At 42.5% G+C, this 144179-nt stretch overlaps 2 protein-coding genes across 2 annotated transcripts; both read left to right on the top strand.

Moving 5' to 3' along the window:
• The first annotated feature begins 62233 nt into the window (after window positions 1-62233).
• On the top strand, window positions 62234-62977 carry LOC123751902 (probable serine/threonine-protein kinase mkcF). Its single transcript, XM_045733976.2, has one exon. It carries the CDS (start codon window positions 62234-62236, stop codon window positions 62975-62977), a length of 744 nt encoding a protein of 247 aa, XP_045589932.2.
• A 17140-nt stretch (window positions 62978-80117) lies between these two features.
• Window positions 80118-142508, top strand: LOC138351153 (uncharacterized). Its single transcript, XM_069302788.1, has 3 exons — window positions 80118-80495; window positions 80611-81186; window positions 142404-142508. The coding sequence occupies exons 1-3, from the start codon at window positions 80118-80120 to the stop codon at window positions 142506-142508; spliced, it is 1059 nt and encodes a 352-aa protein (XP_069158889.1).
• Window positions 142509-144179: the final 1671 nt, after the last annotated feature.

The following is a 144179-nucleotide window of genomic DNA, read 5'->3' as shown; positions in this document are numbered from 1 at the left end:
AGGAAGATGACAATGAACTTACCCAGACAGATACTCCTACTCGGACACCACCTTCTGTGGTTGACAGACCACTTGATGTTCAGCAACCCCATACTAGCAATTATAATCTTAGATCTAGACCTCTCGTTTCAACCGTGCACTCACCATATGTCCATTGGCTAGATGTTAACGAGGATATCTCTCAAGATGATAGTTTGTCGCATGAAGTTTCATCTGTTCCGGACCTTCAGTCAGAGCCAGAGTTGTATAGTGCTCTGGATGAGCTAGGTGTAGATATCCGCAGAATTTATAATTGAATGCACTCTGCAGTTATTCTGTTTGTTTTGAAAAAAAAAAAACTCATTTGCAGTATTTCTACCACATGTCTTATTATTACCATTATATATAATGTATAGTTTTTCTCAACTTTATTTGGTTATAAATTAGATGCCATTGTTAAGTCTACTACCATTTGTATTTTTACAGTGCTTGTCATAGGAGTTATTATTGTTCTAGCAACCACATTGAGGCCAGTGAATCCTGACTGCTATCACGCAGATGTTAGTCTTCTTGATCCAGGTCTTGTATATGCTTGTAAATATATTGCACATTATATATATTGTACATTGGTCTTGTAAATATATTGTATTATTTCAGAAAAAAAAAAAAAAAAAAAAAAAAAAATCATTATCTTGAAATTCAATTGTGGTTGTTAGGTCAGAACTTTGTTCTATTAATGTAATAATTGTTTAATTTTGTATGGTTTTCAAGCACATGCCATTGACACATGTTAATAATTTTGTTTAGGCAATACCTTGAGTTGTATTGTTCATATCTGATCAGTAGACATACACATGTTCTTAATACTCTGGTTTAATCAAAGCATTGTTACCATGATTTTCACCTATTATGATGAATTTTTTTTTTGGTGCATATATGCCGAGTTGTTAGTATTACGCACACCTGATCTTCTTTCAATGTTTTATTATGCAAATTTCACATGTAAGCCATTATTGTATGCCACCGAGGTCCTTTCAGTATCATTGTAACTATATAGCTAGCCAGAGCTTGTCGACAAGGGACGTCGACTTGGTAGCGTGTCCGAGCGGTGTTATACTCAAAATTCTGTCAGTTGAAATGTAACCAATCACAGGCAAGTAGGCCTCTGACGTCATGCCAGACAGAGGAGCATCAAGCATGCTCCCAGCAGCGGCAGTTATCCTCACAGACTCAGAGTAGATGGACCTCGGCTAGGCAGATATATACCTTGCTATCTCAGTCAATAAATATATACAGAAGCGACTACTGTGTCTACATTCTACCCGAACAAGGCAAACGAATACATATATATATATATATATATATATATATATATATATATATATGTCGTACCTAGTAGCCAGAACTCACTTTTTGGCCTACTATTCAAGGCCCGATTTGCCTAATAAGCCAAGTTTTCCTGAATTAATATATTTTCTCTAATTTTTTTCTTATGAAATGATAAAGCTACCCATTTCATTATGTATGAGGTCAATTTTTTTTTATTGGAGTTAAAATTAACGTAGATATATGACCGAACCTAACCAACCCTACCTAACCTAACCTAACCTATCTTTATAGGTTAGGTTAGGTTAGGTAGCCGAAAACGTTAGGTTAGGTTAGGTTAGGTAGGTTAGGTAGTCGAAAAAACATTAATTCATGAAAACTTGGCTTATTAGGCAAATCGGGCCTTGCATAGTAGGCTGAGAAGTGAGTTCTGGCTACTAGGTACGACATATATATATATATATATATATATATATATATATATATATGTCGTACCTAGTAGCCAGAACGCACTTCTCGGCCTACTATGCAAGGCTCGATTTGCCTAATAAGCCAAGTTTTCATGAATTAGTTGTTTTTCGACTACCTAACCTACCTAACCTAACCTAACCTAACTTTTCTGGTTCCCTAACCTATAAAGATAGGTTAGGTTAGGTTAGGTAGGGTTGGTTAGGTTCGGTCATATATCTACGTTAATTTTAACTCCAATAAAAAAAAATTGACCTCACACATAATGAAATGTGTAGCTTTATCATTTCATAAGAAAAGATTTTGTGAAAATATATTAATTCAGGAAAACTTGGCTTATTTGGCAAATCGGGCCTTGCATAGTAGGCTGATAAGTGCGTTCTGGCTACTATGTACTATATATATATATATGTCGTACCTAATAGCCAGAACTCACTTCTCAGCCTACTACGCAAGGCCCGATTTGCCTAATAAGCCTAGTTTTCATGAATTAATGTTTTTTAGACTACCTAACCTACCTAACCTAACCTAACCTAACGTTTTCGGCTACCTAACCTAACCTAACATATAAAGATAGGTTAGGTTAGGTTAGGTAGGGTTGGTTAGGTTCGGTCATATATCTACGTTAATTTTAACTCTAATAGAAAAAAATTGACCTCATACATAATGAAATGGGTAGCTTTATCATTTAATAAGAAAAAAATTAGAGAAAATATATTAATTCAGTAAAACTTGGCTTATTAGGCAAATCGGGCCCTGCATAGTAGGCTGAGAAGTGAGTTCTGGCTACTAGGTACGACATATATATATATATATATATATATATATGTCGTACCTAGTAGCCAGAACGCACTTCTCAGCCTACTATGCAAGGCCCGATTTGCCTAATAAGCCAAGTTTTCATGAATTAATTGTTTTTCGACTACCTAACCTAACCTAACCTAACTTTTTCGGCTACCTAACCTAACCTAACCTATAAAAATAGGTTAGGTTAGGTTAGGTAGGGTTGGTTAGGTTCGGTCATATATCTACGTTAATTTTAACTCCAATAAAAAAAAAATTGACCTCATACATAATGAAATGGTTAGCTTTATCATTTCATAAGAAAAAAATTAGAGATAATATATTAATTCATGAAAACTTGACTTATTAGGCAAATCGGGCCTTGCATAGTAGGCAGAGAAGTGCGTTCTGGCTACTAGGTACGACATATATATATATATATATATGCATATATATATATATATATATATATATATATATATATATATATATATATATATATATATATTATATATATATATATATATATATATATATATATATATATATATATATATATATTATATATATATATATTATATATATATATATGTCGTACCTAGTAGCCAGAACTCACTTATCAGCCTACTATGCAAGGCCCAATTTGACTAATAAGCCAAGTTTTCATGAAATAATTGTTTTTCGACTACCTAACCTACCTAACCTAACCTAACCTAACTTTTTGGGTTACCTAACCTAACCTAACCTATAAAGATAGGTTAGGTTAGGTTAGGTAGGGTTGGTTAGGTTTGGTCATATATCTACGTTAATTTAAACTCCAATAAAAAAAAATTGACCTCATACATAATGAAATGGGTAGATTTATCATTTCATAAGAAAAAAGTTAGAGAAAATATATTAATTCAGGAAAACTTGGCTTTTTAGGCAAATCGGGCCTTGCATATTAGGCTGACAAGTGCATTCTGGCTATTAGGTACGACATATATATATATATATATATATATATATATATATATATATATATATATATATATATATTATATATATATATATTATATATATATATATATTATATATATATATATATATATATATATATATATATATATATATATATATATATATATATATGCGAACAAGCCTGAATGGTCCCCAGAACAATATGCAACTGAAAAACTTGTAATATGCAAAAAAAAAAATATGCAACTTGTTCGCATTTGTGTTCCTCACGTGTGCCCCAAAGAATGAGGTGATTTGGTAAAATGCTATGCCCAAGATTACTATCCGAGTGCCGGCGGTGGGGTGGTTCAAATAGCCTCGGCTATCACCTCATTATGTCCGGTCGTGATGGTCAAGTGGATTAAGGCGTCTTGTACATACCAGTTGCGTTGCTTCTGGGAGTATGGGTTCGAGTCACTTCTGGGGTGTGAGTTTTCAGTTATATATATATATATATATATATATATATATATATATATATATATATATATATATATATATATATATGTCGTACCTAATAGCCAGAACGCACTTCTATGCCTACTATTCAAGGCCCGATTTGCCTAATAAGCCAAGTTTTCATGAATTAATATATTTTCTCTAATTATTTTATTACGAAATGATAAAGCTACCCATTTCATTATGTATGAAGTCAATTTTTTTTTATTGGAGTTAAAATTAACGTAGATATATGACCGAACCTAACCAACCCTACCTAACCTAACCTAACCTATCTTTATAGGTAAGGTTAGGTTAGGTAGCCGAAAAAGGTAGGTTAGGTTAGGTTAGGTAGGTTAGGTAGTCGAAAAACAATTAATTCATGAAAACTTGGCTAATTAGGCAAATCAGGCCTTGAATAGTAGGCATAGAAGTGCGTTCTGGCTATTAGGTACGACATATATATATATATATATATATATATATATATATATATATATATATATATATATATATATATATATATATATATATATATATATATATATATATATGTCGTACCTAGTAGCCAGAACGCACTTCTCAGCCTACTATGCAATGCCCGATTTGCCTAATAAGCCAAGTTTTCATGAAATAATGTTTTCTCGACTACCTAACCTACCTAACCTAACCTAACCTTACTTTTTTGGCTACCTAACCTAACCTAACCTATAAAGATAGGTTAGGTTAGGTTAGGTAGGGTTGGTTAGGTTCGGTCATATATCTACGTTAATTTTAACTCCAATAAAAAAAAATTGACCTCATACATAATGAAATGGGTAGCTTTATCATTTCATAAGAAAAAAATTAGAGATAATATATTAATTCATGAAAACTTGACTTATTAGGCAAATCGGGCCTTGCATAGTAGGCAGAGAAGTGCGTTCTGGCTACTAGGTACGACATATATATATATATATATATATATATATATATATATATATATATATATATATATATATATATATATATATATATGCATATATATATATATATATATATATATATATATATATATATATATATTATATATATATATATATATATATATATATATATATATATATATATATATATATATATATATATATATTATATATGTCGTACCTAGTAGCCAGAACGCACTTCTCAGCCTACAATTCAGGGCCCGATTTGCCTAATAAGCCAAGTTTTCCTGAATTAATATATTTTCTCAAATTTTTTTCTTATGAAATGATAAAGCTACCCATTTCATTATGTATGAGGTCAATTTTTTTTTATTGGAGTTAAAATTAACGTAGATATATGACCGAACCTAACCAACCCTACCTAACCTAACCTAACCTATCTTTATGGGTTAGATTAGGTTAGGTAGCCGAAAAAGCTAGGTTAGGTTAGGTTAGGTAGGTTAGGTAGTCGAAAAACAATTAATTCATGAAAACTTGGCTTATTAGGCAAATCGGGCCTTGCATAGTAGGCTGAGAAGTGCGTTCTGGCTACTAGGTACGATATATATATATATATTATATATATATATATATATATATATATATATATATATATATATATATGTCGTACCTAGTAGCCAGAACTCACTTTTTGGCCTACTATTCAAGGCCCGATTTGCCTAATAAGCCAAGTTTTCCTGAATTATTATATTTTTTCTAATTTTTTTCTTATGAAATGACAAAGCTACCCATTTCATTATGTATGAGGTCAATTTTTTTTTATTGGAGTTAAAATTAACGTAGATATATGACCGAACCTAACCAACCCTACCTAACCTAACCTAACCTATCTTTATAGGTTAGGTTTGGTTAGGTAGCCGAAAAAGTTAGGTTAGGTTAGGTTAGGTAGGTTAGGTAGTCGAAAAACAATTAATTCATGAAAACTTGGCTTATTAGGCAAATCGGGCCATGCATAGTAGGCTGAGAGGTGCGTTCTGGCTACTAGGTACGACATATATATATATATATATATATATATATATATATATATATATATATATATATATATATATATATATATATATATATATTATATATATATTATATATATATATATATATATATATATATATATATATATATATATATATATATATATATATATATATGCGAACAAGCCTGAATGGTCCCCAGGACAATATGCAACTGAAAAACTTGTAATATGCAAAAAAAAAAATATGCAACTTGTTCGCATTTGTGTTCCTCACGCGTGCCCCAAAGAATGAGGTGATTTGGTAAAATGCTATGCCCAAGATTACTATCCGAGTGCCGGCGGTGGGGTGGTTCAAATAGCCTCGGCTATCACCTCATTATGTCCGGTCGTGATGGTCAAGTGGATTAAGGCGTCTTGTACATACCAGTTGCGTTGCTTCTGGGAGTATGGGTTCGAGTCACTTCTGGGGTGTGAGTTTTCAGTTATATATATATATATATATATATATATATATATATATATATATATATATATATATATATATATATATATATATATATATATATATATATATATATATATATATATATATATATGTCGTACCTAGTAGCCAGAACGCACTTCTCTGCCTACTTTGCAAGTCCTGATTTGCCTAATAAGCCAAGTTTTCATGATTAATTGTTTTTCAACTACCTAACCTACCTAACCTAACCTAACCTAACTTTTTCAGCTACCTAACCTAACCCAACCTATAAAGATAGGTTAGGTTAGGTTAGGTAGGGTTGGTTAGGTTCGGTCATATATCTACGTTAATTTTAACTCCAATAAAAAAAAATTGATCTCGTACGTAATGAAATGGGTAGTTTTATCATTTCATAAGAAAAAAATAGAGAAAATATATTATTTCAGGAAAACTTGGCTTATTTGGCAAATCGGGCCTTGCATAATAGGCTGAGAAGTGCGTTCTGGCTACTAGGTACGACATATATATATATATTTATCTAATCACGTGTTTATTTTCGTGATATACACACACACATATATATATATATATATATATATATATATATATATATATATATATATATATATATATTTATATATATATATATATATATATATATATATATATATATATGTCGTACCTAGTAGCCAGAACTCACTTTTTGGCCTACTATTCAAGGCCCGATTTGCCTAATAAGCCAAGTTTTCCTGAATTAATATATTTTTTCTAATTTTTTTCTCATGAAATGATAAAGCTACCCATTTCATTATGTATTAGGTCAATTTTTTTTTATTGGAGTTAAAATTAACGTAGATATATGACCGAACCTAACCAACCCTACCTAACCTAACCTAACCTATCTTTATAGGTTAGGTTTGGTTAGGTAGCCGAAAAAGTTAGGTTAGGTTAGGTTAGGTAGGTTAGGTAGTCGAAAAACAATTAATTCATGAAAACTTGGCTTATTAGGCAAATCGGGCCTTGCATAGTAGGCTGAGAAGTGCGTTCTGGCTACTAGGTACGACATATATATATATATATATATATATATATATATATATATATATATATATATATATATATATATATATATATATGTCGTACCTAGTAGCCAGAACGCACTTCTCAGCCTACTATGCAAGGCCCGATTTGCCTAATAAGCCAAGTTTTCATGAAATAATGTTTTCTCGACTACCTAACCTACCTAACCTAACCTAACCTAACTTTTTTGGCTACCTAACCTAACCTAACCTATAAAGATAGGTTAGGTTAGGTTAGGTAGGGTTGGTTAGGTTCGGTCATATATCTACGTTAATTTTAACTCCAATAAAAAAAATTGACCTCATACATAATGAAATGGGTAGCTTTATCATTCCATAAGAAAAAAATTAGAGAAAATAGATTAATTCAGGAAAACTTGGCTTATTAGGCAAATCGGGCCTTGAATAGTAGGCTGAGAAGTGCGTTCTGGCTACTAGGTACGACATATATATATATATATATATGCATATATATGCATATATATATATATATATATATATATATATATGTCGTACCTAATAGCCAGAACGCACTTCTCAGCCTACTATTCAAGGCCCGATTTGCCTAATAAGCCAAGTTTTCATGAATTAATGTTTTTTCGTCTACCTAACCTACCTAACCTAACCTAACCTAGCTTTTTTTGGCTACCTAACCTAACCTTACCTATATATATAGGTTAGGTTAGGTTAGGTAGGGTTGGTTAGGTTCGGTCATATATCTACGTTAATTTTAACTCCAATAAAAAAAAATTGACCTCATACATAGAGAAAAGGGCTGCTTTATCATTTCATAAGAAAAAAATTATAGTAAATATATTAATTCAGGAAAACTTAGCTTATTAGGCAAATCGGGCCTTGAATAGTAGGCTGAGAAGTGAGTTCTGGCTACTAGGTACGACATATATATATATATATATATATATATATATATATATATATATATATATATATATATATATATATATATATATATTATATATATATATATATATATATATATATTATATATATATATATATTATATATATATATATATATATATTATATATATATATATATATATATATATATATTATATATATATATTATATATATATATATATATATATATATATATATATATATATATATATATATATATATGTCGTACCTAGTAGCCAGAACTCACTTCTCAGCCTACTATGCATGGCCCGATTTGCCTAATAAGCCTAGTTTTCATGAATTAATGTTTTTTCGACAACCTAACCTACCTAACCTAACCTAACCTAACGTTTTCGGCTACCTAACCTAACCTAACCTATAAAGATAGGTTAGGTTAGGTTAGGTAGGGTTGGTTAGGTTTGGTCATATATCTACGTTAATTTTAACTTCAATAAAAAAAAATTGACCTCATACATAATGAAATGGGTAGCTTTATCATTTCATAAGAAAAAAATTAGAAAAAATATATTAATTCAGGAAAACTTGGCTTATTAGGCAAATCGGGCCTTGAATAGTAGGCCAAAAAGGGAGTTCTGGCTACTAGGTACGACATATATATATATATATATATATATATATATATATATGCGAACAAGCCTGAATGGTCCCCAGGACAATATGCAACTGAAAAACTTGTAATATGCAAAAAAAAAAAATATGCAACTTCTTCGCATTTGTGTTCCTCACGCGTGCCCCAAAGAATGAGGTGATTTGGTAAAATGCTATGCCCAAGATTACTATCCGAGTGCCGGCGGTGGGGTGGTTCAAATAGCCTCGGCTATCACCTCATTATGTCCGGTCGTGATGGTCAAGTGGATTAAGGCGTCTTGTACATACCAGTTGCGTTGCTTCTGGGAGTATGGGTTCGAGTCACTTCTGGGGTGTGAGTTTTCAGTTATATATATATATATATATATATATATATATATATATATATATATATATATATATATATATTTATATATATATATATATATATATATATATATATATATATATATATATATATATATATATATATATATATATATTGTGACGATAATCTCCTTCAAGAGATTGAGCCTGCTCTTCCCTCCATAATTACGTCGTTGAAATTATATAATACTACTATGGAAGAAATGTCCAACAACGACAACAACACCAGCAAGGTTTGCCAGAGCGCAAAACGTTGCAGCCAGAGACACCTGTTCAGACTCAAACCGCCAAACTACCTGTTGATCGCTACCGGCTCCGCTGATTGGTCACCGGTCTGGCTGCACCTGCACTCGCCCCCCCATACTACTTGATGTCTGGGGTCGCCACGACCTCAGACCTCAGAATATTCAGTGCTTTCGTGGTTACCACTCCTCCCGGCTAGACGTTAGCGTGTACTGAGAGAGGTGGTAGCTTAAAGCCAATATTCCAGCACCTTCCCCTTATTTTGTGTTGCACTTCTTGTTATTTTATCTTAACGTAACTTTTCATTGTGTCATTTAATTATTCTTATTATTTTGATGGATTGATTTTATTATACAAATTTGTTTGTCCATTTTTTCATGTTTTGATTTATTTAACGTAATTAAAATTTCATTGTTAAAGTTTACTTGTGTTTTGTGTGTCTTCTCCTTACCTTACCACAGACGAAGTTCCAGTTTTTTCTATTTTTTTTATAACTATGTGACGAGGCCATACCCCTAGCCTTAAACAGCCGAACACCAACGCGTTACCGTCACAAGTTATATGGGGGCCTGTCCTAGGAGCTTCACTCAGGTACTGGTGCCAAGTGGTAATTTATGGTAAGCGTATTTAACTTTGTTAACGTAGCTTTACTATTTTTCATATTCAATTTCATTTTTTATAAGGTGCGGTGTATTGTGCATTACGAGAGTAACATATGGTGAAGGTGAGACAACTTTGGATTACGTGGTGACTATAGGCCGCAGTCATACTCTTAATTGGTCATCTCTCCCTCCGTGTTATTACTCGTGTTTACCATCTTTGTCCCTTGAATATTTCTCATTTTGACAGATCATCATATTGGTACCCTGGTACTGTGGTCTGCCCCGGGTCAAGAGTACCCAATCTTCTGCAATCTGACTGTAGGAGGACAAAGAGGGCCATAGTTCCTCTAGCTCGAACTTTAGTTGCTGAATTGGGACCTCAGCAGCAGTTCTCGTCACCAGTTGACACCTCGCACCCCTACACGTCAGTCAGAGATGATGATACATACAACGGTAGGGAATTAGCTTATTTTTTCAGAGCACAAAAGTTCGCTAATTCTGTAAGTATCATATTAAATTCAGTAGGAAAAACTTGCTTTATGTCCTATAGAGACTCGGCAAGGTATGCCTACATCCTTGGACTACCAATTTTACTTTTGAGACAATTAACTGTTTCATTTGTTTTCGAAACTCTGTTTCATTTGTTAGTAGGATTTTCTTGCCCTTATTCTCTTACATGAGTACCGGGTACAAGATTTCCTGCGCCCTTGATTTAATTTAATCATTTAACATCTTTTACTTAACTTTAATTGTTAAAGATCACACAGGATAGGTACCAGTTGCCACGTTGTCCTGTTTCTGACATTCACTATTGAATATTCGTGTACCTTTATTTGCTAATTTCACCATGTTTCGTCTCCAAGCTTTCCGTACAAATCCAGCAGGTGAAATAGGGACTTTAAGTCATGCCAAGAAGACTGAATTACAAACTCTTGCACATGAGTATCAACTAGAAGTTCCCTACCAAGCCAACAAAAATGACCTACACAACCTGTTGCTGGATTACTATTTAGAGCAAGGTAAGATAGACTCTGAAACTCATGAAACTTACTATATTTCAGAAAAAAACTGATTTGGCAACGCTGAAACTCAAACTAGAGCTGGCCAAGATTGAACGTGAGCATCAAAGAGAAGCAGCTGCCATACGAAGGGAAGAACAAGAACGAGAAATCACCCTCCAGGAACGGGAGGTTGCACTACTCCAGGAACGTGAACGAGTACAGCTTGAAACACTCCAGGAGCGGGAACGCGTACAGCTTGAAACCAAACAACGCGAGTTGGAGATGCAACGCGAGCATGACAAGCAACAAGCGACTCTGGCTCTAGAGTGTCGTCAACGCGAAATCGCCTTGGAAACTTCACACTTCACTCAGCGCCAGCAAGCTACTGCCAATCTTCCCGTCAGTTTTAATATATCACATGCAAGTAAGTTAATGCCATCCTTTGTAGAAGCAGAAGTTGATGTGTTCTTTACCACCTTTGAAACCCTTGCTAATCAACTCAGTTGGCCTGTCGACCAATGGGCCACGCTTCTCAGAGTCCATCTTACAGGTAGAGCTGCAGTCACACTCAGTACTTTGGCGTCTGAGAATGACTACCACACTCTGAAACAAGCAGTGTTGGACGCCTACCTCCTCTCTACTGAAAGTTATAGAAGGAAATTCCGTGACCACCTGAAGGCAGGTACCACTACCTTTCTCGAGTTTGCTAACACGAAACGGAGGTATTTCATGAAATGGCTGGAAGCAGCACATGTCTCTACTTTTACAGAACTCGTCAACCTGATGCTTGTTGAAGAATTCTTGAGACGTGTGCCACCTCCTGTCCGCCTCTACTTAGCAGATAAAGAAGAAACCGACTACCTGAAGTGTGCTAAGTCGGCTGACACTTACAGCCTCATCCACCGGCTGACACCCGAACCATCCTCCAGTAAGAAGTCGTGGTACAGTTACGAGAAGGTGAGCCCGATCAAGCTGGTTCACAACTGTACTGCAAGTATTGTAGACTCTATGGACATACCATAGACAAGTGTGGTAAGTCTCAATACAAGGGAACCACTGACCAACAAAGACCCAAACCAACTCCTCCTAAGTCCGGTAAGCCTGTGATGAATGTTGGTGTTGATGTTAATGATCTTTCTCTTTTCAGTAACCACCTGTATACTGGAACTGTCTCTGCCAACGGTTCAAATCCGGAGGGACGTTTCAAATTGAAGATCTTGAGGGACACAGCGGCTCTACAATCGATCATCTTGAAGTCGGCTGTGCCCAACATCGTCTACACCGGAGAAACCGTCTTCATCACTGACCTCACTGCTACCACTCCATACCCTCTCGCCAGAGTCCACCTGGATTGTCCCTACGTGAACGGGGAAGTCCAAGTCGCCGTCAGGGAAAAGCCTTTTCCCATGCCTGGAGTGCAACTTCTCCTAGGCAACGACTTGGCAGAAGACCTGCAACCGACCAACCTGATCGTCATGGACAAACCCCAGGTGTGTAACTCTGTGCCAATAAACCCTATTCTTGAGTATGTTCCAGCAGAGGTTCAAGAGAGTGATGAAGTTTCTCCTCCGGTTCTCGTGACCACCCGTGCACAAGCCGCACGTCCACAGCCAGCTGACTCTACTGCTACCGCTGTCCCTCAAGACCCTCAGAAACTACCCCCGCATCTGACCAAGTTGGAGTTCCGTAAGTTGCAGAGGGAAGATCTTACTTTAACACCATTGTTTTTCCAGGCTGAGACTCAACCCGACAGTATTCCTGGGTTCTTCCTAGAGAACAACCTGCTCTACCGCAGATATAGACCCAGTAAACTGAAGGAGGAGGACGATTGGGCCAACATCGAACAACTTGTGATTCCCACCAGCCTGCGGCCCACTATTCTACACCTGGCCCACGGAGCATTCTCCCACTACGGCTTCAACAAGACTTACCATGGGATTCGTCAAGACTACTACTGGCCAGGTATGGTAAATAACGTCAAACAGTACGTAAAACAGTGTCATACATGTCAGATGGCAGGCAAACCGAACATCTCCATTCCCAGAGCGCCACTGATTCCCATACAGGTGCCTGCGGAACCTTTCCACAGACTCATAATAGACTGTGTTGGTCCTTTACCTCGGACCAGTTCAGGTAACGCCTACATCCTAACCATCCTGTGTCCTACCACCAGATTTCCCATAGCAGTTCCAGTGAAGAACATCACGGCTGCTACGGTTATAAAACATCTATTGAAGATCTTCACTCAATGCGGATTTCCCAGGGAGATTCAAAGTGACTGTGGTACCAACTTCACCAGTGATCTCTTCAAAAGGACACTGGAGGAGTTCAACATCAAACAGGTATTGTCCAGCCCCTATCATCCTGCTTCACAGGGTTCTCTTGAACGTAGTCATCAGACCATCAAAGCACTCTTGAAAAAGTTTTGTAGTGAAACCTCGAAGGATTGGGATAAGCAGATTGACCTTATAATGTGTATTTTCAGAAGTCTCCCCAATGAGTCCCTAGGAGTATCTCCTTATGAGATGCTCTACGGCCGTAAGTGCCGTACTCCCCTTAAGGCTTTCAAAGACTCTCTCAGAGATGCCACCTTCAGTGAGCATCAGAATGTGCCCCAGTTTCTTCAAAACCTTCAACACATTCTAGAGAGAGTCCACCGCTTTGCCCATGATAATCTATTGAAAGCCCAGGTGAGAATGAAGACTCATTACGACCAGACCAGCAAAGTAAGAAAATTCAAGCCGGGAGACTTCGTCCTTGCCTATTTCCCTATCCCAGGTTCACCTTTACAAAACAGATTTTCAGGACCCTACCGCGTCAAAGAGTGCAGGAATAATAACAACTACGTAATAGAGACTCCAGATAGGCGGCGGAAGACCCAGCTGTGCCACGTCAACCTCCTGAAGCAATATAATGGTACTCCTCCCACTGTCTTGACTAATTGTTCTACCTTCACAGAACCCTACATCCACAGTGAGACCATCCCAGCTTCTCCTCCCGAAAGCACTGACAAGGAGTCAGCGCTTTCTAATTCCGAAATCCTTAATGATCTTCCCAAATGCTTTCAGGATAATAATCGTGCTCCTTTGCCCTCTTCTAATTCCACTCTCACCTCGTCAGATAAGCCCTTCATCCTCCATGTCGACGCCAATGGTACCGACGTTGGTGGTGTCGTGATGCAGCAACGAGGCGAGAAGAATACACCTGTCAGCGACTACTGCTACAAGGAACTACGGAACAATTGGCAAGGAGCTACTCTTCCTCATCCTGAAGCTTCAGCACTTCACTCCACACCTGAAAAGTGCTCGGTCCACCATCAACACGGACCACACCACCCTACACCTCCTGCAGCACGCCCACTTCTCATCTCAACGTCTTCTACTATGGGCTTGCTAACTGCAGAAATTCAACCTGGAGACACGCTATACCAAGAGTCTGACAACATCTTAGCCCATGATCTCTCCAGAGTTTATGAAGTAGAAGCGACTCCATCCATTACTCCACCACATAACGACGTACTTCTTCCAGAACCGCAGGCTTCGGGGGAGAGTTGTGACGATAATCTCCTTCAAGAGATTGAGCCTGCTCTTCCCTCCATAATTACGTCGTTGAAATTATATAATACTACTATGGAAGAAATGTCCAACAACGACAACAACACCAGCAAGGTTTGCCAGAGCGCAAAACGTTGCAGCCAGAGACACCTGTTCAGACTCAAACCGCCAAACTACCTGTTGATCGCTACCGGCTCCGCTGATTGGTCGCCGGTCTGGCTGCACCTGCACTCGCCCCCCCCCCATACTACTTGATGTCTGGGGTCGCCACGACCTCAGACCTCAGAATATTCAGTGCTTTCGTGGTTACCACTCCTCCCGGCTAGACGTTAGCGTGTACTGAGAGAGGTGGTAGCTTAAAGCCAATATTCCAGCACCTTCCCTTTATTTTGTGTTGCACTTCTTGTTATTTTATCTTAACGTAACTTTTCATTGTGTCATTTAATTATTCTTATTATTTTGATGGATTGATTTTATTATACAAATTTGTTTGTCCATTTTTTCATGTTTTGATTTATTTAACGTAATTAAAATTTCATTGTTAAAGTTTACTTGTGTTTTGTGTGTCTTCTCCTTACCTTACCACAGACGAAGTTCCAGTTTTTTCTATTTTTTTTTATAACTATGTGACGAGGCCATACCCCTAGCCTTAAACAGCCGAACACCAACGCGTTACCGTCACAATATATATATATATATATATATATATATATATATATATATATATATATATATATATATATATATATATATATATATATTTATATATATATATATATATATATATATATATATATATATATATATATATATATATATATATATATATATATATATATATGTCGTACCTAGTAGCCAGAACGCACTTCTCAGCCTACTATGCAAGGCCCGATTTGCCTAATAAGCCAAGTTTTCATGAAATAAAGTTTTCTCGACTACCTAACCTAACCTAACCTAACTTTTTTGGCTACCTAACCTAACCTAACCTATAAAGATAGGTTAGGTTAGGTTAGGTAGTGTTGGTTAGGTTCGGTCATATATCTACGTTAATTTTAACTCCAATAAAAAAAATTGACCTCATACATAATGAAATGGGTAGCTTTATCATTCCATAAGAAAAAAATTAGAGAAAATTGATTAATTCAGGAAAACTTGGCTTATTAGGCAAATCGGGCCTTGCATAGTCGGCTGAGAAGTGCGTTCTGGCTACTAGGTACGACATATATATATATATATATATATATATATATATATATATATATATATATATATATATATATATATATGTCGTACCTAGTGGCCAGAACTCACTTCTCAGCCTACTATGCAAGGCCCGATTTGCCTAATAAGCCAAGTTTTCAGGAATTAATTATTTTTCGACTACCTAACCTACCTAACCTAACCTAACCTAACTTTTTCGACTACCTAACTTAACCTAACCTATAAAGATAGGTTAGGTTAGGTTAGGTAGGGTTGGTTAGGTTCGGTCATATATCTACGTTAATTTTACTTCCAATAAAAAAAAATTGACCTCATACATAATGAAATGGGTAGCTTTTTCATTTAATAAGAAAAAAAATTAGAGAAAATATATTAATTCATGAAAATTTGGCTTATTAGGCAAATCGGGCCTTGCATAGTAGGCCAAAAAGTGCGTTCTGGCTACTAGGTACGATATATATATATATATATATATATATATATATATATATATATATATATATATATATATATATATATATATGGCACAACTCTCCTAAACACGAGAGTGAAGTATACAACTTTAGAACCCTTTCCCACCAGGAGACTCGAACCCTAGCCAGCACAGAAGCCTTCCAGCAACTGGCATAACAGGTACGCCTTACCCCGCTCCTCCACCTGCTCAGACCCTTAAAAGAGATGGTAATTTCGGAGTATTTAAATACCCCAAAGATCATCACCTCCCAAGAGCACTAGAGCAAGTGAGGGGTCATTTATACGTTTATTTCATCAAGTCCCTGTTAATATGGGAGAACACTGTGTCTATGAACTTAAGGCACAACTCTCCTAAACACGAGAGTGAAGTATACAACTTTAGAACACTTTCCCACCAGGAGACTCGAACCCTAGCCAGCACAGAAGCCTTCCAGCAACTGGCATAACAGGTACGCCTTAACCCGCTCCACTACCTGCTCAGACCCTTAAAAGAGATGGTAATTTCGGAGTATTTAAATACCCCAAAGATCATCACCTCCCAAGAGCACTAGAGCAAGTGAGGGGTCATTTATACCCCTACTATGCCAGTTGCTGGAAGTTATGCCAGTTGCTGGAAGGCTTCTGTGCTGGCTAGGGTTCGAGTCTCCTGGTGGGAAAGTGTTCTAAAGTTGTATACTTCACTCTCGTGTTTAGGAGAGTTGTGCCTTAAGTTCATAGACACAGTGTTTCTCCCATATTAACAGGGACTTGATGAAATAAACGTATAAATAACCCCTCACTTGCTCTAGTGCTCTTGGGAGGTGATGATCTTTGGGGTATTTAAATACTCCGAAATTACCATCTCTTTTAAGGGTCTGAGCAGGTGGTGGAGCGGGTTAAGGCGTACCTGTTATGCCAGTTGCTGGAAGGCTTCTGTGCTGGCTAGGGTTCGAGTCTCCTGGTGGGAAAGTGTTCTAAAGTTGTATACTTCACTCTCGTGTTTAGGAGAGTTGTGCCTTAAGTTCATAGACACAGTGTTCTCCCATATTAACAGGGACTTGATGAAATAAATGTATAAATGACCCCTCACTTGCTCTAGTGCTCTTGGGAGGTGATGATCTTTGGGGTATTTAAATACTCCGAAATTACCATCTGTTTTAAGGGTCTGAGCAGGTGGTGGAGCGGGTTAAGGCGTACCTGTTATGCCAGTTGCTGGAAGGCTTCTGTGCTGGCTAGGGTTTGAGTCTCCTGGTGGGAAAGTGTTCTAAAGTTGTATACTTCACTCTCGTGTTTAGGAGAGTTGTGCCTTAAGTTCATAGACACAGTGTTCTCCCATATTAACAGGGACTTGATGAAATAAACGTATAAATGACCCCTCACTTGCTCTAGTGCTCTTGGGAGGTGATGATCTTTGGGGTATTTAAATACTCCGAAATTACCATCTCTTTTAAGGGTCTGAGCAGGTGGTGGAGCGGGTTAAGGCGTACCTGTTATGCCAGTTGCTGGAAGGCTTCTGTGCTGGCTAGGGTTCGAGTCTCCTGGTGGGAAAGTGTTCTAAAGTTATATATATATATATATATATATATATATATATATATATATATATATATATATATATATATATATATATGTCGTACCTAGTAGCCAGAACGCACTTCTCAGCCTACTATGCAAGGCTCGATTTGCCTAATAAGCCAAGTTTTCGTGAATTAATGTTTTTTCGACAACCTAACCTAACCTAACCTAACTTTTAGCAGCTACCAAACCTAACCTAACCTATGAAGATAGGTTAGCTTAGGTTAGGTAGGGTTGGTTAGATTCGGTCATATATCTACTTTAATTTTTACTCCAATAAAAAAAAATTTACCTCATACATAATGAAATGGGTAGCTTTATCATTTCATAAGAAAAAAATTTGAGAAAATACATTAATTCAGGAAAACTTGGCTTATTAGGCAAATCGGGCCTTGAATAGTAGGCTGAGAAGTGCGTTCTGGCTACTAGGTACGACATATATATATATATATATATATGCACAGACTACCCTATTCCAGTAGCTGAAGTTTATAACTTTTTAGACACTCAACCCACCAGGGGACTCGAACACTGGCCAACAAGGTGGCAGTTGCATGCTGTATCCACTACGCTATACTTCAAAGCCATAAGAGAGGTAGGAATTCTGGGGTATTTAACCAACCAGAAATTCCAATCCTCTCCCAGGCGATGAGATAGTGTGGGACCTCGGATGCTCTTTCATCGGTTCCTGTTATATGGGAAAACTCAGTGCCAAATGCTTAATGCACAGACTACCCTATTCCAGTAGCTGAAGTTTATAACTTTTTAGACACTCAACCCACCAGGGGACTCGAACACTGGCCAACAAGGTGGCAGTTGCATGCTGTATCCACTACGCTATACTTCAAAGCCATAAGAGAGGTAGGAATTCTGGGGTATTTAACCAACCAGAAATTCCAATCCTCTCCCAGGCGATGAGATAGTGTGGGACCTCGGATGCTCTTTCATCGGTTCCTGTTATATGGGAAAACTCAGTGCCAAATGCTTAATGCACAGACTACCCTATTCCAGTAGCTGAAGTTTATAACTTTTTAGACACTCAACCCACCAGGGGACTCGAACACTGGCCAACAAGGTGGCAGTTGCATGCTGTATCCACTACGCTATACTTCAAAGCCATAAGAGAGGTAGGAATTCTGGGGTATTTAACCAACCAGAAATTCCAATCCTCTCCCAGGCGATGAGATAGTGTGGGACCTCGGATGCTCTTTCATCGGTTCCTGTTATATGGGAAAACTCAGTGCCAAATGCTTAATGCACAGACTACCCTATTCCAGTAGCTGAAGTTTATAACTTTTTAGACACTCAACCCACCAGGGGACTCGAACACTGGCCAACAAGGTGGCAGTTGCATGCTGTATCCACTACGCTATACTTCAAAGCCATAAGAGAGGTAGGAATTCTGGGGTATTTAACCAACCAGAAATTCCAATCCTCTCCCAGGCGATGAGATAGTGTGGGACCTCGGATGCTCTTTCATCGGTTCCTGTTATATGGGAAAACTCAGTGCCAAATGCTTAATGCACAGACTACCCTATTCCAGTAGCTGAAGTTTATAACTTTTTAGACACTCAACCCACCAGGGGACTCGAACACTGGCCAACAAGGTGGCAGTTGCATGCTGTATCCACTACGCTATACTTCAAAGCCATAAGAGAGGTAGGAATTCTGGGGTATTTAACCAACCAGAAATTCCAATCCTCTCCCAGGCGATGAGATAGTGTGGGACCTCGGATGCTCTTTCATCGGTTCCTGTTATATGGGAAAACTCAGTGCCAAATGCTTAATGCACAGACTACCCTATTCCAGTAGCTGAAGTTTATAACTTTTTAGACACTCAACCCACCAGGGGACTCGAACACTGGCCAACAAGGTGGCAGTTGCATGCTGTATCCACTACGCTATACTTCAAAGCCATAAGAGAGGTAGGAATTCTGGGGTATTTAACCAACCAGAAATTCCAATCCTCTCCCAGGCGATGAGATAGTGTGGGACCTCGGATGCTCTTTCATCGGTTCCTGTTATATGGGAAAACTCAGTGCCAAATGCTTAATGCACAGACTACCCTATTCCAGTAGCTGAAGTTTATAACTTTTTAGACACTCAACCCACCAGGGGACTCGAACACTGGCCAACAAGGTGGCAGTTGCATGCTGTATCCACTACGCTATACTTCAAAGCCATAAGAGAGGTAGGAATTCTGGGGTATTTAACCAACCAGAAATTCCAATCCTCTCCCAGGCGATGAGATAGTGTGGGACCTCGGATGCTCTTTCATCGGTTCCTGTTATATGGGAAAACTCAGTGCCAAATGCTTAATGCACAGACTACCCTATTCCAGTAGCTGAAGTTTATAACTTTTTAGACACTCAACCCACCAGGGGACTCGAACACTGGCCAACAAGGTGGCAGTTGCATGCTGTATCCACTACGCTATACTTCAAAGCCATAAGAGAGGTAGGAATTCTGGGGTATTTAACCAACCAGAAATTCCAATCCTCTCCCAGGCGATGAGATAGTGTGGGACCTCGGATGCTCTTTCATCGGTTCCTGTTATATGGGAAAACTCAGTGCCAAATGCTTAATGCACAGACTACCCTATTCCAGTAGCTGAAGTTTATAACTTTTTAGACACTCAACCCACCAGGGGACTCGAACACTGGCCAACAAGGTGGCAGTTGCATGCTGTATCCACTACGCTATACTTCAAAGCCATAAGAGAGGTAGGAATTCTGGGGTATTTAACCAACCAGAAATTCCAATCCTCTCCCAGGCGATGAGATAGTGTGGGACCTCGGATGCTCTTTCATCGGTTCCTGTTATATGGGAAAACTCAGTGCCAAATGCTTAATGCACAGACTACCCTATTCCAGTAGCTGAATTTTATAACTTTTTAGACACTCAACCCACCAGGGGACTCGAACACTGGCCAACAAGGTGGCAGTTGCATGCTGTATCCACTACGCTATACTTCAAAGCCATAAGAGAGGTAGGAATTCTGGGGTATTTAACCAACCAGAAATTCCAATCCTCTCCCAGGCGATGAGATAGTGTGGGACCTCGGATGCTCTTTCATCGGTTCCTGTTATATGGGAAAACTCAGTGCCAAATGCTTAATGCACAGACTACCCTATTCCAGTAGCTGAAGTTTATAACTTTTTAGACACTCAACCCACCAGGGGACTCGAACACTGGCCAACAAGGTGGCAGTTGCATGCTGTATCCACTACGCTATACTTCAAAGCCATAAGAGAGGTAGGAATTCTGGGGTATTTAACCAACCAGAAATTCCAATCCTCTCCCAGGCGATGAGATAGTGTGGGACCTCGGATGCTCTTTCATCGGTTCCTGTTATATGGGAAAACTCAGTGCCAAATGCTTAATGCACAGACTACCCTATTCCAGTAGCTGAAGTTTATAACTTTTTAGACACTCAACCCACCAGGGGACTCGAACACTGGCCAACAAGGTGGCAGTTGCATGCTGTATCCACTACGCTATACTTCAAAGCCATAAGAGAGGTAGGAATTCTGGGGTATTTAACCAACCAGAAATTCCAATCCTCTCCCAGGCGATGAGATAGTGTGGGACCTCGGATGCTCTTTCATCGGTTCCTGTTATATGGGAAAACTCAGTGCCAAATGCTTAATGCACAGACTACCCTATTCCAGTAGCTGAAGTTTATAACTTTTTAGACACTCAACCCACCAGGGGACTCGAACACTGGCCAACAAGGTGGCAGTTGCATGCTGTATCCACTACGCTATACTTCAAAGCCATAAGAGAGGTAGGAATTCTGGGGTATTTAACCAACCAGAAATTCCAATCCTCTCCCAGGCGATGAGATAGTGTGGGACCTCGGATGCTCTTTCATCGGTTCCTGTTATATGGGAAAACTCAGTGCCAAATGCTTAATGCACAGACTACCCTATTCCAGTAGCTGAAGTTTATAACTTTTTAGACACTCAACCCACCAGGGGACTCGAACACTGGCCAAAAAGGTGGCAGTTGCATGCTGTATCCACTACACCATACTTCAAAGCCATAAGAGAGGTAGGAATTCTGGGGTATTTAACCAACCAGAACTCCAATCCTCTCCCAGGCAATGAGATAGTGATAGTTTCAGCTACTGGAACAGGGTAGTCTGTGCATTAAGCATTTGGCACTGAGTTTTCCCATATAACAGGGCTCGATGAAAGAGCACCGAGGGTCCGACACTATCTCATTGCCTGGGAGAGGATTGGAGTTCTGGTTGGTTAAATACCCCAGAATTCCCACCTCTCTTATGGCTTTGAAGTATGGTGTGGTGGATACAGCGTGCAACTGCCACCTTGCTGGCCAGTGTTCGAGTCCCCTGGTGGGGTGAGTGTCTAAAAAGTTATAAACTTCAGCTACTGGAACAGGGTAGTCTGTGCATTAAGCATTTGGCACTGAGTTTTCCCATATACGCCTATATTTCCCATATATTGGATACGCCCATATTTCCCATATATTGGATACGCTCGAATGCTCATCCGCTCCTGACGACCCTGCTGCCCCTCCAACTTTATCAGCTGCTCCTTGAGCCCACAACATCCCTAACATGATGTAACAACCCCAGAAGGCAGCTAAGTACCCAGTGCCCTAAATGTGACCGAAATATTCGACAAAACCTAACCTACTAGCTCATCTCGACCTCATTAGTGTTGCTCCCTGGAGGAAGCTAACCTGACGTTTGCTGCTGCCATATCAACGAGTCTACCCCATCTGCTGCATACATCTCTGCTGCTACCATGCCAAACAATTCTAAGCTCGGCAAGGCCGTAAAGAATGATAGCACACCTATCAGGATGAACCCAACCAGCCAAGCTAGCAACAGGAATAATGCGGCTGTCTCCCCCTTAGTGGCTACCGGGGAAGTAGCGACCCTCCCTGTGTCAACAATAACAAACCTTCCCAGCTGATTGAAGCTTCGTCACTGACTCGAGCCTTACAACAGTTATGTAACCATATGGAGCAACTTAAACGAGCTGCCTCCCCATGTTCTGACTTTAAGTGTCTCGCTGATAATCCATGGCTCAAATTATTGACTCAAATACATGATGATCAAAAGTCTATAATCCGAGTGCAGTCGGACCTGATAATGAAGCTTCAGAGTGATGCTTTGGCCATGCACAAGATTAACCAAGATCTGTCTGCCAGAGTCGGCCACCTCGAACAGGAATTAAGCTCTCTTCAGATCTCGGTTACTAACTTTAAACCAGCAGAAACCTCTAAGAAGCAAGAAGAGATGCTACAAAAGTTAGAGGACCATTTTAACTCCCTACAACAGCAACACACTGCAACCCAAGACGAATCAGACCAACTTAAGCTCCTTGATTCTGTCATCATCTCATCACATGATTTTCCCCAGGAAACTGACAGAGAAGACTGTACTGCCATCGTGATCCAGGAATTGCGTACTAAGTTGAATTATTCAATCGAAGCAAGAGACATTAAGTCAGCTTATAGAGTGGGTACCAAATCATCTGGTACAAACAACATAAAGCTTTTGATACTGTCAGACTTTACTGCGTAAAGCTTTTGATACTGTCAACCACCAAAACCTTCTTCTTAAATTACATCATTATGGAGTCAGAGGACACTCCCTACAATACCTCAAATCCTACCTTACTGACAGGCTCCAATATGTTTCTGTGAATAATACAATTTCTCCCACCCTACCCATCAACATTGGTGTTCCCCAGGGCAGCATACTTGGCCCTCTCCTCTTTCTCATCTACATTAATGACCTTCCAAATGCCTCCCAACACCTCAAACCAATTCTATTTGCTGACGACACAACCTTCATTTACTCCAGTCCTGATCCCCTTGCTCTAAATGCCACAGTAAATACTGAGCTAAATAAAGTCCATCTGTGGCTAACTGCCAACAAACTCACCCTCAACATTGACAAAACCTTCTATATTCTGTTTGGCAATAAATCCTCTAATCAAATAAATCTCAAAATAAAGAATACCCAAATTTGTAACAAATTAGATGGCAAATTCCTTGGCATTCTCATTGACCACAAGCTGAATTTCCAGGGACACATTCTAAACATATCAAAAAAAGTTTCAAAAACTGTGGGCATTCTTTCTAAGATCAGATATTATGTACCATGCCCTGCCCTGGTGACTCTCTATTACTCCCTTATCTATCCATATCTCAACTATGGTATTTGTGCTTGGGGCTCTACTACCCAAAATCACTTACGTCCTCTAATTACTCAACACAAAGCTGCTATTACGACAATATCCAATTCTGGCCCCAGACATCACTCGGTACCCCTACTTAAATCTCTGAATATGTTAGACATTAAGTCACTGCACATTCTCTCATGTGTATTATACATATATAAAACGCTAAACAATAATGCCAATCCTGATCTCAAAAGCTTCATAGAAGGTTGTATCAGAACCCATGAGCATCACACCAGAAATAAATACAGTTTTGATATTCCTAGAGTACGACTTAATCAAACTAGAAATGCTCTACAAATCAAGGGGCCCAGAATGTGGAATGACCTTCCCAACCATGTTAAAGACTGTACCTCTCTCAACCAGTTTAAGTTAAAAGCGAAGCTATACCTAATAAATTCCCTGTAACCTACCTTACCCTTCTATTGTCAACCAATGTCTGTTTTTTTCTTTAAAGAGCGCTGTTTGTCGACATAATTGTATTTGTGCTGCTTTTTCATCTATGTTTTCATTTCTTGTTTTCATTCTACTCATTATGCTCAATTAGTATTAAGCTTGTCATTTAAGTTTATCATGCCCGAAACGCTTTGCGTAATAGTGGCTTTAGGCATTGTATGTACTAGCTCTACCTATAAGTCAACCAATCCTTGTAAAAATTTATTGTATGTATGTACCTTACCTAAATAAAATTGTATTGTATTGTATTGTATTGAAAGATACGGGTGAACTTAGATAGCTGCTCCCGCAAGTCAGACCTTATCACTACTGCAGTCGCTAGGAAATCCAATGTTTATGTGAACGAATGTCTTACCAGATTCAGACAAAATCTCTTATTTAAACTACGTGGACTCTGCAAAAGATCCACTGCTATTAAACATTGTTTTGTGCGCGATGGTAAAATAATAGCTAGGAAGACTGACTCTGGAAAAACTTATGTCATAACCACTGAAGCACACCTCACTTCTTTCCTGGATGACTGTGGGATATCAGCTGAATAACCAGAACATAATTTGTAGTCTCACATACAACCAAAGTGTACTTAAGCTCTGCCTTTCCTTTCCAAAGGTGTTTATTTTTTTTTGTTTGTCATCTTTGCCTGTTTTATACTCTTAATTATTTGTTCTTAGTTAATCCCCTTGTCACTAAACCTAGGGGTTTTTATTACCCTGTTAATTAACCATTACTAAGCTAATTATCTTCAAGATCATTTTTTTTATGATTATTATTTTTCTTATTATTTTTTATTTTACATATATATTGTCAGTCTCTACTGATTTTTTGTTTTTTATTTTATGTAACTTCTGTGTCCTCCCTGGCTATCTATTGGATCTTTATTTTACTTCTAAATTGTTACTATTTTATTGTATTTGCTTTTATTATTGTGTTTTGCTTTATCGTGTATCTTGTATCGTGATCCCTCTGCATCTCTATGCACACTGATATTGATCCTGATCAAAATCTTCTGTCTCATATCTATACCAACCAGCACATTGATCATCATTATTGCAAGTATTTCACAGCACACCAGGCTAAAAACAAACTTCAAAATAGCACCTGTCTATCAGTTTATAACCAAAATGTTAGATCACTTGGTAAACATTTTGACGATTTAAATGCATTACTCACATCAATAGGTACTAACCTATCGTTCATTATTTTAACAGAAACTTGGCTAAATAAAGACTATACCCAACTCTACAACTTAGCTGGTTATAAAACCATTCATAACTGTAGGCCTAATAAAAAAGGTGGTGGCACAGCTATATATTACCGAGATACATTTATCTGCAACAGTGTTATTAGTGACAGAGATGACTACTGTGAATATACTTTTGCTCAGTTTACAATTAAATCCCTTAAATCCTCTTTGACTATTGGAGCCATCTATAGATTTCCCAATACTAACATAGCTTCTTTCTCAGACAACCTAAGGAATCTTATTATAAACAACAATCTCAACAAAAACCACATCATTCTGGGAGGAGATTTTAATATTGACCGGGGTCAACAAAATTGCTCTCAAGTTGACTATTTCCTTAACAGCATGAACTCCTGTATGCTAATCCCCACAATCACCAAACCTACCCGAGTCACTCAAACATCAGCCACTACCTTGGACCACATATGGACAAACATAACAGCTCCCCTTGAATCTGGTATAATCTACGACAGAACAACTGACCACTATCCTACCTTTCTCATAGCGAACATGGACATAACACCACCAAAAAGCAAGAAACTTTCATTTAGGCTACACAATGAATCAGCTTTAGACAATCTTACAGAGGCACTTCACAATATTAACTGGGATTCTGAATTCAATAATACCCATGATATAAATTCATTAGCTAACCTCTTCCTCTCCAAAACTCTAAGCCTCTACAACCTTCATTGTCCCCTTCTTACCAAGCAAGTAACTGACAAAAGATTAAACAATCCATGGCTCACAAGTGGCATTCTCAACTCAATCAACAAGAAACATGAATATGAAAAGAAAGTTAGGATTGGCCTAGTTTCAAAGGAAGTAGCTAAAAGGTACTCATCAATGCTTACCAGTATCATAAGAAAGGCAAAACTTGCATATTATGTGAATAGATTCAATGAAGCAAAAGGCAACATGAAAAGCACTTGGAAAACTATCTCTAGTATCCAAGGAACTAAACAACACTCACATAACCAAATAAAACTCTACAAGGATGGGGATATACCGTCAACTGATTTAGAAATGGCAAATGAATTTAATAGTTTCTTTTCATCGGTTGGTGCTAATTTTGCCAGTAAAATCCCACAGACTCAGACACATATTAACACATATCTCTCAGGCAGCTATCCAAACTCTCTTCTCCTTTCACCAATCAGCCCGGCAGATGCTGTGTCCATCATACATTCTCTAAAAACCAAGGCAGGGAACACCAGTGAAATTCCGTCCATTGTGTACAAGAGAGCCTCCCATGCCCTTGCCCCACCCATAGCACTACTGTTCAACAAATCTATAGAGTATCACACCTTCCCTGATATCCTCAAAAAAGCAAGAGTAACGCCAGTCCATAAAGGAGGCAATCCGGCGGACATAAACAATTATAGACCGATATCAAATCTACCCATTCTATCAAAAATATTTGAAAAAATTATTTACAAACAGCTCTATTCCTACCTCGTAAAATTCGACATACTCAGCCCCTGCCAGTTTGGCTTCCGGTCCCAAAAGAGCACCAACGATGCAATCATTAGTCTCCTTGACATTATCTACTCAGCCCTTGACAAAAATGAGTTTCCGATTGGACTCTTCATTGACCTAAGAAAAGCCTTTGATACTGTTAATCACAACTACCTCTTACTTAAACTCCAGCATTATGGAATCCGAGGCCTTGCCCTTGACTACATCCGATCCTATCTTAGTGACAGACACCAATATGTAACCATCAATGATACAACTTCTTCCACTCTACCAATTACCGTTGGAGTGCCACAGGGCAGCATCTTAGGACCTCTTCTATTTCTTATATATATAAACGATCTGCCTAATGTCTCTAATATTCTCAAGCCTATATTGTTTGCTGACGATACTACCCTTATCTACTCAAACCTCAACCCACATACACTAAATAATGTTGTGAATAATGAATTAAAAAAAGTCCACTTATGGATGTCAACGAACAAACTAACATTAAACATCGAAAAGACTTACTACATCTTATTTGGAAGCAAATCATCAAATGCAATTCAGCTACAGATAGACAACATTAACATCAGTAATAAAAATGATGGCAAGTTTCTTGGCCTATTCCTAGACAAGAGACTCAACTTCAGCACCCACATTCAACACATAACTAAGAAAGTCTCTAAGACAGTTGGTATACTCTCCAAAATCAGATATTATGTTCCTAACTCTGCTCTCCTCTCACTATATTATGCACTAATCTACCCCTATCTTAATTATGGTATCTGTGCATGGGGGTCTACCACTGCAAACCACCTTAAGCCCATCATCACACAGCAAAAATCTGCTATCAGAATAATAACTAACTCTGCTTTCAGACAACACTCAGCTCCCTTGTTTAAATCCCTAAACTTGCTAAATAATAAACTTGCTCCCTCCACACATTCTCTTGTGTCAACTACATTTACAAAACCCTGTTCTTAAATGCAAACCATGCTCTGAAACTCTCCCTGGACAGATGTAATAGGACCCATTATCACCACACCAGTAATAAATATCTCTTTGATATCCCCAGGGTCAAACTTAATCTGTGTAAACACTCTATGCAAATTAAGGGACCTAGTCTATGGAACTCACTCCCTAGTGAATTGAAAAACTGTAAAACTTTTGCCTTATTTAAAAGCAAAACCAAAAAGTACCTAACTTCATCTTCTTAGTTTCCTACACTGAGCTTTAAATTTGCTCTGTACCTAGTGTTACCCAATCTCCTAATTTTTATGTAATATCAAACAACCTTATCATTGTGTTCATTGCTGTCTTCTTTTATGTGCTAGCCATATGCTGAATTGTGACTACCAATTTTTGTCAACTACCATTCAAGCTGTCATTGCAATCAATCTTATATTGTTTCTGCTGTATTGTGCCTACTAATTTGTTGTCAATAACCATTCAAGCTGTCATTGCAATCAATCTTAGCTACCTATGTGCTTTAATATACCGTACCTACAATTTTCTCTCATCTTCTTTTTTTTTTTCATTTCATGTAAACTGTTATCATTTTTTTGTCTATAAATTTTGCAAGTATTTACCTCCTTAAAATTTTCTTACATTAAGGACCTGCCCGAAACGCTGCGCATGCTAGTGGCTTTACAAGACTGTAATTACCATATTTGTATCCTCACATTCCTTATGTACATTCTTGTATATGCATAAATAAATAAATAATACATAAATAAATAAATATAACAGGGCTCGATGAAAGAGCACCGGGGGTCCCACACTATCTCATTGCCTGGGAGAGGATTGGAGTTCTGGTTGGTTAAATACCCCAGAATTCCTACCTCTCTTATGGCTTTGAAGTATGGTGTAGTGGATACAGCGTGCAACTGCCACCTTGTTGGCCAGTGTTCGAGTCCCCTGGTGGGTTGAGTGTCTAAGAAGTTATATATATATATATATATATATATATATATATATATATATATATATATATATATATATATATATATATATATATATATATATGTCGTACCTAGTGGCCAGAACGCACTTCTCAGCCTACTATGCAAGGCCCGATTTGCCTAATAAGCCAAGTTTTCATGAATTAATGTTTTTTCGACTACCTAACCTACCTAACCCAACCTAACCTAACTTTTTCGGCTACCTAACCGAACCTAACCTATAAAGATAGGTTAGGTTAGGTTAGGTAGGGTTGGTTAGGTTCGGTCATATATCTACGTTAATTTTAACTCCAATATAAAAAAATTGACCTCATACATAATGAAATGGGTAGCTTTATCATTTCATAAGAACAAAATTTGAGAAAATATATTAATTCAGGAAAACTTGGCTTATTAGGCAAATCGGGCCTTGCATAGTAGGCTGAGAAGTACGTTCTGGCTACTAGGTACGACATATATATATATATATATATATATATATATATATATATATATATATATATATATATATATATATATATATATATATATATATATGTCGTACCTAGTAGCCAGAACGCACTTCTCAGCCTACTATTCAAGGCCCAATTTGCCTAATAAGCCAAGTTTTCATGAATTAATTGTTTTTTGACTACCTAACCTACCTAACCTAACCTAACCTAACTTTTTCAGCTACCTAACCTAACCTAACCTATAAAGATACATTAGGTTAGGTTAGGTAGGGTTGGTTAGGTTCGGTCATATAACTACGTTAATTTTAACTGCAATAACAAAAATTGACCTCATACATAATGAAATGGGGAAGCTTTATCATTTCATAAGAAAAAAATTAGAGAAAATATATTAATTCATGAAAACTTGGCGTATTAGGCAAATCGGGCCTTGCATAGTAGGCTGAGAAGTGCGTTCTGGCTACTAGGTACGACATATATATATATATATATATATATATATATATATATATATATATATATATATATATATATATATATATGTCGTACCTAGTAGCCAGAACTCACCTTTTGGCCTACTATTCAAGGCCCGATTTGCCTAATAAGCCAAGTTTTCCTGAATTAATATATTTTTTCTAATTTTTTTCTTATGAAATGATAAAGCTACCCATTTCATTATGTATGAGGTCAATTTTTTTTTATTGGAGTTAAAATTAACGTAGATATATGACCGAACCTAACCAACCCTACCTAACCTAACCTAACCTATCTTTATAGGTTAGGTTTGGTTAGGTAGCCGAAAAAGTTAGGTTAGGTTAGGTTAGGTAGGTTAGGTAGTCGAAAAACAATTAATTCATGAAAACTTGGCTTACTAGGCAAATTTGGCCTTGCATAGTAGGCTGAGAAGTGAGTTCTGGCTACTAGGTACGACATATATATATATATATATATATATATATATATATATATATATATATATATATATATATATATATATATATATATATATATTTATTTATTTATATATATGTCATACCTAGTAGCCAGAACGCACTTCTCAGCCTACTATGCAAGGCCCGATTTGCCTAATACGCCAAGTTTTCACGAATTAATTGTTTTTCGACTACCTAACCTACCTAACCTAATCTAACCTAACCTTTTTGGCTACCTAGCCTAACCTAACTTATAAAGATAGGTTAGGTTAGGTTAGGTAGGGTTAGTTAGGTTCGGTCATATATCTACATTAATTTTAACTCCAATAAAAAAAATTGACCTCATACATAATGAAATGGGTAGCTTTATCATTTCATAAGAACAAAATTTGAGAAAATATATTAATTCAGGAAAACTTGGCTTATTAGGCAAATCGGGCCTTGCATAGTAGGCTGAGAAGTACGTTCTGGCTACTAGGTACGACATATATATATATATATATATATATATATATATATATATATATATATATATATAGACATATGTCGTACCTAGTAGCCAGAACGCACTTCTCAGCCTACTATTCAAGGCCCAATTTGCCTAATAAGCCAAGTTTTCATGAATTAATTGTTTTTTGACTACCTAACCTACCTAACCTAACCTAACCTAACTTTTTCAGCTACCTAACCTAACCTAACCTATAAAGATACGTTAGGTTAGGTTAGGTAGGGTTGGTTAGGTTCGGTCATATAACTACGTTAATTTTAACTGCAATAACAAAAATTGACCTCATACATAATGAAATGGGGAAGCTTTATCATTTCATAAGAAAAAAATTAGAGAAAATATATTAATTCATGAAAACTTGGCTTATTAGGCAAATCGGGCCTTGAATAGTAGGCTGAGAAGTGCGTTCTGGCTACTAGGTACGACATATATATATATATATATATATATATATATATATATATGTCGTACCTAGTAGCCAGAACTCACCTTTTGGCCTACTATTCAAGGCCCGATTTGCCTAATAAGCCAAGTTTTCCTGAATTAATATATTTTTTCTAATTTTTTTCTTATGAAATGATAAAGCTACCCATTTCATTATGTATGAGGTCAATTTTTTTTATTGGAGTTAAAATTAACGTAGATATATGACCGAACCTAACCAACCCTACCTAACCTAACCTAACCTATCTTTATAGGTTAGGTTTGGTTAGGTAGCCGAAAAAGTTAGGTTAGGTTAGGTTAGGTAGGTTAGGTAGTCGAAAAACAATTAATTCATGAAAACTTGGCTTACTAGGCAAATTTGGCCTTGCATAGTAGGCTGAGAAGTGAGTTCTGGCTACTAGGTACGACATATATATATATATATATATATATATATATATATATATATATATTTATTTATTTATATATATGTCATACCTAGTAGCCAGAACGCACTTCTCAGCCTACTATGCAAGGCCCGATTTGCCTAATACGCCAAGTTTTCACGAATTAATTGTTTTTCGACTACCTAACCTACCTAACCTAATCTAACCTAACCTTTTTGGCTACCTAGCCTAACCTAACTTATAAAGATAGGTTAGGTTAGGTTAGGTAGGGTTAGTTAGGTTCGGTCATATATCTACATTAATTTTAACTCCAATAAAAAAAATTGACCTCATACATAATGAAATGGGTAGCTTTATCATTTCATAAGAACAAAATTTGAGAAAATATATTAATTCAGGAAAACTTGGCTTATTAGGCAAATCGGGCCTTGCATAGTAGGCTGAGAAGTACGTTCTGGCTACTAGGTACGACATATATATATATATATATATATATATATATATATATATATATATATATATATGTCGTACCTAGTAGCCAGAACGCACTTCTCAGCCTACTATTCAAGGCCCAATTTGCCTAATAAGCCAAGTTTTCATGAATTAATTGTTTTTTGACTACCTAACCTACCTAACCTAACCTAACCTAACTTTTTCAGCTACCTAACCTAACCTAACCTATAAAGATACGTTAGGTTAGGTTAGGTAGGGTTGGTTAGGTTCGGTCATATAACTACGTTAATTTTAACTGCAATAACAAAAATTGACCTCATACATAATGAAATGGGGAAGCTTTATCATTTCATAAGAAAAAAATTAGAGAAAATATATTAATTCATGAAAACTTGGCTTATTAGGCAAATCGGGCCTTGAATAGTAGGCTGAGAAGTGCGTTCTGGCTACTAGGTACGACATATATATATATATATATATATATATATATATATATATATATATGTCGTACCTAGTAGCCAGAACTCACCTTTTGGCCTACTATTCAAGGCCCGATTTGCCTAATAAGCCAAGTTTTCCTGAATTAATATATTTTTTCTAATTTTTTTCTTATGAAATGATAAAGCTACCCATTTCATTATGTATGAGGTCAATTTTTTTTTATTGGAGTTAAAATTAACGTAGATATATGACCGAACCTAACCAACCCTACCTAACCTAACCTAACCTATCTTTATAGGTTAGGTTTGGTTAGGTAGCCGAAAAAGTTAGGTTAGGTTAGGTTAGGTAGGTTAGGTAGTCGAAAAACAATTAATTCATGAAAACTTGGCTTACTAGGCAAATTTGGCCTTGCATAGTAGGCTGAGAAGTGAGTTCTGGCTACTAGGTACGACATATATATATATATATATATATATATATATATATATATATATATATATATATATATATATTTATTTATTTATATATATGTCATACCTAGTAGCCAGAACGCACTTCTCAGCCTACTATGCAAGGCCCGATTTGCCTAATACGCCAAGTTTTCACGAATTAATTGTTTTTCGACTACCTAACCTACCTAACCTAATCTAACCTAACCTTTTTGGCTACCTAGCCTAACCTAACTTATAAAGATATCTCCTATCTCTATAGATAAGAACCTATCTCTATAGGTTAGGTTAGGTTAGGTAGCCGAAAAAGTTAGGTTAGGTTAGGTTAGGTAGGTTAGGTAGTCGAAAAACAATTAATTCATGAAAACTTGGCTTATTAGGCAAATTTGGCCTTGCATGGTAGGCTGAGAAGTGCGTTCTGGCTATTAGGTACGACATATATATATATATATATATATATATATATATATATATATATATATATATATATATATATATATATATATATATATAAATAACACATAAGAGGATGTGCAGTGACTTAATATCTAACATATTCAGAGATTTGAGAAGAGGTACCGAGTGATGTCTGAGGCCAGAGTTGGATATTGTCCTAATAGCAGCTTTGTGTTGAGTAATTAGAGGACGTAAATGATTTTGGGTAGTAGAACCCCAAGCACAGATACCATAGTTGAGATAAGGATAGATGAGGGAGTAATAGAGCGTCACCAGGGCAGGGCGAGGTACATAATATCTGATCTTAGAAAGAATGCCAACAGTTTTTGAAACTTTTTTTTAATATATTTAGAATGTGTCCCTGGAAATTCAGTTTGTGGTCAATGAGAACGCCGAGGAATTTGCCGTCTATTTTGTTACAAATTTGGGTATTATTTATCCTGAGATTTATTTGATTTGAGGATTTATTGCCAAACAAAATATAGAAAGTTTTGTCAATGTAGAGGGTGAGTTTGCTGGCAGTTAGCCAAAGATGGACTTTATTTAGCTCAGTATTCGCTGTGACATTAAGAGCAAGGGGGTCAGAACTGGAACAAATGAAGGTTGTGTCGTCAGCAAATAGAATTGGTTTGAGGTGTTGGGAAGCATTTGGAAGGTCATTAATGTAGATGTGAAAGAGGAGAGGGCCAAGTATGCTGCCCTGAGGAACACCAATGTTGATGGGTAGGGTGAGAGAAATTGAATTATTCACAGAAACATACTGGAGCCTGTCAGTAAGGTAAGATTTGAGGTATTGCAGGGAGTGACCTCTGACTCCATAATGATGTAATTTAAGAAGAAGGATTTGGCGGTTGACTGTGTCAATTGCCTTACGCAGGTCCACAAATATCCCAACAGGGAACTCATTTTTATCAAGAGCTGCATGTATCAAGTTAATCACACTAATAAGTGCATCATTAGTGCATTTTTGGGTCTGAAGCCATATTGACAAGAGCTAAGTATATTGTGTTTGGCTAGATAAGAGTAAAGCTGCTTGTAGATTATTTTTTCAAGTATTTTTGACAAGTTTGACAGAATTGATATAGGTCTGTAGTTGTTAACATCAGTGAGATCACCACATTTGTGTACAGGGGTAACTCGCTTTTTTTTTAGAATATCTGGAAAGGTTTGGAGTTCAAGTGACTTGTTGAAGAGCAATGCAATAGCAGGGGCTAAAAATCTGGAGGCTTTTTTGTAAATTAAAGATAATATCTCCTCAAGGGCACTAGACTTGGTTTTAAGGGAAAGGACCACCTCATTAACATCAATGTAATTTGCAGGCGTTAGGCACAGAGACTGTGGATAGTTACCTGTAAGATAGTCCTGAACATCAGTACTGGAAGATGGAATGTCATTTACAAGGGATGACCCAATGGAAGAGAAGAACCAATTTAACTCAATAGGAGGCTGTAAGCTGACCATTGTTATTGGACAGGAGTGTTGGTTTGTTATTTAAACTCTTCTTTGATCCCAATATTTGTGAAATTATGCTCCATGTTTTCTTAATGCTGCCCTTTGTTTGGGTAAATTTATCTTCGTAGTATTTAGTTTGGCTCTTCTAATTATTTTAGATAGCAATGATGAGTAATTCTTTGAAAATTCTTTGGAGACGATTCCTAATCTATACTTCTTCTCAAGGTCATGTTTTTTTATTAATGGATTTTAGTTTTCCCTTTGTAAGCCAAGGATTGCTTAGCCTTTCAGTTGTGACTTGTTTCGTTAGCATAGGACAGTGGGTGTTATAAAGGCTGAGAGTTTTTTGAAGAAAAGATTGCACTGCTAGGTTGATGTCCCTTATGTTACCTAATTCGGACTCCCAGTTGACATTAGCAGCAGCAGCTGTAAAATTGCCTATGGCAGTTTCATTGTGCATCTAATGCTTATCTCCCTTGTCTCTAGAGGTGGTTTGTTAATGTTAGTTAGGAGAAAAGTGGGGTAATGGTCTGTAGTGCTATCGACGATTATCCCTGAAGTAAGCAGAGAGGTTATGTTGGTCCAGATGTGATCAAGAGCCGTGGCAGAACTATCAGTGATTCTAGTAGGTCTAGTGATTAAGGGTATGAGGAAGCAGAAATTCATACAGTTGAGGAAGCTGGCAGCAGTAGGGTTTTCAGGCTTGCAGAGGTCAATATTAAAGTCCCATGCGATAATTAGATGGTTTTTGTTCAGTCTGTTATCTAGTATTAAATTTCTAAGATTAGAGTTGAATTCGGACACATCAGTGTTAGGAATTCTATAGACTGCTCCCACAGTCAGGACAGACTCGGCACCCTTGACTCTGAAACTGGCGAAGATATACTCCCCACAGGAGTCTCTAGTTCTAATTACTTTTAAGCATGTTAGTTCTTGGTGGTAGTAAAGAGCAGTGCCACCACCTCTCTGAATTGATCGACCGTTGTGAATTGCTAAGTAGTTAGGCATGTTAAAGAGTTGAGTAGTATCCTCTTTTAACCACATTTCAGTAAGTATAATAAAAGAGAATTTGTTGTCAATAGTTTCAATCAAGGCACTAATATCATCGAAGTGTTTGTCTAGAGATCTTACATTCAAGTTAATTACAGAGATATTGTGATTATGTGTTAATACATTGTTTGCATCATGTGCTGTAAAATATCTGCAATTTAGATCATTAAAGTGATGATTGTCATAGATACTGGATAAGAGGTTTAGTTCTGGGTCTATACTTGTCTGCATAAGAAGGCTGGTTGTAGGAAAACAAGGCAAGAATGGCAATTACAAAACAAAACTTTGATATAAAAGGGGGGAAATAATAAAAATCTAAACAAGACTATACAAGGCAAACACAAAAAGAACAACACAAAAAAAAAGAAAAAGAGTTAGATTGCTTACAAGTACTCTCGGGTACACTGTAAGTAATAATTTGCATTTTGAGACACAGGCAAAGCCAGGGGTACAATGGAGTAAGGGAGTATGGCGAGGCTAGGCAACCTAGGTAATAAATGAAAGCATAGAAAAAGGTGAATAATAAACATAGGCAAATTTAATCTAATGATTATTAACTATAAATAGTTTAGTTATGATCCTATAATTAGTAAGAACTAAAGAAAATATTATTGCACTCAATTAATTAAGTCCAATAAATGACTAATAAAAATTAAATTAAAATTTAATTTAAAAAAGTGTAACAAAGAGACTCTGGATACCTAGCCCGCACTAGGTGACAAGGGGGGGGGGGGGGGTAATTATGTTGACTCATTGAGAGAGATAATAAGGTGAGACAAACCACATTGGGAGAGGAAAGTGTTGAGGTTATCCTCATTAGCAATTGTAAACATTTTACCTCCTGAAGTCTTTGTCACTTTAATCATGCCATCTCTAACGAAGCACTGATGAATCGCAGCTGGGTTTTGATAACGGATTTGACGCAGGCGGTAGAGGAGTTGCTGTCTTTTTCTAGTCAAGCACTCGTTGATGTAGATTTGCTTTCGTTGGGATGCAGCTGTCCGGACAAGATGCGATTTTATGGTTTGGCAAGCTAGCTTGAGGCGAATTTTACGCTGGTTTAGTCTTGTTGGATTCTTTTTGCCTACTCTGTAGGCAGCAATAATGTCTGTTTTATTTAGCGTGACACGCAATTTGTCTTTTATGAGAGCATGAACTACTTCAATACACATTTCACCTTCACGTTCCACAGGAATATCTTGGAACGACACAACAACAGAGTCAAGCAGCTTTTGCTGGCCTTGTTCATCCTGGGAGATGGAATGTTGGGTGGATAATGTACTGATACATGCAGTCATGTATGTCAATATTTATCCAACGACAGCAGCTGCATTAGTTGCAAATTCCACAGTGACTATAATGGTTAGAAAAACAGTTGAAAAACGGAACACACTAGTGAACACAGTGCATCTATATCCGCCACCAAAATATTGCAATTAAAACAAGATTAAAACCAGTGTGCTAAAACAGAAACGAAAAAGAAGCATAATTTCTGGTCAGGGGAAAAAAAGACACCAACAGCATGGGGGCCTATTTATTTATTAGTAGAACAAGTTTTTATTTTCTGCAGAACATGTTAATGAAGCGGCTATAACTTGTATATTTTACAACTGCATAACATAGACATATATAACTTTGAGTACACTACATTAGCTTAAGTGAAACTCCGTAATAACATTAATACAGTATGCTTATAGCCGGGAACTAAATAAATCAAGATCTGCAAAACACCAAATACTTATTATCTGTGAGTAAAGTAAGCCAAATGCATAACATATTTGTCATGGAGAATCGGGGCATTTAGAGTAGCATATATAATGCCTAAACACGTAACATTTAATAATGCCCCTGTCCAAGCGCCCCGAAAAAACATAATGTAAATTCCTGATGAATTAGTACGTAAATTAACCAGTACATACAGAATATACATAAAGGGCAAAATTAACATTACTCCTACAAGTCAGAGTAGGTAGCAGCGGACAGCGGAACACTTAGGGGGCCGGCGCTGCATCCCCACTCCGCAAGGACAGCAGGCCGGACCCCCCCCCCACCCCCACCCCCGAAGGGCGAGTGCCCGCTGGACGTGAGAGGAGCGTCAGCGTGGAGGGGCGATGACTTCTCGCCTGACGTAGGGGGGCTGTGCCACCAGGAAGGGCGTCGCTGCATGTTCTGTGTCACGGGGCTTCATATAGTTTTCCTTGTCTGCGTCCACATCCGTGCCCGTACACCCGTTACTTCTGCCGTTAATGAAAACAGTCAGGAATTCCTGAACTGAAAAAAGGTACAGAGTCGGGCTGGTAAATGCTGCTAGGTAAGCAGCATCCGGGAAGTGACCAATGGAGCACCACCTGTTGCAAGGGTAGGCATGGTGGGCGTCATGTTGTCTGTGTGAAGTGGGCATACTACCGCGTGCGTGCCGCACGTGCTGTGCACCGCCACGCCGGGTCGCCCTCGTGGGCGTCGTCGTCGCTGCATGCCGCCCTTGCAGAGGCTGGCCCTGCAAGGCTGGCCCCAGGGCGGGTGAGTAAGTCTTACGTGCGCCCATCCGTGCATTCCGTCGAGTGTTCCTCGGGCGCGATCCCAATGTTCGCCGTCCATGGGCTACCGATCCCAAAGATTACCGCACAATACTGCCTCGGGAGGCAAGCCAGCCTCGGAAGGAGATTGGCCCACTGTACCTGTCAGTACCAAAATCACTCAATTCAAATATAACCTTGTAATAACAAGCGAAGGACTTACCAAACTATATAATAAACATCCTATAAATCAAATAGTAATTTTTTTTTTTTTTAAGGGATAACCGTAGCATACTTGTTTCCGTCGACACGCAAACAGAAAATTATAAAGATAGCAACTGAGTACAATTCAGAGGTCACCATCAAATGATGTCGGCCCATTGGCCGCAGTAAATCCCGGGCTACCTCCTGCTGACAAGAGGTCTTGTAACCCAGCGTCCCAGTGGCCGCAGTAACTTTCGGGCTACCACATAAACTTGCGGCCCAGTGGCTGCAGTAAATCCATGGTTGTTTCCGGCTATAAAATATAAAATATATTCACAGTTGGAAATATTTTAGCAAATCCACTTGATAGACAATAAGTCTGGTAAGCCCGTGGCCCAGTGACCGGGGTAACTCCTGGCTACCTGGTGACTTCCTGGCTACCATCGGCTGACAAAGGGCTGGTAAACCAGCGGCCCAGTGGCCGCAGTAACTTCCGGGCTACCACGTAAACTTGCGGCCGCAGTGGTCTGGTAAACCAGCGGCCCAGTGGCCGCAGTGACTTCCGGTTTACCACCGTCAGGTAGAAAGGCTGGTAGACCTGCGATGTAAATCCCGGGCTGTCCCCCGGCAAACAATAGGTCTAGTACACCAGCGGCCGCAGTAATTCCCGTGCTACCACTGCAGACAACGGGTCTGGTAAACCAGTGGCCCAGTGGCCGCAGTAACTTCGTGCTTACCCCTGCAGACAAAAAGTCCGGTAAACCTGTGGCTCAGCGGCCGCAGTAAATCCCGTGCTACCACTGGCAGACAAATAAGTCTGGTAAACCTGCGGCCCAGCGGCCGCAGTAACTTCAGGGCTACCACCAGCAGACAATGGTTCTGGTAAACTGCGGCCCAGCGGCCGCAGTAACTTTGGGGCTACCCCCGGCAGACAATGTGTTTGGTAAACCTGTGGCTCGGTGGCCGCAGTAAAACCCTGGCTACCACCGTCGGACAATAGGACTGGGAAACCAGCAGCCTGGGGCACGAGGAAGCGAGGGCGACCCAGGACCCTAAGGGCACCCTCCATGGGCAAGAACCCCACGGGGTGGCTGACCACGTGGGCGACTCCACCAGACGTGAAGCGCCACCACCCACGTGCATAATGGGGCCCAAATAGAGCAAAGAACCCTAGTCAACCAACTAGGGCGTCAACACAGACCGCAAGGGGAACAGCGTTGGGCACACGCCGACATTGGGGAGGAACCTGACTGAACATTTAGAACATAGACAACACTGTTCTTTAGAGCAAGTTTAGTAGGGCAGGCCGCCCCTTGCGGGTCAGTCTGGGAGGTCGAAGTGCCCGCGAAGGCAAAAACAGCCAGGGTGGGGTCAGGCACCAAGTTAGCAGGCGTGATTTCCATAGCGTTAGGGAGTCCTAAGAACACAGCAAAAGCAGACTTTAACCTCAGTACAGATGATTGGTCCACGTGTTGTTTGCGCGAAGAGCTTTTAACTTGCGAAGCAGTGAGTCCTGCGAGTCCAGAGAACTCAGCAAACAGACTTGAATCACAGTACAGACGATCGATCCACGTGTCGTTTGCGGGAAGAGTTTGACTTGCGAAGCGGTGCGTGGCGGGAGCAGGAGAGAGCGCATAACCTCTCCTCCCCCCTTTATATAGGCCCCCCTTGCGCTTCTCGCCCAGCGCCATGTGGATCGCGCTCTGCAAATATCTTTTCTTCCCCTTCCCCCCCCACCCCTGCCCCCAGAAAATCCTCCGCTTTCCTGCGTAATGCAGTGGTCACTTATGTTGCATATTCTAACCCGCATGGACTTGCAAAAGGTCTTGTAAATAAATAGGCGGAAGCTGCCAAACACCCTGATAAGAAAGGCAAGAAGAAAATATGAAGTTGGTATAGCAGGGCAAGCAAAACAATTTAGGATTTGTCTTTGCTTGCTCTGCTATGCCAACTTCATAAATTCTACTTCCTTTCCTGATCTCTTATCTAACAGTTGTTGATAGGAAAAGTGAACACGACACTATAAATAATTATCCTTCTGAAGTCATATGAACGAACATATGACATCGTGTGAATCACTTGCTATATTTATATCAATATAAAAATACACAGTAGAACCGAGCACAAAGTTGAAGATGATGTTCAATGCTGAAAAGTCTTTTTCTGGGTCAATGACAGGCACAGTTCCCTGGGGTGAAAGTTGCATGATTAGCAGAGACCTGAGTGGCAGGGACCTGAGTGGCAGAGACCTGAAAGGCACGGATCACACACATTCACATCACAACCCAGGTCAAGACTGAGTTGCGACAAAGACGCACAGACCGAAGCATCTATGGTCCAGGGCCCACATGCACCATGTTGCACAGAGTTAAGGTTCGCCTCCGAGAGGACCTCATTCTCACCACGGCTGAGATCTTAGAAAAGGTTTTAGCTTAAGCTTTAGATTAAGCTTAAACTTACTTAAGCTTAAAACCTAACTTAAGCTAAGATGGAGAAGAGAAGGTGAACACCTTCAAGTGCTACCGGTACTCCCACTATACCAGTAAGTGCAGAAATGCAGTATCTGCGCCCAGGAACACCACTACACAGCCTGCATATTCTCCCATCGACGCTGCCTACTCTGCAATGGCTTGCACACTGCAGTTTCACCTAACTGTTTCCTCCGACAAGAGGAAATAAAAAAGAAGTTGGCAAACACTACCTCACCTCAGCTAGACAACCCGCTTTTCAGGCCTTGCCCGAGAACACTGAGGAAGCTGCTGCTACTTCACCCCCGCTTGATCCCTCACTTTCGAGCTCACCTCCACAGCCCTTACAACCACCACCCAAGCCTGCAGTTACCACCAACAACACCTTCGTACCGGCACTCCTACACCTGGCCGACAAATTGGCAGGCAACGACGTCAACCTATACGTCCACACCATCAACAGGCTGCTCACCGCAAATGGACTTCCGACGGTGACGGTGCCATTCGACCTTCTCCCAGCTCCTCCACCTGCGGCTGGCCCGGCGTCCAACCCCGCAACAGGGCCCACAACCAGTCTGATAAAAGGGACGCCACCCTCCCTGGCTACCTCTGCCAACGAAGACATCACATCGAGAGACGACAACGTACCTCCCAAAACTTCCCTAAGCCATCAGGAAGCTCTCCAGAGCCACCACCGACTTCGATGAGAACATCCTTGCGACCGACGACGAAAACAAAAGCTCTTGCCATTTGCTGTTCATTCCGCCCAGGGAGGTCAATGGCAACGCACACACCAGGCGAAAATTGGCTCACAGATGTAATTCCTAGACGGACAAATGCAATTCCTCGAAAAGGACGACGATCCTGATGGTATCAAACTACCGAGGTTGCTCCATTCAGATATAAAGCGTCTCTCTGGACATTAAACTGTATCCTGGGGACTAAGCGTCCTGCGGGTCATAAACTGCGAACGACCATGAAGATCCCATCCATCCACAGATCTCCAGTATCAGCTTTGATACTGTGTTACGGCCACTATTGTGGGACATTTGGGGCTTGAATCTAATTATTTAAATATTAATGAAGTAAATTAAATTACGAAGGACCACCCGCTTTTATAGTAAAGAGGGAAACTGAGAAATTATGATCATTTGTTAATTCCTAGATGAACCAGTAACTATGGATAAAATACTAGAGAATATGATCATAGAAATAATTAATGGGCTGTATAATTAAATGAATCAAACCTCAAACACCTACATTGGGGGGTTATTACTGGAACTCAGTACGTCCAGGAACTAGTGTGGTTCGTTCACTAATCCAAGATATAATAATCTAATCCTATGAATAATTGTGAAATCAATGTCATTATCATTAATGGGAACATAGATTATGAATATAATAATGATAATCATAATAAACACACGTCAATCCATAAACAGAGTTCTGCATGTAAATAATTCCAGATAATAAATTAAAGGAATACAAAGGAATCTTAGCTTAATGACGATTCCTTAAAGTAAGTCACGACGCTTCCTCTGATTCTCCTGGGCTCGGCTGGATGACGAGTGGGATTCGATTAACATGGGAGAAGGCAGCTAGGAGAATTCTTCTCACATGCTGCAAAACAAATATTTACAGTAGCAACTAATTAAACTACTGGATTTCTATGTCCAACAAATTAATATTAATAGTAGATAAGGGATAATTACCTGTGATTTGGTGTTGGTATACGTCGTCACGACAAATCACCCAGCTACAATTCTACACCCTATCAGATGCATCAAATAAGGATAAGATACTTAGCTAATATGGACACTGTGTAAGTTTTAAAATTGCCGAAATTCGCGTCCCAGGCTCTGGCTTCACCTATCCTGGATAATGACGCGCTTCCCTGGCCGGTCACGTGGAATCACAAAGAACCAGGTTTGATAGGTTCTTTATATGACACTGACACCAGGTGAAGATATTATCTGCAAGGCTTTTCACGCCTCACAGTGGCGACTTTCTTCGGGAGAATGGATAGCGTTTACCCTGATGGTTGGGTAATGGCGTCTCCTCGTGAGCACTACGTGAACAGGTCCGCTTGGGAGCGTCTCAACACGTGCACTGGCTTGCTCTCCTTCCCCGCTCCGCGTCTCGCGTTCATTAGACAAGTTATTATCATGAATATTAGTATTTCTCGCGGTTGTGCTTGAAATGCTCGAGTTAGGACGGGTTTATTATTTAGAAGAGTGAAATATTATTATTTGCCAGTTCAGTGAGAGTAAACATATAATAGAGAAGAATTAATGTCTCTCCATGGCATTCACTTGTGACGTTAATTTTTATTACTAGATAACTGCTATGACTCTAACGCTCTATTCGGCTTTAGTTGGAGGTCAATTTATCTGTAATTAATTATCACACAGAACACCTTTGTTATAGAGAATCGAATTCAATTCTCAAGCACATTGGATATAATGTGTTTATTACAAGGAAATCTGACGCAATACTGGCGTCGGGTGACGTGAGAATTCTAGCCTATTGCACAGATGAAATTATTAGTACATGTGAATTCTACGTTGTGTTAATTTTACTTACTACAATGATTAGTAGAATTAGTAATAACTAATGAGAAGACAACAGTGTTGTATTTGGTGTTGGAAATTTCCAACAACTATGGGTCGCAACCGGGTTCTTTGATGGTAGAACCAAAATGATAGTATCCGACCCCAAGTCGATAGTACGCTCTCAGGAAAGTGGCTATGTAGTGCATAAAAAAGGAGGGGATGAACAAAACACTGTTCCTCTCGTCAATGTATTAAATATCTTTACACCACAGTTAAGTATATATATGTACACCGTCACCATAAATAATATATAAAGAACAGATAGGCTATTTCTACACTTAAGTACAATCCTTTCGCTCAGGATATCACGGGCTCACCATAGCCCGTGCTACATGGACACTTCGTTCTGAGTATCTAAATCTGAAACAACAACAATAGCTCAGGATATCAAACGTGGTCACGTGCAGAGTTCATCAAATCCTAGTATTTCTTCACTGTCCAGTAGCGTATCCAACCTTACTGGGAAGAACACCAGCGAGTTGACCTATGCGTGGGCCAGCCCACTGACAGTGTCATGAGGTGCCTGTTGTTGGGTATCTGGGGCTTTAACTCATATTAAATTATTTGATTATTATGATTAACATAAATCGAAGGACCACCCACTTTTGAGAAAAGAGAGAAAATGAATAAAGGTGATTATTAGATTGACACTATAGAACCAGTGCCTGTGTACGATAATTAACTTGACAATCACTTGAAGATAATGAATTGACTGTATTATTAATTAAAGTGAAAGCCTCAAATAACAACATTGGGGGGTATTTCTAGAAGTTCATACCTGTACCCCAACAACCGCTCTCCAGCTACTCGCTGGCAGAGTACCTCAGCCACACGCTGAGTGGGGTCACAATACAGGGGTAGCGATCTCCTGGCAGCAGTCTCTAGCGACCAGCTAGCAGCACTACTCAACAGGCACCTCCCTGTCGTCAGTCTCTCCCCTAAGCCAGTCCCAAAGGTACGATGATCTTTTTCAACAGTAAAGCACTAGCAGCTACCACACTGCTTCATCGGCGGCAGCTTACTTGGTCGTTTCCAGGACCATGAAGGGAGACTCTGGACTGACCAAGATGAACTGCCGTTTCCTTTACCGCTGCCTCCAGACGTTACCTCTGTGAACACAAAAACGTCATCTATGACCTAGCCGGTACTGGCGAAACTAGGAAATACCACTAACCCACTGGGGAGTTAACATTGTGCTCTGTAGCACCCCATAAGGTGGTGCTGGTCTTGATGCGTCACCTCACCAGAGGTCACTCACAACGACCCCTCTGGCTGACCAAGTCAGGAATCTTTAGCCATTTCCAAGTTTTAGATAGCCACCATTGTGGTGTTTGTGTGTTGCTGAGGAAGTCTTGGTTGTAGGGTTGATATAAAGCCATTGCTTGGTTACTGACTTCAATACTTATAAACGATTACATGACTAGTAGCTACCAAGCTTGGCGGGCGTCCTGTACGCCCTCTTGTTTACCTTTCTCTGCGTCTGAGCCGCAGCACATAGAAAACGGATGGTACCATTTTCTGTGAACATGACATCCCTCCTTTTCTTTAAAAAGAATGAATACAGGATGTCTACCATGCTTGTAGCACAAAGCAAAGTTATTGACACAAAGTAAGTTATTAACATATCAAGAGATATTGCATACATTTAACATTAATTAAGCACACAAAGAATTTAAACAACTTAATCTTTACCACAAAGGATTTCAATGTTAAAAATACATATGCAATGTTAAACAAACATGAAAGAAACTGTAATACAAAGTTACAAAATATTGAATGAGAAATCTGCATTATTCAAACAATATTAAATTTAGTTTAGCATAATAGGTAAATACTTTGCATTACATAGGAACACAATTAATCATCAAATCGTGTAGGGCGTTTAACATGACGTTTAGGACGAGAGTCTCCAAATACCATAATATCCCTTGATGAATTGTTTATTGAGTTATAACTCATTTTTTCTTTATCGTTTGTACGACTTTGCACTTCATCATTTTCCACACTAGTTGGAATCACTTTGAAATAAGCCATATTACGTGTTATACTATGATCTCTATTACTAGCTGTTACCATAGTTCCTTTTACACTAATTACTTTATATGGTTTTGTATCATATGGCATATCTAGCTTTCCCTCTTTTTTCTTTTTAACGAGAACAGTATCTCCAATCTTTATGAACTGTTCCTTTGAACGTTGATCATGAGCAATTTTCATTTTGCCCTTGGCAAGCGCATCCTTCTGAGCGAGACGTTTATCCGTTATCTCGGCTGGCATGACAGGTAGTGCGATCCTCATAAGACGTCCAAATAAAAGTTTGCCAGGCGACTTGCCCAGTGTTCCATGTGGTGTTGCACGGTAGTTCCTGAGAAAAGCATACATAGCTTGTTTCCAGGATCGTCCTTCGGCATGAGCACAGCGTACCGCTTTCATGAGAGGTTGAATGAATCTCTCGACTTCTCCATTTGCTTGAGGATGTAGTGGCATCACACGGCGGTGTTTGAATCCAATATGCTCAGCAAAGTTGACGAAGTCTTGTCCATTGAATGGCGGTCCATTGTCCGTCTTGACAACTTCAGGAATGCCAAAATTTGAAAAGATCTTGTCGAGTTTCGGGATGGCAGCCTTTGCAGATGTGGAAGTGATGATTTCTACTTCTGGATAACGTGAGTGATCATCAATGACTACCATCAAGTACTCTCCAGTTGGTAGCGGTCCGCAGAAGTCCATTGATACTTCTGTCCATGGTGCAGCAGGTAGTGGTGAAGGTTGTAGAGGATTTGGTCTTGAGGTATCCACTGCAGCTTGGCAAGGGACACAGGCATCATGCATGTCCTTTGCTTGACGATCAATGCCAGAAAACTACACCTTTTCTCGTAGCAGCTGTTTGGTCCTAACAAGACCTTGGTTTCCTTGATGTGCAAGCTTCAAAGCACGTTGCTGGAGAACAGCTGGAATGACAATACGAGTACCTCGCAGCACGATGTCGCGTTGTTGCGTAACACTTAATTCTGTCTGGATGCGTTCAAGTGCTTTGAATGCATCTTGGTCAACTCCTGAGGGTGGGATGCGTGGAAACTTTTTCTTAGTCAATGCATCCACTGTTGCTTGCAGAGTTGGGTCCTCTAGGGTTGCAGTACGGATTTCATCAAGAGTGAGAGCCTTAGGGACTGCATCACAGGTTACAGAGTGTACATATTCCTCGGCAACTTGTTGATGCTTGATGATGGTGAAACTGTTGGCAGGATGTCGACTGATATAATCAGCGGGATTGCCTGCACCCGGCTTGTATTTCACCGTAAAGTTGTATGGTTGCAGACGAAGAGCCCATCTCTCAATGCGAGCTGGTGGTTTGGACTTCGGATTATTGAAGATGGTCTCCAACGGCTTGTGGTCAGTGACTATCGTGGTGAAGGGTGCACCAAGCAGATACACATTGAAGTGTTCACAGCCCCATACAAGAGCAAGAGCTTCCTTCTCTGTCTGACTGTAGCGTTGTTTAACATCTGTGAGAGAACGGTTGGCGTAGGCAATTACTACTCTGGAATCTGGTTGACCAGGTTTGTGTTGGGCTAAAACAGCACCTAAGCCAACAGGACTAGCATCCACCGTTAACTCAGTGTCCATTGATGGATCAAAGTACGCAGCAGTCGCATTCTCTACTAGTGCATCTTTCACAGCATCAAATGCATTTTGCTCGATATCGCTCCAGTACCATGATGCATTTTCTTCAGGACCTCACGTAGAGGCTTCGAAATGGTAGCAAAATCTGGAATGAAGCGAGAACAGTAGTTGCCATTCCCAGAAAACTATGTACTTCAGTGGACGTTGAAGGAGGTGCAGCATTCTTGATATCTGCAACTTTCTTAGGATCTGGAGACAGACCTTTGTCACTAAGTACATGTCCAAAGAATTCAATTTTATGTTGATTGAACTCACACTTTGCTCGGCTTAGCGTCAAATTCTTTTTTTCATTTCTCGTAGGCGTTGCAATGTTGCACGAAGAGCTTTGTCGTGTTCAGCTTGGGTACGGCCATAAACAATGATGTCATCAGACATGTTGTCAGCATTAGGTATATCTTGCAATACCTGGCTGATGATGTGCTGGAATACCTCAGCAGCACTGTTAATACCAAAACTCAGGCGCTTGTACCTATACAGACCTCGATGTGTCGTAAACGTTGTGATGAAGCGACTCTCCTCATCAAGTTCAAGCCGTTGATAGCCCTTGTTTAAATCTAACTTGCTGAATACAGTTGCACCATTCAAGCGGTAGATCATATCATCTACAGTGGGTGTAGGATGGCGTTCACGCATTATTGCCTTGTTGGGAACACGCATGTCCACACAAATGCGTATCTCATCTGGATTCTTCGGCTTTGGTGGAGTGACAATTGGGCTTAACCATGGTGTTGGGCCTGTTACTGGTTCAATGATATCTAGTTCCATCAGCCTATCCAGTTCGGCATCGACTTTCTTGCGAGAATAGAATGGTTGTCGGCGATGTGGTTGGGCAACTGGAATTACATCTGGGTTGATATGCAGATGTACTTTGCTATCAGTATAACAACCTATGGATTTAAATCGATCAGAAAATTCAGCAACAATAGCATCAACATTGTTTGCAGATTCCACTGCTACAGCATTAGAAAGCTGAAGTAGCCCCAATTTGGTTGAAGTCTTGTAACTGAGTAGAGACTCCTTTGCATTCCTAACAACATGGAATGTAGTAGTGAGCATTGCATTCTTTGACTTAATCTCTACAGTGAAAGTTCCAATCACTGGCAAGGCTACCTTTGAAGCATAGGCAGTGGCTTTGCCATTGTAGTTTTTAAGCTTTGCGAACTGTTTTATAAATTTCTCATAGTGACATTCAGCAATGGTGTCAATGTTTGATCCAGAGTCAATGAGAACTTTGAGACAAATACCAGCAATGTATACTATAGTCTCTGGGTTGTTTGGAAGATCATTCCATTCTGTGATTGCTTGTACTCCATAAGTGTAATCACATTCACTGTCATCTGAGACAGGTTGTAATGAAATGTTGTCTTGTACATTGTTAACATTTTGGATATGAGGTGCAATATTGCGTTTACCACCTCGACCCCTATGACCTGATCCTCGTACAGTGCTTTTATTCACTGACTGGTTTCTTGAGTGCGGAACGACACATAGCACCAAAATGACCTAGTTTTCCACACTCATAGCACTTCTTACCTTGAGCAGGACAAACATTATCTTGGTGTGGGTAGTCTCCTCCACAATTGTAACATTTATTGTTGACACCTTCTGATGTGGGTCGTTGTGACTGCTTGAGTCTTGTTCCTTGACCCCATTTGTGATGTGGTTCTCGGTTCAAATTGTTGTTGGGTTTGTCATGATATCTTCTTTGATTACGGTGTCCTCCCTGAACCTTAAGTACCTCATCACTGTTAGTAACAGTGGCAGAACCGTTGTTGGCACTGCACTCCATGACATGAGCATCACGTGCAGTATCTTCCATTCGACGAGCAATATCCAATATCTTGGTAAGAGATCTTTCATCATCAACAAGTTCTAGAGCTCTTCGACGGAGACGTGTAGATGTGCATGTTTCAATTATTTGCTGTTTGATTTCTTTGTCAACATCAGCAAACTCACAATGGGCTGCTAAACCCTGCAGACGTGTGTAGTATTGATCCACAGTTTCATTAGAGAGTTGTTTGGCTCTCCTGAAATGCATAATTTCCATTGCAGTATTTTGTCTTAGTTTGAAGTGCTCAGTTAATTTGGCTTTGGCAATGTCATAATCTTTGGCACCACCAGTGTCTTTCAGTGTGTCAAAGATGTCACAAACTCTATCACCTGCATAATGAAGTAGAAAGCCATTTGGTCCACCTCTGTGACAGGTTTGTCTGGTCACAGTCAGGATCAAATGCAGGAAACTGGGGTATATTTGCCATTTTTACTGAATAAATGTAAACTTATCACTTAAATGTTCCTCAGAATATTAAACACTTACTGCACTGTATATGTTAGTTAATAATTCACTGCAATTAATTTAATTTTGCAAAACATACAAGAATTTTAATGCAAAATTTCACAGCAGAGCTCAATACAGCAGCAACTGACTTCTTACCTAGCCCTTGTGTACATGTGTTGTTCCTACTCACAGCAACACAGCAGTTGTCAGCAGTTGGCAGAAGTTGGAACAGCGGTTGTCAGCAGTTGGTACAGCAGTTGTCACAACAGTCAGTTTACAGCGTGAAGAATTGTAGCACATAGCGCGTTTCGTATACAAAACACCGGGTTTCATATACAGCATCAAAGTGTCGTTTCGTACACAGCGTTGGCACACATAGATCGCAGATTTCTCAGTACACAGCTTCAGTCAGCACAGCTGACTGAAGCTGAAGCTGCACAGGGTTGATATAAAGCCATTGCTTGGTTACTGACTTTAATACTTATAAACGATTACATGACTAGTAGCTACCAAGCTTGGCGTGCGTCCTGTACGCTCTATTGTTTACTACCTCTCTGCGTCTGAGCCGCAGCACATAGAAAACGGATGGTACCGTTTTCTGTGAACATGACAACCACCAGATGGCATTGTCCATATTACGTACGATTCCCGGGCAGTTCGGGTGCGGACTCCTTGATGGTGCTGGAACTGCCACTCTACCCCCTGACAAGGGTAACGAGTCCGTAACATACTGGTAATGGCTCCAAAGGGCCTCAACTTACGGGCTATTCATATCCGTACTACCTTATTGGGTGGCTTAATCTTTATCAATCAATCAATTAGGGTGGGACACAACACTTCCAAGTAGCAAAAGGAAAATTAACTGCGATGTGGTACGAACAAGCCACTGGGTACTCCTTTTTTTTTTTTTTTTTTTTTTTTTGAGATATATACAAGAGTTGTTACATTCTTGTACAGCCACTAGTACGCGTAGCGTTTCGGGCAAGTCCTTAATCCTATGGTCCCTGGAATACGATCCCCTGCCGCGAAGAATCGTTTTTTCATCCAAGTACACATTTTACTGTTGCGTTAAACAGAGGCTACAGTTAAGGAATTGCGCCCAGTAAATCCTCCCCGGCCAGGATACGAACCCATGACATAGCGCTCGCGGAACGCCAGGCGAGTGTCTTACCACTATACCCTTTTTCAAACCTGGCAAAAATATATCCAGAGACATTGCAGTAGCCATACCCGGTCTCAGACTTGGTTACAAATGCTGCTAGGAGGTAATAAACCCAATAGTTAAAGAGTGTCATATCTGTGGAACAGAAGCAGAGGCGCCACTGTTGCACTACTTACTGGAATGTGAAGCAACTGAAGCCCTGCGCATCAAACTCAACATTCATCCAACGACAGCAACTGCATAAGATGCAAATTCCACAACGCCTATAATGGTTAGAAAAGCAGTTGAAGAACGGAGCACACTAGTGAATACTATGCATATATATTTGCCACCAAGATAATATTATTAATACAGAACTAAAACCAGTGTGCTAAAACGGAAACGAAAAAGAAGCATATGTTGCACATCCTGACCCACAAGGAATTGCGAACGGTCGCATAAAAAAATAGGCAAAAGCTCCAAACTGCCTGATACGAAAGGCAAAAAAAAACTATGAAGTTGGTATATCAAAGCAAGCAAATTCACATCGGATTTGTCTTTGCTTGTCTTGATATACGAACTTCATAGTTTCTTCTTCGTTTGCTGATCTCTTATCTAACAGTTGTTGATAGAAAATAATTGGTAATATATGGAACACTCTACCGGGACATAATTCAAATTTAACAATAATTCATTGTGTCGAAGGACAAGAAACCAGAGTATATATTCATGTTAGGCTTACATCAAGGTTCCCCTTCCCTTAAGTAACTCCTGAGTTCCTACTTACAACTAAGTGAACAGACGAATTATGAGATAGGAAATACGTCCAATCATTTTTGTCCCACCCGGAATTCTCGATTGTGAATGGAAAATAGCACACGACTCTATAAATAATTATCTCTTTGAAATCATATGAACGAACATATGATATCTTGTGAATCACTTGCTATGTTTATATCGATATAAAAATACACAGTAGATCTGGGCACAAAGTTGAAGATGATATTCAATGCTGAAAAGTCCTAATCTGGGTCAATGACAGGCACAGTTCCCTGGGTGAATGTTGCATGATTAGAAGGGACCTGAGTGGTAGGGACCAGAGTGGCTGGGACCAGAGTGGCAGGGACCAGAGTTCCAACATGAAGAACAAAACTTAGGTCTAGGACAATTAATTAAGAATTCCGAATTACATTTAATTTAAAAAAAATCCTCTTTTCCTATTCTCCGCATGAAACAATCTAACGACCCAAATTTCATAAGTAAACAATCATATATCACATTCTGCAAATTTCCTCTCCTGAATATTCATATAAGTTTGTGTTAAATAGGTTAAATAAGGAAATCTATGGGTTGACCATTTCATACTTTTTATTGTTTGAAGTGATTAAATTCACAGAACTCACACAAGAATAAAATATGTGTGAATATATAACATATAATGATGACCAAACTTCAACTAACAAGATGGAGACGGATCTCCATTCTCTGGTGTGTGGTTTGGTCATCAACAAATTTCCTGCAGTTATCTCTGTTGCTGATATTGAAAAGTATCACTGTAGCAGTAAATGTTCATATTGTGGTTGTCGTAAATGTACACTCACTGTGGCAGAGTCCTGTGAGTGTTCCTCCAGGCCAGAATGTCAGCCTGGAGTTGGGGCAGGCGACTGTAGGAGCCGTCGACCAGCGGGAGCCGTGTGAAGGGGTCGGGGGCCGACTCCAGCAGTAGGCGGACCAGCGTCGACTCGTCTATCACCCTCTTGGATGGGAGCAGCATCACCGGCGCCTCCATTACCGCCCTCGTCACGCTGTCTCTATACTTCTTTGGGACCACCTTAGAGAATTCCTGAGACGATACTGACAGATGATGTAAAAAGCTGAAATCTGTTGTCTGCTTACTAAGGAGAGAGAACCGCTGTGCGTGGTCACGTTTTAGAATCTGAGAAACAGATATAAATCTTTCCTCTGTAGATATTTTTTGGAAAATATCATTTAAACCAGCGACGAGATCCTCATAATAATTGGAATATTCTCCAACCTTGAGCTGAAACGCAGAGCACACTGTAACTGCAGAAGTTGTGATAGTAACCAGGAACGCTGCAGCGGCCTGAGCCAGTCCGGGAACCCCATAAGCTGTGGGAGTTGTGCCAACCAACATCTTATAGGTATGTAAAATGTCGTTGAACGTGTATAAAGTCCATTCTATATAACGATGTTGTCCCATGTCTATAACATTTTGTTTTTTCGCTAGATCACCCTCCACCTTTTCTTTTAAAAGCTTCACCAGATGGTTGAAAAAGAATGCTTCTGGTCAAATCTTAAGACTCTTTACCTGGTCCACAGCTGCAGCAGCGACCCCATCAAGGTGTCCCCATTTATTAAGGCTATCTAACACACCCTTGAGAGGGTGAAAGAGGGTCACCTTCTCCATGAAAATGTTCATCAGATGGTCCAGAGTCATGTAGCGACTAGTGTTGACCAACCCTGCAGCTGCTTGCGTACCCGAGGCGGCATCCTGAAGGTACGTCTCTGGCCACATCCCGACCAAGTGCAGCAGTTCCAGCCGCAGGTGCGGGTTGGGGCACACTTCACTGTCGCTGAACATGGTGAGTACCCAGGGTTTTAAAGTAGTAGACTCGAGTGCTGCAAAATTTGAATTGTTGTTATTCGCCCAGCACTTTGCTAGATCAATAATTTCCCAGATAACGTCCTCCCATTGCCCTGTTATTATATCACCGGCCTCGTTGCCATACGCGTGGAGAGAGATAAGGTCCATAAAAGTCCAAGCTGGATTTCGCAATCATGTAAACTCTCTGGATGTTGAAGCTCTGACATTTTTATTCGTCCTATAATCCTTGGATTCGTGTAAACCACATATATTCTCTCTGAATGTTGATGCGTACTAAAATATTTAATATTTTCCTTTGACATGTTTATTGCTTTTATAATTAGGTGTGGACTACGTAATGAAGGGAAGTTCAAAACCATTGATATGATAAATTGTGGGAGTCTAGGAAAAGTATTATCGTGAGCTGTGGGAGAATATTTGATAGTTTTATCCATTGTCTCAACTGATCAAGAAAGATGTTCGAGTGCACAACCAAAAGGGTGAATAACTGAGCTAGACTAAGATGATGATGATGATGAAGATTAAGCCACCCAAAAGGTGGCACGGGCATGAATAGCCCGTAAGTGGTGGCCATTTTAAGCCATTACCAGTATCAAGAGCTGATACTGGAGATCTGTGGAGGTGCGAATGCACCCTGCATGATGGGAGATGTCTCCCTTGTGAATGTGTTAAGATGAAGATGAAGCCACCCAATAGGTGGCACGGGCATGAATTGGTAAGTGGTGGCCCTTTTGAGCCATCACCAGTATCAATAGATGATACTGGAGATCTGTGGAGGTGCGACTGCACCCAGCGTGACGGGAGATGTCTCCCGTGTTTTAAACAGATGAAGAAGATGAAGATGAAGCCACCCAAAAAATGGCACGGGCATGAATAGCTCGTAAGTGGTGGCCCTTTCGAGCCATCACCAGTATGAAGAGCTGATACTGGAGATCTGTGGAGGTGCAAGTGCACTCAGCGTGACGGGAGATGTCTCCCATGAATGTGTCCAAGATGACGATTAAACCATCGAAAAGGTGGCACGGGCATGAATAGCCCGTAAGTGGTGGCCCTTTTGAGCCATTACCAGTATCAAGAGCTGATACTGGAGATCTGTGGAGGTGCAACTGCACCCTGCGTAACGGGAGATGTCTCCCGGACCAAGTGGTGACCAAATGGAGCGCGCTAGACTAATGTGGGTGAGATACTATATAGTTGTAGAGGGTGGAGGAGAGGTGAGGGCCCGAGTGAGGTGCACGGACACCAGCTTGACGATAGTTCACTTCCAGTTAAAGCAATTTAATCTTTTAGAATGACAGTTAAATATTCATGTGATGTTGCTGTGTGAATAGTTAGCTTCTGGAAAGACCTGCGTATAGGCACATGAAGTTAGAAATGAAAAAAACGCATATATAGCAAAAAGGCCAATAATGTACATTATGGGCCTATTGGCTCATAATGTGCAGGCTTTATGCCCACCTAAACTTAATATTTATATATGATAGAGAGAATGTGTCTCTGCTTGTTTCTCTATCGAAGGTTGCAGAAGGAGATAAGAGGAGATGGCGAGAGACGGATGCTTGAGGGAGAAAGGTGGAGGTGGGGAGAGACGAGGTGATACGAAAACCTTGTTTGCAAACCAGTATTTACTCAAGTTTTAACTGAATCTAAATAACATGATGCTCGTTCGTGGCAGTTCCTATTTATATCCTCCAAAACTAATTCATAAATATGTCTAACCTACATTTCAAACAAACAAGGAATCCGGCATATATTATATTTCGTGTTCATTGGTTCCCAAAATCTACAACCCTATTACCGAACCAGTATTTACCCAGGTCTTTCCTAAATCTATACTAATCAAATTTATAGCCATGACACAGAGAAATCACATTATCTTGATATATTTGTTTAAGGAATGACATGTATGCTCGGCATGGAGTGCATTTATTTTAGTCTGGGGTTGTTATTGTTGCGAACTCGTTGGAACCTGTGGTGGGAGGGATTTGTTTGGGTTTAAACTGTTAATAGATGGTGTTATGGGAATTGATATGGAGAAATGAGGTAATTAAAGTTGGTGGGGGAAACAAATTGGTAAAGTGTACAGGGAAAGAGAAGTGCCTCAAAATAACAATACACTTAGGGTATATTACACGAGCAGTAGGAGTTTAAGAAACAGAATAAACGATTTAAATGCATTTGTCTGCACAGAAAAAATAGATATTATTGTTCTTACCGAAACGTGGATGAATGTAGAAAATAGAGAACTATTAGCTGAAAATCAAATAAATGGATTTAAACTATTTCCCACAGATAAATATATTAGACGAGGAGCGGGAGTAGCCATATATGTTAGTGAAAATTTGAAATGTAGTCTCAAAAAGGTAATCAAAACTGAGGCACACACAGAAACTATTTGGATAGAATTAAACGAAAAAGCAAATAATCTCATAATACAGGCCACCAAACTTAGACAGGATGGAAGCAATGCACCTTTGGGATGAAATATGTAGAGCATCTAGGTCTAGCAGTATTTGGGTCATGGGTGACATTAATTTAAGTGGAATAAATTAGTTTAACAGAATTGGGAATAATGAAGCAGAAGATTTCCTAGAATTAATTGACGATTTCTTTCTTACGCAACACATTAAGGAAACAACGCGGGAAAATAATATTTTAAATTTAGTGTTAACTAACAGGGAAACACAAATTAATGACACCGAAATAGGGAGTGAGCTTGGGAACAGTGATCACAAAGAAATCCGATTTAGCATAGAATGGAATAGACCTGTAAGAGAAAATTCTGGTGAAGTGCCAGATTTCCGAAAAGCTGAATTTAATATCCAAAAATTTTGGGGGGGTCAAATAGATTGGAAAGTTTTGGGCATAGGGTGGGCCGGCCTTGGAGCGAGACGTGAACCCAGCGATAGGTGATGATGAAAAAAAGGGATTTTGGTGTGGATTCAAAATATAACTTATTTAAAAATATTCTAAGCAAAGCACAGGAACGTAGTATACCATACAAATTGAATAGATCGAATACTAATGAACCGGAATGGATAACAAAGGATCTGAAGAACCTTATTGGTAGAAAGAGAGCTTGGTACAAAAGGATTAAAATTGGGAAGTCAGTTTAGAACAAGAATTCGTACAACTAGTTAGAAATGTTAAAAAAGAGAAGGAAAACAAAACGAAGCTATGAAGTTCGCATAGCAGGCCAAGCAAAGGCAAATCCTAAAGTTTTTTTTTCAGTTATATCGAACACAAATTAGGGAAAGGATAGGTTCATTAAAAACTGGGACAGGTCAGATAACTGGTAACAAGGAAAATATGAGTAGTATTTTTTAATAAATATTTTATCTCCGTATTTACAAAAGAGGAATTTAACAATATGCATTCAACTGAACAAGTGTATGCGGGTGGGGACGAGGACAGGTTGACTAGTTTAGCAGTTACCAGGGAGGATGTAATAAAACAAATAGTGAAACTCAAGCCAAACAAATCCCCAGGGCCGGACAAAGTGTTAGCCATGGTCTTCAAGGAATGCAAAGAGGAGCTTTGTGAGCCATTGTCTACCATATTTAATAAGTCATTAGAGTCAGGCAGAGTGCCAGAGTCTTGGAAGGTTGCTAATGTGGTACCAATTTTCAAGAATGGAGATAGATCACTTGCGTCAAACTATCAGCCAATTAACTAAATGTCTATTGTGGGAAAGACACTTGAATTGATAACTGCAAATATCATTCGTCATCATCTTGAAAAATATAAATTAATAAATGATTCACAACATGGGTTTACAAATGGCTGTTCATGTTTAACAAATATGCTATCATTTTATTCCAGCATAATTGAGGCAGTTGATAGTGGTAAGGTTTGTAACGTGTCTTGTAACTCTATCATCATTACGTAGCCTCAAACCTTACATTTGTCAGCATTAAACTGCATCTGCCAAATTTTTGGCAAAAGAAGTATAGATTTAGGAAAAACCTGGGTAAATACTGGTTCGGTAATAAGGTTGTTGATTTGTGGAACCAATTACCACGTAACATAATAGAAGTTGGGTCCCTTGATTGTTTCAAACGTGGGTTGGACATAGGAGCTGCGGCGTATGGGCCAATAAGCCGTTGTTGTTGTTTAAGATTCAGCTATTGGGAACAAAAAGTTCCAAGTAGCACGGGCTATGGTGAGCCCGCATTAGACTTACCTGGCACAGGAGCGGGGCTGTAACTTGCCAATAAGCTGTTGTTGTTGTTATAGATTCAGCTACTCGGAACAAGTTCCAAGTAGCACGGGCTATGGTGAGCCCGTAGTGGACTTACCTGGCACAGAAGCGGGGCTGTAACTGGCCAATAAGCCATCTGCAGTTACCTTTATTCTTATGTACATTGTTCATTACTTCCCCACCTTGTGAACTGAGAGCATTATTTCATTAGCTCCCTCACCTCTCATTAATCTAAGATTGATTGATTGATAAAGATTAAGCCACCCAAGAGGTGGCACGGGCATGAATAGCTCGTAAGTGGTAGCCCTTTTGAGCCATAACCAGTATCAGTAGATGATACTGGAGATCTGTGGAGGTGCGACTGCACCCTGCGTGACGGGAGATGTCTCCCGTTCAACATTAATCTAATGTCGGGGGCTACATTTATCTCCGAAATTCTCTCCCCAATACTATATATGTTCAATTCCATCCTCATTATCTCAGAAATAAAAGGGAATATCTGAAATGTAGTCTCAAACAGAGAATCAAAGCTGAGTCACACACAGAAACTATTTGGCTAGAATTAAACGAAAAAGAAAATAATCTTAAAATGGGAGTTATATACAAGCTACCAAAGATAGATAGAATGGAAGCAAAGCATTTATGGGATGAAATATCAAGAACATCAAGGTCTAACAGTATTTGTGTCATGTGTGACTTTAATTTTAGTGGAATAAACTGGTTTAACTGAACAGGGAATAATGAACCTGAAGATTTTCTAGAATTAATTGGCGATCGCTTTCTTAAGCAACACATAAAGGGAACAGTGATCACAACTAAATCAGATTTAGCATAGAATGAAATAGAGCTGTGGGACATAATTCCGTTAGTGCCAGATTTTCGAAAAACTGATTTTAATAGGCTTAATTTTTTGGGGGGTGAAATAGATTGGAAAGTCTTGGGTATGGGGAGGGGGAGGGGGGGCCGGTCTTGGAGGAGACGTGAACCCAGCGATGGGTGATGAAAAAAGGGAGTTCGATGTGGATTCAAAATATAACTTATTTAAAAAGTTATAAGTTTTTTGTAAACTTTTTTATAAAAGTGTTTTCTCAGTTATATCGAACAAAAATTAGGGAAAGGATTAGTCCATTAAAAACTGAGGCAGGTCAGATAACGGATAATGACAAAGAGATGAGTAGTATTTTTAATAAATATTTTATCTCTGTATTTACTAGAGAGGAACTTAGCAATATGCCTTCAGTCTATGTGGGTGGGGACGAAGACAGGTTGACTAGTTTAGCAGTTACCAGGGAGGATGTAATTAAACAAATAGTTAAACTCAAACCAAACAAATCCCCAGGGCCGGACGAAGTGTTTGCCAGGGTACTCAAGGAATGCAAAGAGGAGCTTTGCGAGTCATTGTTTACCATATTTAATAAATCATTAGTCAGGTAGAGTGCCAGTGCACTCTACCTGACTCTACGTGGAAGGTTGCTAATGTGGTTCCAATTTGTAAGAAATGAGATAAATTATTTGCGTCAAACTACTGGCCAATTAGCCTAAAGTCTATTGTGGGAAAGTTATTTAAATCGATAATTGCAAATACCATTCGTCTTCATCTTGAAAAACATAAATTAATAAACGATTCCCAACATGGTTTTACAAATTGCCGTTTCCGTTTAACGAATTTGCTATAATTTTACTTCAGCACAGTTGAGTCAGTTGATAGTGGTAAGGATTGTGATGTTGTGTACCTTGACTTTAGCAAAGCTTTTGATACAGTGCCACATGAAAGACTGATTAAAAAAATAGAGGCTCATGGTACTGGTAGTGCTATATTAAGTTGGATTAAAGCATGGCTATACCAAAGGAAACAGAGAGTTAGTATAAATGGGGTTAAGTCAGAGTGGGAAATGTTGTAAGTGGAGTGCCTCAAGGCTCTGTCCTGGGACCTCTGTTATTAATAATATATATAAATGATTTACATTCAGATTTGAGGAGCAATATTTGAAAATTTGCCGATGATACAAAAATCGGGAGGGAAATAAACATGAAAAAAGACTCACTATCACTTCATGATGATCTAAATAGGGTTTTGAAATGGTCAAAAGATTGGCAGATGCAGTTTAATTCTGACACATGTAAGGTTCTGAGGCTAGGTAATGATGATAGAGTTACCAGATACGAGCTAGATGGTGTTAAGATTGCGAAGTTGGATTGTGAGAGGGATCTGGCGTTATGATTAGCAAAAATTTAATACCAAATAATCAATGCATAAATGTTCATAATAGGGCAAATAGGACACTGGAATTTATTGATCGTAGCGTTAGTAAGAAGACACCTGGTGTTGTTCTTCAGCTATATCTTGCTCTGGTTAGGCCCCATTTAGATTATGCAGTTCAATTTTGGTCGCCGTACTATAGAATGGATATAAATTCACTAGAACGCGTCCAGTGTAGGATGACAAAGTTAATCCCGCAAATTAGAAACCTGTCTTGCGAAGAAAGATTGACAAAGCTTAAATTACATTGAACAAATGAACAAATCCACAAGAGCCGTGACGAGGATTCGAACCTGCGTCCAGGAGCATCCCAGGGAGCATTCATTCTTAAATTACATTATCTAGAAAAGTGAAGAATTAGGGGTGACATGATAGAGGCGTACAAGTTGATAAATGGATATAACAAATGAGATATTAATAGGGTGTTAAAAGTATCAACACAAGACAGAACTCGAAACAATTGGTATAAATTAAATAAATTTAGATTTCGGAAAGACCTGGGTAAATACTGGTTTAGTAACAAGGTTGTTGATTTTTGGAACCAATTATCGCGTAACATGGTGGAGGTGGGGTCCCTTGATAGTTTTAAACGTGGGTAGGACATAAGTGGGATTGCGTGGTTATAAATATGGGCCAATAAGACTACTGCAGTTACCTTTACTCTTATGTTCTTATGTAACATAGTAGACGTAGGATCCCTTGATTGTTTCAAGCATAGGTTAGATATATTTGAATGAGTTTGAGTGGATATAAATATTACCTGCCTCGTATAGGCCAATAGGTCTTCTGCAGTTACCTTCATTGTTATGTTCTTATGAATGAGCATAACAAAGGGGATAGTAATAAGGAAATTAATATATCAACACAAAATTGAAGACGTAACGATGGTTATAATTTCGACAAGTATAACATATTACTACTTTGGATAACATACTACTTTGTAACAAATTGTCTGGTAACATAATGTACGTGGGGTGTCTTCACTGTTTCAAGTGTAGGTTAGACATATATGAATGAGTCTGAGTAGATATATATAGGAGCTGCCACGCATGGACCAATAGGCCGTCTGCATATTTCCGTTGTATACTTCACTTTTCACTTCACTTTACCGCCCTTGTTGTATAAAAGTCGGCGCGGGGATCCATAAGACTATTACGGGCTATTCATGTCCGTGCCACCTCTTGGGTGGCTTTATCAATCAATCAATCATAAGACTCCTCACCATCTGGTCACCATTTGGTCCGGGAGACATCTCCCGTCACGCAGGGTGCAGTTGCACCTCCACAGATCTCCAGTATCATCTATTGATACTGGTAATGGCTTAAAATGGCCACCACTTACGGGTTATTTATGCCCGTGCCACCATTTGGGTGGCTTCATCTTCATCTTAAACACATTCACAAGGGAGACATCTCCCGTCATGCAGGGTGCATTCGCACCTCCACAGATCTCCAGTATCAGCTCCTGATACTGGTAATGGCTTAAAAAGGCCACCACTTACGGGCTATTTATGCCCGTGCCACCATTTGGGTGGCTTCATCTTCATCTTAACACATTCACAAGGGAGACATCTCCCGTCATGCAGGGTGCATTCGCACCTCCACAGATCTCCAGTATCAGCTCTTGATACTGGAAATGGCTTAAAAGGGCCACCACTTACGGGCTATTCATGCCCGTGCCACCTTTTGGGTGGCTTAATCTTCATCAATCATCAATAAGACTCCTGTGGTGTGTCCATTACGGGGGCTCACCATAGCCCGTTCTGCTCGAAACTTCTTTTTCCAGCAGCTGATTCTTAAACAACAACAACAATAACAACAACCGCTCAGGTCACCGCTCAGCATGCAGCCTCGCACTCTAGTGAGCAGCTTTCAGCTCAATATCCTAATGTCCCAGACCCAATATATTGGTCAAGGCGCTTATGCTAAAGTGGGGCGCGTTCCCTGGGACGGCGGACATGCCATCCTGAAGATGATGAAGCGTAACTCTGAAAGGGACTTCAGGAGAGAGCTGATTATCATGGAAAGATTGGATACTGCTGGAGGAGCTCCCAAGATCCTGGGACTGTGCTATAAACCAAGAGCCATAGTGATGTCTTCCCGGGGCGAGATAACACTCGCTACAGCACTCCAGCATAACCTACCAGACTGGTACATGGTCTATATTGTGTTAAAGGTTGGTCAGTGCCTGCGCGAGGTCCACGAGCGGGGAGTTATACATGGTGACATTCACGCCTCCAATGTCATGGTCACCCTCTCTCCTGACTTCTGTAAGCCACCTGAAGTATTCCTTATTGACTTCGGAATGTCGGGTCTCAGCCCAGAGGCCCTGTCGACCTTCAGCCCAGAGGACCTGGCGTGTCTGGGGGATACACAGATGGTACATGAGAACCTGACATACTCTCATGATGTCAAGTGTTTGGGCATTATGCTGTTAGAAATCAGTTTCTTGATGAAGACAAGCCTTGCGTCTGTAAGAAACATATTTGAAATGGCTACGCCAAGTGAGAGAGAGCCAGCTGCCCTCGACGACGTTCTTCAGAGGCTGAACACTGTACTTACTGACGACTTCAATATTAACATCTGAGCCCAGCTTCGAGCAGTCTACGGCCTCAACCTCCTCCAAGGCTTCTACTCAAGTCGAACCTTCAACGTTATCCTTGTCTCCCATGTATGACCCTGACAGACCTGGGAGAAACAGACCTGTTTCCACACCTGGGTTGTCAACTCTTCTAATTAATCTAATCGTTTTGTGTACTTTGCGTATATGTTAATTATTTTAATAAATTATAAATAAGGCAAATTTGTGATTTCAAAGACTTAAGAGAGTAATCTAGGTCAAGTGAGAGAGGGGAAACTGTTGTCATTGCCTCCAGTTCAAGTTCAAGTATGTTTATTGAGACAAGAAAGAAATACATCTCAAAGGGATAGAGTAGCTTAGGCTATTTCTGCCCCCCTCTACTTTAAGTCCCTTAAGGGGCGCACAAATTCAGTAGGTACAAATAGACAATTAACATTACAAGAAACACATTTAACATTGCAGATTAATATAGTAAGCACAGCATATAATTGTTACACTCTTGAGGCAAAATTCTTGTAGCTCCTCAGTATACTGTCTATCATACCATTATTTCCATACTATCTATATACCATTATATTACATTCCATACTATCATTACCATTATATTACATTCCATACTATCATTACCATGATTAAAATTCGACATACTCAGCCCCTGCCAGTTTGGCTTCCGGTCCCAAAAGAGCACCAACGATGCAATCATTAGTCTCCTTGACGTTATCTACTCAGCCCTTGACAAAAATGAGTTTCCGATTGGACTTTTCATTGACCTAAGAAAAGCCTTTGATACTGTTAATCACAACTACCTCTTACTTAAACTCCAGCATTATGGAATCTGAGGCCTTGCCCTTGACTACATCAGATTCTATCTTAGTGACAGACACCAATATGTAACCATCAATGATACAACTTCTTCCACTCTACCAATTACCGTTGGAGTGCCACAGGGCAGTATCTTAGGACCTCTTCTATTTCTTATATATATAAACGATCTGCCTAATGTCTCTAATATTCTCAAACCTATATTGTTTGCTGACGATACTACCCTTATCTATTCAGACCTCAACCCACATACACTAAATAATGTTGTGAATAATGAAATAAAAAAAGTCCACTTATGGATGTCAACGAACAAACTAACATTAAATATCGGAAAGACTTACTACATCTTATTTGGAAGCAAATCATCAAATGCAATTCAGCTACAGATAGACAACATTAACATCAGTAATAAAAATGATGGCAAGTTTCTTGGCCTATTCCTTGACAAGAAACTCAACTTCAGCACCCACATTCAACACATAACCAAGAAAGTCTCTAAGACAGTTGGTATACTCTCCAAAATCAGATATTATGTTCCTAACTCTGCTCTCCTCTCACTATATTATGCACTAATCTACCCCTATCTTAATTATGGTATCTGTACATGGGGGTCTACCACTGCAAACCACCTTAAGCCCATCATCACGCAGCAAAAATCTGCTATCAGAATAATAACTAACTCTGCTTTCAGACAACACTCAGCTCCCTTGTTTAAATCCCTAAACTTTCTAAATATTAACTCCCTCCACACATTCTCCTGTGTCAACTACATTTACAAAACCCTGTTCTTAAATGCAAACCATGCTCTGAAACTCTCCCTGGACAGGTGTAATAGGACCCATTATCACCGCACCAGAAATAAATATCTCTTTGACATCCCCAGGGTCAAACTTAATCTGTGTAAATACTCTATGCAAATTAAGGGACCTAGTCTATGGAACTCACTCCCTAGTGAACTGAAAAACTAAAACTTTTGCCTTATTTAAAAGCAAAACCAAAAAGTATCTAATTTCATCTTCTTAGTTTCCTACACTGAGCTTTAAATTTACTCTGTACCTAGTGCTACCCAATCTCCTAATTTTTATGTATTTAACTCAAACAACCTTATCATTGTTTTCATTGCTGTCTTCTTTTATGTGCTAGCCATATGCTGTATTGTGCCTACCAATTTTTGTCAACTACCATTCAAACTATCATTGCAATCAATCTGAGCTACCTATGTGCTTTAATATACTGTACCTACAATTTTCTCTCATCCTTTTTTTTTTCTTGCCATGTAACTGTTATCATTTTTTTTATAGATTTTGCAAGTATTTACCTACTTAAAATTTTCTTAGATTAAGAACCTGCCCGAAACGCTGTGCGTACTAGTGGCTTTACAAGACTGTAATTACCATTTTATGTATCCTCACATTCCCAATGTACCTTCTTGTATATGCATAAATAAATAAATAAATAAATAAATTATTACACATCCAAACAATTTGATGTGGTACACTACTTATTTCCTTATTTCTATAGTTATCAATAAGTTGACACTCTAATACATAATGTTCTAAGGTGTGGGCGTGCTGCATACTACATAATTTACACTCCTTATCTTTTTCACTGACATCAACACCGTATTGCCAGATATATTTGTATCCTAATCTTAATCTCATGTAAATTGAATCCTTCCAAGTAGACTTTCCTTTACCATAGGTGAAGGACGAGTTTGTATTTATTATTGAATAATTCTTAAGTGTGTTACTACTGTCCACCATTGCCATTCTCTTTATCATTTCTTCACCCTCTTGGATCATCTTGATTCTTGTTTTTATTTGTTTCAAGTTTAACTGACATACAATATCAACTAGAGTTTTTTCCGTGGCTCTCTTCGCTATGTCATCAACTACCTCATTCAACAGTATTCCCACATGTGAAGGGATCCACATGAATCTTACTTTATACCCAGCTTTTTCTAATTTCTAAACATTCTCTCTACACTCTATCACAATATTCTGGTATACTGGGCGTCTGCTATTTAAAGACTCTAACGCTCCTCTGCTGTCAATAAAGAAGCAAGCATTTTTACCACATTTGACTACTTCCTGTAATCCTGCTAATACTCCTTGGAGTTCAGCCTGCGTTGTAGAGACATTGTCAGTTAAGCGGCGTCCAATAACAGTATCTACAGTGCCGATGTCAGTGTACTCCCTGATCAAGACTAAACATCCTGCCTTCCCATCCCTAGCTACTGACCCATCACAATATACATGTAGTGTTTTCTGTAGGCAGTTTTCTAATTATACAATCATATGTTGCCCTCAGCTCTCCTATTTCATACATACTTTTTTTTCTTTTGCAAGGGAGTAATTACTACATCTACATTACAATCCTCCCATGGTGGTGTGAATTTTCTCTTGGGCACAGCAATACACTCTGTAATAACATCATACTTAATAACATTAGAACATAAGGTATTCAAATATGCTCTTTTCTTCATCATACAGTGTTCATTTCTTCCCACCTTTTGAACCGAGAGGATTAATTCATTAGCTCCCTCTCATTAATCTAATGGCAGAGGCTACATTTATCTCTACAATTCTATCCCTAATACTCTGCAGATTCAACTCCATCTTCATTATCTCAATCATAGCATTTCTTGGGCATCCTAAGATAGTTCTCATTGCTTCATTTTGTACCTTCTCCAACTTGCCCATCCTACCTTTACCAAAACAAGAAATGACAGGTGCAGCATAATCAATAAGAGATCTTACAGTACTCAAGTATATTATTCGTAGCACAGGGATTCCCACTCCACCATCTGGTCACCATTTGGTCCGGGAGACATCTCCCGTCACGCAGGGTGCAGTCGCACCTCCACAGATCTCCAGTATCATCTATTGATACTGGTTTAATCTTCATCAATCAATCAATCTCCACATATGTCAGTTGCTTAATTTAGAACCTGTACTTGAGGTCGATCTCGAACCCATTGTTGATGTGATGATTTATATTGAATTTTGTAACTAGCTCATCAAGATTGTAACTTGCTTAGCTAAATGAATTGTGGGGTTCAGTCCCTGAGCCCATTATGTGCCTCTGTAACCCTTTCCACTACCGCCCACAAGATGGGTATGGGGTGCATAATAAATGAACTAAACTAACTAACTTCTCCCCACACAGCCTAGCAACTGCCAGTAAAGCATTCTTCCCTTCCTCAGTCCTACCATTCCTATTCCAATCCCTGTGAGCTTTCCTCATTGTTAATGTCCACCCCTTAAGCATCTTGTCATGTGTATAATTATCTTTTCTGGGGGGATGCCTTTTTATACTAGATGTTTTCCGGTTCAATGTTGCATTAAATACATCTACCTCCTTAATTAAGTCTTCATAAAATGCTTCTGCCGAAACTGGCTTATAAGTATCATACCAAGACTTAATATGGCCAACAAGACCCCCTTAATTCTCCCTCATTAAACTTTAACCTTTTCCTCTGAAGGCAGGCATGCTTTTTATCTAGTTTAAGCTGTATTTGTAATTCAAAATGATCATTTAGCATTTCATCCACAGTAAGACAATTCCCCTCTATGCCCTCAGCATTTATCAAACAAGCATAATCTAATCTCCCTCCCCTCAAATGAGTAGGAGAGGGCTCGCCCAGCAGTTGAACATCTTCATGTTCCTGCAAAAACTGGTACCATCTGCAACCATTCCTATTTGCTTTACCCCTTGATCCTAAAGCTGGATGTCTGGCATTAAAATCCCCTACCACAAATTTATCTTCAGAAAAGAAGGAATCTGGCAAGTATCTTAAATCAAGGGAGCTATCAGAGATGTATAGATTAATGAAATTTATCTCTCGGTCCTTTAATTGTATCCACAAGCTAATACTTTCAATACCTCTATATCTCTGAGGGATTCCAGTTATCTCGGCAGGTATGGTACTTTTGACATAACATGAGACCCCCCCTAGTTGTCATCATATGTCATCAGCATATAAGTGAAAACCTCTATAGCCATTTAGCCTCAGAATGCTACCATCCCTATCCCCAGTTTCCTGGAGTGCTACTATGTCAATATCCTCTCTAAGAGTATAATAGTGTACATCCACCGCTCTAGTTTTTAATCCATTAACGTTCCAAGATAATATTCTCAATCTACTTTCATCTATGATTAATAATAAAACTACCTTTGCCCTGTCCGTCACATTCCATGAGATACGAGAGTACCTTAGAAACTTCCTGCCAACTCCCTAATATTTTTTCTTTCTTCTCACTTGCACAACTACTACTAACATCGAGGGTAATATTATTCATATCTATTTTCTTTGTTATTTCTGTATACCGTTTTACTTTAACCGTTCTTTCAACATTTGTCACAACAGGAGGTTGAACACCGCGAACACTACTAGAAAGTGTATTCTCCTGACTATCCTCTATCGTCGTTACCTCATGCACATCATTACTTTCTTCTACGCACGTTTCACTTTCCATTTCACGTTCCGTTTTACTTTCAATTACACGTCCTGTTTCACCACCATCTTCACCCCGTCTACCCTCCATAGCCAATTTTTCCAATGCCTCAATCCTTTTATCTAGTTTTTTTTAGATACTCCAAAATTTGATTACCAACCTCAGAGGTGACCATATTGTCCTGAACCTTGTCCTCACAAGGTTTCAGTTTTTCCACTGCATGATTTACTTTCCCTAGGCTCGCCTTTACTTCCTCCGTCCCTTTCTCCCACACATTGATCATAGGGGCTGTCGTTGGCTTCTAGCTGTTCCTCTTGCACAATCTTTCCTTGCTGCGAGGATACATCTATCCTGCTTGTAGGACCCGTCCTAGTCTCTTTCAGATGAGGCTTCATGGGGCATAGAGAGGAACAAGCATTGTGGCTGCCTCGACAGTTGCAACAAAATGGGACGATTTTTTCACTTCTTTCAATCTTGACTTTACACTCTCGCGAGTCGTGTTTCTTCCCACAATACCGACACCTGGGGTCAAACTGGCATTTCCATGCCATATGTCCCCAACGTGAACACTTCATGCACAGTATGGGCTCCTCAATGTATTTTGCAACGTTCCTATAGCCTAGTCCTTGCACAAAAATTTTCTCCGGCGCCTCACCCTTTACCAAGGCAACAACCTGGCTTTGTTTGTCACCACGAACACTGTTCCTCTTTGCCCAGACAACATTATCATTGTTAAGAAGAAGTCAGTCAGGATCCAAATAAGTTGGAAACTTGAAAACTATGATCTTTGTGTGCAACATACCTTCTTCTGGAGGAACCATCACTACATTTCCAAAACCAACCGTCGTGAGGCGTTCCACGGCCTGTTCAGTCCCAACTGTTATGTAGGGCCGGTGAAGACCCTACTTGAAGAGTGGTTTGTATTCCAAACATTCTTTAGCCAGATGTACCGTCCACTCCAGCTTTTGGTGGAAATTCAATTGGCATGTTGTAGGGAACAACAACCTCTTCCTTCTATTAAATTGCTTGTCTTGAGTCCTGCTGAGTAGGGCCTCATTCTTTGGTCTCTTTGTAATTTCATCGTCACTCTCACTGTCTCGCTGTCTGTGAATATTTCTCCGTTTCTTTTTGTTCATTGCTACTTCAAACGGTCTGTTATCATCTTGTCTGTCCTCCTCACTACCCCTTAGGCATACCTCTTCAGCCATTTTCTCGACACTCATAGGCACTGTCAACAATCGAGAACAAATTCACAATATCCTGTATCACCACGTGCAAAGACGAAAAGTGTGGGGGCAATACTCCACCTCCCACCAAGCAGCGGATGCCAAGAGCGCCAACACTGCGACCGCACACGACCGTGGTCTGGTCACAACTGCAGTGCCTCTAGGTTCTTTCCTGTGACTTCTGGTTTATCATAAACGAAATAATCAAGGGACCCCACTTCTATTGTTTCGCGGTAATTGGTTCAACAGATCAACAACCCTTTTACCGAACCAGTATTTACCCAGGGTTTCCCTAAATCTAAACTTATCCAATTTATACCCATTGTTTCGCATTCTGTCTTGTGTTGATACTTTTTATACTTTTAATATCCCCCTTTGTTAAATCCATTCATCCACTCGTACACCTCTAACATGTCACTTCTAAATCTTCGCCTTAACAGTGAATTCAATTTAAGCTTTGTCAATCTTTCTTCATATAACATGTTTCTAATTTGGGGGGATTAACATTGTCATCCTATGCTTGATGCATTCTAGTGAATTTATCAAATCTATAGTACAGCGACCAAAATTGAACTGCATAATCTAAATGGGGCATAACCAGAGCAAGATATAGCTGAAAAACACCAGGTGCCTTATTACTAATGCTTTGATAAATGAATCCCAATGTCCTATTTGCTTTGTTATGAATATTTATTCATTTATTTTGGGGTTTTAAATTCTTAATTTTAATCTTAATTTTTTTTTTAATTTGGGTTAGAACTAACATAAATATATGACCGAGCCTAACCAACCCTACCTAACCTAACCTATCGTAATCTAACCTAAACTAACATGACTTAGTTGTGATAGTTTAGGTTAGGTTAAGATAGGTTAGGTAGGGTTGGTTAGGTTCGGTCATATATCTACGTTAGTTTTTTTTAACTCAAATTTAAACTAATTAACTTATACATAATGAAATGGACAGATTTATCATTTTATAAGAAAAAAATTAGAAAATTATATAAATTCAGAAAAGCTTGGTATATTAGGCAAATTGGGCCTTGTATAGTAGGCCAAGTACAACGTTCTGGCTACATATACTGCCAGTATATATATATACTGGCAGCAGGTTTTCTTTTAAACATGTCTCATTGAATATGACTGCATATTCAGTATTTACTATCTTCTGGTTTAGGGCTTCTATACATCTAACTATTTTCCAAGCATCAGGGCTTAGCTGAAAGAGGAGTTCTCCAAAACTCATTTTCGTTATTTCAAAGTGAAGAAAAAAGTGAATTACTATAGAATGTATTACACTTATTTATACAATTTGCACAACATTTCGAACCTCCATGGTTCATTCTCAAGTGAAATAGATTAATGTTGTTGTTGTTTTAGATTCAGGTACTCAGAACAATAAGTTCCAGTAGCACGGGCTATGGTGAGCCCGTATGTGGTGGCTCTTTGGAGCCATTATCTGTATCAGTGGCTGATACTAGAGATCTGGCGATGGATGGGGGTCTTCATGATGGTTTTCAGCCTGGGGGGCTGGCTATACCAGTTATGGAGCTGGTGGAATTAGTGTAGATCTCTAGGTTTTCCGTTTTTTATTTGCCTGCGACTTTGGCTGAGCAGTGCTGTCGTTGGAGTTTGGTGACGTGGCCTCCATGAGGAAGTCTTGAACCGTGTAGGTGTCGTATTTGGGATGCGGCGGTGGAGCTCCTATTATGATTTCCTCGTCTGAGGAGTCCGTAACCTCCGTAGTGGGCGTTTTAGTCTTTCGCCTCGCAGCCTTAGGTAGGCTTAGGTGTCGTTGATTGGTGGGTGTAGCTATTTCAGGAGCTCTGGTGGTGCTGTTATCGTTTGTAGACAACACGTCTGCTAGCGCGGCTGCTGAGATAGTGATGGTAGGAGTGTTGGAAGCTGGAGAAGGAATTACCTCTGTTTGTGTTGCCCGGTTCATGGGCGGTTCTGGAGTCGGTGTTGAAGTTGTCGTCCTGGTGGTAGTCTCCGGAGTGGTAGAGGAGGCAGTGAGATTTACTCTAGTGGCTATGATGGGGGCCAGGCCATTGTCTATGTATAATGCGTTTAGTTCATTGACAAATCGCTGGTTGTCTGGTCCTGCAAGCCTTTCCGCTAGTCTAATAAGACCAGGGATAATGCCTGCACGTGAAGCAGGGGGCTGTGAAGGAGCCTGTGGGACCTTGGATCCCCAATGAGAAGGCTGTGTCGCCTGCTGGGAGGAGCCACATGTTGGTAAGACCGGAAAGTCTTCTGGTCGATTAGTGAGAGCTAAGGTGGTGGGTTGAACGCTTGGGGCTCTGGTCGTGGAGGTAGAAGGGTTGTTTCTCTTGGCTTCAAGCTGGGCCTTGATGCTTTCCTGTCTGCGAGGGCAGCGGTAGGAAATTGCGGGGTGATTGCCATCACAGAGCAAGCAGTGATGGACTGTTGCCTTGCATATGGAGTAGTGATGGTCCAGTGCGCACAAGGCTGCACCTCTGGACAGGGTGCTGACATTTGTTGGTCGGGTGGGAGAGCTCGTGCCACTTAAAGCACTGCTGGATCTCATGGTATCGTTCCTTTTTTATTTCGTGGGGTGGTATTTTTAGGCCGAAGCAGTAGAATCCTTGTGTGGCAGCCTGGGTGGCCGCAGCTATGGTGGTGAACGTAATCTTCATTGATGTTTTGTCGGTGTTGTAGAACTCTAGGTTGAATACCGACAGGTTTGGATTTTCGTCCTCGATATTGTCCATGATATGATGTTGAGGTCGCTCAGCGATCCACCGGCTGGTCCTGCTGGTAAAAACAGTTCTTACGGCCAGGAACTGACGTGGGAAGTGAGGATGTAGGTGGTGCTCTTTGCGAAGAATGGCATCGTTAGTGAGGAGTTTTTCTAGCTCCTCTTCACATGAAAAGTAGAGCACAATATCTTCACCTTCCTGACTAATGTCAGCGGGTTCGAGGCCAGTAACGTCCTTCAGGACCTTTAAAATATTGCTTCTCCCGATAGCATGACCGTCAAGTGGAGTAGCTCTGACCTTAAGACGTTTGGGTCGCATTGTGACCACACTGCTCCTTGTGGTGTGTTGGCGGGAGATGTCTCCCCCGTCCTGTGAAAAAAAAAATCAATACAGGAATCAACACATACGCTGCTGTCAGTGAACTAATTAACCTGAAACAACAACATAAAACTCGTGTAGAAACTAAGACACTCCGTAAGTTAAAAGCCCTAAACGGTGGACAGTTAAAGATCCCTTGTCCTAGAGATGGCTACATTAACCTGACTTGTTATGATCTTACCCAGGACCAACGAGACCTCTTAAATCTTGGTCTAAATTGTCAATTCATATCTAAACCAAAGATGCATAAAAAACGCCTGGAAATTTAAATGCTTCTGGACGACATCCATAAGCTAGAAGACAACAAAAAGTCATCACCACTGACACACTTCAGGCTGAACTACTAGCAGAAGCGGGGAAAAAACGAGGAACATATTCATCTACAATCTTAACCCCACGACTCAAAGAAGCAGCAAAACAACTAAAAAACAAAAAAATCTGAAAGACGTAACAATAAGAAAAGTCGACAAGACAGCAGCATATGTATTGATTCCTACCCAAGACTACATGAACAAAATTAGCGACATCCTTAGTGATGACACCAAATTTCAACGAATCACGAGGAACCCCGTGGAAGACCTTAAACGCCAAGTAAATAAAACAATTACTACAATCAAGGCAAAGAAAGGTAGTGTGCATTTAAATAAATAAATAAATAAATGTTTATTCAGGTAAGGTACATACATACAAGAGATTATACAAAAATTGATAGATTTATAGATAGAACTAGTACATACAATGCCTAAAGCCACTATTACGCAAAGCGTTTCGGGCAGGAAAAACATTAATGACTAAAACTTAATACTAATTGAGTATAAAGAATAAAATGTGTTGAGAACAAATAAAAATAAAAAAGGGGGGAACATGGCTGAAAAAGCAGCACAAATACAATTAGGTCGACAAACAGCGTTGGTTAAAAAAACAGACATGGGTTGACAATATAGGGGTAAGGTAGGTTACAGGGAATTTATTAGGTAGTGCTTCGTTTTTATCTTAAAGTGGTTGAGTGAGGTACAGTCTTTAACATGATTTGGAAGGTCATTCCACATTCTGGGTCCCTTGAGTTGTAGAGCATTTCTAGTTTGATTAAGTCGTACTCTTGGAATATCAAAACTGTATTTGTTTCTGGTGTGGTGTTCATGGGTTCTGTTACAGCCTTCAATGAAGCTTTTGAGGTCAGGATTGGCATTACAGTTCAGCGTTTTATATATGTATAATACACTTGAGAGAATGTGCAGTGACTTAATATCTAACATATTCAGAGATTTGAGTAGGGGTACCGAGTGATGTCTGGGGCCAGAGTTGGATATTGTCCTAATAGCAGCTTTGTGTTGAGTAATTAGAGGACGTAAATGATTTTGGGTAGTAGAACCCCAAGCACAAATACCATAGTTGAGATATGGATAGATGAGGGAGTAATAGAGAGTCACCAGGGCAGGGCGGGGTACATAATATCTGATCTTAGAAAGAATGCCAACAGTTTCTGAAACTTTTTTTGATATATTTAGAATGTGTCCCTGGAAATTCAGTTTTGGTCAATGAGAACGCCAAGGAATTTGCCATCTATTTTGTTACTGTGATAGTAATCTCTTTCAAGAGAGATTTAGCCTGCTCTTTCCTACATCACGTTACTTCTTTACGTCTGCAACATCAAGATACCACATTCAAGAATATTAGAGAAGTGGAATAACAGACGTCCCTACAGGGGGGTACATTCACTCCACTCCCCTTTCCTCACTGTCGCCGCACCATCCTCGTCGACCACCAAACGACAACTTCATACCAATGCTCTCCCTTTTGGTGAATCAGCGACTTCACGTGACTCCAGCGCGTCAGGTTTCAGCTAGCCAATATTCTCAGCACCTTTAACTAATTTTTGTCTTGCTTATTGTAGAGTAACGTAATCATTATTTTATTTTACATTGTGTTTTGTCTTTGTTTTGATCAGTACTGTACATAGCCAAGGGATTATCTTTATTTTGTTTATGTTTGTTTAAAGTAAAATTAAAGTTTCATTATTTATAAGATTTGTTTTGCGTGTTTTTCTCTCTCACTTTACCACAGGAAGACACCCGCCAAGCAGTCAACATTTTTTTTTTCTAATGTGATTGGCATTTATGCCAGCCATAGAAAAGACTGCCTTAACACCTACATTTCTTGGTACATTAATGGGGGCCCGTCTGGGATTGTCTTCACAATAAGGTTTGTCTTGGAAGAACTCCTCAGGTACTGATACCAGGCCAATCATTTCAATCTGTGGTAAGTATACTTGGCTTTGTTACACGTTGCTTTTTCACTAATTTCATAACTTTTAATAATTTTTATGGTGCTGTGTATTTTGTGCTTTCCGAGAGTAACATTTTATGAGTGTTGGATGATTGTGGATTACGTGGTGTCTGGTGGCCACAGTCACTCTCTTAATTGGTTGTTCATCCCTCGGTGTTATTACTCGTGCATTCCACCTTTTTCGTCCCCAGAATATTCTCATTTATGGCAGATAGGAGTTGCTCCTGAGCTACCGTGCAGTGAGGACGTGTCGCCTGCTCGCTCCGATAGTTTGAGGTGGTTGCCGTTTTCGCCGGCAGGGGGTGTGGGTGTCTACCCTCCCTGCTGTTCCTGGTGGTGTGGATGTGGCGCTTTTACGATGGGCGGCCATTTTCCCCCTGTAGTGAGGCTAAATTCTCCAATATTCATTCATAAAACTGCCTCACGGGACTGTAACCTCATCAAACAAAGCTGTCAGGTATTTCTAACTGCAACACAAATTAACAACTTCACATGTCAATCATTGCAACTGTTGATAAATAGACACTAACTAACCTTGCTATGAGATATAAATACAATTGCCAAATTTGATTCAGAAGGCAACTCCAGCGTGGCCTAGTCGGATAGAACATGTTCTTAATCCGGATAGACCTGCGTTCGAGCCTGTCGGAACGGATGCAAGTACAGGGCACAGATTTCTCTGTGTGTCCCCTCCTGTAGGAGCATCGGTTTCGATAGAGTCTCTGGATAGCCGAAGATTGATTGACTGACCCCTTGGAATGTGGGGAAGGGTTGAAGTCCGGGGGCCCACGGACGGATACCTGGCTCCACTGACCTCGGGGAGGTCTTTCAATCCACCTGGATTTCAGGTGGGGAGGTGGGAGGCAATTTGGGTCGACACAAATAGCTTCCTGGACCCAAAACTCCATGGATACACGGACACGGACATTCATGGACTCTGACACGAACCTTCGGTTCGTGTCAGATTGGTTGGTTAGGTTGGTTATATGGTTAGGTTATTGGTTGGTTAGGTTGGTTAGGATGGTTGGTTAGGTTGGTTAGGATGGTTGGTTAGGTTGGTTGGGTTGGGTTGGTTGGTTACGTTGGTTGGTTGGTTGGTTAGTTAGGTTGGTTGGGTTAGGTTGGTTGGTTAGGTTAGGTTGGTTAGGTTTGTTTGTAAGGTTGGTTAGGTTAGGTTGGTTAGGTTAGATAGCTTAGGTTGGTTGGTTAGGTTAGTTAGGTTGGTTAGGTTGGGTTGGTTAGGTTGGTTAGTTAGGTTGGTTAGGTTAGGTTGCTTAGGTTAGGTTGGTTAGTTAGGTTAGGATGGTTGGTTAGGATGGTTGGTTAGGTTAGGTTGCTTAGGTTAGGTTGCTTAGGTTGGTTTATTAGGTTGGTTAGTTAGGTGTTGATGGTTGGTTGGTTAGGTCAGGTTGGTTGGTTAGGTTAGGTTGCTTAGGTTAGGTTGCTTATGTTAGGTTGCTTAGGTTAGGTTGCTTAGATTGGTTAGTTAGGTTGGTTAGGTTAGGTTGGTTAGGTTAGGTTGGTTAGGTTAGGTTGGTTAGGTTAGGTTGGTTAGGTTATTCTAACCTATTCTTCTTTCTAAATTCTTCTTCTAAAATTCTTCGGCTATCCAGAGAATCTATCGAAACTGATGGTTGGTTAGGTGCGTTGGTTAGGTGGGTTAGGTTAGGTGGGTTAGGTTAGGTGGGTTAGGTTGGTTGGTTAGGTTGGTTAGGTGGGCTAGGTTAGGTTGGTTAGGTGGGTTAGGTTAGGTTAGTTAGAATTTGAGGTTAGAATTTTAGGTTAGAACAAGCATAATTATGGTTTAATAAGCAATTTAGATAATATGTATGCTTAGGGTGGTTTGGTTAGGGTATGTTGGTAAGGTACAGTTAAGGTTGGTTATTTTGTGGTTGGTTAGGTAATATTTGTATTATTCCACTGACTGATATATATAAATATATAAATAAATAAATAAATATATATATATATATATATATATATATAAGGCACAACTCTCCTAAACACGAGAGTGAAGTATAGAACTTTAGAACACTTTCCCACCAGGAGACTCGAACCCTAGCCAGCACAGAAGCCTTCCAGCAACTGGCATAACAGGTACGCCTTAACCCGCTCCACCACCCGCTCAGACCCTTAAAAGAGATGGTAATTTCGGAGTATTTAAATACACCGTATTTAAATACTATTTTATTTTATACGGTATTTTATACGGTAATTTACGGTATTTTAAATACCGTATTTGTGTATTTAAATACTCCGAAATTACCATCTCTTTTAAGGGTCTGAGCGGGTGGTGGAGCGGGTTAAGGCGTACCTGTTATGCCAGTTGCTGGAAGGCTTCTGTGCTGGCTAGGGTTCGAGTCTCCTGGTGGGAAAGTGTTCTAAAGTTCTATATATATATATATATATATATATATATATATATATATATATATATATATATATATATATATATATATATATATATATATATATATATATTGTGACGGTAAAGCGATGGTGTTCGGCTGTTTCAATAGCTAGGGGCAGGGCCTCGTCACATTAAAGAAAAAAAAAAGAAAAAGCTGGAACTTTCGTCTGTGGTAAGGTAATGGGAAGACACACAAAACACAAGTAAATTTAACAATGAAATTTGAATTACGTTAGAAAAACAAGACATGAATAAAATTAAGCATAAAATATACAAGGCAAGTCAACAAACAAAATAATAAGAATAATCACTGGCAAATGAAAAGTTACGTTAAGACAAGTGAGTTATAACAAAATAAATAATAATGGAGCTGGAATATTGGCTTCGAGCTGCCACCTCCCTTAGTACACGAAAGCCAAGGCTTAGTCTACCAACGAGAGATGTCAACTGCAAGGAGCACTGGGATATTCTGACTACTCTGGGCCACTGCAGCCCAGACATCAACTTGTGGCGGAGGGCGGAGGGCAGGTGCGACGGGACACCAGCCAATCAGCGACAGGCAGGCAATGGACAAGCAGTTTGCCGGTTTACGGTGGCGGGTGGTAGCAGGTGTGCTGGTGTGCTGGATACGTTTTGCTCTCTGGGCAAACGTTTTGGAGATACTTGCTGGATATATCTTCTATATTATCTGTTGTTGTTACGTACTATGAAGGGAAGAGCAGGCTCAATCTCTCTTGAAAGAGATTATCGTCACAATATATATATATATATATATATATATATATATATATATATATATATATATATATATATATATATATATATATATATATATATGCAGAATAACCACATGTGAAAAATAGAAAATGCTTAACGCGTTTTCGGCTAATTCGCCTTCATCAGAGCAAAGTAGAATCATTCTACTTTTTGGAGTGTTTTTGTGATCATTGTTGCATATATATATATATATATATATATATATATATATATATATATATACATATATATATGTATATATATATATATATATATATATATATATATATATATATATATATTTATATTATATATATATATATATATATATATTATATATATATATATATATATATATATATATATATATATATACATATATATATGTATATATATATATATATATATATATATATATATATATATATATATATATATATATATATTTATATTATATATATATATATATATTATATATATATATATATATATATATATATATATATATATATATATATATATATATATATATATATATATATATATACATATATATATGTATATATATATATATATATATATATATATATATATATATATATATATTTATATTATATATATATATATATATATATTATATATATATATATATATATATATATATATATATATATATATATATATATATATATATATATATATATATATATATATATATATATATATATATATTTAGTGTTAGGTTAGTTTAGACTAGGAAATAGGCTACGTTTGTAGCAATAGAAATAGGTAAAAAAAATATAAAAAACGAATAAAGTATAAATTATAAATTATTTAAAAACAATAAAAAAATAAAGAGAAAAAAATAGCTGGAATTTTAGCTAACGTTTCTTATCACCGAATGCCTCTGTTCACCTAGCAGTAAATAGGTATCCAGGAGTTGGTTAGGTTAGTTTTGGCTAGGAAATAAGCTAGGTTTGGAGGGTTAGGTTATTTTAAGCTTGGAAATAGGCTATGTTTTTAGAAATAGTAATAGAAAGAGGGCTGTAATAGTAGGTAGCGTTTACTATCACCGAATGCCTCTATTCACCTAGCAGTAAATAGGTATCCAGAAGTTAGTTAGTTAGGTTAGTTTAGATAAGGTTAGATTAGGCTAAATTAGGTTAGGTTAGATTAGGTTAGTTATTGCTATGAAATAGGCTAGGTACGTAGAAATAGAAATAGGGCTGTGACTGTTGGTAGCGTTTCTTATCAGCGAATGCCGCTGTTCACCTAGCATTAAATAGGTATGCAGGAGTTAGTTAGGTTAGATTAGGTTAGATTTGTTTTGGCTAGGAAATAGGTTAGGTTTGTAGAAATAGAAATAGGGCTGTAATTGTTGGTAGCGTTTCCTATCACCGAATGCCTCTGTTCACCTAGCAGTAAACAGGTATCCAAGAGTTATTTAGGTTAGGTTAGGTAAGGTTAGATTTGGTTAGGTTAGATTAGGTTAGGTTAGTTTTGGCTAGGAAATAGGCTAGGTTTGCAAAAATAGAAATAGAAAGAGGGCTGTAATTGTTGGTAGCGTTTCCTATCACCGAATGCCTCTGTTCACCCTAGCAGTAAGTAAGTATCCAGTAGTTAGTTAGATTAGAATAGGTTAGGCAAGGAAATCGGCTAGATTTGTAGAAATAGAAAAAGGGCTGTAGTTGCTGGTAGTGTTTCCTATTATCGAATGCCTCTGTTCATCTAGCAGTAAATAGGTATCCAGGAGTACCTTGAGGTGCTTCCTTGAGGTGCTTTCGGGGCTTAGCGTCCCCGCGGCCCGGTCGTCGACCAGACCTCCTGGTTGCTGGACTGATCAACCAGGCTGTTAGACGCGGCTGCCTCTGTTCACCCACGACTCCACTCCACTCCACAAGCCCACGCCTCCACTCCACAAGCCCATGCCTCCGCTCCACAAGCACGCGCCTCCACTCTGCTCCACAATCCCACGCCTCCACTCCGCTCCACAAGCCCACGACTCCACTCCACTCCACAAGCCGATGCCTCCACTCTACAAGCCCACGCCTCCAATCCATTCCACAAGCCCACGCCTCCACTCAGCTCCACATGCCCACGCCTCCACTCTGCTCCACAAGCCCACGCCTCCACTCTGCTCCACAAGCTCACGCCTCCACTAAGCTCCACAAGCCCACGCCTCCACTCAACAAGCCCACGCCTCCACTCCGCACCACAGGCCCACGCCTCCACTCCGCTCCACAAGCCCACGCCTCCACTCGACTCCACAAGCCCACGCCTCCACTCCACAAGCCCACGCCTCCACTCCACAAGCCCACGCCTCCAATCCACTCCACAAGCCCACGCCTCCACTCCGCTCCACAAGCAAACGCCTCCACTCCGCTCCACAAGCCCACGCCTCCACTCCGCTCCACAGGCCCACGCCTCCACTCGACTCCACAAGCCCACGCCTCCACTCCACAAGCCCACGCCTCCACTCCACTCCACAAGCCCACGCCTCCACTCCGCTCCACAAGCCCACGCCTCCACTCCACTCCACAAGCCCACGAATCCGCTCCACAAGCCCACGACTCCGCTCCACAAGCCCACGCCTCCACTCCACTCCACAAGCCCACGCCTCCACTCCACTCCACAAGCCCACGACTCCGCTCCACAAGCCCACGACTCCGCTTCCCAAGCCCACGCCTCCACTCCACTCCACAAGCCCACGCCTCCACTCCACTCCACAAGCCCACGACTCCGCTCCACAAGCCCACGCCTGCACTCCGCTCCACAAGCCCACGACTTCACTCCACTCCACTCCACTAGCCCCTTCCTCCACTCCACTCCACAAGCCCACTCCTCCACTCCGCTCCACAAGCCCACGCCTCCACTCCACAAGCCCACGCCTCCACTCCACAAGCCCACGCCTCCATTCCACAAGCCCACGCCTCCACTCCACAAGCCCACGCCTCCATTCCACATGCCCACGGTTCCACTCCGCTCCACATTCACGCCTCCACTCCGCTCCACAAGCCCACGCCTCCACTCTGCTCCACAAGCCTATGCCTCTACTCCAATCCACAAGCCCACGCATCCAGTCCACAAGCCCACGCCTTCATTCCACAAGCCCACGCCTCCACTCCGCTCCACAAGCCCACGACTCCACTCCGCTCCACATGTACTCACCTAGTTGTACTCACCTAGTTGTGCTTCCGGGGGTTGAGCTCTGGCTCTTTGGTCCCGCCTCTCAACCGTCAATCAACAGGTGTACAGGTTCCTGAGCCTATTGGGCTCTATCATATCTACACTTGAAACTGTGTATGGAGTCAGCCTCCACCACATCACTTCCTAATGCATTCCATTTGTCAACCACTCTGACACTAAAAAAGTTCTTTCTAATATCTCTGTGGCTCATTTGGGCACTCAGTTTCCACCTGTGTCTCCTAGTGCGTGTGCTCCTTGTGTTAAACAGCCTGTCTTTATCAACCCTATCAATTCCCTTGAGGATCTTGAATGTGGTGATCATGTCCCCCCTAACTCTTCTGTCTTCCAACGAAGTGAGGTTTAATTCCCGTAGTCTTTCCTCGTAGCTCATACCTCTCAGCTCGGGTACTAGTCTGGTGGCAAACCTTTGAACCTTTTCCATTTTAGTCTTATGCTTGACTAGATATGGACTCCATGCTGGTGCCGCATACTCCAGGATTGGTCTGACATATGTGGCATATAATGTTCTGAAAGATTCCTTACACAAGTTTCTAAAGGCCGTTCTTAATTAGCCAACCTGGCATATGCTGCTGCTGTTATCCTCTTAATATGAGCATCAGGGGACAGGTCTGGCGTGATATCAACCCCCAAGTCTTTCTCTCTCTCGGACTCTTGAAGTATTTCATCTCCCAAGTGATACCTTGTATCTGGTCTCCTGCTTCCTACCCCTATCTTCATTACATTACATTTGCTTGGATTAAACTCTAACAGCCATTTGTTCGACCATTCCTGCAGCTTGTCCAGGTCTTTTTGAAGCCTCAAGCTGTCCTCCTGTCTTAATCCTTCTCATAATTTTGGCATCGTCAGCAAACATTGAGAGGAATGAGTCTATACCCTCTGGGAGATCATTTACGTATATCAGAAACAGGATAGGTCCAAGTACAGAGCCCTGTGGGACTCCACTGGTGACTTCACGCCAGTCTGAGGTCTCACCCCTCACTGTAACTCTCTGCTTCCTATTGTTTAGGTACTCCCTTATCCACTGGAGCGCCCTACCAGTTACTCCTGCCTGTTTCTCTAGCTTATGCATCAACCTTTTATGGGGTACTGTGTCAAAGGCTTTCCGACAGTCCAAAAAAATGCAGTCCGCCCACCCTTCTCTTTCTTGTTTAATCTTTGTCACCTGATCGTAGAATTCTATCAATCCTGTAAGGCAAGATTTACCCTCCCTGAACCCATGTTGATGGGTTGTCACGAAGTCTCTTCTCTCCAGATGTGTTACTAGGTTTTTTCTCACAATTTTCTCCATCACCTTGCATGGTATACAAGTTAAGGACACTGGCCTGTAGTTCAGTGCCTCTTGTCTGTCACCCTTTTTGTATATTGGTACTACATTAGCAGTCTTCCATATTTCTGGTAGGTCCCCCGTTTCCAGTGACCTACTATACACTATGGAGAGTGGTAGGCAAAGTGCTCCTGCATACTCTTTCAATACCCATGGCGAGATTCCATCCTTAACTACTCTACATGTACAAGCCCACCCCTCCACTCCACAAGCCCACACCTCACTCCGCTCTACAAACCCACGCCTCCACTCCGCTCCACAAGCCCACGCCTCCAGTCTGCTCCAAAACCCCACGCCCCCACTCCACAAGCACACGCCCCCACAGCCACTCCCAGGACCCCACATCCTCGCCCACGCTCCCACAGCCCCGCCCCCACAGCCTCGCCCACGCTCCTACAGCCACGCCCACGCCCCCACAGCCACGCCCACGCCCCCACAGCCACGCCCACGCCCCCACAACCAAGTGGCGCCCACGAACCCACAGCCCCAAACAACTGAGGGAGGCGGCCGGCCACACACGTGTTCATTTGGCCCGTGTCACCAGAACTAACCAAGCTCAAGCTTTACAGCTTTGCTGAAGGCCTGAGAACCTAACTTCATGTTATTAACGTTAAAACACAGCCTAAATATAATTTAAAATTATGTCTGGAAACGTATTCCAGTGTTAACAATGGCGGCGGCGGCTGCCCTCTCCTCCTCTGCCTCAGTTACAACTACAGGGCAAACATTAACTAGCATCACCTCACCTTTATTGTTGAGTGTAGTGGCCGCGGTGGGCGCGTTGAGTCTGTGGGCGTGTAGTGGGCGCGTTAACATTGTTGGGGGCGTGGTGAAGGCGTTGAGTCTGGGCGTGACTGGTGAGACAGACCTCGTGGCGGCTGGCAGCAGCAGAAGCGTCGCCTTCTCCACCACCCTCAACTGTCACCTCAACCTCTCATCTATTCCCACTAACACGCTTCTTCAATATATATAACAAATTTACTAAATAATTTTGTGTTTGCTTTAATATTTTGAGGGTATTTTATTGTTTATATTTTATGATAATTACATGATGTTAAATGTAAAAAGTGTACTGCCGCGCACGCGACTCTCATAACAAATCTGACGATGACTGTCTGGTATATTACGTTTTTTGGGTTATACCTCGACCCCTGAGAACAGTCTTTGTCCCTTATGTCTCACACCAGGTTATGCTCATTTATATGTTCTGGCATGATGAGCTTCAGCTCCTGGGGCCTGGTCTTTCTGCCGCAGGGAGCCTATTATATTATTGTCCCCGACCTTCTGGCCACCATAGTATAGCCTCGCCCATCACCACTTGTATCTCACTCTACTTGCTCATTCTTCTTACACTCAATAAGTTATTGTTAACAATCACATGGCTAATCTGAGTTCTTAATTTACGTGTCTTATTTTCCTTCCTCTGTTAAAGTTAATATTGTTTTGTCCACTTTCTTAATATCTGAAAATCTTACAAGTGTCTTACAAATGTGTCTTACAAGTGCTTACAAGATTAATGTTAATCTTGTTTTGTCAACTATCCTAATATATGAAAATCTTACAAGTGTCTTACAAATGTGTCTTACAAGTGTGTCTTACAAGTGTCTTACAAGATTAATGTTAATCTTGTTTTGTCAACTATCCTAATATATAAAAATCTTACAAGTGTCTTACAAATTTTACGAGTCTTGTTGCCTCATATCCTTCATGGTTTCCCAATATAGTGAGATGAAGTTTCCACCTGTGTCCCCTTGTTCGTGTTCCACCCGTGCTGAAGAGTTTGTCTTTGTCCACCCTGTCAATTCCCCAGAGAATTTTATAGGTGGTTATCATGTCTCCCCTTTCTCTTCTGTTTTCCAGGGACGTGAGGTACAGCTCCTTCAGCCTTTCCTCGTAGTTCATACCTCTCAGTTTCAGGACAAGTCTGGTGACATACCGCTGAATCTTCTCTAACTTTGTATTGTGTTTAACTAGATATGGACTCCAGGCAGGATTGGTCTGATATAAGTAGTATACAAGGTCCTGAACGATTCCTTACACAAGTTTCTTAAGGCAGTACTTATCTTGATCAATCTAGCATATGCCGCTGATGATATTCTTTTGTTGTGGGCCTCTGGGGACAGGTTCGGTGTGATATTAACCACCAGATCTTCCTATTTGACTCTTGAAGGATTTCACCTCCCAGACGGTACCTTGTGTTCAGCCTTCTGCTCCCTTCGCCTAATTTCGTTACTTTACACTTTCCTGAGTTGAACTTTAGTAGCCATTTTCTAGACCATTCCTCCAGTTTGTAGAGGTCGTCCTGTAATCTCTGTCTATTTTCACCTGTCTTGATTCTCCACATATCTTTATGTGATATCTTGAAGTGTATGCGTATTAGCACATTCATAATACATGCATATATATTTACAAATATACAATGCACACATTTTCATATACACAAAATCATTATTATTAGACAGTAATCATTGTATTTTTAACAGCGATAAAAGTCTTCAATACATTTAAAAAAAAACTATTAAAAATAGTTCAATTAACTTTGTTATTAACGAGCGTTCAAGCTGAATCATTTGCAGATGATAAGCATCGTTTAGCGTCCGAGAACTGATGGTTCAGTCACTCCACAGAGCACATGCGAATTGAAGCATTAGATATCCCCCTCCTAATTACCATAGGCGAGGATTAATTACCAATTACCTCCTGTAAATTCTTAAAGACTCGGTAATGTAATTAGGATTGTGATCCAAGATTGTCATTGTTGATTGGTCTGTTCTTGTTGTTATTGTTTTGTTTAAGTCCTATTTTTTGTCTTGGAAATAAAAAGTTTGTGTTTGTGGGGGGAAACAAATGGCAAAATGAACAGGGAAAGAGAAGGGCCTCAAAATAACAATACACTTGGGTATATTACACAAGCAGCAGGAGTCTGAGAAACAAAATAAACGATTTAAATGCTCCTGTTTGCACAGAAACAAGAGATATTTTTGCACTTACCGAAACATTGATGAATGTAGAAAACAGAGAACTATTAGCTGAAAATCAAATAAACAGATTTAAACTATTTCACACAGATATATTAGACGAGGAGGGGGAGTAGCCATATAAGTTAGGGAAAATTTGATTTGTAGTCTCAAAGAGGAAATCAAAACTGAGCCACACACAGAAACTATTTGGCTAGAATTAAATGAAAAAGCTAGAAATCTTAAATTAGGAGTTATATACAGGCCACCACATTTAGACACAATGGAAGCAGAACATCTATGGGATGAAATATCTAGAGCATCTAGGTCAAACAGTATTGGTGTCATGGGTAACTAATTTTAATGGAATAAACTTGATTAACAGAACAGGGAATAATGAAGCAGAAAATTTTCAAGAATTGATGATTGCTTTCTTAAGCAATACATTAAGGAACCAACGCGGGAAAATAATATATTAGACTTAGTATTAACTAACAAGGAAACAAATTAATGACATCGAAATAGGGAGTGAGCTAGGGAACAGTGATCACAAAGAAATCGATAGAATGAAATAGATTTGTAGGAGAAGATTCTGTTAAAGTCCCAGATTATCGAAAAGCTGATTTTAATGGCCTAAGAATTTTTTTGGTTTAAATAGATTAAAGAAGTCCTGGGCATAGAGGGTAGGGGGGGGGCCATGTCTTGGAGCCAGACGTGAACCTAGCCAAGGGTGATGTAAAAAGGGATTTCGATGTTAATTCAAAACATAACTTATTTAAAAAATTGTAAGCAAAGCACTGGGAAGTATTATACCATAAAAATTTAATAGTTCGAATACTAATGACCCGAAATGAATAACAAAGGAACTGAAGAACCTTATTGGTAGAAAGAGAGCTTAGTACAAAAGGATAAGGAATGGGGAAGTCAGTTTAGAAGAATTCGTCCAACTAGTTAGAAATGTTATAAAATGAGATAAGAAGGGCAAAAGGAAACTATGCAGTTCGCATAGCAGGACAAGCAAAATAAATCCAAAAGTTTTTTCAGTTATATCGAACAAAGATTACGGAAAGGATAGGTCCATTAAAAACGTAAACAGGTCAGATAACTGATAATGACGAAGAGACAAGTAGTATTTTTAATAAATATTTTATCTCAGTATTTACTAAAGAGGAACTTAGCATTATGCCTTCAACCAAAGAAGTCTATGTGGGTGGGGACGAGGACAGGTTGACTAGTTTAGCAATTACCAGGGAGGATATTATTAAACAAGGAGGATGTTATTAAACATATAGAGAAACTCGAGCCAAACAAATCCCAAAGGGCCGGACGAAATGTTTGCCAGAGTGCTTAAGGAATGCAAAGAGGAGCTTTCCGAGCTATTATAGCTTTCCGAGCTATATTAGTCTGCCATATCTAATAAATCATTAGTCAGGCAAAGTGTGAGAGTCGTGGAAGGTTGTTAATGTGGTTCCAATTTTCAAGAAAAAAAAATAGATCACTTGCGTCAAACTATCACCCAGTTAGCTTAACGTCTATTATAGGATATTTACTTGAATCGATAACTGCAAATACCATTCGTCTTCATCGTGAAAACAAATTAATAAATGAGTCACAACATGGGATTCACAAATGGCCCTTCATGTTTAACAAATTTGCTATAATTTTATTCCAGCATAATTGAGGCAGTTGATAATGGTAAGATTTGTGAAGTTGTGTACCTTGATTTTAGCAAAGAACAAAGGCAACCGCAAAAGGCCTATTGGTCCATACGAGGCAGCTCCTATTTATAACCACCCAATCCCACTCATATATTTGTCCAACCCACGCTTGAAACAGTCGAGGGACTCCACCTCCACCGCGTTACGCGGTAATTGGTTCCACAAATCAACAACCCTGTTACCGAACCAGTATTTACCAAAGTCTTTCCTAAATCTAAACTTATCCAATTCATACCCATTGTTTTGTGTTCTGCTTTGTGTTGATACTTTTAATACCCTATTAATATTCCCTTTGTTATGTCCATTCATCCACTTGTAAACCTCTATCATGTAACCCCTAACTCTTCGCCTTTCCAGTGAATGCAACTTAAGCTTTGTTAATCTTTCTTCATATGAAAGATTTCTAATTTGGGGAATTAACTTAGTCATCCTACGCTGGACACGTTCAAGTGAATTTATATCCATTCTATAGTATGGCGACCAAAACTGAACTGCATAATCTAAATGGGGCCTAACCAGAGCAAGATATAGCTGAAGAACCACACCAGGTGTCTTATTACTAACGCTTCGATTAATAAATCCCAGTGTCCTATTTGCTTTATTACGAACATTCAGGCATTGATCCTTTTGTTTTAAATTCTTCTTGAGGTTATCTTGAGATGATTTTTGGGGCATTTATATTTTTAGTGTCCCCGCGGCCCGGTCCTCGACCAGGCCTCCACCCCCAGGAAGCAGCCCGTGACAGCTGACTAACACCCAGGTACCTATTTTACTGCTAGGTAACAGGGGCATAGGGTGAAAGAAACTCTGCCCATTGTTTCTCGCCAGCACCTGGGATTGTACCCAGGACCACAGGATCACAAGTCCAGCATGCTGTCCGCTCGGCCGACTGGCTCCCCTCATAACTCCCAGATCCCTTTCGCAATCCGACTTCGCAATCTCAACACCATCTAGCTCGTATCCTGTAACTCGATCATCATTACCTAGCCTCAGAACTTTACATTTATCTGCATTAAACTGCACCTGCCAATCTTTTGACCATTTCAAAACCCTATTTAAGTCAACTTAAAGTGATATTGAGTCTTCTTCTGTGTTAATTTCTCTACCGATTTTTGTATCATCTGCAAATTTTCAGATGTTGCTACTCAAACCTGAATCTAAATCATTTATATATATTATAAACAACAGAGGTCCCAGGACCGAGCCCTGAGGTACTCCACTAACAACATTATCCCACTCTCACTTAACCCTATTTATACTAACTGTGTTTCCTTTGGAATAGCCATGCCCTAATCCAACTTATTATAGCACCCCCAATACCATGACCCTCTATTTTTTTAATCAGTCTTTCATGGGGCACTGTATCAAAAGCTTTGCTAAAGTCAAGGTACACAACATCACAATCCTTACCACTATCAACTGCCTCAACTATGCTGGAATAAAAAGATAGGAAATTTGTTAAACATGAACGGCCATTTGTAAAACCATGTTGCGACTCATTTATTAATTTATGTTTTTCAAGATGAAGACGAATTGTATTTGCATTTATCGATTCAAGTAACTTTCCCACAATAGACGTTAGGCTAATTGGCCAATAGTTTGACGGAAGTGATCTATCTTCTTTCTTAAAAATTGGTACCACATTAGCTACCTTCCATGACTCTGGCACTCTGCCTAACTCTATTGATTTATTATATATGGTAGACAGTGGCTCGGAAAGCTCCTCTTTGCATCCTTTAAGCACCCTGGCAAACACTTCATCCGGTCCTGGGGATTTGTTTGGTTTTAGGTTTACTATTTGTTTAATTACATCCTCCCTGGTAACTGCTAAACTATTCAAACTGTCCTCGTCCCTACCTACATATACTTGTTCGGCTGAAGGCATATTGTTAAGTTCCTCTTTAGTAAATACAGATATAAAATATTTATTAAAAATACTACTCATCTCCTCGTCATTATCCGTTATTTGACCTGTCTCAGTTTTTAATGGACCTATCCTTTCCCTAGTCTTAGTTCGATATAACTGAAAAAACCCTCTAGGATTTGTCTTCGCTTGCTCTGCTATGCGAACTTCGTAGTTTCTTTTTGCTTTCCTTATCTCTTTTTTAACATTTCTAACCAGTTGTACGAATTCCTGTTCTAAACTAACTTCCCCATTCTTAATCCTTTTGTACCAAGCTCTCTTTTTACCTGTAAGGTTCTTCAGATCCTTTGTTATCCACTTTGGGTCATTAGTATTCGATCTATTCAATTTATATGGTATACTACGTTCCTGGGCTTTGCTTACAATATTTTTAAATAGGTTATATTTTGAATCCACATCGAAATCCCTTTTTACGTCACCTGTTGCTGGGTTCACGTCTAGCCTACACCCCATCCCCAAGACATTCCAATCTATTTGACCCAAAAAATTTCTTGGGCTATTGAAATCAGCTTTTCGAAAATCAGGCACTTTAACAGAATTTTCTCTTACAGATCTATTCCATTCTATGCTAAATCTGATTTCTTTATGATAACTGTTCCCTAGCTCATTCCCTTTTTCCATGTCCTTAATTTGTGTTTCCTTGTTAGCACTAAATCTAAAATATTTTTTCCCCGCGTTGGTTCCTTAATATGTTGCGTAAGAAAGCAATTGTCAATTAATTCTAGAAAGTCTTCTGCTTCATTATTCCCTGTTTTGTTCACCCAGTTTATTCCACTAAAATTAAAGTCACCCATGACATAAATACTGTTAGATCTAGATGCTCTAGATATTTCATCCCATAGATGCTTTGCTTCCATTCTGTCTAAATTTGGTCGCCTATATATAACTCCTATTTTAATAATATTTGCTTTTTCGTTTAATTCTATCCAAATAGTTTCTGGGTGTGGCTCAATTTTAACTCCCTCTTTGAGACTACATTTCAAATTGTCCCTAACATATACAGCTACTCCCACGCCTCGTCTAATATATCTATCTTTGTGAAATAGTTTAAATACATTTATTTGATATTCAGCTAATAATTGTCTATTTTCTACATTCATCCACGTTTCTGTAAATGCAATAATATACATATCTTCTGTACAGATAAGAGCATTTAACTCGTTTATTTTGTTTCTTAGACTTCTACTGTTAGTGTAATATACCCTAAGTGAATTGTTATTTTGAGACCCTTCTCTTTCCCTGATCGATCTGCCAATTTGTTTCTCCAACAAACATATTTTTGTTACCTCCTTCCTCCCTATCAATTCCCATACCACTAAGTTCAATACCATACATACCACTGCAGTTCACTCGGAACGGAAATCAGCGGGAAGCGGCAGAGCGCGGGCCCCTCAGGGTGCTCAGAAAGTTAAGGAGGTACCGAAGCGAATTGTGGTTGTGGGAGATTCCCAGGTGAGGTATTTAGACAGGACGTTTTGTGCCAGAGATAGGAGGAACAGGTTAAGGGTCTGCTGTCCGGGAGCTGGAATTGGAGATATTGTTGACAACATGAAAGATATTATGACGGGAAATGGGAACAAACCCATTATTTGTATTAGTGCAGGGGGTAATGATGTTGGACGAGTTAGGAGTGAGGAACTAATACAGAGATTCAGGACTGCCATTGAATTAGTTAGGAACAAGGGAGGAATCCCGATCATATGCGGCATTCTTCCAAGAAAGGGAGTGGGAAATGAATGGATGTCGAGGGCACTTGGTGTCAATTGCCGGCTGGAAAGATATTGCAAATCAAATGCAATAACTTTCACAGACAACTGGGAACACTTCTATGGAAGAAATGAAATGTATGCTCATGATGGGTGTGCATCTATCGAGGGCTGGGGTTGTTGCTGTTGCGAACTCGTTGGAACCAGTGGTTAGAGGCATTTGTTTGGGTTTAAACTGTTAGTAGATAGTGGTATGGGAATTGATAGAGAGGAAGGAGGTAATAAAAATATGTGTTTGTTGGAGAAACAAATTGGCAAAATGATCAGGGAAAGAGAAGGGCCTCAAAATACGGACCCGAGCCCAACGTTACGGACCCGAGCCCAACGTCCGAGCACGGAGCAGTGACGACCGCGCCATCTGTGGGTCAGCTCCCGAAACCCCCTCCAAATGGACGACGCCACATAGTGAGGACCAGAGATACTGGCCACAAGGGCTAGTTTCCCGTCCTGATCAGCTCATAACACAGCCGCTGCTGACCTCTGGTGAGGTGGCGCTTAGACAGCAACGCCATCTATGGAGTGGATAGGTGGGCGTTTGTGTCTAAGCCGGTAAGTGAAATGCCCTATAGTGTAAACCGATACTGATGACGTGTCTGATTACACAGTCGACCTGGGACTGCTGAATCGGACAGTGGAGGAGTCTACCCAAGGCAGCCGTCTTGTCTCCAAGTATTTGCTGCAGCAGCTGTGAGTCACCCCCCAGATGAACACTGTGGTGTTAGCCTGCCTGTGACGTGGCAGCTGAAGGGTTGTCGTACCCGGAACTGACTGGTGGAGACGCTTAACCACTGGGGTGTTGTGGCGAGGAGAGTGGTCTGTGGGATCACACGAGGCTCCTGACTAGGGCTCGCTACCCTAGTATCGGTCGTGGAGTGGCCTAACCAGCGTTGCTGATTGGAACCTGCCAGCTACCTGCTGGACTTGTGGTTGACGGCCTCCACGACGGTGCCCCCAGTGGAACTGTGATTTGGCTGGCCTGTGGCCGGGGTAGACTCAAGAGAATCGAAGGATTCATCGTGAGGCCACAAGAGGACCAAGAGCTTAGCATTGTTGAGCACCGTGAACGTCCAGAGTCTTCAGAGGAAGACTACATTGTATATAATAGTGTTTAACCCCTCCCCGTGTAACCTTTTATATATTATTTATGGTGATGGTAATAATTATATTATTAAGTTTTTGCCTTTCTTTCCCTTCCCCTTTAATTTACTTGCGTTACGGATCACATCCCTTGAAAGCCACTACTAGCTTGGGGCCGGATACCCTACCTCTAACAACATCAGAGAAAGAACCCGGTTGTGACCCGAGAGGGCCGTAACAATAGGGAGGAAGGAAGTAATAAAAATATGTGTTTGTTGGAGAAACAAATTGGCAAAATGATCAGGGAAAGATAAGGGCCTCAAAATAACAATTCACTTAGGGTATATTACACTAACAGTAGAAGTTTAAGAAACAAAATAAACGAGTTAAATGCTCTTATCTGTACAGAAGAAATAGATATTATTGCACTTACCGAAACGTGGATGAATGTAGAAAATAGAGAACTATTAGCTGAATATCAAATAAATGGATTTAATATAGAACCTCCAATACCATGACCCTCTATTATTTTAATCAGTCTTTCATGTGGCACCGTATCAAAAGCTTTGCTAAAGTCAAGGTACACAACATCACAATCCTTACCACTATCAACTGCCTCAACTATGCTGGAATAAAAAGATAGCAAATTTGTTAAACATGAACGGCCATTTGTAAAACCATGTTGCGACTCATTTATTAATTTGTGTTTTTCAAGATGAAGACGAATTTTATTTGCAATTATCGATTCAAGTAACTTTCCCACAATAGACGTTAAGCTAATTGGTCGATAGTTTGATGCAAGTGATCTATCTCCTTTCTTAAAAATTGGTATCACATTAGCAACTCTCTATAACTCTGGCACTCTGCCTAACTCTATTGATTTATTAAATATGGTAGACAGTGGGTCGCAAAGCTCCTCTTTGCATTCTTTAAGCACCTCATTTGGAACTGTATCAAAAGCTTTGCTAAAGTCAAGGTACACAACATCGCAAACCTTACCACTATTAACTACCTCAACTATGCTGGAATAAAAAGATAGCAAATTTGTTAAACATGAACGGCCATTTGTAAAACCATGTTGTGAGTCGTTTATTAATTTATGTTATTCAAGATAAAGACGAATGGTATTTGCAATTATCGATTCAAGAAACTCTCACACAATAGATGTTAGGCTAATTGGCATATAGTTTGATGCAAGTGATTTATCTCCTTTCATAAAAATTGGTTCACATTAGCAACCTTCCACGACTCTGGCACTCTACCTGACTCTCATGATTTATTAAATATGGTATACAATGGCTCGCAAAGCTCCTCTTTGCATTCTTTAAACACCCTGGCAAACACTTCATCCGGTCCTGGGGATTTGTTTGGTTTGAGTTTTACTATTTGTTTAATAATATCATCCCTGGTAACTGTTAGACTAGTCAACCTGCCCTCGTCTCCACCTACATAGACTTCTTCGGCTGAAAGCATAGAGTTAAGTTCTTCTTTAGTAAATACACAGACAAAATATTTATTAAAATTACTACTCATCTCTTCGTCATTATTCGTTATCTGACCTGTCTCGGTTTTTAATGGACCTATCCTTTCCCTAACATTTGTTTGATATTTCTGGAAAAAACCCTTAGGATTTGCCTTTGCTTGGCCTGCTGTACGAACTTTATAGTTTCTTTTGCTCTATTTTTAACATTTCTAACCAGTTGTGCGAATTCTTGTTCTAAACTGACTTCCCCATTCTTAATCCTTTTGTACCAAGCTCTCTTTCTACCTATAAGGTTTTTCAGATCCTTTGTTATCTATTTCGGGTCATTTGTATTTGATCTATTTAATTTGTAGGGTATACTACTTTCCTGTGCTTTGCTTAGAATATTAGTAAATATGTTATATTTTGAATCCAAATCGAAATCCTCCTCTACATCACACATCACTGGGTTCACGTCTTGCTCCAAAACCGGCCCACACCCTATGCCCAAGACTTTCCAATCTATTTCACCCAAACAATTTCTTAGGATATTAAAATTAGCTTTACAAAAATCTGGAACTTTAACAGAATTTCCTCCTACAGATCTATTCTATTTTATGCTAAATTTGATTTTTTTGTGATCACTGTTCCCTAGTACACTCCCAATTTCAATGTCATTAATCTGTGTTTCCCTGTTAGTTAACACTAAATATAAAATATTATTTTCTCGTGTTGGTTCCTTTATGTGTTGTATAAAAAAGCAATAGTCAATTAATTCTATAAAATCTTCCGCTTCGTTATTCCCTTTTCTGTTAATCCAGTTAATTCCACTAAAATTAAAGTCACCTATTACACAAATACTTTTAGACCTAGATGCTCTAGATATTTCATCCCGTAGATTCTTTGCTTCCATTCTGTCTAAATTAGGTGGTCTATATGTAACTATTATAAGATTATTTGCTTTTTCGTTTAATTCTATCCAAATAGTTTCTGTGTGTGGCTCAGTTTTGATTCCCTCTTTGAGACTACATTTCAAATTGTCCCTAACATATATGACTACTCCCCCTCCTCGTCTAATATATCGATCTGTGTGAAAAAGTTTAAAGCCATTTATCTGATATTCAGCTAATAGTTCTCTATTTTCTGCATTCATCCACGTTTCGGTAAGTAAAATAATATCTATTTTTTTTCTGTAGAGACAAGAGCATTTAATTCGTTTATTTTGTTTCCTAGACTTCTAATATACCATAAGTGTATTGTTATTTTGAGGCCCTTCTCTTTCCTTGATCATTTTGTTAATTTCTTTCTCCCACAAACATACTTTTATTACCTTCTTCCTTCATATCAATTCCCATGCCACTATCTACTAACAGTTTAAACCCAAACAAACACCTCTAACCACTGGTTCCAACGAGTTCGCAACAACAACAACCCCAGCCCTCGATAGATGCACCCCATCACGAGCGGACATTTCATTTCTTCCATAGAAGTGTTCCCAGTTGTCTATGAAAGATATTGCATTTTATTTACAAAATCTTTCCAGCCGGCAATTGACACCAAGTGCCCTCGACAACTATTCATTTCCAACTCTCTTTCTTGGAAGAATGCCACATATGATCCGTATTCCTCCCTTGTTCTTAACTAATTCTATGGCTGTTTTATACATCTGAATCAGTTCCTCACTTCTAACTCGACCAACATCCTTTCCTCCTGCATTCTTGTGCACTCCTGGACAGAGCACCTGGCACCAGCAAGAATGATAGAGGGCGGAAGGGTCCTAAAATCAAAGGTAATCTTCACAACTCGAAGGGGTCCATAGCACTTCTCTCTAGCGCGCGCCGTAGCACTTCTCTCACCAACGCAATAGCCCTTCTCTCACCAGTGCTGTAGCACTTCTCTCACCAGTGCTGTAGCACTTCTCTCACCAGCGCCGTAACACTTCTCTCACCAGCGCTGTAGCACTTCTCTCACCAGCGCTGTAACACTTCTCTCACCAGCGCCGTAGCACTTCTCTCACCAGTGCCGTAGCACTTCTCTCACCAGTGCCGTAGCACTTCTCTCACCAGTGCCGTAGCACTTCTCTCACCAGCGCCGTAACACTTCTTTCACCAGCGCTGTAGCACTTCTCTCACCAGCGCTGTAACACTTCTCTCACAAGTGCCGTAGCACTTCTCTCACCAACGTAATAGCCCTTCTCTCAATAGTGCTGTAGCACTTCTCTAACCCACGCCGTAGCATTTCTCTCACCCTCGCCGTAGCATTTCTCAAACCAACGCCGTAGCACTTCTCTCACCAGCGCCTTAACACTTCTCACACCAACGCCGAAGCACTTCTCTCACCTGTGAAGAAGCACTTCTCTCACCCACGCCGTAGCACTTCTCTCACCAATGTCGTAGCACTTCTCTCATCAGCGCCTTAACACTTCTCTCACCAGCGTCGTAACACTTCTCTCACCTTCGCCGTAGCACTTCTCTCACCTGTGAAGAAGCACTTCTCTCACCCACGCCGTAGCACTTCTCTCACCAATGTCGTAGCACTTCTCTCATCAGCGCCTTAACACTTCTCTCACCAGCGTCGTAACACTTCTCTCACCTTCGCCGTAGCACTTCTCTCACCGGTGAAGAAGCACTTCTCTCACCCACGCCGTAGCACTTCTCTCACCAATGTCGTAAGACTTCTCTCACCAGCTCTGTAGCACTTCTATCCCCAACGCCGTAGCACTTCTCTCAACAGCGCCATAACACTTCTCTCACCAGCGCCGTAGCACTTCTCTCACCCACGCCGTAGCACTTCTCTCACCAGCGCTGTAGCACTTCTCTCACCAGCGCCGTAGCACTTCTCTCACCAGCGCCGTAGCACTTCTCTCACCAGCGCAGTAGCACTTCTTTCACAAGTGCCGTAGTACTTCTCTCACCAGGGCCGTAGCACTTGTCTCACCAGCGCTGTAGAACTTCTCTCACCCACACCGTAGCACTTCACTCACCAGCGCCGTAGCACTTCTCTCACCCACGACGTAGCACTTCACTCACCAGCGCCTTAACACTTCTCTAACCAACGCCGTAGCACTTCTCTCACCAGCGCCGTAGAACTTCTCTCACCCACGACGAAGAACTTCTCTCACCCACGACGAAGAACTTCTCTCACCCACGACGTAGCACTTCTCTCACCCATGCTGAAGCACTTATATCACCAACGCCGTAGCACTTCTCTCTAGCGTGCGCCGTAGCATTTCTCTCACCAACGCCGTAACACTTCTCTCACCAGCGCCGTAACACTTCTCTCACCAGTGCCGTAACACTTCTCTCACCAGTGCCGTAGCACTTCTCACCAGCGCCGTAGCACTTCTCTCACACACGCCATAGCACTTCTCTCATCCACGCCGTAGCACTTCTCTCACCCACGCCGTAGCACTTCTCTCACCCACTCCGTAGCACTTCTCTCACCCACGACGTAGCACTTCTCTCACCAGTGCCGTAGCACTTCTCTCACCAGCGCCATAGCACTTCTCTCACCAGCGCCGTAGGACTTCTCTCACCAGCGCCATAGCACTTCTCTCACCAGCGCCGTAGCACTTCTCTCACCAGCTCTGTAGCACATCTATCACCAACGCCGTAGCACTTCTATCACCAACGCCATAGCACTTCTCTCACCAGCGCCGTAACACTTCTCTCACCAGCGCCGTAACACTTCTCTCACCAGCGCAGTAGCACTTCTTTCACAAGTCCTTTAGTACTTCTCTGAACAGGGCCGTAGCATTTCTCACCAACGCCGTAGCACTTCTCTCACCCACGCCGTAGCACTTCACTCACCAGCGCCGTAGCACTTCTCTCACCAGTGCCGAAGCACTTCTCTCACCAGTGCCGTAGCACTTCTATCACCAGTGCCGTAGCACTTCTCTCACCAGCGCCGTAACACTTCTCTCACCAGCGCCGTAACACTTCTCTCACCAGCACCGTAACACTTCTCTCACCAGCGCCGTAGCACTTCTCTCACCAGTGCCGTAGCACTTCTCGCACCAGCGCCGTAGCACTTCTCGCACCAGCGCCGTAACACTTCTCTCACCAGCGCCGTAGCACTTCTCTCACCAGTGCCGTAGCACTTCTCGCACCAGCGCCGTAGCACTTCTCTCACCAGCGCCGTAGCACTTCTCTCACCAGCGCCGTAGCACTTCTCTCACTAGTGCCGTAGCACTTTTCTCACCAGCGCCTTAACACTTCTCTCACCAGCGCCGTAGCACTTCTCTCACCAGCGCCGTAACACTTCTCTCACCAGCGCCGTAACACTTCTCTCACCAGCGCCGTAGCACTTTTCTCACAAGCGCCGTAGCACTTCTCTCACCAGCGCCGTAGCACTTCTCTCACCAGCGCCGTAACACTTCTCTGACCAGCGCCGTAACACTTCTCTCACCAGCGCTGTAACACTTCTCAGACCAGCGCCGTAACACTTCTCTCACCAGCGCCGTAGCACTTCTCTCACCAGTGCCGTAGCACTTCTCGCACCAGCGCCGTAGCACTTTTCTCACCAGCGCCGTAGCACTTCTCTCACCAGCGCCGTAGCACTTCTCTCACTAGTGCCGTAGCACTTTTCTCTCCAGTGCCGTAGCACTTCTCTCACCAGCGCCGTAGCACTTCTCTCACCCACACCGTAGCACTTCTCCCACCAGCGCCGTAGCACTTCTCTCACCAGTGCCGTAGCACTTCTCTCACCCACGCCGTAGCATTTCTCTCACCAGTGCCGTAACACTTCTTTCACCAGTGCCATAGCACTTCTCTCACCAGCGCCGTAGCACTTCTCTCACACACGCCATAGCACTTCTCTCATCCACGCCATAGCACTTCTCTCACCCACGCCGTAGCACTTCTCTCACCCACTCCGTAGCACTTCTCTCACCCACGACGTAGCACTTCTCTAACCAGTGCCGTAGCACTTCTCTCACCAGTGCCGTAGCACTTCTCTCACCAGTGCCGTAGCACTTCTCTCACCAGCGCCATAGCACTTCTCTCACCAGCGCCATAGGACTTCTCTCACCAGCTCTGTAGCACTTCTATCACCAACGCCGTAGCACTTCTATCACCAACGCCATAGCACTTCTCTCACCAGCGCCGTAACACTTCTCTCACCAGCGCCGAAACACTTCTCTCACACACGCCATAGCACTTCTCTCATCCAGGTTATCTTGAGGTTATCTTGAGATGATTTCGGGGCTTTTTTTTTAGTGTCCCCGCGGCCCGGTCCTCGACCAGGCCTCCACCCCCAGGAAGCAGCCCGTGACAGCTGACTAACTCCCAGGTACCTATTTTACTGCTAGGTAACAGGGGCATAGGGTGAAAGAAACTCTGCCCATTGTTTCTCGCCGGCGCCTGGGATCGAACCCAGGACCACAGGATCACAAGTCCAGTGTGCTGTCCGCTCGGCCGACCGGCTCCCTCCACGCCATAGCACTTCTCTCACCCACGCCGTAGCACTTCTCTCACCCACTCCGTAGCACTTCTCTCACCCACGACGTAGCACTTCTCTAACCAGTGCCGTAGCACTTCTCTCACCAGTGCCGTAGCACTTCTCTCACCAGTGCCGTAACACTTCTCTCACCAGCGCCATAGCACTTCTCTCACCAGCGCCGTAGGACTTCTCTCACCAGGTCTGTAGCACTTCTATCACCAACGCCGTAGCACTTCTATCACCAACGCCATAGCACTTCTCTCACCAGCGCCGTAACACTTCTCTCACCAGCGCCGAAACACTTCTCTCACCAGCGCAGTAGCACTTCTTTCACAAGTGCTTTAGTACTTCTCTGAACAGGGCCGTAGCACTTCTCTCACCAGCGCCGTAGGACTTCTCTCACCAGCTCTGTAGCACTTCTCTCAGCCACGCCATAGCACTTCTCTCACCCACGCCGTAGCACTTCTCTCACCCACGATGCAGCACTTCTCTCACCAGTGCCGTAGCATTTCTCTCACCAGTGCCGTAACACTTCTCTCACCCACGCCGAAGCACTTCTCCCACCAGCGCCGTAGCACTTCTCTCACCAGTGCCGTAGCACTTCTCTCACCCACGCCGTAGCATTTCTCTCACCAGTGCCGTAACACTTCTTTCACCAGTGCCGTAGCACTTCTCTCACCAGCGCCGTAGCACTTCTCTCACCCACGCCGTAGCACTTCTCTCACCCACGCCGTAGCACTTCACACACCAGCGCCGTAGCACTTCTCTCACCCATGCCGTAGCACTTCTCGCACCAGCGCCGTAGCACTTCTCTCACCAGCGCCGTAACACTTCTCTCACCAGCGCCGTAGCATTTCTCTCACCAGTGCCGTAACACTTCTTTCACCAGTGCCGTAGCACTTCTCTCACCAGCTCTGTAGCACTTCTCTCACCCACGCCATAGCACTTCTCTCACCTACGCCGTAGCACTTCTCTCACCCACGATGCAGCACTTCTCTCACCAGTGCCGTAGCATTTCTCTCACCAGTGCCGTAACACTTCTCTCACCCACGCCGAAGCACTTCTCCCACCAGCGCCGTAGCACTTCACTCACCAGTGCCGTAGCACTTCTCTCACCCACGCCGTAGCATTTCTCTCACCAGTGCCGTAACACTTCTTTCACCAGTGCCGTAGCACTTCTCTCACCAGCGCCGTAGCACTTCTCTCACACACGCCATAGCACTTCTCTCATCCACGCCATAGCACTTCTCTCACACACGCCGTAGCACTTCTCTCACCCACTCCGTAGCACTTCTCTCACCCACGACGTAGCACTTCTCTCACCAGTGCCATAGCACTTCTCTCACCAGCGCCATAGCACTTCTCTCACCAGCGCCGTAGGACTTCTCTCACCAGGTCTGTAGCACTTCTATCACCAACGCCGTAGCACTTCTATCACCAACACCATAGCACTTCTCTCATCAGCGCCGTAACACTTCTCTCACCAGCGCCGAAACACTTCTCTCACCAGCGCAGTAGCACTTCTTTCACAAGTGCTTTAGTACTTCTCTGAACAGGGCCGTAGCATTTCTCACCAACGCCGTAGCACTTCTCTCACCCACGCCGTAGCACTTCACACACCAGCGCCGTAGCACTTCTCTCACCCATGCCGTAGCACTTCTCTCACCCACGACGTAGCACTTCTCTCACCAGCGCAGTAGCATTTCTCTCACCAGTGCCGCAGCACTTCTCTCACCAGTGCCGTAGCACTTCTCTCACCAGCGCCGTAACACTGCTCTCACCAGCGCCGTAACACTTCTCTCACCAGCGCCGTAGCACTTCTCTCACCAGTGCCGTAGCACTTCTCGCACCAGCGCCGTTGCACTTGTCGCACCAGCGCCGTAACACTGCTCTCACCAGCGCCGTAACACTTCTCTCACCAGCGCCGTAGCACTTCTCTCACCAGTGCCGTAGCACTTCTCGCACCAGCGCCGTAGCACTTCTCTCACCAGCGCCGTAACACTTCTCTCACCAGCGCCGTAACACTTCTCTCACCAGCGCCGTAGCACTTCTCTCACCAGCGCCGTAGCACTTCTCTCACCAGCGCCGTAGCACTTCTCTCACCAGCGCCGTAACACTTCTCTCACCAGCGCCGTAACTTTTCTCTCACCAGCTCCGTAGCACTTCTCTCACCAGTGCCGTAGCACTTCTCGCACCAGCGCCGTAGCACTTCTCGCACCAGCGCCGTAGCACTTCTCTCACCAGCGCCGTAGCACTTCTCTCACTAGTGCCGTAGCACTTTTCTCTCCAGTGCCGTAACACTTCTCTCACCAGTGCCGTAACACTTCTCTCACCAGCGCCGTAACACTTCTCTCACCAGCGCGGTAGCACTTCTCTCACCCACGACGTAGCACTTCTCTCACCCATGCCGTAGCACTTCTCTAACCCACGCCGTAGCACTTCTCTCACCAGCGCCGTAACACTTCTCTCACCAGCGCCGTAACACTTCTCTCACCAGCGCCGTAGCACTTCTCTCACCAGTGCCGTAGCACTTCTCGCACCAGCGCCGTAGCACTTCTCGCACCAGCGCCGTAGCACTTCTCTCACCAGCGCCGTAGCACTTCTCTCACTAGTGCTGTAGCACTTTTCTCTCCAGTGCCGTAACACTTCTCTCACCAGAGCCGTAAAACTTCTCTCACCAGCGCCGTAACACTTCTCTCACCAGCGCGGTAGCACTTCTCTCACCCACGACGTAGCACTTCTCTCACCCATGCCGTAGCACTTCTCTCACCCACACCGTAGCACTTCTCTCACCAGCGCCGTAACACTTCTCCCACCAGCGCCGTAACACGTCTCCCACCAGCGCCATAGCACTTCTCTCACCAATGCCGTAACACTTCTCTCACCCACGCCATAGCACTTCTCTCACCCACGCCATAGCACTTCTCTCACCCACGCCGTAGCACTTCTCTCACCCACGATGCAGCACTTCTCGCACCAGTGCCGTAGCACTTCTCTCACCAGCGCCGTAACACTTCTCTCACCAGCGTCGTAACACTTCTCTCACCAGCGCTGTAGCACTTCTCTCACCAGCGTCGTAGCACTTCTCTCACCCACGCCGTAGCACTTCTCTCACCAGTGCCGTAGCACTTCTCTCACCCACTCCATAGCACTTCTCTCACCACTGCCGTAGCACTTCTCTCACCCTCACCGTAGCACTTCTCTCACCCACGCCGTAGCACTTCTCTCACCAGTGCCATAACACTTCTCTCACCAGTGCCGTAGCACTTCTCTCACCAGTGCCGTAGCACTTCTCTCACCAGCGCCTTAGCACTTCTCTCACCCACGCCGTAGCACTTTTCACACCAATGTCGTAGCACTTATCTCTAGCGCGCGCCGTAGCACTTCTCTCACCCACGCCGTAGCATTTCTTTCACCAACGCCGTAGCACTTCTCTCACCAGCGCTGTAGCACTTCTCTCACCAACGCCTTAACACTTCTCTCACCAGCGCCGTAGCACTTCTCTCACCAGCGCCGTAGCACTTCTCTCACCAGTGCCCTAGCACTTCTCTCACCAGTGCCGTAGCTCTTCTCTCACCAGCGCCGTAGCACTTCTCTCACCAGCGAGGTAGCACTTCTCTCAACAGCGCCGTAGCACTTCTCTCACCCACGCCGTAGCACTTCTCTCACCCATGCTGTAGCACTTCATTCACGAGCGCCGTAGCACTTCTCTCACCAACGCCGTAGCACTTCTCTCACCCACGACGTAGCACTTCTCTCACCAGCGCCGTAGCACTTGTGTCACTAGCGCCGTAGCACTTCTCTCACTAGCGCCGTAGCACTTCTCTCACCAGCGCCGTAGCACTTCTCTCACCAGCGCAGTAACACTTCTCTCAGCAGCGCCGTAGCACTTCTCTCACTATTGCCGTAGCACTTTTCTCTCCAGTGCCGTAACACTTCTCTTACCAGTGCTGTAACACTTCTCTCACCAGCGCCGTAACACTTCTCTCACCAGCGCCGTAACACTTCTCTCACCACTGCCGAAGCACTTCTCTCACCTACGCCGTAGAACTTCTCTCACCAGTGCCGTAGCTCTTCTCTCACCAGTGTCGTAGCACTTCTCTCACCAACGCCGTAGCTCTTCTCTCACCAGTGTCGTAACACTTCTCTCACCAGTGCCGTAGCACTTCTCTCACCCACGCCGTAGCACTTCTCTCACCAGTGTCGTAGCACTTCTCTCACCAGCGCCGTAGCACTTCTCTCACCAGTGCCGTAACACTTCTCTCACCCTTGCCGTAGCACTTCTCTCACCAGCGCCGTAGCACTTCTCTCACTAGTTCCGTAGCATTTTTCTCTCCAGTGCCGTAACACTTCTCCACAATCGCCGTAGCACTTCTCTCACCAGCACCGTAGCATTTCTCTCACCTGCGCCGTAACACTTCTCCACAATAGCCGTAACACTTCTCTCACCAGCGCCGTAACACTTCTCTCACCAGCGCCGTAACACTTCTCTCACCACTGCCGTAGCACTTCTTTCACCTACGCCGTAGCACTTCTCTCACCCACGACGTAGCACTTCTCTCACCAGTGCCGTAACACTTCTCTCACCAGTGCCGTAGCACTTCTCTCATCAGCGCCGTAACACTTCTCTCACCAGCGCCATAATATTTCTCTCACCAGCGCCGTAGCACTTCTCTCACCACTGCCGTAGCACTTCTCTCACCCACGCCGTAGCACTTCTCTCACCCTCGACGTAGCACTTCTCTCACCAGTGCCGTAGCACTTCTCTCACCCACTCCGTAGCACTTCTCTCACCACTGCCGTAGCACTTCTCTCACCCACGCCGAAGCACTTCTCTCACCCACGCCGTAGCACTTCTCTCACCAGTGCCGTAACACTTTTCTCACCAGTGCCGTAGCACTTCTCTCACCCACGCCGTAGCACTTTTCTCACCAGTGCCGTAGCACTTCTCTCACCCACGCCGTAGCACTTCTCTCACCAGTGCCGTAGCATTTCTCTCACCAGTGCCGTAACACTTCTCTCACCCACGCCGAAGCACTTCTCCCACCAGCGCCGTAGCACTTCTCTCACCAGTGCCGTAGCACTTCTCTCACCCACGCCGTAGCATTTCTCTCACCAGTGCCGTAACACTTCTTTCACCAGTGCCGTAGCACTTCTCTCACCAGCGCCGTAGCACTTCTCTCACCCACGCCGTAGCACTTCTCTCACTAGTGCTGTAGCACTTTTCTCTCCAGTGCCGTAACACTTCTCTCACCAGAGCCGTAAAACTTCTCTCACCAGCGCCGTAACACTTCTCTCACCAGCGCGGTAGCACTTCTCTCACCCACGACGTAGCACTTCTCTCACCCATGCCGTAGCACTTCTCTCACCCACACCGTAGCACTTCTCTCCCCAGCGCCGTAACACTTCTCCCACCAGCGCCGTAACACGTCTCCCACCAGCGCCATAGCACTTCTCTCACCAATGCCGTAACACTTCTCTCACCCACGCCATAGCACTTCTCTCACCCACGCCATAGCACTTCTCTCACCCACGCCGTAGCACTTCTCTCACCCACGATGCAGCACTTCTCGCACCAGTGCCGTAGCACTTCTCTCACCAGCGCCGTAACACTTCTCTCACCAGCGTCGTAACACTTCTCTCACCAGCGCTGTAGCACTTCTCTCACCAGCGTCGTAGCACTTCTCTCACCCACGCCGTAGCACTTCTCTCACCAGTGCCGTAGCACTTCTCTCACCCACTCCATAGCACTTCTCTCACTACTGCCGTAGCACTTCTCTCACCCTCACCGTAGCACTTCTCTCACCCACGCCGTAGCACTTCTCTCACCAGTGCCATAACACTTCTCTCACCAGTGCCGTAGCACTTCTCTCACCAGTGCCGTAGCACTTCTCTCACCAGTGCCGTAGCACTTCTCTCACCAGTGCCGTAGCACTTCTCTCACCCACGCCGTAGCATTTCTCTCACCAATGCCGTAACACTTCTTTCACCAGTGCCGTAGCACTTCTCTCACCAGCGCCGTAGCACTTCTCTCACCCACGCCGTAGCACTTCTCTCACCCACTCCGTAGCACTTCTCTCACCCACGACGTAGCACTTCTCTCACCAGTGCCGTAGCACTTCTCTCACAAGCGCCATAGCACTTCTCTCACTAGCGCCGTAGGACTTCTCTCACCAGGTCTGTAGCAATTCTATCACCAACGCCGTAGCACTTCTATCACCAACGCCATAGCACTTCTCTCATCAGCGCCGTAACACTTCTCTCACCAGCGCCGAAACACTTCTCTCACCAGCACAGTAGCACTTCTTTCACAAGTCCTTTAGTACTTCTCTGAACAGGGCCGTAGCATTTCTCACCAACGCCGTAGCACTTCTCTCACCCACGCCGTAGCACTTCACACACCAGCGCCGTAGCACTTCTCTCACCCATGCCGTAGCACTTCTCTCACCCACGACGTAGCACTTCTCTCACCAGCGCAGTAGCATTTCTCTCACCAGTGCCGCAGCACTTCTCTCACCAGTGCAGTAGCACTTCTCTCACCAGCGCCGTAACACTGCTCTCACCAGCGCCGTAAGACTTCTCTCACCAGCGCCGTAGCACTTCTCTCACCAGTGCCGTAGCACTTCTCGCACCAGCGCCGTAGCACTTCTCTCACCAGCGCCGTAACACTTCTCTCACCAGCGCCGTAGCATTTCTCTCACCAGTGCCGTAACACTTCTTTCACCAGTGCCGTAGCACTTCTCTCACCAGCGCCGTAGCACTTCTCTCACACACGCCATAGCACTTCTCTCATCCACGCCATAGCACTTCTCTCACCCACGCCGAAGCACTTCTCTCACCCACGCCGTAGCACTTCTCTCACCAGTGCCGTAACACTTTTCTCACCAGTGCCGTAGCACTTCTCTCACCCACGCCGTAGCACTTCTCTCACCAGTGCCGTAGCACTTCTCTCACCCACGCCGTAGCACTTCTCTCACTAGTGCCGTAGCATTTCTCTCACCAGTGCCGTAACACTTCTCTCACCCACGCCGAAGCACTTCTCCCACCAGCGCCGTAGCACTTCTCTCACCAGTGCCGTAGCACTTCTCTCGCCCACGCCGTAGCATTTCTCTCACCAGTGCCGTAACACTTCTCTCACCCACGCCGAAGCACTTCTCCCACCAGCGCCGTAGCACTTCTCTCACCAGTGCCGTAGCACTTCTCTCACCCACGCCGTAGCATTTCTCCCACCAGCGCCGTAGCACTTCTCTCACCAGCGCCGTAGCACTTCTCTCACCCACGCCGTAGCACTTCTCTCACTAGTGCTGTAGCACTTTTCTCTCCAGTGCCGTAACACTTCTCTCACCAGAGCCGTAAAACTTCTCTCACCAGCGCCGTAACACTTCTCTCACCAGCGCGGTAGCACTTCTCTCACCCACGACGTAGCACTTCTCTCACCCATGCCGTAGCACTACTCTCACCCACACCGTAGCACTTCTCTCACCAGCGCCGTAACACTTCTCCCACCAGCGCCGTAACACGTCTCCCACCAGCGCCATAGCACTTCTCTCACCAATGCCGTAACACTTCTCTCACCCACGCCATAGCACTTCTCTCACCCACGCCATAGCACTTCTCTCACCCACGCCGTAGCACTTCTCTCACCCACGATGCAGCACTTCTCGCACCAGTGCCGTAGCACTTCTCTCACCAGCGCCGTAACACTTCTCTCACCAGCGCCGTAACACTTCTCTCACCAGCGCTGTAGCACTTCTCTCACCAGCGTCGTAGCACTTCTCTCACCCACGCCGTAGCACTTCTCTCACCAGTGCCGTAGCACTTCTCTCACCCACTCCATAGCACTTCTCTCACCACTGCCGTAGCACTTCTCTCACCCTCACCGTAGCACTTCTCTCACCCACGCCGTAGCACTTCTCTCACCAGTGCCATAACACTTCTCTCACCAGTGCCGTAGCACTTCTCTCACCAGTGCCGTAGCACTTCTCTCACCAGCGCTGTAGCACTTCTCTCACCAACGCCTTAACACTTCTCTCACCAGCGCCGTAGCACTTCTCTCACCAGTGCCGTAGCACTTCTCTCACCAGTGCCGTAGCACTTCTCTCACCAGCGCTGTAGAACTTCTCTCACCAACGCCTTAACACTTCTCTCACCAGTGCCGTAGCACTTCTCTCACCAGTGCCGTAGCACTTCTCTCACCAGTGCCGTAGCACTTCTCTCACCAGCGCTGTAGCACTTCTCTCACCAGCGAGGTAGCACTTCTCTCAACAGCGAAGTAGCACTTCTCTCACCCACGCCGTAGCACTTTTCACACCAATGTCGTAGCACTTATCTCTAGCGCGCGCCGTAGCACTTCTCTCACCCACGCCGTAGCATTTCTTTCACCAACGCCGTAGCACTTCTCTCACCAGCGCTGTAGCACTTCTCTCACCAACGCCTTAACACTTCTCTCACCAGCGCCGTAGCACTTCTCTCACCAGCGCCGTAGCACTTCTCTCACCAGTGCCCTAGCACTTCTCTCACCAGTGCCGTAGCACTTCTCTCACCAGCGCCGTAGCACTTCTCTCACCAGCGAGGTAGCACTTCTCTCAACAGCGAAGTAGCACTTCTCTCACCCACGCCGTAGCACTTCTCTCACCCATGCTGTAGCACTTCATTCACGAGCGCCGTAGCACTTCTCTCACCAACGCCGTAGCACTTCTCTCACCCACGACGTAGCACTTCTCTCACCAGCGCCGTAGCACTTGTGTCACTAGCGCCGTAGCACTTCTCTCACTAGCGCCGTAGCACTTCTCTCACCAGCGCCGTAGCACTTCTCTCACCAGCGCCGTAACACTTCTCTCAGCAGCGCCGTAGCACTTCTCTCACTATTGCCGTAGCACTTTTCTCTCCAGTGCCGTAACACTTCTCTTACCAGTGCTGTAACACTTCTCTCACCAGCGCCGTAACACTTCTCTCATCAGCGCCGTAACACTTCTCTCACCACTGCCGAAGCACTTCTCTCACCTACGCCGTAGAACTTCTCTCACCAGTGCCGTAGCTCTTCTCTCACCAGTGTCGTAGCACTTCTCTCACCAACGCCGTAGCTCTTCTCTCACCAGTGTCGTAACACTTCTCTCACCAGTGCCGTAGCACTTCTCTCACCCACGCCGTAGCACTTCTCTCACCAGTGTCGTAGCACTTCTCTCACCAGCGCCGTAGCACTTCTCTCACCAGTGCCGTAAGACTTCTCTCACCCTTGCCGTAGCACTTCTCTCACCAGCGCCGTAGCACTTCTCTCACTAGTGCCGTAGCATTTTTCTCTCCAGTGCCGTAACACTTCTCCACAATCGCCGTAGCACTTCTCTCACCAGCACCGTAGCATTTCTCTCACCTGCGCCGTAACACTTCTCAACAATAGCCGTAACACTTCTCTGACCAGCGCCGTAACACTTCTCTCACCAGCGCCGTAACACTTCTCTCACCACTGCCGTAGCACTTCTTTCACCTACGCCGTAGCACTTCTCTCACCCACGACGTAGCACTTCTCTCACCAGTGCCGTAACACTTCTCTCACCAGTGCCGTAGCACTTCTCTCATCAGCGCCGTAACACTTCTCTCACCAGCGCCATAATATTTCTCTCACCAGCGCCGTAGCACTTCTCTCACCACTGCCGTAGCACTTCTCTCACCCACGCCGTAGCACTTCTCTCACCCTCGACGTAGCACTTCTCTCACCAGTGCCGTAGCACTTCTCTCACCCACTCCGTAGCACTTCTCTCACCAGTGCCGTAACACTTTTCTCACCAGTGCCGTAGCACTTCTCTCACCCACGCCGTAGCACTTCTCTCACCAGTGCCGTAACACTTCTCTCACCAGTGCCGTAGCACTTCTCTCACCCACGCCGAAGCACTTCTCCCACCAGCGCCGTAGCACTTCTCTCACCAGTGCCGTAGCACTTCTCTCACCCACGCCGTAGCATTTCTCTCACCAATGCCGTAACACTTCTTTCACCAGTGCCGTAGCACTTCTCTCACCAGCGCCGTAGCACTTCTCTCACCCACGCCGTAGCACTTCTCTCACCCACTCCGTAGCACTTCTCTCACCCACGACGTAGCACTTCTCTCACCAGTGCCGTAGCACTTCTCTCACCAGCGCCATAGCACTTCTCTCACTAGCGCCGTAGGACTACTCTCACCAGGTCTGTAGCACTTCTATCACCAACGCCGTAGCACTTCTATCACCAACGCCATAGCACTTCTCTCATCAGCGCCGTAACACTTCTCTCACCAGCGCCGAAACACTTCTCTCACCAGCACAGTAGCACTTCTTTCACAAGTCCTTTAGTACTTCTCTGAACAGGGCCGTAGCATTTCTCACCAACGCCGTAGCACTTCTCTCACCCACGCCGTAGCACTTCACACACCAGCGCCGTAGCACTTCTCTCACCCATGCCGTAGCACTTCTCTCACCCACGACGTAGCACTTCTCTCACCAGCGCAGTAGCATTTCTCTCACCAGTGCCGCAGCACTTCTCTCACCAGTGCAGTAGCACTTCTCTCACCAGCGCCGTAACACTGCTCTCACCAGCGCCGTAAGACTTCTCTCACCAGCGCCGTAGCACTTCTCTCACCAGTGCCGTAGCACTTCTCGCACCAGCGCCGTAGCACTTCTCTCACCAGCGCCGTAACACTTCTCTCACCAGCGCCGTAGCATTTCTCTCACCAGTGCCGTAACACTTCTTTCACCAGTGCCGTAGCACTTCTCTCACCAGCGCCGTAGCACTTCTCTCACCAGTGCCGTAACACTTCTTTCACCAGAGCCGTAGCATTTCTCTCACCAGTGCCGTAACACTTCTTTCACAAGTGCTTTAGTACTTCTCTCACCAGCGCCGTAGGACTTCTCTCACCCACGCCATAGCACTTCTCTCACCTACGCCGTAGCACTTCTCTCACGCACGATGCAGCACTTCTCTCACCAGTGCCGTAGCATTTCTCTCACCAGTGCCGTAACACTTCTCTCACCCACGCCGAAGCACTTCTCCCACCAGCGCCGTAGCACTTCTTTCACCAGTGCCGTAGCACTTCTCTCACCCACGCCGTAGCATTTCTCTCACCAGTGCCGTAACACTTCTTTCACCAGTGCCGTAGCACTTCTCTCACCAGCGCCGTAGCACTTCTCTCACACACGCCATAGCACTTCTCTCATCCACGCCATAGCACTTCTCTCACACACGCCGTAGCACTTCTCTCACCCACTCCGTAGCACTTCTCTCACCCACGACGTAGCACTTCTCTCACCAGTGCCATAGCACTTCTCTCACCAGCGCCATAGCACTTCTCTCACCAGCGCCGTAGGACTTCTCTCACCAGGTCTGTAGCACTTCTATCACCAACGCCGTAGCACTTCTATCACCAACACCATAGCACTTCTCTCATCAGCGCCGTAACACTTCTCTCACCAGCGCCGAAACACTTCTCTCACCAGCACAGTAGCACTTCTTTCACAAGTCCTTTAGTACTTCTCTGAACAGGGCCGTAGCATTTCTCACCAACGCCGTAGCACTTCTCTCACCCACGCCGTAGCACTTCACACACCAGCGCCGTAGCACTTCTCTCACCCATGCCGTAGCACTTCTCTCACCCACGACGTAGCACTTCTCTCACCAGCGCAGTAGCATTTCTCTCACCAGTGCCGCAGCACTTCTCTCACCAGTGCCGTAGCACTTCTCTCACCAGCGCCGTAACACTGCTCTCACCAGCGCCGTAACACTTCTCTCACCAGCGCCGTAGCACTTCTCTCACCAGTGCCGTAGCACTTCTCGCACCAGCGCCGTTGCACTTGTCGCACCAGCGCCGTAACACTGCTCTCACCAGCGCCGTAACACTTCTCTCACCAGCGCCGTAGCACTTCTCTCACCAGTGCCGTAGCACTTCTCGCACCAGCGCCGTAGCACTTCTCTCACCAGCGCCGTAACACTTCTCTCACCAGCGCCGTAGCACTTCTCTCACCAGCGCCGTAACACTTCTCTCACCAGCGCCGTAACACTTCTCTCACCAGCGCCGTAGCACTTCTCTCACCAGCGCCGTAGCAGTTCTCTCACCAGCGCCGTAGCACTTCTCTCACCAGCGCCGTAACACTTCTCTCACCAGCGCCGTAACTTTTCTCTCACCAGCTCCGTAGCACTTCTCTCACCAGTGCCGTAGCACTTCTCGCACCAGCGCCGTAGCACTTCTCGCACCAGCGCCGTAGCACTTCTCTCACCAGCGCCGTAGCACTTCTCTCACTAGTGCCGTAGCACTTTTCTCTCCAGTGCCGTAACACTTCTCTCACCAGTGCCGTAACACTTCTCTCACCAGCGCCGTAACACTTCTCTCACCAGCGCGGTAGCACTTCTCTCACCCACGACGTAGCACTTCTCTCACCCATGCCGTAGCACTTCTCTAACCCACGCCGTAGCACTTCTCTCACCAGCGCCGTAACACTTCTCTCACCAGCGCCGTAACACTTCTCTCACCAGCTCCGTAGCACTTCTCTCACCAGTGCCGTAGCACTTCTCGCACCAGCGCCGTAGCACTTCTCGCACCAGCGCCGTAGCACTTCTCTCACCAGCGCCGTAGCACTTCTCTCACTAGTGCTGTAGCACTTTTCTCTCCAGTGCCGTAACACTTCTCTCACCAGTGCCGTAAAACTTCTCTCACCAGCGCCGTAACACTTCTCTCACCAGCGCGGTAGCACTTCTCTCACCCACGACGTAGCACTTCTCTCACCCATGCCGTAGCACTTCTCTCACCCACACCGTAGCACTTCTCTCACCAGCGCCGTAACACTTCTCCCACCAGCGCCGTAACACGTCTCCCACCAGCGCCATAGCACTTCTCTCACCAATGCCGTAACACTTCTCTCACCCACGCCATAGCACTTCTCTCACCCACGCCATAGCACTTCTCTCACCCACGCCGTAGCACTTCTCTCACCCACGATGCAGCACTTCTCGCACCAGTGCCGTAGCACTTCTCTCACCAGCGCTGTAACACTTCTCTCACCAGCGTCGTAACACTTCTCTCACCAGCGCGGTAGCACTTCTCTCACCAGCGTCGTAGCACTTCTCTCACCCACGCCGTAGCACTTCTCTCACCAGTGCCGTAACACTTCTCTCACCAGCGCCTTTGCACTTCCTTCACCCACGCTGTAGCACTTCCCTCACCCACGCTGGAGAATTTGTCTCACCAACGCCGAAGCACTTCTCTCACCAACGCCGTAGCACTTCTCTCACCCACGACGTAGCACTTCTCTCACCAGTGCCGTAGCACTTCTCTCACCCACTCCATAGCACTTCTCTCACCACTGCCGTAGCACTTCTCTCACCCTCACCGTAGCACTTCTCTCACCCACGCCGTAGCACTTCTCTCACCAGTGCCATAACACTTCTCTCACCAGTGCCGTAGCACTTCTCTCACCAGTGCCGTAGAGTAGTAGGGTGTACGACTCACAGGTCATTTTTTTTTGGGGGGGAGGACCCCTGTGAGTTGTACGACTCACAGGTAACTTTTTTTTTTGGGGGGAGAGGACCCCCTGTGAGTTGTACGACTCACAGGTAACTTTTTTTTTTTTTCTGGAAATTCATGTGTAGCATGTCGGGGGTTTTCAGGTAAATTTGTCAGTCACAGATTTTAAAAGTAAGGATTTCTTATGATGAAAATAATTTCAGAGACTTAGAAGTTTGTTAAGGTTCTTATGGGAGAAATTCAAGTAACGTATGTAGCTCTTTAGGGTTTCCATGAGAACTCTACGGACATATTTTACATGTTTTCAACTTACAAAAATCGTCTATGTAAGCCTTAGTTATTCATGTAAATTTAGAAAGTCATCTGTGTAAGTCAGGGTTTTCAGGGGCTCATACCTCACACCCCCTCCCTCCCCCCTTACCTCGCAATCTCTCGCGTCACCTTTATTTACCTTACGCCCAGCCAGCCAGTCGCCTCTTATCATATCTTATCTTCTCCATAATATCTGGACCGTCCCTCCTCTCTCTCTCTCTCTCCTTCTTCTCCATAATATCTGGACCGTCCCTCCTCTCTCTCTCTCTCTCTCCTCTTCATATTATTCCCTCTTCCTATTTTCTGACATACTAATATTTTATTCCTTTTCATTAAGCAAGTCAGTTTTACGCAAATAAATCGTGTTAGTAAGCATGTTCTAGCTCACGTTCCCCCACCTTAGTCCCCTGTCGTATAATGAATACTATCATTCCAATCCCTCTAAAATTTAAAAATAATCATATTTCAAACGTAGTTCAATACAGTAATTTAGTTACCAAGCTCCAGCGCTTGTCCTCCGCCTTAGCTCTCTCGTATCTTCGTTAGTAACAGTCCAATTTCCCTGAAATTTTTACCCTCTGTATTTCAGGCACCGTAAATAAGATCAAAACAGTTATCGAGCTCCAGCGCTTGTCCCCCACCTTATTTCGTTTTATACAAGATCGTTAGTAACAGTCCAATTTCCCTGAAATTTTTACCCTCTGTATTTCAGACACCGTAAATAAAATCAAGTCAGTTACTGAACTCCAGCTCTCGTCCCCGCCTTAGTTCTCCTTCGTATCTTTGTAAATAACCCATCAATTTCCCGAAAATTAAAAGCAGACATACTTCAAAGTTAGTAAATAAGATCAAGTCAGTTACTGAGCTCCAGCTCTCGTCCCCGCCTTAGTTCTCTTTCATATCTTTGTAAATAATACATCAATTCCCCTGAAATTTTTTACCCTCTGTATTTCAGACACCGTAAATAAAATCAAGTTAGTTATCGAGCTCCAGCTCTCGTCCCCGCCTTAGTTCTCCTTCGTATCTTTGTAAATAACCCATCAATCCCTCTGAAATTTTAAACAGTCATATTTCAGACGTAGTAAATAAGATCAAGTCAGTTACAGAGCTCCAGCTCTTGTCCCCCTGTATTTGCATATTTTCTCTATATTCAGCTGCGTTCTCCACATTTTGTCCATGTTTTCTGTGTTCATTCCATGTTCTACAAATGTTCACAGCATGCTCAGTTCAATTCTTTTTTCTCATTTTTTCTTTAATCTTTCTCTTAGTCTCATTATGTTCTCTACAAATTCTAGTCATATTTTCTATGTACATCATATGTTCTCTGTATAACTTTTATACTCAATATTCATGTTCTCAATGTTCTAGCTTGTTCTTCACACGTTCAGTGTTCATTCTTTGTATTCCCTATGTTCCTTATCATGTCTTCATATTCTCTATAAGTTCATATTCCCTGCATGTTCACTCTATTCATCAACTTTTTCTTACATGTTTTCTGTGTTCACCGTATGTTCACTGTGTTCATTCCCTTACTTAACCTCAATTTTTTTTATGTTCTTTGTTTCTTCCATTCGCTAACTAGTTCTTTGTCAAATATTAGCATCAGCAATACAGTTCCCTCAACAATTTTAGTCACCAAGTTTTATTTTCAAAACTATATCAAAGTAATTCTCGTTGTCAACTTAATAGTTCTACCAGCCATGTTCTTAAACAAATCTACACTTTATTCAGTTCCAAATTTACAAAAGACAAACCTTTCTTGTAACTTCTTAACTAAAAATCTTTCGCCAATCAACTGAAACATAGTCACTTTCCTCATTTCTCAACTAACTTATTATCCAATCAACCAAAAATTGCCAAAGGAATCTTTCCAACACTGTTCATAACTAAACTTATTCCCTAGTCATCAGAAAATAACCATGTTCTTCATGTTTCATTGTCATTTCTTAACTAAAAAATCTTTCGCCAATCAACTAAAAAACATAGTCACTTTCGTCATTTCTCAACTAAACTTATTATCCAGTCAACTAAAAATAGTCAGAAATAGCCTAGTCCAACACTGTTCTTAACTAAAACAACCTTTCTCTTAGCTAAAAATTGTCAAAGGAAACTTCTTTCAGCACTTTCTTAACAGCCGCTATGTTTCATCAAGAAAAAATTGTCAAAGGAAACTTTCCAAAACTGTTCATAACTAGCTTTTTATCCATCGTCAATCAACTAAAAATAATAACTTTCATCATTTCTTAACTAAACATATTCCCCATTCATCAGAAAATAACCGTGTTCTTCATGTTTCATTGTCATTTCATAACTAAAATTATCCATCAATCAACAGAAAAAGCCATGTTCATCATGTTTTTGTCTTTTGCTTAACTAAAATTATGTTTTGTCAATTAAGGAAAAATAACCAAAGATATCTTTCATCGCTGTTCTTAACAGACATTATACTTTGGGGAGCACAAAAATAGTCTCCCTCGTCATGTTTTATCTTTTCCTTAACTAAAGTATTCATCAGTCAACTAAAAAATAGTTACTTCATCATGTTTCCTTGTCATTTCTTAACTGAAATATCACTTCTCTCATTTAAAATAGTCATGTGTAACCTCTTTCCAACACTGTTCTAACTAAAGCAACCTTTCACATCGCTAAATAGTTACTTCATCATGTTTCCTTGTCATTTCTTAACTGAAATATCACTTCTCTCATCTGAAATAGTCATGTGTAGCCTCTTTCCAACACTGTTCTTAACTAAAGTAGCCTTTCACTTCGCTAAAATAGTCATATTCATCGTTGTTCCTAACTAAAATATATGTCGTTAAGTAAGAAATATAGTCAAAGACACTCTTCGAGACATCAAGGACTTACTCAAAGACATCAAAGTTGCACTCAAAGACATCCTTTGAGACATCAAAGACATCCTTTAAGACTTCAATGGGACTCTTCGAGATATCAAAAGACACTCTCAAACACTCAAAAATTTACTTGCATCCTCAAAGTTATTCTCAGAGGCATAAAGTAATTCTCAGAGCTATCAAACTTGTTCTCAAAGTCATCAAAGTTATTCACAGAGTCATCAAAGTTAATCTAAGACATCATTTTTCATCAAAGATATTCTCTCTAAACCATCAATGTTCTTCTCTAAGACATAAAAGTTATTCTCTATGTCATCAAAAAGTTATTCTCTGAGCTAACAAAATACTACTCATGTTCTCAAAGACGTTCTCCAATTCATCAAAGTTGTTTCAAAGACATCAAAGTTAATCTCAGAGTTATCCAAAGATATTCTCATGTCCACAAAAGTTAATCCAAGAGACGTCAAAGTTAATCTCAGACATCTTCGTTCATAAAAGTTATTCTCATGTCCACAAAGTTAATCCAAGAGACGTCAAAGTTAATCTCAGACATCTTCGTTCATAAAAGTTATTCTCAGAGACATCTAAAGTTATTCTTTAAGACAACAAAGTCTTTCTCAGAGTCATCAAATTTTTTTCTCAGGGTCACCTTTGTTATTCAAAGAAGCCTTCTGAGACATCCTCGTTCAACAAAAACTGTCCTCAGAGCCATCAAAAAGTTAAATACAGTCGTCAAAGTTATTCTCTAAGTATCTTTTCGTTCATCAGAGAAGCTTTCTAAGACATCTTTGTTCATCCAAGTTGTTCTCTAAGACATCAATCTTGTTCTCTAAGACATCAAAGATGTTCTCTAAATCATAAAAGTTAATCTCTAAGTTACCTTCGTTCGTCAGAGAAACTTTCCAAAACATCTTTGTTCATCAAACTTGTTTTCAAAGTCATCAAAAGTTAATCTAAGACATCTTTTTTCATCAAAGTTATTTTCAGAGACATCTAAAGTTATTATGTAAGACATAAAAGTTATTCTCAGAGTCATCAAATGTTATTCTCGAAGTCATCAAAGATATTTTCAGAGACATCTAAAGTTAATTTCTGTTATAAAAGTTATTCTCAGAGACATCTAAAGTTAATCTTGGTCATCAAAGTTGTTCTCTAAACATCAATGTTGTTCTCCAAGACATCAAAGATGTTCTCAAAATCATAAAAGTTATTCCCAGAGCTATCAAAGTTATTCTCAAAGTCATCAAAGTTATTCAAAGAGCTAACAAAAGTTATTCTCTAAGTAACCTTTCGTTCATCAGAGAAGCTTTCTAAGACATCTTCGTTCATCAATGTTGATCTCTAAGTCATCTTGGTTCATCAAAGAAACTCTCCTTCTTCCATCAAGTTATACTTTAAGACAACATTGTTGTTCTCTAAGACATCTTCAGGCATAAAATTTCTCCCCAAATGTAACTAGTTCAGCTTTTCATATCAAACTTACACTTCTGTTAAATATATTTTCTTAGACATTTTACCTTTTAAACTGTTCTCTGAACTACACTGTTCAAACCTACGTAACCTATCCTCTCCACCCAATGTTACTTAGTTAACGTAACGTTCCTAAACCTAACTTTACCTATCCTAACATAACTTACCTTACCTTACCTAACCTAACCTAACTTTACCTATGTTACCTAACTTAACCTTCATAACCTAACTTTACCTATCCTAACATAACTTACCTTACCTTCCCTATCTTACCTAACTTTACCTATCCTAACATAACTTACCTTACCTACCTTACCTAACTTAACCTGCTTAACCATACCTTACCTTACCTTCACTATCTTACCTAACTTTACCTAACCTAACCTAACTTTACCTATGTTACCTTTACCTTACCTTACCTATCTTACCTAACCTAACCTAACTTTACCTATGTTACCTAACTTAACCTTCATAACCTAACTTTACCTATCCTAACATAACTTACCTTACCTTCCCTATCTTACCTAACTTTACCTATCCTAACATAACTTACCTTACCTACCTTACCTAACTTAACCTGCTTAACCTTACCTTACCTTACCTTACCTATCTTACCTAACTTAACCTGCATAACCTAACTTTACCTATGTTACCTTACTTTACCTATCTTACCTAACTTAACCTGCATAACCTAACTTTACCTATGTTACCTTACTTTACCTATCTTACCTAACTTAACCTGCTTAACCTAACTTTACCTATGTTACCTTACCGTACCTTACCTATCTTACCTAACCTAACCTAACTTTACCTATGTTACCTTACCTTACCTTACCTTACCTTACCTATCTTACCTAACTTAACCTGCATAACCTAACTTTACCTATGTTACCTTACCTTACCTTACCTATCTTACCTATCCTAACGTAACCTAACTTGCTTTACCTAACTTAATCTTACATTCCCAAACTGATGTATCCTAACTTATCTAGTCAAACCAGACATGATCTAACTTACATAAGTAATCCTTCTTGTCTTTTGTGTTTCGTCAATCATTGTCTCATATTCATTTACTCATTTCATTAGTTAATTTCTCAAATGGTCACTTATGCATTTCAAGTGCTATTTGTTAGAGATTGGATATTTAAGCATTTCAAAGAATTTTTGTTATATATGGGCACTTACTCATTTCAAGGGATAATTTCTCAAATGGACGTTTTTGCATTTCAAGTGTTATTTGTTTAAGATTGGGTGTTTAACCATTTCAAAGGTTTTTCTTATATATGGGAACTTACTCGTTTCAAGGGCCAATTTCTCAAATGGTCATTTTTGCAGATCAAGGGTTATTTGTTAAAGTTCATCAAGTTGCTCATAAGTTGTATTTATTATGTTTGTTATCATATGTTCTTATTCCCCAACCCCTTAACCTAACCTCTTGTAATCGTAGTGTATTTAGTAGGTTCTATCATATGTTCTTATTCCCCAACCCTTTAACCTAACCTTTCAGATGTAGTTTGTTGAATATATTATCCTTTTCCTAACCTTTCAGATGTAGTTTGTTGAATATATTATCCTTTTCCTAACCTTTCAGATGTAGTTTGTTGAATATATTATCCTTTTCCTAACCTTTCAGATGTAGTTTTGTTTCTCCTTTTTGTATATTTTTACCCAAACCCACCATCCCACTTATCCTTCTTTCCTTCTTTTACTTTGATTCTCCTATTCCTTCTAACCTCCTTTTCTATCTCTCTCCCTTATTCTCTCTCTTCCTCCCCCTCTCTCTCCCTCATTTGCTCAAATGCTCTCTTCTTTCTCAAATTCAAGTCTTAATGCTCCCATTGTCTCACCCTCACTCTCATTCACTTAGTTTTTCTTTTTCTCAAATTCAAGTCTTAGTGCTCCCATTCTCACACCCTCACTCTCATTCTCTCTTCTTTGGTCCCATTTTCTTCCGCCCCCTCTCTCTTACTCCTTGCTCTTCTTTCACGCTCTCACTCCCTTGAGCTCTTGTTTCTCAATTTCAAGTCTTAGTAGATCTGATTCTTTACTATTGTAATTTTTATTATTACTATGATAAAGAATGAACTTATATGTGAAAACAAAGTAAAAGAAGGAAAGAAGGATAAGTGGGATGGTGGGTTTGGTTAAAAATATACAAAAAGGAGAAACAAAACTACATCTGAAAGGTTAGGAAAAGGATAATATATTCAACAAACTACATCTGAAAGGTTAGGAAAAGGATAATATATTCAACAAACTACATCTGAAAGGTTAGGAAAAGGATAATATATTCAACAAACTACATCTGAAAGGTTAGGAAAAGGATAATATATTCAACAAACTACATCTGAAAGGTTAGGTTAAAGGGTTGGGGAATAAGAACATATGATAGAACCTACTAAATACACTACGATTACAAGAGGTTAGGTTAAGGGGTTGGGGAATAAGAACATATGATAACAAACATAATAAATACAACTTATGAGCAACTTGATGAACTTTAACAAATAACCCTTGATCTGCAAAAATGACCATTTGAGAAATTGGCCCTTGAAACGAGTAAGTTCCCATATATAAGAAAAACCTTTGAAATGGTTAAACACCCAATCTTAAACAAATAACACTTGAAATGCAAAAACGTCCATTTGAGAAATTATCCCTTGAAATGAGTAAGTGCCCATATATAACAAAAATTCTTTGAAATGCTTAAATATCCAATCTCTAACAAATAGCACTTGAAATGCATAAGTGACCATTTGAGAAATTAACTAATGAAATGAGTAAATGAATATGAGACAATGATTGACGAAACACAAAAGACAAGAAGGATTACTTATGTAAGTTAGATCATGTCTGGTTTGACTAGATAAGTTAGGATACATCAGTTTGGGAATGTAAGATTAAGTTAGGTAAAGCAAGTTAGGTTACGTTAGGATAGGTAAGATAGGTAAGGTAAGGTAAGGTAACATAGGTAAAGTTAGGTTATGCAGGTTAAGTTAGGTAAGATAGGTAAGGTAAGGTAAGGTAAGGTAAGGTAACATAGGTAAAGTTAGGTTAGGTTAGGTAAGATAGGTAAGGTACGGTAAGGTAACATAGGTAAAGTTAGGTTAAGCAGGTTAAGTTAGGTAAGATAGGTAAAGTAAGGTAACATAGGTAAAGTTAGGTTATGCAGGTTAAGTTAGGTAAGATAGGTAAAGTAAGGTAACATAGGTAAAGTTAGGTTATGCAGGTTAAGTTAGGTAAGATAGGTAAGGTAAGGTAAGGTAAGGTTAAGCAGGTTAAGTTAGGTAAGGTAGGTAAGGTAAGTTATGTTAGGATAGGTAAAGTTAGGTAAGATAGGGAAGGTAAGGTAAGTTATGTTAGGATAGGTAAAGTTAGGTTATGAAGGTTAAGTTAGGTAACATAGGTAAAGTTAGGTTAGGTTAGGTAAGATAGGTAAGGTAAGGTAAAGGTAACATAGGTAAAGTTAGGTTAGGTTAGGTAAAGTTAGGTAAGATAGTGAAGGTAAGGTAAGGTATGGTTAAGCAGGTTAAGTTAGGTAAGGTAGGTAAGGTAAGTTATGTTAGGATAGGTAAAGTTAGGTAAGATAGGGAAGGTAAGGTAAGTTATGTTAGGATAGGTAAAGTTAGGTTATGAAGGTTAAGTTAGGTAACATAGGTAAAGTTAGGTTAGGTTAGGTAAGGTAAGGTAAGTTATGTTAGGATAGGTAAAGTTAGGTTTAGGAACGTTACGTTAACTAAGTAACATTGGGTGGAGAGGATAGGTTACGTAGGTTTGAACAGTGTAGTTCAGAGAACAGTTTAAAAGGTAAAATGTCTAAGAAAATATATTTAACAGAAGTGTAAGTTTGATATGAAAAGCTGAACTAGTTACATTTGGGGAGAAATTTTATGCCTGAAGATGTCTTAGAGAACAACAATGTTGTCTTAAAGTATAACTTGATGGAAGAAGGAGAGTTTCTTTGATGAACCAAGATGACTTAGAGATCAACATTGATGAACGAAGATGTCTTAGAAAGCTTCTCTGATGAACGAAAGGTTACTTAGAGAATAACTTTTGTTAGCTCTTTGAATAACTTTGATGACTTTGAGAATAACTTTGATAGCTCTGGGAATAACTTTTATGATTTTGAGAACATCTTTGATGTCTTGGAGAACAACATTGATGTTTAGAGAACAACTTTGATGACCAAGATTAACTTTAGATGTCTCTGAGAATAACTTTTATAACAGAAATTAACTTTAGATGTCTCTGAAAATATCTTTGATGACTTCGAGAATAACATTTGATGACTCTGAGAATAACTTTTATGTCTTACATAATAACTTTAGATGTCTCTGAAAATAACTTTGATGAAAAAAGATGTCTTAGATTAACTTTTGATGACTTTGAAAACAAGTTTGATGAACAAAGATGTTTTGGAAAGTTTCTCTGACGAACGAAGGTAACTTAGAGATTAACTTTTATGATTTAGAGAACATCTTTGATGTCTTAGAGAACAAGATTGATGTCTTAGAGAACAACTTGGATGAACAAAGATGTCTTAGAAAGCTTCTCTGATGAACGAAAAGATACTTAGAGAATAACTTTGACGACTGTATTTAACTTTTTGATGGCTCTGAGGACAGTTTTTGTTGAACGAGGATGTCTCAGAAGGCTTCTTTGAATAACAAAGGTGACCCTGAGAAAAAAATTTGATGACTCTGAGAAAGACTTTGTTGTCTTAAAGAATAACTTTAGATGTCTCTGAGAATAACTTTTATGAACGAAGATGTCTGAGATTAACTTTGACGTCTCTTGGATTAACTTTGTGGACATGAGAATAACTTTTATGAACGAAGATGTCTGAGATTAACTTTGACGTCTCTTGGATTAACTTTTGTGGACATGAGAATATCTTTGGATAACTCTGAGATTAACTTTGATGTCTTTGAAACAACTTTGATGAATTGGAGAACGTCTTTGAGAACATGAGTAGTATTTTGTTAGCTCAGAGAATAACTTTTTGATGACATAGAGAATAACTTTTATGTCTTAGAGAAGAACATTGATGGTTTAGAGAGAATATCTTTGATGAAAAATGATGTCTTAGATTAACTTTGATGACTCTGTGAATAACTTTGATGACTTTGAGAACAAGTTTGATAGCTCTGAGAATTACTTTATGCCTCTGAGAATAACTTTGAGGATGCAAGTAAATTTTTGAGTGTTTGAGAGTGTCTTTTGATATCTCGAAGAGTCCCATTGAAGTCTTAAAGGATGTCTTTGATGTCTCAAAGGATGTCTTTGAGTGCAACTTTGATGTCTTTGAGTAAGTCCTTGATGTCTCGAAGAGTGTCTTTGACTATATTTCTTACTTAACGACATATATTTTAGTTAGGAACAACGATGAATATGACTATTTTAGCGAAGTGAAAGGCTACTTTAGTTAAGAACAGTGTTGGAAAGAGGCTACACATGACTATTTCAGATGAGAGAAGTGATATTTCAGTTAAGAAATGACAAGGAAACATGATGAAGTAACTATTTAGCGATGTGAAAGGTTGCTTTAGTTAGAACAGTGTTGGAAAGAGGTTACACATGACTATTTTAAATGAGAGAAGTGATATTTCAGTTAAGAAATGACAAGGAAACATGATGAAGTAACTATTTTTTAGTTGACTGATGAATACTTTAGTTAAGGAAAAGATAAAACATGACGAGGGAGACTATTTTTGTGCTCCCCAAAGTATAATGTCTGTTAAGAACAGCGATGAAAGATATCTTTGGTTATTTTTCCTTAATTGACAAAACATAATTTTAGTTAAGCAAAAGACAAAAACATGATGAACATGGCTTTTTCTGTTGATTGATGGATAATTTTAGTTATGAAATGACAATGAAACATGAAGAACACGGTTATTTTCTGATGAATGGGGAATATGTTTAGTTAAGAAATGATGAAAGTTATTATTTTTAGTTGATTGACGATGGATAAAAAGCTAGTTATGAACAGTTTTGGAAAGTTTCCTTTGACAATTTTTTCTTGATGAAACATAGCGGCTGTTAAGAAAGTGCTGAAAGAAGTTTCCTTTGACAATTTTTAGCTAAGAGAAAGGTTGTTTTAGTTAAGAACAGTGTTGGACTAGGCTATTTCTGACTATTTTTAGTTGACTGGATAATAAGTTTAGTTGAGAAATGACGAAAGTGACTATGTTTTTTAGTTGATTGGCGAAAGATTTTTTAGTTAAGAAATGACAATGAAACATGAAGAACATGGTTATTTTCTGATGACTAGGGAATAAGTTTAGTTATGAACAGTGTTGGAAAGATTCCTTTGGCAATTTTTGGTTGATTGGATAATAAGTTAGTTGAGAAATGAGGAAAGTGACTATGTTTCAGTTGATTGGCGAAAGATTTTTAGTTAAGAAGTTACATGAAAGGTTTGTCTTTTGTAAATTTGGAACTGAATAAAGTGTAGATTTGTTTAAGAACATGGCTGGTAGAACTATTAAGTTGACAACGAGAATTACTTTGATATAGTTTTGAAAATAAAACTTGGTGACTAAAATTGTTGAGGGAACTGTATTGCTGATGCTAATATTTGACAAAGAACTAGTTAGCGAATGGAAGAAACAAAGAACATAAAAAAAAATGAGGTTAAGTAAGGGAATGAACACAGTGAACATACGGTGAACACAGAAAACATGTAAGAAAAAGTTGATGAATAGAGTGAACATGCAGGGAATATGAACTTATAGAGAATATGAAGACATGATAAGGAACATAGGGAATACAAAGAATGAACACTGAACGTGTGAAGAACAAGCTAGAACATTGAGAACATGAATATTGAGTATAAAAGTTATACAGAGAACATATGATGTACATAGAAAATATGACTAGAATTTGTAGAGAACATAATGAGACTAAGAGAAAGATTAAAGAAAAAATGAGAAAAAGAATTGAACTGAGCATGCTGTGAACATTTGTAGAACATGGAATGAACACAGAAAACATGGACAAAATGTGGAGAACGCAGCTGAATATAGAGAAAATATGCAAATACAGGGGGACAAGAGCTGGAGCTCTGTAACTGACTTGATCTTATTTACTACATCTGAAATATGACTGTTTAAAATTTCAGGGGGATTGATGGGTTATTTACAAAGATACGAAGGAGAACTAAGGCGGGGACGAGAGCTGGAGCTCGATAACTAACTTGATTTTATTTACGGTGTCTGAAATACAGAGGGTAAAAAATTTCAGGGGAATTGATGTATTATTTACAAAGATATGAAAGAGAACTAAGGCGGGGACGAGAGCTGGAGCTCAGTAACTGACTTGATCTTATTTACTAACTTTGAAGTATGTCTGCTTTTAATTTTCGGGAAATTGATGGGTTATTTACAAAGATACGAAGGAGAACTAAGGCGGGGACGAGAGCTGGAGTTCAGTAACTGACTTGATTTTATTTACGGTGTCTGAAATACAGAGGGTAAAAATTTCAGGGAAATTGGACTGTTACTAACGATCTTGTATAAAACGAAATAAGGTGGGGGACAAGCGCTGGAGCTCGATAACTGTTTTGATCTTATTTACGGTGCCTGAAATACAGAGGGTAAAAATTTCAGGGAAATTGGACTGTTACTAACGAAGATACGAGAGAGCTAAGGCGGAGGACAAGCGCTGGAGCTTGGTAACTAAATTACTGTATTGAACTACGTTTGAAATATGATTATTTTTAAATTTTAGAGGGATTGGAATGATAGTATTCATTATACGACAGGGGACTAAGGTGGGGGAACGTGAGCTAGAACATGCTTACTAACACGATTTATTTGCGTAAAACTGACTTGCTTAATGAAAAGGAATAAAATATTAGTATGTCAGAAAATAGGAAGAGGGAATAATATGAAGAGGAGAGAGAGAGAGAGAGAGAGGAGGGACGGTCCAGATATTATGGAGAGAAGGAGAGAGAGAGAGAGAGGAGGGACGGTCCAGATATTATGGAGAAGATAAGATATGATAAGAGGCGACTGGCTGGCTGGGCGTAAGGTAAATAAAAGTGACGCGAGAGATTGCGAGGTAAGGGGGAGGGAGGGAGGGGGGTATGATGTACGAGCCCCTGAAAACCCTGACTTATACAGATAACTTTCTAAATTTATATGAATAACTAAGGCTTACATAGACGATTTTGTAAGTTGAAAACATGTAAAATATGTCCGTAGAGTTCTCATGGAAACCCTAAAGAGCTACATACGTTACTTGAATTTCTCCCATAAGAACCTTAACAAACTTCTAAGTCTCTGAAATTATTTTCATCATAAGAAATCCTTACTTTTAAAATCTGTGACTGACAAATTTACCTGAAAACCCCCGACATGCTACACATGAATTTCCAGAAAAAAAAAAAGTTACCTGTGAGTCGTACAACTCACAGGGGTCCTCTCCCCCCCAAAAAAAAAGTTACCTGTGAGTCGTACAACTCACAGGGGTCCTCCCCCCCCCCAAAAAAAATGACCTGTGAGTCGTACACCCTACTACTCCGTAGCACTTCTCTCACCAGTGCCGTAGCACTTCTCTCACCAGCGCCTTAGCACTTCCTTCACCCACGCTGTAGCACTTCCCTCACCCACGCTGCAGAATTTGTCTCACCAATGCCGAAGCACTTCTCTCACCCACGCCGTAGCACTTTTCACACCAATGTCGTAGCACTTATCTATAGCGCGCGCCGTAGCACTTCTCTCACCCACGCCGTAGCATTTCTTTCACCAACGCCGTAGCACTTCTCTCACCAGCGCTGTAGCACTTCTCTCACCAACGCCTTAACACTTCTCTCACCAGCGCCGTAGCACTTCTCTCACCAGCGCCGTAGCACTTCTCTCACCAGTGCCCTAGCACTTCTCTCACCAGTGCCGTAGCACTTCTCTCACCAGCGCCGTAGCACTTCTCTCACCAGCGAGGTAGCACTTCTCTCAACAGCGCCGTAGCACTTCTCTCACCCACGCCGTAGCGCTTCTCTCACCCATGCTGTAGCACTTCATTCACGAGCGCCGTAGCACTTCTCTCACCAACGCCGTAGCACTTCTCTCACCCACGACGTAGCACTTCTCTCACCAGCGCCGTAGCACTTGTGTCACTAGCGCCGTAGCACTTCTCTCACTAGCGCCGTAGCACTTCTCTCACCAGCGCCGTAGCACTTCTCTCACCAGCGCCGTAACACTTCTCTCACCAGCGCCGTAGCACTTCTCTCACTATTGCCGTAGCACTTTTCTCTCCAGTGCCGTAACACTTCTCTTACCAGTGCTGTAACACTTCTCTCACCAGCGCCGTAACACTTCTCTCATCAGCGCCGTAACACTTCTCTCACCACTGCCGAAGCACTTCTCTCACCTCCGCCGTAGAACTTCTCTCACCAGTGCCGTAGCTCTTCTCTCCCCAGTGTCGTAGCACTTCTCTCACCAACGCCGTAGCTCTTCTCTCACCAGTGTCGTAACACTTCTCTCACCAGTGCCGTAGCACTTCTCTCACCCACGCCGTAGCACTTCTCTCACCAGTGTCGTAGCACTTCTCTCACCAGTGCCGTAGCACTTCTCTCACCAGTGCCGAAACACTTCTCTCACCCTTGCCGTAGCACTTCTCTCACCAGCGCCGTAGCACTTCTCTCACTAGTGCCGTAGCATTTTTCTCTCCAGTGCCGTAACACTTCTCCACAATCGCCGTAGCACTTCTCTCACCAGCACCGTAGCACTTCTCTCACCAGCACCGTAGCATTTCTCTCACCTGCGCCGTAACACTTCTCTCACCAGCGCCGTAACACTTCTCTCACCAGCGCCGTAACACTTCTCTCACCACTGCCGTAGCACTTCTTTCACCTACGCCGTAGCACTTCTCTCACCCACGACGTAGCACTTCTCTCACCAGTGCCGTAACACTTCTCTCACCAGTGCCGTAGCACTTCTCTCATCAGCGCCGTAACACTTCTCTCACCAGCGCCATAATATTTCTCTCACCAGCGCCGTAGCACTTCTCTCACCACTGCCGTAGCACTTCTCTCACCCACGCCGTAGCACTTCTCTCACCCACGACGTAGCACTTCTCTCACCAGTGCCGTAGCACTTCTCTCACCCACTCCGTAGCACTTCTCTCACCACTGCCGTAGCACTTCTCTCACCCATGCCGAAGCACTTCTCTCACCCACGCCGTAGCACTTCTCTCACCAGTGCCGTAACACTTCTCTCACCAGTGCCGTAGCACTTCTCTCACCCACGCCGTAGCACTTCTCTCACCAGTGCCGTAACACTTCTCTCACCAGTGCCGTAGCACTTCTCTCACCAGTGCCGTAGCACTTCTCTCATCAGTGCCGTAGCACTTCTCTCACCAGTGCCGTAACACTTCTCTCACCACTGCCGTAGCACTTCTCTCTCCCACGCCGTAGCACTTCTCTCACCAGTGCCGTAACACTTCTCTCACCAGTGCCGTAGCACTTCTCTCACCCACGCCGTAGCACTTCTCTCACCAGTGCCGTAGCACTTCTCTCATCAGCGCCGTAGCACTTCTCTCACCAACGCCGTAACACTTCTCTCACCAGTGCCGTAACACTTCTCTCACCAGTGCCGTAGCACTTCTCTCTCCAGTGCCGTAGCACTTCTCTCACCAGTGCTGTAACACTTCTCTCATCAGCGCCGTAACACTTCTCTCACCAGTGCCGTAGCACTTCTCTCATCAGCGCCGTAGCACTTCTCTCATCAGCGCCGTAGCACTTCTCTCACCAACGCCGTAACACTTCTCTCACCAGTGCCGTAACACTTCTCTCACCAGCGCCGTAGTACTTCTCTCTCCAGTGCCGTAGCACTTCTCTCACCAGTGCCGTAACACTTCTCTCATCAGCGCCGTAACACTTCTCTCACCAGTGCCGTAGCACTTCTCTCTCCAGTGCCGTAGCACTTCTCTCACCAGTGCTGTAACAATTCTCTCACGAGCACCGAAGCACTTCTCTCGTCCACGCCGTAGCACTTCTCTCACCATTGCCGTAGCACTTCTCTCACCTGTTCTGTAGCACTTCTCTCACCCGTGCCGTAGCACTTCTCTCACCAGCGCCTTAGCACTTCCCTCACCCACGCCGTAGCACTTCTCTCACCAATGTCGTAGCACTTATCTCTAGCGCGCGCCGTAGCACTTCTCTAGCCACCGCAACAGCATTTCTCTCAACAGTGCTGTAGCACTTCTCTCACCCACGCCGTAGCATTTTTTTCACCAACGCCGTAGTACTTCTCTCACCAGCGCTGTAGCACTTCTCTCACCAGCGCTGTAGCAATTCTCTCACCAACGCCTTAACACTTCTCTCACCAGCGTCGTAGCACTTCTCTCACCAGCGCAGTAGCACTTCTCTCACCAGCGCCGTAACAATTCTCTCACCACTGCCGAAGCACTTCTCTCACCTACGCCGTAGCACTTCTCTCACCAGTGCCGTAGCACTTCTCTCACCAGCGCCGTAGCACTTCGCTCACCAGCGAGGTAGCACTTCTCTCAACAGCGCCGTAGCACTTCTCTCACCCACGCCGTAGCACTTCTCTCACCCATGCTGTAGCAATTCAATCACGAGCGCCGTAGCACTTCTCTCACCATCGCCGTAGCACTTCTTTCACCAATGCCGTAACACTTCTCTCACCATCGCCATAGCACTTCTCTCACCCACGCCATAGCACTTCTCTCATTCACTCCGTAGCACTTTTCTCACCCACGACGTAGCACTTCTCTCACCAGTGCCGTAGCACTTCTCTCACCAGCGCCATAGCACTTCTCTCACCAGCGCCGTAGGACTTCTCTCACCAGCTCTGTAGCACTTCTATCACCAACGCCGTAGCACTTCTATCACCAACGCCATAGCACTTCTCTCACCAGCGCCGTAACACTTCTCTCACCAGCGCCGTAACACTTCTCTCACCAGCGCCGTAGCATTTCTCACCAACGCCGTAGCACTTCTCTCACCCACGCCATAGCACTTCACTCACCAGCGCCGTAGCACTTCTCTCACCCATGCCGTAGCAGTTCTCTCACCCACGACGTAGCACTTCTCTCACCAGCGCAGTAGCATTTCTCTCACCAGTGCCGCAGCACTTATCTCACCAGTGCCGTAGCACTTCTCTCACCAGTGCCGAAGTACTTCTCTCACCAGTGCCGTAGCACATCTCTCACCAGTGCCGTAGCACTTCTCTCACCAGTGCCGTAGCACTTCTCTCACCAGCGCCGTAACACTTCTCTCACCAGCGCCGTAGCACTTCTCTCACCAGTGCCGTAGCACTTCTCGCACCAGCGCCGTAGCACTTCTCGCACCAGCGCCGTAACACTTCTCTCACCAGCACCATAGCACTTCTCTCACTAGTGCCGTAGCACTTCTCGCACCAGCGCCGTAGCACTTCTCTCACCAGCGCCGTAGCACTTCTCTCACTAGTGCCGTATCACTTTTCTAACCAGTGCCGTAATACTTCTCTCACCAGCGCCGTAGCACTTCTCTCACCAGCGCCGTAACACTTCTCTCACCAGCGCCGTAACACTTCTCTCACCAGCACCGTAGCACTTCTCTCATCAGCGCCGTAGCACTTCTCTCACCAGCGCCGTAGCACTTCTCTCACCAGCGCCGTAACACTTCTCTCACCAGCGCCGTAGCACTTCTCTCACCAGTGCCGTAGCACTTCTCGCACCAGCGCCGTAGCACTTCTCGCACCAGCGCCGTAGCACTTCTCTCACCAGCGCCGTAGCACTTCTCTCACTAGTGCCGTAGCACTTTTCTCTCCAGTGCCGTAACACTTCTCTCACCAGTGCCGTAACACTTCTCTCACCAGCGCCGTAACACTTCTCGCACCAGCGCGGTAGCACTTCTCTCACGCACGACGTAGCACTTCTCTCACCCGTGCCGTAGCACTTCTCTCACCCACGCCGTAGCACTTCTCTCACCAGCGAAGTAACACTTCTCTCACCAGCGCCGTAACACTTCTCTCACCAACGCCGTAGCACTTCTCTCACCAGTGTCGTAGCACTTCTCGCACCAGCGCCGTAGCACTTCTCGCACCAGCGCCGTAGCACTTCTCTCACCAGCGCCGTAGCACTTCTCTCAGTAGTGCCGTAGCACTTTTCTCTCCAGTGCCGTAACACTTCTCTCACCAGTGCCGTAAAACTTCTCTCACCCACGACGTAGCACTTCTCTCACCCTCGCCATAGCACTTCTCTCACCCACGCCATAGCACTTCTCTCACCCACGCCGTAGCACTTCTTTCACCCACGACGTAGCACTTCTCTCACCAGCGCCGTAGCACTTGTGTCACTAGCGCCATAGCACTTCTCTCACTAGCGCTGTAGCACTTCTCTCAGCAGCGCCGTAGCACTTCTCTCACCAGCGCCGTAACACTTCTCTCACCAGCGCCGTAGCACTTCTCTCACTAGTGCCGTAGCACTTTTCTCTCCAGTGCCGTAACACTTCTCTTACCAGTGCTGTAACACTTCTCTCACCAGCGCCGTAGCACTTCTCTCACCAGTGCCGTAGCACTTCTCTCACAAGTGCCGTAGCACTTCTCTCACCAGCGCCGTAGCACTTCTCTCACCAGTGTCGTAGCACTTCTCTTACCAGTGCCGTAGCACTTCTCTCACCAGTGTCGTAGCACTTCTCTCACCAGTGCCGTAGCTCTTCTCTCACCAGTGCCGTAGCACTTCTCTCACCAGTGTCGTAGCACTTCTCTCACCAGTGCCGTAACACTTCTCTCACCCACGCCGTAACACTTCTCTCACCAGCGCCGTAACACTTCTCTCACCACTGCCGTAGCACTTCTCTCACCCACGCCGTAGCACTTCTCTCACCCACGACGTAGCACTTCTCTCACCAGTGCCGTAACACTTCTCTCACCAGTGCCGTAGCACTTCTCTCATCAGCGCCGTAACACTTCTCTCACCAGCGCCATAATATTTCTCTCACCAGCGCCGTAGCACTTCTCTCACCACTGCCGTAGCACTTCTCTCACCCACGCTGTAGCACTTCTCTCACCCACGACGTAGCACTTCTCTCACCAGCGCCGTAGCACTTGTGTCACTAGCGCCGTAGCACTTCTCTCACTAGCGCCGTAGCACTTCTCTCACCAGCGCCGTAGCACTTCTCTCACCAGCGCCGTAACACTTCTCTCACCAGCGCCGTAGCACTTCTCTCACTATTGCCGTAGCACTTTTCTCTCCAGTGCCGTAACACTTCTCTTACCAGTGCTGTAACACTTCTCTCACCAGCGCCGTAACACTTCTCTCATCAGCGCCGTAACACTTCTCTCACCACTGCCGAAGCACTTCTCTCACCTCCGCCGTAGAACTTCTCTCACCAGTGCCGTAGCTCTTCTCTCCCCAGTGTCGTAGCACTTCTCTCACCAACGCCGTAGCTCTTCTCTCACCAGTGTCGTAACACTTCTCTCACCAGTGCCGTAGCACTTCTCTCACCCACGCCGTAGCACTTCTCTCACCAGTGTCGTAGCACTTCTCTCACCAGTGCCGTAGCACTTCTCTCACCAGTGCCGAAACACTTCTCTCACCCTTGCCGTAGCACTTCTCTCACCAGCGCCGTAGCACTTCTCTCACTAGTGCCGTAGCATTTTTCTCTCCAGTGCCGTAACACTTCTCCACAATCGCCGTAGCACTTCTCTCACCAGCACCGTAGCACTTCTCTCACCAGCACCGTAGCATTTCTCTCACCTGCGCCGTAACACTTCTCTCACCAGCGCCGTAACACTTCTCTCACCAGCGCCGTAACACTTCTCTCACCACTGCCGTAGCACTTCTTTCACCTACGCCGTAGCACTTCTCTCACCCACGACGTAGCACTTCTCTCACCAGTGCCGTAACACTTCTCTCACCAGTGCCGTAGCACTTCTCTCATCAGCGCCGTAACACTTCTCTCACCAGCGCCATAATATTTCTCTCACCAGCGCCGTAGCACTTCTCTCACCACTGCCGTAGCACTTCTCTCACCCACGCCGTAGCACTTCTCTCACCCACGACGTAGCACTTCTCTCACCAGTGCCGTAGCACTTCTCTCACCCACTCCGTAGCACTTCTCTCACCACTGCCGTAGCACTTCTCTCACCCATGCCGAAGCACTTCTCTCACCCACGCCGTAGCACTTCTCTCACCAGTGCCGTAACACTTCTCTCACCAGTGCCGTAGCACTTCTCTCACCCACGCCGTAGCACTTCTCTCACCAGTGCCGTAACACTTCTCTCACCAGTGCCGTAGCACTTCTCTCACCAGTGCCGTAGCACTTCTCTCATCAGTGCCGTAGCACTTCTCTCACCAGTGCCGTAACACTTCTCTCACCACTGCCGTAGCACTTCTCTCTCCCACGCCGTAGCACTTCTCTCACCAGTGCCGTAACACTTCTCTCACCAGTGCCGTAGCACTTCTCTCACCCACGCCGTAGCACTTCTCTCACCAGTGCCGTAGCACTTCTCTCATCAGCGCCGTAGCACTTCTCTCACCAACGCCGTAACACTTCTCTCACCAGTGCCGTAACACTTCTCTCACCAGTGCCGTAGCACTTCTCTCTCCAGTGCCGTAGCACTTCTCTCACCAGTGCTGTAACACTTCTCTCATCAGCGCCGTAACACTTCTCTCACCAGTGCCGTAGCACTTCTCTCATCAGCGCCGTAGCACTTCTCTCATCAGCGCCGTAGCACTTCTCTCACCAACGCCGTAACACTTCTCTCACCAGTGCCGTAACACTTCTCTCACCAGCGCCGTAGTACTTCTCTCTCCAGTGCCGTAGCACTTCTCTCACCAGTGCCGTAACACTTCTCTCATCAGCGCCGTAACACTTCTCTCACCAGTGCCGTAGCACTTCTCTCTCCAGTGCCGTAGCACTTCTCTCACCAGTGCTGTAACAATTCTCTCACGAGCACCGAAGCACTTCTCTCGTCCACGCCGTAGCACTTCTCTCACCATTGCCGTAGCACTTCTCTCACCTGTTCTGTAGCACTTCTCTCACCCGTGCCGTAGCACTTCTCTCACCAGCGCCTTAGCACTTCCCTCACCCACGCCGTAGCACTTCTCTCACCAATGTCGTAGCACTTATCTCTAGCGCGCGCCGTAGCACTTCTCTAGCCACCGCAACAGCATTTCTCTCAACAGTGCTGTAGCACTTCTCTCACCCACGCCGTAGCATTTTTTTCACCAACGCCGTAGTACTTCTCTCACCAGCGCTGTAGCACTTCTCTCACCAGCGCTGTAGCAATTCTCTCACCAACGCCTTAACACTTCTCTCACCAGCGTCGTAGCACTTCTCTCACCAGCGCAGTAGCACTTCTCTCACCAGCGCCGTAACAATTCTCTCACCACTGCCGAAGCACTTCTCTCACCTACGCCGTAGCACTTCTCTCACCAGTGCCGTAGCACTTCTCTCACCAGCGCCGTAGCACTTCGCTCACCAGCGAGGTAGCACTTCTCTCAACAGCGCCGTAGCACTTCTCTCACCCACGCCGTAGCACTTCTCTCACCCATGCTGTAGCAATTCAATCACGAGCGCCGTAGCACTTCTCTCACCATCGCCGTAGCACTTCTTTCACCAATGCCGTAACACTTCTCTCACCATCGCCATAGCACTTCTCTCACCCACGCCATAGCACTTCTCTCATTCACTCCGTAGCACTTTTCTCACCCACGACGTAGCACTTCTCTCACCAGTGCCGTAGCACTTCTCTCACCAGCGCCATAGCACTTCTCTCACCAGCGCCGTAGGACTTCTCTCACCAGCTCTGTAGCACTTCTATCACCAACGCCGTAGCACTTCTATCACCAACGCCATAGCACTTCTCTCACCAGCGCCGTAACACTTCTCTCACCAGCGCCGTAACACTTCTCTCACCAGCGCCGTAGCATTTCTCACCAACGCCGTAGCACTTCTCTCACCCACGCCATAGCACTTCACTCACCAGCGCCGTAGCACTTCTCTCACCCATGCCGTAGCAGTTCTCTCACCCACGACGTAGCACTTCTCTCACCAGCGCAGTAGCATTTCTCTCACCAGTGCCGCAGCACTTATCTCACCAGTGCCGTAGCACTTCTCTCACCAGTGCCGAAGTACTTCTCTCACCAGTGCCGTAGCACATCTCTCACCAGTGCCGTAGCACTTCTCTCACCAGTGCCGTAGCACTTCTCTCACCAGCGCCGTAACACTTCTCTCACCAGCGCCGTAGCACTTCTCTCACCAGTGCCGTAGCACTTCTCGCACCAGCGCCGTAGCACTTCTCGCACCAGCGCCGTAACACTTCTCTCACCAGCACCATAGCACTTCTCTCACTAGTGCCGTAGCACTTCTCGCACCAGCGCCGTAGCACTTCTCTCACCAGCGCCGTAGCACTTCTCTCACTAGTGCCGTATCACTTTTCTAACCAGTGCCGTAATACTTCTCTCACCAGCGCCGTAGCACTTCTCTCACCAGCGCCGTAACACTTCTCTCACCAGCGCCGTAACACTTCTCTCACCAGCACCGTAGCACTTCTCTCATCAGCGCCGTAGCACTTCTCTCACCAGCGCCGTAGCACTTCTCTCACCAGCGCCGTAACACTTCTCTCACCAGCGCCGTAGCACTTCTCTCACCAGTGCCGTAGCACTTCTCGCACCAGCGCCGTAGCACTTCTCGCACCAGCGCCGTAGCACTTCTCTCACCAGCGCCGTAGCACTTCTCTCACTAGTGCCGTAGCACTTTTCTCTCCAGTGCCGTAACACTTCTCTCACCAGTGCCGTAACACTTCTCTCACCAGCGCCGTAACACTTCTCGCACCAGCGCGGTAGCACTTCTCTCACGCACGACGTAGCACTTCTCTCACCCGTGCCGTAGCACTTCTCTCACCCACGCCGTAGCACTTCTCTCACCAGCGAAGTAACACTTCTCTCACCAGCGCCGTAACACTTCTCTCACCAACGCCGTAGCACTTCTCTCACCAGTGTCGTAGCACTTCTCGCACCAGCGCCGTAGCACTTCTCGCACCAGCGCCGTAGCACTTCTCTCACCAGCGCCGTAGCACTTCTCTCAGTAGTGCCGTAGCACTTTTCTCTCCAGTGCCGTAACACTTCTCTCACCAGTGCCGTAAAACTTCTCTCACCCACGACGTAGCACTTCTCTCACCCTCGCCATAGCACTTCTCTCACCCACGCCATAGCACTTCTCTCACCCACGCCGTAGCACTTCTTTCACCCACGACGTAGCACTTCTCTCACCAGCGCCGTAGCACTTGTGTCACTAGCGCCATAGCACTTCTCTCACTAGCGCTGTAGCACTTCTCTCAGCAGCGCCGTAGCACTTCTCTCACCAGCGCCGTAACACTTCTCTCACCAGCGCCGTAGCACTTCTCTCACTAGTGCCGTAGCACTTTTCTCTCCAGTGCCGTAACACTTCTCTTACCAGTGCTGTAACACTTCTCTCACCAGCGCCGTAGCACTTCTCTCACCAGTGCCGTAGCACTTCTCTCACAAGTGCCGTAGCACTTCTCTCACCAGCGCCGTAGCACTTCTCTCACCAGTGTCGTAGCACTTCTCTTACCAGTGCCGTAGCACTTCTCTCACCAGTGTCGTAGCACTTCTCTCACCAGTGCCGTAGCTCTTCTCTCACCAGTGCCGTAGCACTTCTCTCACCAGTGTCGTAGCACTTCTCTCACCAGTGCCGTAACACTTCTCTCACCCACGCCGTAACACTTCTCTCACCAGCGCCGTAACACTTCTCTCACCACTGCCGTAGCACTTCTCTCACCCACGCCGTAGCACTTCTCTCACCCACGACGTAGCACTTCTCTCACCAGTGCCGTAACACTTCTCTCACCAGTGCCGTAGCACTTCTCTCATCAGCGCCGTAACACTTCTCTCACCAGCGCCATAATATTTCTCTCACCAGCGCCGTAGCACTTCTCTCACCACTGCCGTAGCACTTCTCTCACCCACGCTGTAGCACTTCTCTCACCCACGACGTAGCACTTCTCTCACCAGCGCCATAACACTTCTCTCACCAGCACCGTAGCACTTCTCTCACCACTGCCGTAGCACTTCTCTCACCCACGCCGTAGCACTTCTCTCACCCACGCCGTAGCACTTCTCTCACCAGTGCCGTAACACTTCTCTCATCAGCGCCGTAGCACTTCTCTCTCCAGTGCCGTAGCACTTTTCTCACCAGTGCTGTAACACTTCTCTCACCAGTGCCGTAGCACTTCTCTCATCAGCGCCGTAGTATTTCTCTCTCCAGTGCCGTAGCACTTCTCTCACCAGTGCTGTAACACTTCTCTCACCAGTGCTGTAGCACTTCTCTCATCAGCGCCGTAGCACTTCTCCCTCCAGTGCCGTAGCACTTCTCTCACCAGTGCCGTAACAATTCTCTCACGAGCACCGAAGCACTTCTCTCGTCCACGCCGTAGCACTTCTCTCACCATTGCCGTAGCACTTCTCTCACCTTTTATGTAGCACTTCTCTCACCAGTGCCGTAGCACTTCTCTCACCAGCGCCTTAGCACTTCTCTCACCAACGCCGTAGCACTTCTCTCACCAGCACCTTAGCACTTCCCTCACCCACGCCGTAGCACTTCCCTCACCAGTGCCGTAGCACTTCTCTCACCATCGCCTTAGCACTTCCTTCACCCACGCTGTAGCACTTCCCTCATCCACGCTGCAGAATTTGTCTCACCAACGCCGAAGCACTTCTCTCACCAGCGCCTTAGCACTTCCCTCATCCACGCCGTAGCACTTCTCTCACCAATGTCGTAGCACTTATCTCTAGCGCGCGCCGTAGCGCTTCTCTTGTCGGAAAATCCGACACCATTTAATAATCATACAGATAATAGCTGTATTGTATAAACAAGTTACCCATAGAAAACGTAACTTGTAGTGGAATTACCGTCTAAAGAAAACGGGATATCATCACCACATACCATTATAAATTCACCAGCTATTCTGCTGGGAATTATTCTTAAATACATTAGTCTTTGGACTTTACCATCATAAAAACATCTTATATAAATTAACTTAATTATCAATATTAAAGTAGAGTAAATGTGACCCTTCTATCACTTTCTGTCATGTGGACAATGTAAGCCAGGCGTCAGAGTGAGGAAGGAGGGCAGCCATTGTTTATACGAGACCAGAGGCTCACACGGGAGCAAATTCGGCTCCTGTTAATTTTACTTGGACGTAGTGTTATGGAAACTAAAGATGTACCATTTTCAACACGCTGTCAACAAATTCAAGTTAAGTGTTCTTTCCGATACCCATGTATCTTTCATTTATGGCCATTAATGTCATTATATAGGGTGTCCCGGTTAGAGCACGTGGAAGCCTCAAACTAAAGGTAATTAAGCCAGGTCTTCAATGTTCCATGTACAGTTTTCTCTGATATAGCTTGTCATATATAGAATCTGGCTTTACAGCTAGCGCCCTTTTGACAGGTCAAGACGAGGAAGCAAGATTTTGTGCACCAGTTACTGGGTGATGGAAGCTACCTCAAAGAGGATAATTTGGTGTCTACACCCTAGTTATACCTGGTGGACTAACCTGCTGTACTATAAGATAAGGAACCTTTTCAATGTATGTAGTCTATTCCTGTAGTTTGATTGGCTGCATATATATAAACTAATAAACCCCCCCTAATGTGTAGAGGATCGATTTGTGAGATTGAGATTATTGCAGAAATACAGTCCACTTATCATTATACAAATTGCTATCGAAGTATATAAATTAACGTAAATATAAATTCATATAAATTAAATAAATATAAATCTCACAGGTCGGTTCCCACATTATTTGGTCATCTTCGAACCGGATGACGGATTATTTGATCCTTTGAACCCACATTTGGTCATCTTAGTACCGGATGAACCAGTTAACCAGTGGATTCATTAAATATACTAGTGCAGTGTTATTTAAACAAAGCCAGTCAAGACGGCGGCGTTGCCTCGTGCGAGTTCACGAGCCCCTCTCAGTTCAGATCTGCCTTAGTCAGCGGTTTCATGTACACCCACAGATTTGGTGGCGTGTTATTCTGTGAAATGACAGCGCTAATATAGAAGCCAGCCAAATTAGTGACTGTGTCTTCGCGATATTGTTCACGGATTTCGTGGTGTTACATTTCGCGAGAGATTATCTACGAATTTTGTGGACTTTATTTCGCGAGGTCACTAATAATATTTAATACTTCTAGATAATATTAGAAGTTTCATAGAGGCTAATTAAGAGGCTATTATCAATAATTGTGTATATTATTTCTCCAAAATAGAGAATTATTTAATATATATTGCACTAGTGATCACAGTATAATATTTACTAATTGCCAACCCACAACAGGGTAGGATATGACTAGTTGAACTATTATCGTTCATCCTAGTCCCATTATTACCATAGTCAGTTGTACTATATTCAACAACCTAACACCATTAATGAATGGTCCAGACCCTATTTTGGGTGTAATTTTTATCAACTCGAGTTGAGTTGTATATATAATAATTTACTTATGATCATTACACCTTTGAGTGATTAATTAGTGTCTCTACCATCCTAGGGTGATATAGAAGAGCTAACCTAAAGGTACTACCAGTGACACTGGTTTATCACTCAAATCATTAGTGTGTATGATTGTATATATATAATGTGTATTAATTTTAAGTGCTAACCTCTAGTAGAGTTAGGATTATTGCCTAGTGAGTGCAGAATTTACCCTAGGCTACCATCAGTGCTTGTTCAGTATTATGAGCAGCCCAAGTACAAGTCCCACAAGGCTTCTCCAACTAGCCAGTATGGATAATGCAGGGAGAATGAAAAGAACCCTTGCAGGTCTTAAAGGCCACTTAACAAGACAGATCAAGAAATGTGAAGATTTGTCACAACAATCGCAAGTTGATTATGCTGACCTGGAAAGCTATTATCAAGCAGCTGCAGGTAAATTTGAGCAAATCAAATGTCAAATAGCAACATATGTGGCTGAACTTGCCAACACTAATTTATCAGAAACAGAAATAGACGACATTATGGTTGATCTTGCGAATTATGAAGATCACACTCAGGCCACGTTACAGCCTTATGTCAAATTAATTGCCCAGAACAAGGCAACAGCAACAACAACAACAGTTGCATCTAATACGAGTCAAGCAGAAGCTCGACTCCCTCCAATTAATTTACCCACTTTCTCAGGAAAAGATGAGGAAGATTGGGACGAATTTTGGAACAAATTCGTTGACCTTGTAGACTCAAAACAATCTTTACCAAAGAGTAGTAAATTCTCTTATTTGCAAGGCCAATTATCAGGTGAGGCTAAAACAGTAGTATCCCATCTGAGATTAACTAATGACGGCTATGATCTGGCAGTAAAACTCCTCAAGGATAATTATGCTGATCCAGAAGTAAGAACATCACATTTAGTTCATGAGCTGTTGCATTTACCCCCACCGGAGGCTTCAGCTGATTCACTCCAAGTTTTCAAGCTGGAGATAGAATCATTGATCAATGCCCTCAGCCTGACAGCAGATACAAACGGGGCTGAGTGGGTCTTGAAAATAATTGTCCAGGAGAAAATACCTAGGGACGTATTGAGACAAATGAGTGCTCATTACAATAAAAGCATCTTATCCATGAATGAAATATCTGAAGGTTTAAAGTCAGTAGTTCATCAATTACGAACACATGACAAATTAAAACCACCAAGTAAACCCTCAGAAACCAATAATAGTAAACTACAGAGTACCAAAGGTACTCCAAATCAATCTAGACAATATAATTCAACACCAAAGTGGAACAGTAGCAGTGCGGGCGTATATGCAGTGGGACCCTCCAAGCCTATAGTTACTGTGTCACCCAAGAACGTGACACCAAAGGGTACTGGAAGCTATGGAACATGTTTGTTCTGCAATGAGAAACATTCAATGTACCACTGCCCTAATTTTCCTGATAGTGACGCCCGTGTTGAGCGACTCAAAGATTTGCAACATTGCACGAGGTGCCTCAGGAAACATAACATCAAGGATTGTGATACCCAATTACACCCTTGTAATAGGTGTAACAAAGGTCAGCACCATGCAGTATTGTGCAGAGACACCAAAACAACGTCTCCAAACCCCAAGGTGGAAGATAGCATTCCCACCTCAGTACAGTACTGCAAGGTGCAACCAACAAAGAGTGTCCAATCGGCAAAGTCTAAAGGTAATACGACTTTGCCTACTGCCCAAATTACCATCCTGAATAAGAGGGCCAAGGTCCATACCCGTGGGTTGTTTGACCAAGGATCCCAGAGAACATATATCACTAAAAAGCTGGCAGATGAATTACAATTAAGGCCTGTAGCCCAGACGTCATTCAACATCTCAGGGTTTGTAACAGATGCAGGACCTCAAGTCTACCAGGTGGTACAACCATCAGTACGCTTAGGCAGGTACGTCTGTCGAGTACAAGCCATTGTGGTGGACAAAATACCAGTAGACCTACAAGTTCAAGGTCTGAGAGCAACAGCCAAATTCCTGAGAAATAGAGGAATAAAATTGGCAGATAATATTAAGTCTGATCACCTCACCGACTTCGGTCTCCTTGTTGGGACAGACTATTGTCATCGATTCATCGGTAGCCCTACTAAATATCAGGGTATAACCATGTTAAACTCTGCAGGAGGTAAATTACTCTCAGGCCCAGTATCAAGCCTGAGGAGACCTATGCCTGCAGATAAACAATACCAATAGAAATCTAAATTTGTCAGCTGATTATATTTCTCCAGTAGCATTATACTAAGGAGATTACAGCTGACTATAACAACAGAGGTTGATGTTAGTATCATCATTTGAAGCTGAAGATGAGTTCATGAGGCCTCAGTGGCAAATCAGTGAACAGTAGCCTAAAACAGCTACAAGTCACTGCGACCAATGTCACTGAACCCACTGCAGTCTCAGAACCATACTTTACTTTAATGATGAGCTATTCAATCCTCTGAATCAATTAATTAAATTAAACCCCAGTAAATCTGATGACTGATTTGATACATTTATTATTTAATCAAGATGTATTCCATGGGCCTCAGTGTTTATATATCAGTGACCAGTTACCTGAACAAACTTCAAGTTATATCTAATGTCACTGATCTCACTGCAGTCCCTGAATCATACTTGACTGTAGTACTTGATCACATTCAGTCTTCTGGGTTAAATAATATGTAATAAGGCTTGAATATTAGCCTTTCAAGAGTTGACAGGCAAATGAAATCGCATTAGACTTCTAACCCCTACAACTCTAGTACGGGACATCCGTCCTGTACGAACAGACGCACAAATGTGTGATTACTAACTACTAACATCAAATTAATCTAATAATCCGAAGGAGGAGTATCGGTGTTCGTCTGTTCTAAAGAGGACTTCGACCCGTGAGCAGCCCCCCGGGGAATTATGTCGGAAAATCCGACACCATTTAATAATCATACAGATAATAGCTGTATTGTATAAACAAGTTACCCATAGAAAACGTAACTTGTAGTGGAATTACCGTCTAAAGAAAACGGGATATCATCACCACATACCATTATAAATTCACCAGCTATTCTGCTGGGAATTATTCTTAAATACATTAGTCTTTGGACTTTACCATCATAAAAACATCTTATATAAATTAACTTAATTATCAATATTAAAATAGAGTAAATGTGACCCTTCTATCACTTTCTGACATGTGGACAATGTAAGCCAGGCGTCAGAGTGAGGAAGGAGGGCAGCCATTGTTTATACGAGACCAGAGGCTCACACGGGAGCAAATTCGGCTCCTGTTAATTTTACTTGGACGTAGTGTTATGGAAACTAAAGGTGTACCATTTTCAACACGCTGTCAACAAATTCAAGTTAAGTGTTCTTTCCGATACCCATGTATCTTTCATTTATGGCCATTAATGTCATTATATAGGGTGACCCGGTTAGAGCACATGGAAGCCTCAAACTAAAGGTAATTAAGCCAGGTCTTCAATGTTCCATGTACAGTTTTCTCTGATATAGCTTGTCATATATAGAATCTGGCTTTACAGCTAGCGCCCTTTTGACAGGTCAAGACGAGGAAGCAAGATTTTGTGCACCAGTTACTGGGTGATGGAAGCTACCTCAAAGAGGATAATTTGGTGTCTACACCCTAGTTATACCTGGTGGACTAACCTGCTGTACTATAAGATAAGGAACCTTTTCAATGTATGTAGTCTATTCCTGTAGTTTGATTGGCTGCATATATATAAACTAATAAACCCCCCCTAATGTGTAGAGGATCGATTTGTGAGATTGAGATTATTGCAGAAATACAGTCCACTTATCATTATACAAATTGCTATCGAAGTATATAAATTAACGTAAATATAAATTCATATAAATTAAATAAATATAAATCTCACAGGTCGGTTCCCACATCTCTCGCTACCGCAATAGCATTTCTCTCAACAGTGCTGTAGCACGTACTTCTCTCACCCACGCCGTAGCATTTCTTTCACCAACGCCGTAGCACTTATCTCACCAACGCCTTAACACTTCTCTCACCAGCGTCGTAGCTTTTCTCTCACCAGCGCTGTAGCACTTCTCTCACCAACGCCTTAACACTTCTCTCACCAGCGTCGTAGCACTTCTCTCACCAGCGCTGTAGCACTTCTCTCACCAACGCCGTAACACTTCTCTCACCAGCGCCGTAACAATTCTCTCACCCCTGCCGAAGCACTTCTCTCACCTACGCCGTAGCACTTCTCTCACCAGTGCCGTAGCACTTCTCTCACCAGCGCCGTAGCACTTCTCTCACCAGCGAGGTAGCACTTCTCTCAACAGCGCCGTAGCACTTCTCTCACCCACGCCGTAGCACTTCTCTCACCCATGCTGTAGCACTTCATTCACGAGCGCCGTAGCACTTCTCTCACCATCGCCGTAGCACTTGTGTCACCATCGCCGTAGCACTTCTCTCACCAGCGCTGTAGCACTTCTCTCACCAGTGCCGTTGCACTTCTCTCACCAGCGCCGTAGCACTTCTCTCACCAGCGCCGTAGCACTTCTCTCACTAGCGCCGTAGCACTTCTCTCACCAGTGACGTAACACTTCTCTCACCAGCGCCGTAGCACTTCTCTCACTAGTGCCGTAGCACTTTTCTCTCCAGTGCCGTAACACTTCTCTTACCAGTGTCGTAACACTTCTCTCACCAGCGCCGTAACACTTATCTCACCAGCGCCGTAACAATTCTCCACAATCGCCGTAACACTTCTCTCACCAGCGCCATAACACTTCTCTCACCAGCGCCGTAACAATTCTCTCACCAGCGCCGTAGCACTTCTCTCACCACTGCCGTAGCACTTCTCTCACCCACGCCATAGCACTTCTCTCACCCACGCCGTAGCACTTCTCTCACCAGTGCCGTAACACTTCTCTCATCAGCGCCGTAGCACTTCTCTCTCCATTGCCGTAGCACTTCTCTCACCATTGCCGTAGCACTTCTCTCACCTGTTCTGTAGCACTTCTCTCACCAGTGCCGTAGCACTTCTCTCACCAGCGCCTTAGCACTTCCCTCACCCACGCCGTAGCACTTCTCTCACCAATGTCGTAGCACTTATCTCTAGCGCGCGCCGTAGCACTTCTCTAGCCACCGCAACAGCATTTCTCTCAACAGTGCTGTAGCACTTCTCTCACCCACGCCGTAGCATTTCTTTCACCAACGCCGTAGCACTTCTCTCACCAGCGCTATAGCACTTCTCTCACCAACGCCTTAACACTTCTCTCACCAGCGCCGTAACAATTCTCTCACCACTGCCGAAGCACTTCTCTCACCTACGCCGTAGCACTTCTCTCATCAGTGCCGTAGCACTTCTCTCACCAGTGCCGTAGCACTTCTCTCACCAGCGCCGTAGCACTTCTCTCACCAGCGAGATAGCACTTCTCTCCACAGCGCCGTAGCACTTCTCTCACCCACGCCGTAGCACTTCTCTCACCCACGACGTAGCACTTCTCTCACTAGTGCCGTAGCACTTTTCTCTCCAGTGCCGTAACACTTCTCTTACCAGTGCTGTAACACTTCTCTCACCAGCGCCGTAACACTTCTCTCATCAGCGCCGTAACACTTCTCTCACCACTGCCGAAGCACTTCTCTCACCAATGAGGTGAGCTCTTCTCTCACCAGTGTCGTAGCACTTCTCTCACC

Source organism: Procambarus clarkii, chromosome 48, assembly GCF_040958095.1.
Source record: "Procambarus clarkii isolate CNS0578487 chromosome 48, FALCON_Pclarkii_2.0, whole genome shotgun sequence".
In the NCBI taxonomy this organism is placed as follows: domain Eukaryota; kingdom Metazoa; phylum Arthropoda; class Malacostraca; order Decapoda; family Cambaridae; genus Procambarus; species Procambarus clarkii.
Note: the sequence above shows the minus strand (reverse complement) of the source record. Positions and strands in the feature narration are given on the sequence as shown.

What these genes read in the sequence shown, in the direction of transcription:
- LOC123751902 (XM_045733976.2), top strand. Translation starts at nt 62,234, where the DNA reads ATGCAGCCTCGCACTCTAGTGAGCAGCTTTCAGCTCAATATCCTAATG.
- LOC138351153 (XM_069302788.1), top strand. Translation starts at nt 80,118, where the DNA reads ATGCCCACGCCTCCACTCTGCTCCACAAGCCCACGCCTCCACTCTGCT. An exon ending in CCTCCACTCCACAAGCCCAC is followed by an intron (nt 80,496 to 80,610) that starts GCCTCCACTCCA and finishes CCGCTCCACAAG; the next exon opens with CCCACGCCTCCACTCCACTC. An exon ending in GACTCCACTCCGCTCCACAT is followed by an intron (nt 81,187 to 142,403) that starts GTACTCACCTAG and finishes TAAATCTCACAG; the next exon opens with GTCGGTTCCCACATCTCTCG.